The 143902-nt window shown below is 43.0% G+C and overlaps 2 protein-coding genes across 4 annotated transcripts in view; both read left to right on the top strand.

Moving 5' to 3' along the window:
• The first annotated feature begins 45507 nt into the window (after positions 1 to 45507).
• tmeff1a (transmembrane protein with EGF-like and two follistatin-like domains 1a) lies at positions 45508 to 128459 on the top strand. Of its 3 annotated transcripts, none has more exons than XM_071362624.1 (10): positions 45508 to 46207; positions 108590 to 108699; positions 112298 to 112427; positions 114898 to 114924; positions 118637 to 118733; positions 119085 to 119233; positions 124914 to 124967; positions 125723 to 125840; positions 126119 to 126280; positions 126804 to 128459. In XM_071362624.1, exons 1-10 carry the CDS (start codon positions 46054 to 46056, stop codon positions 126886 to 126888), a joined length of 1086 nt encoding a protein of 361 aa, XP_071218725.1. In that variant the 5' UTR covers positions 45508 to 46053; the 3' UTR covers positions 126889 to 128459. The 3 variants fall into 3 exon arrangements, with proteins under 3 accessions (XP_071218725.1, XP_071218726.1, XP_071218727.1); XM_071362625.1 differs by having other exon boundaries at positions 45723 to 46207; positions 124917 to 124967; XM_071362626.1 differs by lacking the exon at positions 124914 to 124967 and having other exon boundaries at positions 45723 to 46207.
• An 11355-nt stretch (positions 128460 to 139814) lies between these two features.
• Positions 139815 to 143902, top strand: part of cavin4a (caveolae associated protein 4a) — a 6630-nt gene continuing 2542 nt past the window's right edge. Inside the window, exon 1 of the mRNA XM_071362623.1 lies at positions 139815 to 140432. Coding sequence (XP_071218724.1) covers positions 140025 to 140432 — 408 coding nt within the window. The 5' untranslated portion in view covers positions 139815 to 140024. The remainder of the gene's footprint in view (positions 140433 to 143902) is intronic.

Genomic DNA, 143902 nt, shown 5'->3' with positions numbered 1-143902 from the left:
CTGCCTCCCACACAAGCATCCCATTGGTTCCTCCATGAACACCCCCACTCGAGCATCCCATTGGTTCCTTCCCCCCCCCCCCCCCCAACCATCCCGACCTACTGGAGTCCTCTTTGCTAGCTAGCGGTAGACGGTATCCTTCGATCCCGCCTGTCCTCATCGTCATTAACAAAACACACAGGAAAGCAGTGCCCGACAGGCGGGGGTGAAGGAATTTGTCTATCGGTCGCCCCCGCGTGCTAGCTAGCTTGCTAGTTAGTGTCGCCCCCCCCCCCACATCCCGCCTGCTGTGTACCGGAGAAAACCATGCCCGACGGCCAGGGCCGAAGGACACTGTCTACTGGTCGACCCCGCCTCCCGCTAGCAAAACAGGAGGGAGAAAATGGCACTGTCTAGTACCTGTCACCCCTGCCTCCTGCTAACACAGCAGGTGGGAGAGTGTTCAGAATCATTCCGATTTTATCGGAGTAATTGATGTTAAAAAATATATATTTTACTTTAATCACGTAGTTGTACAAGAAATGTACTTTAGCTGTCACCCTGGCTTGATATTCCAACTTCCCTCCTTACTGCAGGACAGCAATGCTCACACTTTAGTCGGGAATCAGGAATGAAGGACACACTGCCCTGTGTTCTTGTGTCTCCCCATTGAGCAGAAGACTGTATCACGGTGACATCCAGATGGTTACTACCAATATTACAAGCTATTTCTCATTTATGCTGGTATCCTACTCAAAATATAATCAAGTGGGACAGAACCAATGATTTATCTATACACTAGATGAATCATTGGGGGTGCTGTGTTAAAGCCAAGTTCCTCCATCTTGGCACTCCTCCACCATTGCAAAAAATATTTTGGAAGCTATAGAAATGAATTTATTAATGTCTACATTCGTTTTTGCCACATTTATTCTATTACAGACACCTTAATGAATAGTTTTAAATTATATTGCGAACTGAACATAACATTTTTTATATATTAAAACATTTTACTTAAAGTATAATTTTATAGATTACTATTGTTACTATCCCCACTACAACAACAAAAATAGTTAAAAACACACATTGTTTTTCTTGAAACATTCTATTCATTTATATGGCGGACTGCTCCTACCGGGGAGTGCCCCTACTGGGGAGGGCTCCTACTGGGGAGTGCCCCTACTGGGGAGTGCTCCTACTGGGGAGTGCTCCTACTGGGGACTGCCCCTACTGGGGACTGCTCCTACTGGGGACTGCTCCTACTGGGATAGTGCTACTACTGGGGAGTGCCCCTACTGGGGACTGCCCCTACTGGGGACTGCCCCTACTGGGGAGTGCTCCTACTGGGGACTGCTCCTACTGGGATAGTGCTCCTACTGGGGACTGCTCCTACTGGGGACTGCCCCTACTGGGGACTGCTCCTACTGGGGAGTGCTCCTACTGGGGACTGCTCCTACTGGGATAGTGCTCCTACTGGGGACTGCTCCTACTACTGGGGACTGCTCCTACTGGGGAGTGCCCGTACTGGGATAGTACTCCTACTGGGGACTGCCCCTACTGGGGAGTGCCCCTACTGGGATAGTACTCCTACTGGGGAGTGCTCCTACTGGGGACTGCTCCTACTGGGGAGTGCCCCTACTGGGATAGTGCTCCTACTGGGGAGTGCTCCTACTGGGGACTGCTCCTACTGGGGAGTGCCCCTACTGGGATAGTGCTCCTACTGGGGAGTGCTCCTACTGGGGACTGCCCCTACTGGGATAGTGCTCCTACTGGGGACTGCTCCTACTGGGGACTGCTCCTACTGGGATAGTGCTCCTACTGGGGACTGCTCCTACTGGGGACTGCTCCTACTGGGGAGTGCTCCTACTGGGGACTGCTCCTACTGGGGAGTGCCAATAGGACAGACTTGTGGCTTCAACGCCTAGTAATGGCCAATACATGCAATCCAGGGTTTATATACACTGTACATCATTGGCTGGAACACATTGGCCATGTTAGCTACCACCAGCAACGTGATACAGCTGCCCGGTGAAGGAAAACAGTGGGAAGCACGTTACGTTAGCTAATTGGCATGTCACAGTGACATCCAGATGGTGACTAATACTACAAGTTATTTCTCCTTCGCCCATCTGAACAAAAAAATAAACGCAACATGCAACAATTTCAAAGATTGTTGCATGAGACAATCCCGCAGGTGAAGAAGCCGGATGTGGACGTCCTGGGCTGGCATGGTTACACGTGGTCTGCGGATGTGAGGCCGGTTGGACATACTGCCAAATTCTGTAAAACAATGTTGGAGGCAGCTTATTGTAGAGTAATGAAAATTAAATTCCCTGGCAACAGCTCTGGTGGACAATCCTGCAGTCAGAATGCCAATTGCATGCTCCCTCAAGACTTGAGATATCTGTGGCATTGTGTTGTGTGACAAAACTGCACATTTTAAAGTGGCCTTTTATTGTCATGCACCTGTGTAATGATCATGCTATTTAATCAGCTTCTTGATATGCCACACCGGTTAGGTGGATGGATTATCTTGGCAAAGGAGAAATCCTCACTAACAGGGATGGAGACACATTTTTGTACAACATTTTAGAGAAATAATATTTTTGTGCGTATGGAACATTTCTGGTACTTTTTATTTCAGCTCATGAAACATGGGACCAACACTTTACATGTTGCATTATATTTTTGTTCAGTGTAAATAAACATCACTTTCCTTTACAAGTTTTAACTAGCGCAATGCTGTTGTTGCAAGCTAGCCAGCATAAACTAACTAGCTGGGAAAGGCACATCAGGACATGTTCATAGCCTCTCCCATTTATCTCTCGACTTACTTGAGCTTGGGTCAGCAGAGGGGACATGTGAGGAAGAAGAAGAGATTTTAGCAATATTTCTGTGGGTTGACAACGTCACAAAATTGAACTTCTATTTGAAAAGGGGAACGAATTATTAAGATGTTACCTTGTCTATAAAGCTGGCCATAGTCTTACTACTTATTGCATATTTTTGGTTTGTGTTACTTGTCCTCCCTGAATTAGTATTTCTGGTTAGGAATGATTTAATGCATTTGAATAACTTATGACTTTGACATCCAATCTTTTCCATTTAATTTTCCATTTTATCAGACTTTTTAGTTTAGTGTTTAGTTTATCAATTTGGGAAATAAAAGAGAGCCGCACACTCTAGGAGCTCAGATGCAAAAATATTTAATTTGAACCCTGATGAAGACAGCTTGCCTGTCGAAACATTGGTAAATTAAATATTTTTGCATCTGAGCTCCTAGAGTGTCTCTCTTTTATTTTCTAGTTTTCTACTCCGCTAGCCAGCACCTCGCCTAAATAGGTGTGCGTTGCTTTTTCTTCTAGATAGTTTATCAATTTGACCATTTAATAAAAACAAGCACACACAAAACTTGAAAAAGCCATACATGCACATGAGTAAAATCATTGAGGATAACACACAATAAAGTCTGGGACTTATTTCCATTGTGCTCCTCTTGAGACAAGATGGCTAGACAAGATCGAACACAGTATGGCAGTGAAATAATAAAACAAAAACAGAGAAGAAGAACATCTATCTCATCATTCCAGTTACATCATAGGGGTTATTAATATGGGCACAGAAGACATCAAACATATTTTTACTTTATTTTTGACCCATTGGGCTGAATCTCAACTGCATCCTCATTGCGTCCTCTCTCCTCCCCTTCTTCTCAAAACCCATTGGACGATAAAAGCCAGAGGTCCCGCCCCTCTGACCTTCTCCTCTAATGGGGTTTGAGAAGGAGTCCAAGAGAGAAGACGCGAGTATGCAATTGAGATTCTCCCAGATCGTTTGCGCCACTGAGTCCAGAAAACAGCCCCGTTTGTGGAAAAACAAGAAGAGGGAAACAGTCGTGGACATGGTGGAGAAATTTGAGGCCTTTACTAGGAAGGTTGAGTTGTTTGATTTGGACTTGTCATCTGGAAGGCTACTGCACTTCAGCACACTGAAGAAACGACAGGCAGAGGGACCAGGCCGCAGCATTGTCACAGAGGTGAGGGAAGATTTCATCAAGCAGCTGAGGGACAACTTCTCCACCAGATTTGAAGACTACAGCATGCCCAAGGATATCATTGCGTTTGTACGTGATCCTCTCACAGTCCGCCCAGGTGGAGAATTCTCCTCCCTTGTTAAGAAAACAATACCCTCCCTGGATGAGGTTTGTTCAATTTAAATGTAACTGTTATTTAACTAAGCAAGAGAGTTAAGAACAAATTCTTATTTACAATGATGGCCTACCCCGGCCAAATCCGGATGACGCTGGGCCAATTGTGAGCCGCCCTATGGGACTCCCAATCGCGGTCAGATGTGAAACAGTAAGAGCAAAATATTCCTAACATTTCCACACCCTAATTGTAGTCTAACCAATACTCAAATGGAGATAAATAAAAAATCTCTGATTTATCAAAGACCAGTCCCTATGCTTGTCTCAGAGCAGCGCTGTCTTTTCCCCCTTCCACTTGCCTCTTCCATTAATTTTGAAAGAGTATTTTCCAGTAAGCAACAATTTGTTTACCTTCATTAGCCTACTTTGTTCCAATAATTCTGTCATTCAGTGATATTTATTCCCATAGTAATTTCGTTATAACGAAATAAACATCTGCATTTTGAAAGACTATTTTTATCATTTATTTTATTAACAAAAGTATAAAGATGCTGATGAAGAAATACAGTACTGTACAGTATATGCTTTATCCAACATTTTGCAGTTCTTTGAGGTCACCCACACGCACTTTAAACATTTTGATAATAAAGCATTTAAAGCATATTGAAGATAGAAGCCGCCTGCATATGTTTATTAGGTCTTTACTGTATGCTGCACATTTTTACATTGTATTCCATTTCCAGCGAGACTATTCAAGCCATCGACTCACTGATGGATGAAGATGATGAGTGCTCGGCATCACGGCACCACATATTTTATTTCAAGGTAGGATTATAGCAATATTTTGCTATGTTTAAGCCTATTTACATCTATATTTCTAGTGTTGTACCTAATGTTGGCTGTTAGGCTAAATTTACTTTTGTCTTTTCCAAATGCAGACAATGACCCAAAACACACTGCCGCCTGGGTTTGCATTGCAAATGAGGGCATAAACTGGGTCAAGACTCCAGCAGAGTAAGTAGACCTTTATGTAGTGAAATAAATATAAATGAATAAAAGACCTACAACAGGCTTAAAGTATCTAAAAATATTTTTTCCATCTCTACATGTATAGGTCTCCTGATTTAAACCTAATCGAACTTGTTTGGCATCAACTGAGGACATTCATCCAGAACTCTGACAAGCCTGCAAGCCACGTTTTGGCTTGAGAAATTGACGATAAAACAATGCAACAAATACATTGATCATGTCAGCAAGGTTTTATCCATGGTCGTGGAGCTGGGGGGGGGAAGTGCAACTAAAATGTAGTTTAAATAAACATCTGCACTTTGAATGTCTTTTTTCTCATTATTTTATAAATGAAAGCATAAAGATGTTGATGAAGAACTGCTAGGTCCAAATTAGGGGATTTTCACACCTACAGCAGCTGGGCTAGGAAGACTTGTGTGTCAATTCAAAAACCATGTGCCATGGATCTCTTCCCAACTATTTTGCAATCTATATGGCTCTCCGACATTTTGCAGATGCATGAAATCTTGAGTTAGAAATGTAACACTTTAGAGTACTTAAGCATCAAATACATTGCAAATTGGGGGATTTTCACACCTACAGTAGCCGGGCTAAGAAGAGTCTATTGTCCTGCTAATAGGAAACAGTGTTTGCATGATGGGCTACACCTGCAGAAATCAAAACTATGAAATAACACATAGGGAATCATGTAGTAACCAAAAAAAGTGTTAAACAAATCAAAATGTATTTTATATTTGAGATTCTTCAAATAGCCAAATATGCCTTGATAACATATTTGCACACTCTTGGCATTATCTCAACCAGCTTCACCTGGAATGCTTTTCCAACAGTCTTGAAGGAGTTCCCACATACAGTTGAAGTCGAAAGTTTACATACAGTGGGGAGAACAAGTATCTGATACACTGCCGATTTTGCAGGTTTTCCTACTTACAAAGCATGTAGAGGTCTGTCATTTTTATCATAGGTACACTTCAACTGTGAGAGACGGAATCTAAAACAAAAATCCAGAAAATCACATCGATCTGTGGTGATCCATGTTTCCGTCAGTGCCAAGAAGTCGAGGGACTGGAGGGAGGCATAGGCTGAGATGAGCTCTGCCTTGTTGGCCGCAGATCGGCAGTTCCAGAGGCTACCGGAGACCTGGAACTCCACGTGGGTCGTGCGCGCTGGGACCACCAGATTAGGGTGGCCGCGGCCACGCGGTGTGGAGCGTTTGTATGGTCTGTGCAGAGAGGAGAGAACAGGGATAGACAGACACATACAGTGGGGAGAACAAGTATTTGATACACTGCCGATTTTGCAGGTTTTCCTACTTACAAAGCATGTAGAGGTCTGTAATTTTTATCATAGGTACACTTCAACTATGAGAGACGGAATCTAAAACAAAAATCCAGAAAATCACATTGTATGATTTTTAAGTAATTAATTAGCATTTTATTGCATGACATAAGTATTTGATACATCAGAAAAGCAGAACTTAATATTTAGTACAGAAACCTTTGTTTGCAATTACAGAGATCATACGTTTCCTGTAGTTCTTGACCAGGTTTGCACACACTGCAGCAGGGATTTTGGCCCACTCCTCCATACAGACCTTCTCCAGATCCTTCAGGTTTCGGGGCTGTCGCTGGGCAATACGGACTTTCAGCTCCCTCCAAAGATTTTCTATTGGGTTCAGGTCTGGAGACTGGCTAGGCCACTCCGGGACCTTGAGATGCTTCTTACGGAGCCACTCCTTAGTTGCCCTGGCTGTGTGTTGCGGGTCGTTGTCATGCTGGAAGACCCAGCCACGACCCATCTTCAATGCTCTTACTGAGGGAAGGAGGTTGTTGGCCAAGATCTCGCGATACATGGCCCCATCCATCCTCCCCTCAATACGGTGCAGTCGTCCTGTCCCCTTTGCAGAAAAGCATCCCCAAAGAATGATGTTTCCACCTCCATGCTTCACGATTGGGATGGTGTTCTTGGGGCTGTACTCATCCTTCTTCTTCCTCCAAACACGGCGAGTGGAGTTTAGACCAAAAAGCTCTATTTTTGTCTCATCACACCACATGACCTTCACCCATTCCTCCTCTGGATCATCCAGATGGTCATTGGCAAACTTCAGACGGGCCTGGACATGCGCTGGCTTGAGCAGGGGGACCTTGCGTGCGCTGCAGTATTTTAATCCATGACGGCGTAGTGTGTTACTAATGGTTTTCTTTGAGACTGTGGTCCCAGCTCTCTTCAGGTCATTGACCAGGTCCTGCCGTGTAGTTCTGGGCTGATCCCTCACCTTCCTCATGATCATTGATGCCCCACGAGGTGAGATCTTGCATGGAGCCCCAGACCGAGGGTGATTGACCGTCATCTTGAACTTCTTCCATTTTCTAATAATTGCGCCAACAGTTGTTGCCTTCTCACCAAGCTGCTTGCCTATTGTCCTGTAGCCCATCCCAGCCTTGTGCAGGTCTACAATTTTATCCCTGATGTCCTTACACAGCTTTCTGGTCTTGGCCATTGTGGAGAGGTTGGAGTCTGTTTGATTGAGTGTGTGGACAGGTGTCTTTTATACAGGTAATGAGTTCAAACAGGTGCAGTTAATACAGGTAATGAGTGGAGAACAGGAGGGCTTCTTAAAGTAAAACTAACAGGTCTGTGAGAGCCGGAATTCTTACTGGTTGGTAGGTGATCAAATACTTATGTCATGCAATAAAATGCAAATTAATTACTTAAAAATCATACAATGTGATTTTCTGGATTTTTGTTTTAGATTCCGCCTCTCACAGTTGAAGTGTACCTATGATAAAAATTACAGACCTCTACATGCTTTGTAAGTAGGAAAACCTGCAAAATCGGCAGTGTATCAAATACTTGTTCTCCCCACTGTACAGTCATTAAAACTCGTTTTTCAATCACTCCACAAATGTCTTGTTAACAAACTGTAGATTTGGAAAGTCGGTTAGGACATCTACTTTGTGCATGACACAAGTAATTTTACCAACAATTGTTTACAGACAGATTATTTTATTTATAATTCACTGTATCACAATTCCAGTGGGTCAGAAGTTTACAAACACTAAGTTGCCTGTGGCTTTAAACAGCTTGGAAAATTCCAGAAAATGATGGTTATGGTTTTAGAAGCTTCTGATAGGCTAATTGACATAATTTGAGTCAATTGGAGGTGTACCTGTCGATGTATTTCAAGGCCTACCTTCAAACTCAGTGCCTCTTTGCTTGACATCATGGGAAAATCAAAAGACCTCCACAAGTCTGGTTCATCCTTGGGAGCAATTTCCAAACGCCTGAAGATACCACGTTCATCTGTACAAACAATAGTACGCAAGTATAAACACCATGGGACTACGCAGCCGTCATACTCAGGAAGGAGACGCGTTCTGTCTCCCAGAGATGAACGTACTTTGGTGTGAAAAAGTGCAAATCAATCCCAGAACAACAGCAAAGGACCTTGTGAAGATGCTGGAGGAAACAGTTACAAAAGTATCTATATCCACAGTAAAACGAGTCCTATATCGACATAACCTGAAAGGCCGCTCAGCAAGGAAGCAGCCACTGCTCCAAAACCACCATAAAAAAGCCAGACTATGCTTTGCAACTGCACATGGGGACAAAGACTGTATTTTTTGGAAAAATGTCCTCTGGTCTGATGAAACAAAAATGTAACTTTTTGGCCATAATGACCACCATTGTTATGTTTGGATGAAAAAGGGGAAAGCTTGCAAGCCGAAGAACACCATCCCAACCGTGAAGCACGGGGTGGCAGCATCATGTGGGGGTGCTTTGCTGCAGGAGGGACTGGTGCACTTCACAAAATAGATGGCATCATGAGGAAGAAAAATGTATGTGGATATATTGAAGCAACATCTCAAGACATCAGTCAGGAACTTAAAGCTTGGTCGCAAATCGGTCTTCCAAATGGACAATGACCCCAAGCATACTTCCAAAGTTGTGGCAAAATGGCTCAAGGACAACAAAGTCAAGGTATTGGAGTGGCCATCACAAAGCCCTGACTTCAGACTCATAGGAAATTTGTTGGCAGAACTGAAAAAACGTGTGCAAGAAAGGAGGCCTACAAACCTGACTCAGTTACACCAGCTCTGTCAGGAGGAATGGGCCAAAATTCACCCAACTTATTGTGGGAAGCTTGTGGAAGGCTACCTGAAATGTTTGACCAAAGTCAAACAATTTAAAGGCAATGCTCCCAAATACTAATTGAGTGTATGTAAACTTCTGACCCACTGGGAATGTGATGAAAGATATAAAAGCTGAAATAAATCATTCTCTACTATTATTCTGACATTTCACATTCTTAAAATAAAGTGGTGATCCTAACTGATCTAAGACAGGGAATTTTTACTAGGATTAAATGTCAGGAATTGTGAAAAACTTAGTTTAAATGTATTTGGCTAAGGTGTATGTAAACTTCCGACTTCAACTATATGCTGAGCACTTGTTGGCTGCTTTTCCTTCACTCTGCAGTCCAACTCATCCCAAACCATCTCAATTTGGTTGAGGTCGGGGGATTGTAGAGGCCAGGTGATTTGATGCAGCACTCAATCACTCTCTTTCTTGGTAAAGTAACCTTACACAGCCTGGAGATGTGTTGGGTCAACATCCTGTTGAAAAACAAATAGTCCCACTATAGTCCCACTAAACCCAAACCAGATGGGACGGCGTATCGCTGCAGAATTCTGTGGTAGCCATGCTGGTTAAGTGTGCCTTGAAGTCTAAATAAATCACAGACAGTGTCACCAGCAAAGCACCCCCACACCATAACACCTCCTCCTCCGCACATGCATCCGTTCACCCACACCACATCTCACAAAGACACGGCGGATGGAACCAAAAATCTCAATTTTGGACTCCAGACCTAAGGACAAATTTCCACCTGTCTAATGTCCATTGCTCATGTTTATTGACCTCAGAAAGTCTCTTCTTCTTATTGGTGTCTTTTAGTAGTGGTTTGTTTGCAGCAATTCGACCATAAAGGCCTGATTCACAAAGTCTCCTCTGAACAGTTGATGTTGAGATGTGTCTGTTACTTGAACTCTTTGAAGCATTTAAATTGGCTGCAATTTCTGAGGCTGGTAACTCTAATTATCTTATCCTCTGCAGCAGAGGTAACTCCAGGTCTTCCATTGCTATGGTGGTCCTCATGAGAGCCAGTTTCATCATAGCACTTGATGGTTTTTGCGACTGCACTTGAAGAAACTTTCAAAGTTCTTGAAATGTTCCTTATTGACTGACCTTCATGTCTTAAAGTAATGATGGACTGTCATTTGTCTTTGCTTTTTTGAGCTGTTTTTGTCATAACATGGACTTGGTCTTTTACCAAATAGAGCTATCTTCTGTATAGACCCCCTACCTTGTCACAACACAACTGATTGGCTCAATTGCATTAAGAAGGAAATACATTCCACAAATTAACTTTTAAGAAGGCACAACTGTTAATTGAAATGCATTCCAGGTGACTATCTCATGAAGCTGGTTGAGAGAATGCCAAGAGTGTGCAAAGCTGTCATCAAGGCAAAGGGTTGCTATTTGAAGAATCTCAAATATTGTCACACCAGCCTTCGCTTTGGCTCCCCCTCCGTCGCTGGCCTTCTAGCTGCTGCCGAACCTACTGCTGGCAAACGCCCTTCACTCATCAACCCCGGACTTGTCTCGTCATCATTACACACACCTGGTTCCAATCCCCACTCTATCACTGTATATATACTCCCTCTGCCATTTGTCTTTGTCGGTCATTGTAAATGTTAATTGTTTTCCTGAGAGGAATCTCGCCTACTATTTCCTGAGTACTTTATATTTTCTACTTTGGGTTCGCCTGTGCCTTTCTGTTTATGAAAATATTTTTTGAGCACAAACAGCGTTTGGTTTCGCTTTGATCTATGGTACTTAAATAAATTCATTAATTCTAAACCTGCGACTGCCTCCTGCCTACTCCTCTCTTTGTTTAACACTTTTTTGGTTACTACATGATACCATATGTGTTATTTCATAGTTTTGATGTCTTCACTATTATCCTACAATGTAGAAAATAGGAAAAATATAGGAAAACCCTTAAATGAGTAGGTAGGTGTTCTAAAACTTTTGACAGGTAGTGTATGTTGTCTTGCCCATTCACCCTCTGAATGCCACACATACACAATCCTTGTCTCAATTGTCTCAAGGCTTAAACATCCTTCTTTAATCTGTCTCCTCCCCTTCGTCTATACTGATTGACTGCAATTTACAAGTGACATCAAATGAAATGTTTTTGGTCACATACACCTATTTAGCAGATGTTATTGCGGAATGCTTGTGTTTCTAGCTCCAACAGTGCAGTAATATCTAACAAGTTATATCTAACAATTTCACAACAATATACACACAAATCTAAAGTAAAGGAGTGGAATTAAGAATATATACGTATTTGGACGAGCATTGTCTGAGCGGCATAGACTAAAATACAGTAGAATGGAATACAGTATATACATATGAGATGCAAAATATGTAAACATTATTGAAGTGGCACGTGTTCCATTATTAAAGTGGCCATTGATTTCAAGTCTATGTATATAGGGCAGCAGCCTCTAAGGTGCTAGTGATGGCTATTTAACAGTCTGATGGCCTTGAGATAGAAGCTGTTTTTCAGTCTCTCAGTTCCAGCTTTGATGCACCTGTACTGACCTTGCCTTCTGGATGATAGCGGGGTGAACAGGCAGTGGCTCGGGTGGTTGTTGTCCTTGATTAACTTTTTGGCCTTCCTGTGACATCGGGTGCTGTAGGTGTCATGGAGGGCAGGTAGTTTGCCCCGGGGATGCGTTGGGCAGACTACACCACCCTCTGGAGTGCCCTGCGGTTGCCGGCAGTGCAGTTGCCGTACCAGGCGGTGATACAGCCCGACAGGATGCTCTCAATAAGGTGTTCCTAATTTTTTGTACACTCAATGTATATCATGTATACCATGACCCCACAACTTATTAATATATATTTTAATATTCCAGTAGAACTCTATCCTTTGTGCTTTGTGTTTTCATAAAAAAAACAAGTGCTTTCATAAATGCATGGAGGGTGTGTAAAATAAATCGATGTCCCAGCCTTAATGCATTTTGTTTATTTACATATCAAATTTGATTGTCCAACATCAGTTTCAGCATTCTTAACTTCATGGCCTGACTAGAGTGGCCTCTTTCCACTGCTGTGGTTCTGAATACTTTTCTGGCTACCCGGATAAAGCACTAAATAAACTTAAGTTAGTGCTAAACATGGCTGCTAGAATCTTGACTAGAACCAAAAAATGTGATCATATTACTCTAGTGCGATCCTCTCTACACTGGCTTCCTGTTAAGGCTAGGGTTGATTTCAAGGTTTTACTGCTAACCTACAAAACATTACATAGGCTTAGTCCTAACTATCTTTCTGATTACTCCATGGGGGAGACCTTCGTGGGCTATACTCGGCCTTGTCTCAGGGTAGTAAGTTGGTGGTTTGAAGATATCCCTCTAGTGGTGTGGGGCCTGTGCTTTGGCAAAGTCGGTGGGGTTATATCCTGCCTCAGCCTCCAGTATTTACACTGCAGTAGTTTATGTGTCGGGGGGCTAGGGTCAGTCTGTATTTATCATGTTATTATCCGGTGTCCTGTGTGAGTTTAAGTTTGCTCCCTCTAATTCTCTCTCTCCTCTTTCTCTCTTTCTCTCAGAGGACCTGAGCCCTTGGACCATGCCTCAGGACTACCTGGCCTGATGACTCCTTGCTGTCCCCAGTCCACCTGGTCGTGCTGCTGCTCCAGTTTCAACTGTTCTCCTTGCGGCTATGGAACCCTGACCTGTTCACCGGATGTGCTAACTTGTCCCGGACTTGCTGTTTTCGACTCTCTCTCTATCGCACCTGCTGTCTCTAACTCTGAATGATCGGCTATGAAAAGCCAACTGACATTTACTCTTGAGTTGCTGACCTGTTGTACCCTCTACAACAACTGTGATTATTATTATTTGACCCTGCTAGTCATCTGTGAACGTTTGTATGTATTGTTATAATCTCCACCCGGCACAGCCAGAAGAGGACTAGCCACCCCTCAGAGCTTGGTTCCTCTCTAGGTTTCCTCCTAGGTTCCTGCCTTTCTAGGGAGTTTTTCCTAGTCACCGTACTTCTACATCTGCATTGCTTGCGTTTAATGTTAGTAGCCCGGGGCTAGTAGGAGCGTCTGCTCCGATGGAGGCCGGTTGAAGGGACAGCGGATGGAGTATTCGTCGGCAGACCAGTCGTGGTGGTGCGGCGGGGCGCCGTGTCGACAGAGGATCCAAGCCAGATGGCGAAAGAGGTATTGTAGAATTTAGTTTGCTAGCCGGGAGATACGCCTGGCTCACGACTAACTGGTGCTAGCTTCGTGGCAGGGGCGTTAGCCACTAGCTAGCTGTTAAGATCAGAAGTGGTGGTCCAGGGATTACGGCAGGAATCCGGCGTTGTAGTGGAGAGATAGTCCAATACTGGTAGATTGGCGAGTATTATCCAGGCTAAAAAACAGGGCTGGTATCTGTGCAGAAGGTAAAAGCCGCTAGCAGTGGCTAACAATGACTAAATAGCTTGTAGCTAATTAGCTTCTGGTGGTTCTTGAATGTGTTCTAAAATTAAAAATAATAGCGATTCCGTATCACATTGGGTGAGGCAGGTTACCGGAAGGTATAATCAAATTAAAATGGAATTAAAATGGAAAAGAGTGAAAATAAAATTTAAATATATACAAAAAATAAGAAATACACAAAAGTACACGAGAGGACGAACAAAAACACGTCTTCACTGCTACGCCATCTTTGATCAGCTGATAATGTGCAAGTAGAGATACTGGAGTTCAAAAGAGCAAGAGGGTGAGTAATAATATGGGGATGAGGTAGTTGGGTGTGCTATTTACAGATTGGCTGTCTAAAGGTACAGTGATCGGTAAGCTGCTCTGTAGGCTGATGCTTAAAGATAGAGAGGGAGATATAAGACTCCAGCTTCAGTGATTTTTGCAATTCTTTCCAGTCTTTTGCAGCAGAGAACTGGAAGGAAAGGTGGCCGAAGGAAGTGTTGGCTTTGGGGATGACCAGTGAAATATACCTGCTGGGGCGCGTGCTACGGGTGGGTGTTGCTATGGTGACCAGTGAGCTGAGATAAGGCGGGGCTTTACCTAGCAAAGACTTATAGATGACCTGGAGCCATTGGGTTTGGCAACAAATATGTAGTGAGGGCCAGCCAACGAGAGCATACAGGTCGCAGTGGTGGGTAGTATATGGGGCTTTCGTGACAAAACGGATGGCACTGTAATAGACTACACCCAGTTTGCTGAGTAGAGTGTTGGAGGCTATTTTGTAGAGGACATCGCCGAAGTCAAGGATTGGTAGGATAGTCAGTTTACGAGGGTATGTTTGGCAGCATGAGTGAAGGAGGCTTTGTTGCGAAATAGGAAGCCGATTCTAGATTTAATTTTGGATTTGAGATGCTTAATGTGAGTCTGGAAGGAGAGTTTACAGTCTAACCAGACACCTAGGTATTTGTAGTTGTCCACATATTCTAGGTCAGAACCGTCCAGAGTAGTGATGCTAGTCAGGCGGGAGGGTGCGGGCAGCAATCGGTTGAAGAGCATGCACTTAGTTTTACTAGCATTTAAAAGCAGTTGGAGGCCATGGAAGGAGTGTTGTATGGCGTCGAAGCTCGTTTGGAGGTTTGTTAGCACAGTGTCCAGAGAAGGGCCAGATGTATACAGAATGGTGTCGTCTGCGTAGAGGTAGATCAGAAAATCACCAGCAGCAAGAGCAACATCATTGATATATACAGACAAAAGAGTCGGCCCGAGAATTGAACCCTCTGGCACCCTCATAGGGACTCCCAGAGGTTCAGACAACAGGCCCTCCAATTTGACACACTGGACTCTGTCTGCAAAGTAGTTGGTGAACCAGGCGAGGCAGTCATTTGAGAAGCCAAGGCTATTGAGTCTGCCGATAAGAATGCGTGATTGACCGAGTCGAAAGCCTTGGCCAGGTCGATGAAGAAGGCTGCACAGTACTGTCTATTATCGATGCCGGTTATGATATCGTTTAGGACCTTGAGCGTGGCTGAGGTGCACCCATGACCAGCTTGCAAACCAGACTGCATAGTGGAGAAGGTAGCATGGGTTCGAAATAGTCGGTGATCTGTTTGTTAACTTGGCTTTGAAGATTTTAGAAAGGCAGGGCGGGATGGATATAGGTCTATAACAGTTTGGCTCTAGAGTGAGTGTAGAGGGGGATGACCGTGGCAGCTGTACAATCTTTTGGGATCTCAGATGATACGAAAGAGAGGTTGAATAGATTGGTAATAGGGGTTGCAACAATTTCGGCGAATCATTTTAGGATTTGGGTGAAGGAGAAGTGGGGGGGGGATTGGGCAAGTTTCTGCAGGGGGTGCTGAGATGTTGACCGGTGTAGGGGTAGGCAGGTGGAAAGCATGGCCAGCCGCAGAAAAATGCTTATTGAAATGACCGATTATCGTAGATTTATCGGTGGTGACAGTGTTTCCTATCCTCAGTGCAGTGGGCAGCTGGGAGGAGGTGCTCTTATTTTCCATGGAAAATTTACAGTCTCCCTTTTTGGAATTAGTGCCGTCTGTTGAAACCCCCTCGGATGATTACATCAGCAGACCAGAGTCATGATGGATCATCATCATCCGTGTCGAAGGGTCCAGGCCAAATGGCAAAAGAGGTTTTGAAGCCCAGGAATTGTCTGATGGATCTCTTCGGCTAGCCAGGAGATGGGCCTAGCTCGAGGCCAGCTCCAGGCTAACTAGTGCTTGCTTCGGGACAGAGACGTTAGCCAGGAGTAGCAACTCGGATACCAGCGAGCTAGCTGCGATGATCCGGTGTAAAGGTTCAGAGCTTGTGGTAGGAATCCGGAGATGTGGTAGAGAAAGAGCAGTCCAATATGCTCTGGGTTTATATCGAGCTGTGCAGACTGGCAGGAATTGACCGGGCTGAGGCTGGCTGATATCCGAGTTGATGGTGATGACCGCTAGCAGTGGCTAACTGACTACTAGCTAGTAGCTAGTTAGCTGGCTAGCTGTTGATGGGGGTTCCGGTTCTAAGTGTAAAAAATAGCAGATCCGTAACACTTTGGGTGAGGCGGGTTGCAGGAGAATATGTTCAGTCCGTAGATGGAAATTGAGATTAAAAAATATATACTAAATATATGCGAAGAAAACAATATGTACACGGAACAAGACAAGACAAAACAAATGTCTGACTGCAAGCCATCTTGGAATCAAAGATGCAAGGAAGTTCCATGCAATAAGGGCTCTATATAATACTGTATATTTTCTTGAATTTGTTCTGGATTTGGGGACTATGAAAATATCCCTGGTGGCATGTCTGTTGGGATAAATGTGTGTGTCAGAGCTCTGTGTAAGTTGACTATGAAAACAATTTGGGATTTTCAACACATTAATGTTTCTTATAAAAAGGTGTGATGCAGTCAGTCTGTCCTCAACTCTTAGCCAATAGATTGGCATGCATCGTATTAATAGTAGCCCTCTGATTACAATTAAGAGCAAAACGTGCCGCTCTGTTCTGGGCCAGCTACAGTTTAACTTCTTTGGGGTAGGGAACAGTATTTTCACGTCCGGATGAAAAGCGTGCCCAGAGTAAACTACCTGCTACTCAGGCCCAGATGCTAGGATATGCATATTATTAGTAGATTTGGATAGAAAAAAAACGCTGAAGTTTCTAAAACTGTTTGAATGTTGTCTGTGAGTATAACAGAACTCATATGGCAGGCAAAAACCTGAGAAAGAATCCAACCAGGAAGTGGGAAATCTGAGGTTTGTAGTTTTTCAACTCTTTGCTTATCCAAGATACAGTGGAAATTGGGTCATATTGCACTTCCTAAGGCTTCCACTAGATGGCAACAGTCTTTAGAACCTTGTTTGATGCTTCTACTGTGACGTGGGGGCGAATGAGAGGGGAATGAGTCAGAGGTCTGCCAGAGAGCCACGAGCTGACCAGGCGCGTTCTTTTTAGAACATTATTGAAGATTTATGTTAAAAACATCCTAAAGATTGATTCTATACATCGTTTGACATGTTTCTACGGACTGTAACGGAACTTTTTGACTTTTCGTCTGCACCTAGTGACCGTGCGTCATGAATTTTGAATACTTGGCTAAACGCGCTAACAAAAAGGAGTTATTTGGACATAAATGATGGACTTCATCGAACAAAACAAACATTTATTGTGGAACTGGGATTCCTGGGAGTGCATTCTGATGAAGATCAAAGGTAAGTGAATATTTATAATGCTATTTCTGACTTCTGTTGACTCCAACATGGCGGATATCTGTTTGGCTTGATTTGTTGTCTGAGCACCGTACTCAGATTATTGCATGGTTTGCTTTTTCCGTAATTCTTTATATCATTGATCTTGGCTTCATATTAAAGTTTCTTCTTCTTTTTGTTGAGTTTAGTCACATAATTTCTCAATTTGCAGTAAGTAAGCCAGTCAGATGCACAGCTATAACTTTTCGTTATTTCATCACTTGGTGTGTGTGTGCTGTGGGGTTGAGGCTATGGTTCATAGGCTTGGTTCTCTCATCCCTGCCAGGCTTCTGGGAGGGAGGGTGGACAATGAGCCTGTCGTAGCGGATGTACGCGCTCTGGCAGCTTTCATGGCTGGGATCAGTTCTTTCCTCTTCTGGCGCACAGCTTCAGGATAGTCCTCGTTGAGGAAGATATACGTTCTTCTCAAGTTCTTAGCTCTTTCCAGAACAGCTACCTTGTCCTTGAACCTCAGGAACTTGATCACTATCGGCCTGGGCCTATCACCTGGGCCGGTGGTGGGTTTTCCAGTCCTGTGGGTGCCCTCCACCTCAATCTTGGTCCATCTTCAATTTCTCAGAGATCATTTCCCTCACTTTGTCCTCAGACTCCATCCAGGTCTCATGTGGAGGTTCTGCAATTTCGTCCACAACCATGTTGTTTAGCATTGATTGCCCCTCGAGTCTGATTTATCTATCATTGTTATCATGGATTCACACACAGAACTGATGTCCTCTCTCAATGATTTACAGATTTCTGTCATCTTGCCATTCTCCTGTTTCAACTCGTCGAGCTGACCCTGGGAGATCTGCAAACTGTTCTTCAGGTCCTGGACCTCTCTGGTCAGGTCATCCATTCTTTTATTAGTAGAATCCCTGAGTATTTGGACAAAACAATTGAAACTATTTTCTTGTTGTTGTATCAACTGCTTATAGGTCTCTTTTTGTTTGTTTAAAATATCCTTCACGTGTGATAGAGAGACACCACTGGCACTGTCCTCAACAGTACTCCCGCCAGCTTTGGTCTTTGTCATGGTAGCTAGCAACGTATGTTAGGCTGTTACTCCTCGCAGTTCCAGACAGGGCAGGAAACAGGGAAAATTGAAAACAACAAACAGCAGGGATCTAGACAGCCACAAACCCGGGACAATCCGCGGTTCCAGCCAAAATGGCTAACCGCGTCGCGGGCTGCGTTCAAGAGCACCTTGCTAGCTTGATTTCCAGCTAGCTAGCAGCTAGGCTAGCTGCGACGCCAAATAGCTCCTCAGACCTGTCCTTGGTCGGCAGGATCACTGGAAAGATACAAGCAGTCCCAGCAACTGATGCCAACTGCGTTGCGTGATCCAACATAAGAAGCTAGGTAGCTACCAAGAACTTTCCAACATACTTTTAAACAACAAACTTTCCAAGCAAACAAAACCGAGCTCTTCCTCATTCCGCGTAAAACAGGAAGTGACGAGTGTGTCTGTGTCTCAGGGAAAGAGAAAGAGCACTTGTTGATTGATTGCGCTTATTGATTGATTGAATAGCAGTCAGCGATGCTTTCTCTCGGTAGCTGTCCAGAGAAAGAGAGAGAGAGAGAGAGCGAGAGAGTAAGACAGAGATTAGGATGTAGTCTATTTACGTCTAAAAATGACTAAGTAAACTCATAGTAAAAAGATGCTAAATGATTAATCTTACAATTTACTCGGCGATAGAATTCTTGTAAGGGTATGATCTATGCCTGAATGCTCAGCATTTAACACCATAGTACCCTCCAAACTCGTCATCAAGCTCGAGACCCTGGGTCTCGACCCCGCCCTGTGCAACTGGGTCCTGGACTTCCTGACGGGCCGCCCCCAGGTGGTGAGGGTAGGTAACAACATCTCCACCCCGCTGATCCTCAACACTGGGGCCCCACAAGGGTGCGTTCTGAGCCCTCTCCTGTACTCCCTGTTCACCCACGACTGCGTGGCCATGCACGCCTCCAACTCAATCATCAAGTTTGCGGATGACACTACAGTGGTAGGCTTGATTACCAACAACGACGAGACGGCCTACAGGGAGGAGGTGAGGGCCCTCGGAGTGTGGTGTCAGGAAAATAACCTCACACTCAACGTCAACAAAACAAAGGAGATGATTGTGGACTTCAGGAAACAGCAGAGGGAGCACCCCCCTATCCACATCGACGGGTCAGTAGTGGAGAAGGTGGAAAGTTTTAAGTTCCTCGGTGTACACATCACGGACAAACTGAATTGGTCCACCCACACAGACAGCGTTGTGAAGAAGGCGCAGCAGCGCCTCTTCAACCTCAGGAGGCTGAAGAAATTCGGCTTGTCACCAAAAGCACTCACAAACTTCTACAGATGCACAATCGAGAGCATCCTGTCGGGCTGTATCACCGCCTGGTACGGCAACTGCTCCGCCCACAACCGTAAGGCTCTCCAGAGGGTAGTGAGGTCTGCAGAACGCACCACCGGGGGCAAACTACCTGCCCTCCAGGACACCTACACCACCCGATGTCACAGGAAGGCCATAAAGATCATCAAGGACAACAACCACCCAAGCCACTGCCTGTTCACCCCGCTATCATCCAGAAGGCGAGGTCAGTACAGGTGCATCAAAGCAGGGACCGAGAGACTGAAAAACAGCTTCTATCTCAAGGCCATCAGACTGTTAAACAGCCACCACTAACATTTAGCGGCCGCTGCCAACATACTGACTCAACTCCAGCCACTTTAAAAATGGGAATTGATGGAAATTATGTAAAAATGTACCACTAGCCACTTTAAACAATGCCACTTAATATAATGTTTACATACCCTACATTACCCATCTCATATGTATATACTGTACTCTATATCATCTACTGCATCTTGCCATCTTTATGTAATACATGTACCACTAGCCACTTTAAACTATGCCACTTTATGTTTACATACCCTACAGTACTCATCTCATATGTATATACCGTACTCTATACCATCTACTGCATCTTGCCATGCCGTTCTGTACCACCACTCATTCATATATCTTTATGTACATATTCTTTATCCCTTTACACTTGTGTGTGTGTATAAGGTAGTAGTTGTGGAATTGTTAGGTTAGATTACTTGTTGGTTATTACTGCATTGTCGGAACTAGAAGCACAAGCATTTCGCTACACTCGCATTAACATCTGCTAACCATGTGTATGTGACTAATAACATTTGATTTGATTTGATTTGATTTGCTTGCCTTTTATTCAAAGTTTTCTCGCCTGGCCTTCCTCGCAGCCAAAGCATGACAAGCATGCACTGCCTCTCGGAGGTTGATTTTGTAAGCCAATTCATACTTAATTGATATGGTGGTCCTTTGAGTCCTTTGAGTCTCTCTTGACTCATAGTACAGCACAGGTAGTTTTTGATGAGTTTGAGCTTGGAGAAGGTGCGCTCTCCAATGGCCACTGTCACAGGGAGTGTGAGAAGAACTCTCAGGGCAACAAAGGCATTGGGGTATAAGGAGGTAATTTGGTGTCTTGGTATGTACTCCAGTGCATCGAGTGGTTTTGCCTCACTCTCCAGTCTCCTGCTCGAGGCTTTGAGCTCATCACACAGCTCTTTTGCATCGATGTCCTGGGAATCCCTGTGCGTAAGGGCCTTCTCCAGTGTTGCAAAGTCCCTGGTAAGCGCTGCATTGTCCTTGTCCTTGATAGTGGGGATGTTGTACAGGATACTGAAAACACTGCTCTGCTCCTCAATCTGCGTAAAGCGCTCATTGGCGGATTGGGTAGAGTGTCAGTTAGAGGCTCATCCTCTCCCTCGCAGCCAAACAGACTCCTCTTCTTCCTGGGATGGACCGTGAGCTGCGCTGGGAAACAGGGTTCAATCCACATCTCCTCTGACAACTCTTTTACGCTTGCTAATGTGCCTGCGAAAGCTGCATCTGAGCGATAGTCTTGGAAGAACTCTTACTGGTTATGTTAACTTTCGAACAAGATGTCATACCAAACGACCACTGCACACATGAAGCCAAAGTTATTAATCTGCAACTTTGTTTTAGCACCACAGTTGCCTGTGAGCTTGGTGTCAGTGGAAAAGGACAACAGGACATCATAAATCTCCCCAAGTTGTTAAAGGGGAATTTCACCCTGGGGGAATCTGGGCTTGTTTTCATAATGTCTGAGACATTTCTAGGAGAGTGAGATGTGTTTCACACATAATTGCACAGGAGGAAGGCAGGTGAGGGCTGCTCGCTGAATGATACACCCTATGACAGCTTCCGGTGTATTGATGATGGAGGGGGGCGAGATCTATGAATAAATGTAGTCCTGCTTTGTGGCATTTCGTGAAGGCTCTATGTTATACTGATCGCACTATACGTTTTTGTGGGTGTAGATATGGTTGTCCTTGTTCGATAGAGCCATTGGACGTCTTTCAGTGATGTTCCCATCGGCGGATTCAACTGACCAGACGCAATGGCTCATCAACACGAATTTCACGATGGAGCATCTCTTATTAACTACATGGTGACATTTAACCATACATGTTTTAACCGGAATAAAGCACAGAGGACTCGAAACAAAAAGTTGGATTTAGCTAATAACACCAAGAGGGCAGATGATAAACATGGTGCCTAGCTAATTAAATACATTTTTCTGCAAGCCACCTAGCTAGATAGCTAACTTTAGTTTATCTACTGAAACCGATACTGTGTATTGCTGGCTAACATACTACTATGTTACAGTGGGGGGAAATCAAATTATTTTTCTGTTTGCTAACTTAGCTGGCTAGCTAATCAACTACCGGTAGCCATATCTATGACTAAAAATAGAAGAGGTTTTACAATCTGAGATATGTTGTATCTTGATTGTAAAACCTGTTCTGGTTTTAGTCGTAGATATGACTAGCTACTAAACAGTAAACTACAACATTACAACCAGCTACTTAAAGCTAGGTTAACCAGCAAACCTTCGCAAATGATTGAAGTTGGCTAGCTAGTTAGCCTGGTGCCCGCTACAGTGGCAAGAAAAAGTATGTGAACCCTTTGGAATTACCTGGATTTCTGCATAAATTGGTCATCACATTGGCTCTGTGTCACGCCCTGACCTTAGAGATCATTTTTATGTCTCTATTTTGGTTGGTCAGGGCGTGAGTTGGGGTGGGCATTCTATGTTGTGTTCTATGTTGTCTAGTTCTATGTGTTTGGCCGGGTGTGGTTCTCAATCAGAGGCAGCTGTCTATCGTTGTCTCTGATTGAGAACCATACTTAGGTAGCCTTTTCCCACCTGTGTTTGTGGGTAGTTGTTTTCTGTTTTGTGTTTTTTCACCTTACAGGACTGTTTCGTGTCGTTCACTCTCTTTGTTGTTTTTGTAATTCAGTGTTCAGTTTATTTAATTAAATTACAATGAACACTTACCACGCTGCGTGTTGGTCCGATGATTCCTATTCCTCATCATCACCTTTCATTCCGTGACATACCATTTCTTCCTATCTTTACAAATCTCCGTTTTGGACGAGAATGACTTTATTACCAGAATTATACTATTTAATACATTTTGACACTAGAATACATTTTTCTGACTCATATCGATGCCTCATAGGCCATTTTCAAAACGAAAAGTAGCTTTTTTACGGGCGGGCAAAGGGGTATCAACCAGATTCCTTTTCCAATGGCTTCCTCAGGCTGTGACCAGGCTTTAGACATAGTTTCAGGCTTTTATTTTGAAAAATGAACGAGATTTTTCAAAAGTAGTCAGGTGTCCTTTGAATAGTTCCTGCGCGCGAGAGGGGAGCTCTCCATTTTCCTTTTCTCTCTTATTGAATAGGTTACGGTCCGGTTGAAATATTATCGATTATGTTTGTTAAAAACAACCTGAGGATTGATTATAAAAAACATTTGACATGTTTCTACGACCATTACGGATACTTTTTGGAATTTTTGTCGAACGGAACGAGGCTGTAGTTTTCTGAACATAACGCGCAACCCAAATGGCGTTTTTTTGTTATAAAAGTAATATTTATCGAACAAAAATAACATTTATTGTGTAACTGGGAGTCTCGTGAGTGAAAACATCCGAAGATTATCAAAGGTAAGCGATTCATTTTATTGCTTTTCTGACTTTCGTGACCATGCTAATTTGGGGCTAGCTGTTGTAGCATTGATTGATACACTCACAAAAGCTTGGATTTCTTTCTCTGTAAAGCATATTTTCAAAATCTGACACAATAGGTGGATTAACAACAAGCTAAGCTGTGTTTTGGTATATTTCACTTGTGATTGCATGATTATAAATATTTTTTGAAATATCTTTGAATTTGGCGCCCTGCAATTCAGCGGTTTGAAGCGAATTGATCCCGTAATCGGGATCTGTGCGCAGAAAGGTTAATCGAAAGGCAAAAAGGCAATTTTAAACAATGGATGAGCTTTTCTTATTAATCTACTTGAGAACCATTTAGGGTTCAAATTAGTACTTTTATATTGACTAATCTCAACCCACCCAATTCATATTCATTATATAGATAGGCTTGTTTTATTTTGTATGGTTTAGCGTCCCAGATAAAGCGAGAAAAAAAATGCTCATATGATTTAAAAAATGAATCATCAGGAGTAGGCAGCGCCATAAGTAAGTGAGTAAACTGAGATATGACTAAAGAGTTAATCAGGGACATTTTTCCATAAATAGACAGGTATTTACCTCTCCATGGTTGCAGGACCTTGTCTATTTTTACAACTTTTCTTTTGAAATTCATTATGGAGAGCTTATTTATATCTTTTGTGATATAAATGTGTCTACTTCACCATCAGCCCATTTTATAGGTAAACTACAAGTTAATGTAAAAGTTGTATTTTTTAAGGATCCAGTACGTAATATTGTACACTTATCATAATTAGGTTTTAGTCCAGAGAGTCTAGAAAAGTTATCGAGATCTTTAATGAGACATTGCAGGGATCTAGCTTGCGGACTTAACATAAAACTTGAGTCATCGGCATACATGGACACCTTTGTTTTTAAGCCTTGGATTTCTAATCCTCTAATGTTGTTATTGGATCTGATTTTAATAGCTAGCATTTCGATGGCCATAACGAATAGAAAAAATCCAGGCATTTATAAATTAAAATCTATATAATCTAATATTATCTCCAATGTATCGTCCATGTAAAAAACATGTCTGATCAGGATGAACAATACCTGGTAAAACCCTTTTAATTCTGAGTGCTATGCATTTTGCTAGTATTTTTGCATCATAACATTGAAGTGTAAGGGGCCTCCAGTTTTTTAGATAGACCGGGTCTTTATATTTCCCATCTGGGTCTTGTTTTAAGAATAGAGAAATCAGACCTTCCTGCTGAGTACCTACAGGAACTTTATTCACACACAGAAGAAGATGAACATGGGTATGGTTCTGTACAGGCACAAAATCAGAGAGATAATGAATATACACATGGAATGCAATGAATAGAGCAGGATGGATGGATGCATATCAAATAAGCTACAACAGTGAATACAAATGGAACAGAACTGGAATAGCACAGTAGTTAAGGACTGTATTTAATATAATAACCAGGTATTACATAAAAGTACAATAATAACATCTTACCTAATACCATACAATGAGGCTATACAAATGGGCAACATAAATAGCAAGTATTACACATATAAATTACACTAAAGGTAATAATACTAATAACAACTTCAGAATATAACATTGTAATAGCTACGTAGTGATATACAAAGCCAAGCTAAACAACATGAGGATAATGGCGCCGGAGGGGATGGCAGCTCTTTTACAGGCTCCTAACCAACTGTGATATTTAGTGTGTTTTTTCACATTGTTTGTACTTATTTTGTACATAATGTTGTTGTTACCGTCTCGTATGACCGAAAAGAGCTTCTGGATATCAGAACAGCAATTACTCACCTCGAACTGGACAAAGATTTTTTCTTTAATGAGTCCGACACAAAGGATATACTGCGTGCTCAGTCCCCTCCTGTACTCCCTGTTCACTCATGACTGCACGGCTTGGCACGACTCCAACACCATCATTAAGTTTGCTGATTTTGCTGATCAGTAAGTCATTAAGTTTGCTTGATCACAGACAACGACGAGACAGCCTATAGGGAGGTCAGAGACCTGGCAGTGTGGTGCCAGGACAACAACCTCTCCCTCAACGTGATCAAGACAAAGGAGATGATTGTGGACTACAGGACCGAGGACGCCCCCATTCTCATCGACGGGTCTGCAGTGGAGCAGGTTGAGAGCTTCAAGTTCCTTGGTGTCCACATCACCAACAAACTAACATGGTCTAAGCACAACAAGACAGTTGTGAAGAGGGCACGACAACACCTTTTCCTCCTCAGGAGTCTGAAAAGATTTGGCATGGGTCCTCAGATCCTCAAAACGTTCTGCAGCTGCACCATCGAGAGCATCCTGACGGGTTGCATCACTGCCTGGTATGGCAACTGCTCGGCCTCCGACCGCAAGGCGCTACAGAGGGTAGTGCGTATGGCCCATTACATCACTGGGGCAAAGCTTCATGCCATCCAGGATCTATATACTAGGCTGTGTCAGAGGAAGGCCCAAAAAATTGTCAAAGACTACAGTCACCCAAGTCATAGACTGTTTTCTCTGCTACCGCACGGCAAGTGGTACTGGAGCGCCAAGTCTACTGTAGGTCTAAAAGGCTCCTTAACAGCTTCTTAACAGACTGCTGAACAATTAATAAAATGGCCACCCGGACTATTTACATTGACCCCCCCTTTGTTTTTACACTGATGCTACTCACTTTTTATTATCTATGCATAGTCACTTTACCCCTACCTACATGTACAAATTACCTCAACTAACCTGTACCCTTGCACATTGACTCGATACCGATAGCCCCTGTATATAGCCTCGGTATTGTTATTTTATTGTGTTACTTTTTATTACATTATTTACTTTGGTTTATTTAGTAAATATTGTCATGACTTTATTTATTGAACTGCATTTTTGGTTAAGGGCTTGTAAGTAAGCATTTCACGGAAAGGTCTACACCCCTTTTTCTATTCGGCGCATGTGACAAATAAACATTTATTTGATTTGAACAGCAACTTACTTTGTGTTCACGTATCCCACGCACATAACTCCACCCACAATAACACTCAAGCTCAGGAGTATATTTATACACTTGAAAGAGCATGCACACGACCCAACTGTCCAGTGCTGGGCTAGCTATGATCATCTGACCAATCACTTGATGCGGTATCAGTGCATGGGCAAAGTGTGGGGTGCATGGGGACAGTCTGATCGGCTGAAGCTACAAGCTGGAGGTGATCGATAACTCTCACAACAACACACACACTGGAAATTTGTCACACAGCTCCCTTGGCAGGGGGATTCTGTAAGACTGTAGCTTGGACTTATTGCAGCCGTTACTGAAATGGTTGTTCCAGTTCAGATATTTAAGGTAGTCTCATATCTTAGTCTTCCCAACTCTGGCAGTCATTCTGAATGCAAGTTGCGGATGAATAAAAATTCAAAATGTTGGAAATGCCCATTCTGTCTGGATTCCAATGGGAATTACACATCACACAAGCCAGCATAATAATGTGGCCTGTACAACTAGGCCCTCAAAATAAAGCCTTATGAAATATATATTGTATTGTCTAAGGAATTAAATTTTAATGACAACATATCTACCATCTCACTTGGTGAGGGCCACAGGACTGAAAATGTATAAATGCAACAACCATGGCTCTATCACTAGCAAATGCAGTCATGTGCGTTCTTTTTTTGTGGTTCTTCAAAGAACCACTATATACTAGGCTGTGAACCATTTGTGGTTCTTCAGAGACACCAAAATTGTTCCCCTATGGTATCGCTCTCAAGAACCTTATTTGTTTCCAACTTGCACCTTTATTTTTAAGAGTGTGGGGACCAGCACTAGCATCCAGCACTAACATCATGATTCAACTCAACTAATCACCAAGCCCATTTTCAGTTGAATCAGCCATGTTAGTGCTGAGATAGACGAGAAATGTTCACCCCCTCGGGGGTTCACCAGGAATGGATTGGCATACAATTCTCACCATGACAGGTTGGGCTCTGATGCTATATGATACTGGCATCCACCCATGTTACGAGACTAATATTTTGCCTTGATCCACAATTTTCCACGACGATCCTACTATTTATGCACTACTTGTTTCTTATAGGTTAACTCTAAGTTGACTTCAAATGTGTAAGTCAGATCAATAAACATAAATTGTCATTGTGAGAGGGGATTTAGGGGGGGATGGGGATCCGGTGAACAAAACCAGGCTGTGGTAGTAGATCGTGTCGATATTGTCACTCTGTACGGAGAAGTGTAGTCCAGCCTTTGGCGGGTCTACTTCATTGATTAATTGACTCCTTGATTGAGGGAATGTCAAAATCAAAACATTTATTCAGTGTTTGAGGTGGGGGATGAATTTCTCCCATATTTCTTGAGCACTACAGTCTCCTAACCCCCTGGGCGCAGATGCAGATCTCTAGAATAGTCTGTTTGAAATATTTGATCAAAATAAATAAAACAATTTTTTGGGGCAAAGGTCCTTTCTGGGGCAAAGGCTCTTTCTGTAATTTGATCAGAATGGATGCTACCCTTTGTTGCGTTCAGAATTGATGAACGTGAAATGAACTCATTGCATTGCCTTAAGGTGGAAGTAGAATAGTCTGTTTGAAGTATGTGATTAAAATATTATTATTTTTTAATTGGGCAGAGGTCTACCTCTCTCTGTAATATGATCAGAATGAATGCTACCCTAGTAATCTCTTCCCAGACGCATACCACCCTGCATACCTCCGCTGGCTTGTTTCTGAAGCTAAGCAGGGTTGGTCCTGGATGGGAAGCCAGATAATGCTAGAAGTGGTGTTGTATTACCAGTAGAATGCACTCTACCCTCTGGTCTAAGGAAAGCACAATACCCCAGGATAGTGAAGAGGACATTGCAGGGTGCTATCTTTCAGATAGGATGTTGAATTTGTGTCCTGACTCTCTGTGGTTATTAAATACCCATGGCACTTATTGTAGGGGTTATAATTGTAAAGACTTAGCAGATAAAAAGAATAGACGATTAGTATTTACCTGGCTAAAAAAGAAGGAATATAATATCTATTGTTTACAGGAAACTCATTCAACAATTTTAAATGAAGTTGAGTGGGAAAAGGACTGGGGAGGAAATATAATTCTCCCATGGGCAAAGAAACTCAAAAGGGATGATGATATTAATTAACAAATCTGATCTGAATGTGCCAATTGTTCAAACAGGGTTAAACCTTTTATACAGGTAACGAGTTCAAACAGGTGCAGTTAATACAGGTAATGAGTGGAGAACAGGAGGGCTTCTTAAAGAAAAACTAACAGGTCTGTGAGAGCCGGAATTCTTACTGGTTGGTAGGTGATCAAATACTTATGTCATGCAATAAAATGCAAATTAATTACTTAAAAATCATACAATGTGATTTTCTGGATTTTTGTTTTAGATTCCTTCTCTCACAGTTGAAGTGTACCTATGATAAAAATTACAGACCTCTACATGCTTTGTAAGTAGGAAAACCTGCAAAATTGTCAGTGTATCAAATACTTGTTCTCCCCACTGTATATTGACTACGCCCTTCCTAGCTCGCTCATTGCCTCTTATCTGCTTGCCATTCGAAACCACATTTGTTTAAGCAAGTCAACCATATCAGCTATGTTTTTTTTAAAGGCAGTAAATGAGGCTGAATGAATTGTTTCGCTGCCAGACAAGGCTCCTCTGATAGCCAGGTGTAGCAGTGGTAAGATGTTGGGACTGCTATTGGGACAGCTTTATGTAGGCCATTTGTGGGCACCGTTTGCCACTGTTATAGTGCAATTAATGTGTTGTGTTGTGTAGTGGCTTTGCTGGCATGCATCCCACTTGATCCCCCCCCCCCCCACCAAGATTACATGCTAAAATTGCCAGGGGTGGTAGGGTTGGGGGAAAATAATATTTGTGGCCTGCTGGAGGTCATTTTGCAGGGCTCAGGCAGTGCTCCACCTTGCACAAAGGCGGAGGTAGCGGTCCTGCTGCTGGGTTGTTGCCCTCCTACGGACCTCCACGTCTCCTGACGGACCTCCACGTCTCCTGATGTACTGGCCTGTCTCCTGGTAGCGCCTCCATGCTCTGGACACTACGCTGACAGACACAGCAAACCTTCTTGCCACAGCTCGCATTGATGTGCCATCCTGGATGAGCTGCACTACCTGAGCCACTTGTGTGGGTTGTAGACTCCGTCTCATGCTACCACTAGAGTGAGAGCACCGCCAGCATTCAAAAGTGACCAAAACATCAGCCAGGAAGCATAGGAACTGAGAAGTGGTCTGTGGTCACCACCTGCAGAATCAGTCCTTTATTGGGGGTGTCTTGCTAATTGCCTATAATTTCCACCTTTTGTCTATTCCATTTGCACAACAGCATGTGAAATTTATTGTCAATCAGTGTTGCTTCCTAAGTGGACAGTTTGATTTCACAGAAGTATGATTGACTTGGAGTTACATTGTGTTGTTTAAGTGTTCCCTTTATTTTTTTGAGCAGTGTATATATTTTATACACAGTAACAGTCAAAAGTTTGGAAACACCTACTCATTCAAGGGTTTTTCTTTATTTTTACTATTTAATTTGTCGTAGCGTATGCTGTCATTAAATTTGAAGACTGTTATATTATCAAATCAATTCTCTATGTGGAATTATTCCATGATTAAATGAATCACGGAAGAGTAATTAAATAGGAAGTCGGGGCACCACGGGAAAATGCTGTTTATAGACTTGCAATTTGCCGAATATAACTCTTCAGATATTTTATTATCTTATCGATACAGTCTTCTATTAATGTATTATTACCTCATCAGTCCTGTTCCTGAACGTCGCAAACCCTTGGATATCTGCACGAACCCTAGCATCATAAATCATGAATCAGCGATATACAAATTGGCTTAATTATTTATTTACTAACTAACTAAGCAATCACAGAATTTCATAAACACACACACAATAGTTGTACATTGGTTACTGACATGATACACGGAAAGTCCCTAGTGGGCTAAGCCGATATGAATGCTTTGTAGACAACGGAAAGGGGTGGGGCCAGCTCAAGAGCTTGAAACTCAGTGGACCCCAGTACATACAGTTAAGAGCTACACTCATGAAAATGCTAATACTTTGAACATGAACAACCACTCATTCAAAAAGAAAATGTAATTTACATATTTACGAGTGTATGCCTTTGTTGTCCCTCTCTACAATCGCCGGTCCGTCTGCTGGATAGATTGCAAGAAAGTCTTTGGTTGTCCACCAGAGATCAAAGTCTTTCGTAGTTGTATCTTGTTATAATGGATATGTCAGAGTACCAGTCAGTCGTTCGACCAGTTGCGTTTACCAGACTAAAGTACTTAAAAAGCTGCAGCCTGAATAAATGTTCTTTAGTTTGTAGATTTCTTAGCCATTTCAACATAGGAATGATCTCCACGTTCTCTGGTCTTGTCCATTGGCAGAGTTGCCAACCATTTCAACATGTAGCGACAGCTTCCATGTTTTCTGGTCTAATGTAAATTTTGTTGGAAGTGGGTTTTATACTTTTAGTAGAAGCAGAGTATTTCCATGACGCCGTGTAACGTCTGTGCTCACGGGGACGTGGCCACTGACTTATCTTAAGTTACTATTTAAAAGAATTCTCATTTAGAAGACTAAGATCACATTGTTATCTTTCCAAAAGCCCAAAAGTATTCTTATGCTTAATCATTTATTTTATACAACATTCAGATGCAAACCCCATAATTGAGAAGTGTATACAAACAAAGAAACAGTCATGTGTGTCTTCTGTCCTTCATGAGGTTTACCAAATGAAACAAACTCGACATGACTGTTCCTTATGTGTCCACAGACCACTCCAACTGCTTGGAATAAAGAAACGCTGTTCAATTATTCATCCTTTGATGTCCAAGTGTCTCTCTGTGTTCCACAGTCACATTCCAATCTCAAATATTACAGAGCCCAGAAGCAGAGTATTTTACGACCCCCATAAAGCAGCCCCCTCCACCTCTGCTTGAGAGAGAGGGAGCTGTAGTGCAGAACCACTGTAACCTGATCCTAAAGATCTTAACAGGAGAGGTTCTCCTGGTCTCCTCAGAGGAGACTGTGTGAATCAGGCAAAGAAACCCCTACTAAAGGACACCAATAATAAGAAGAGACTTGTTTGGGCCAAGAAACAAGAGCTATGGACATTAGACCGGTGGAAATTTGTCCTTTGGTCTGGTGAGTCCAAATTTGAGATTTGTGGGACTGCATAGTAGGTGAACGGATGATCTCCGCATGTGTGGTTCCCATGTGAAGCATGGAGGAGGAGGTGTGATGGTGGGGGTGCTTTGCTGGTGACACTATCTGTGATTTATTTAGAATTTAAGGCACACTTTACCAGCATGGCTACCACAGCATTCTGCAGCGATACGCCATCCCATGTGGTTTGTGCTTGGTGGGACTATCATTTGTTTTCAACAGGACGTTGACCCAACACAGTTCCAGCCTATGTAAGGGCTATTTGATGAAGAAGGAGAGTGATGAGTGCTGCATTCAGATGACCTGGCCTCCACAATCACCCAACCTCAACCCAATTGAGATGGTTTGGGATGAGTTGGATCGCAGAGTGAAGGAAAAGCAGCCAACAAGTGCTCAACATATGTGGAAACTTCTTCAAGACTGTTGGAAAAGCATTCCAGGTGAAGCTGGTTGAGAGAATGCCAAGAGTGTGCAAAACTGTCATCAAGGCAAAGGGTGGCTACTTTGAAGAATCTAAAATCTAAAATATATTTTGATTTGTTTAACACTTTTTTGGTTACTACATGATTCCATATGTGTTATTTCATAGTTTCTACAATGTAGAAAATAATACAAATAAAGAAAAACGCTTAAATGAGAAGGTGTGTGCAAACTTCTGACTAGTACTGTATGTATTTTAAAAATATATATTTGTGGGGTTGGAAATTATGCAGACAATTACATTGATGGAAGCCACAATCTATCTGCAATATTAATGCTGATATACCCCCCCCCCCCCCCCCCCCCCCCCACACACACACACACACACAAAAAGAGTAGGGGTGTTAACCCTGGTGTCATAGCTAAATTCCCACCCTGGCCCCATTCCATCATGGCCACCTAATCATCCCCCTCATTCCTAATTGGCATATTCCACTTGATAGCTGAGTGAGTGTTCTGGCACAAAAATGGTTGCCGTGCATTACCCAGGTGCCACACATTGGTGAATGAGGTGAGTTTCCCCCTTACTATTCAAAGTGCTTTGAGTTGGTAGACAAATGCTACATCAATTAATTGACATCACTCACTGATAACACTATGTAAAAGATTTCTCAGATTTCAACCAGAAATGACATCAATATGACATCCCATGCCAAATGTCTGTTATCTCCACTTGTGTGTCTCGTACACTTTCAATTTCCTTCTTGTTTACCTGATACCCCAAAGCGGGTCATCGATTGTATCTTTTTTTGCGATGCTATGAGATATTGAATGACTGGTCATGCTGGATGAATCCATCTGTGGGGGGGATTAAGGCTAATACAATGCAAGCATGCAGACAGGGGCTTAGCCACACTGGGTTTTACCTAAACTCTGTTAGGATGAGCAACGGTCACCTTTGCCAGTCACAATAGAGAAAGACAGGGGATATGTTCAATCAAAACTGGCAACTAGCTGTCTGGGGTTACATTAAAATGCGTTTTTAAAATGTTCTTGTGCTCAATTACCTAAGTTATTTTCTTTGTTGGGGTGATGGGAGGCAGGTTGACGTTTATTGTCGTAAATCATTCCCTGAAGGCAGAACTGAGTGATATCCGCTAGATGGGCAGTCGCAAAGTCAAAATTGTCTGTATTGTAAAAATTCATGAAATCTAAAATGAGCTTTTTGATGTTAGTTTAAGGTTAGGGTTAGCAGTGTGGTTAAGGTTAGGGTTAAGGTTAGAATTAGGTTTAAAATCAGATTTATGACTTTGTGGCTGTGCAAGCTAGTGACCACTCTGCATATTTTAGAATGTGAAATATTTAATGTAACAAAATTAACAATTTGTACAGACATTGGTAACTTGTCCTACTTTTACCCTAGTAGCCATAATGTCATAATTTTCTTACCTTGTACAATATATTTCAATGCCAATGTCGTATCTAGGTAATTTAACCTGTAATGACACATTTATGTGCCAAAGATTTTGATGGGCAGATTAAATTGATTCATGAATAATTTATGTAGGTCTTCAATATTTTATGTTTTGTTATAGTTGATGAACTTGCACATCATTTTATAGTTAATTTTCATTTTATGTTTGGGGCTGTTATTGACTTATTAAAACATGGTTGGGTCATTACAGTTAGTCAGTAATGCAAAAACTTAACAGCAGTATAGGGCCAACTTCCGCAACTACTAAGAGTGTGAGGCTAAACATCATTAACGCTTAGTCTCAATTTAATTCATTTCAGTAATCAAACATACATGTAATCAGAACTTGAGGGTTTGTAAATATTGCTCTTCCTTTTCCTCTCATGGCCCACACGTAATGACCCATAAAACTGTTATGAATCTAGCAAAACTGCCTTGAATCTTGAAACTGTACGAAATAATATCTACCAGTGGCATCGTTTTTATCCAGCCCCACTTCTTTTTTTTCTTTTTTTTTTACATTTCAGTCTGATAGGAGTTTCCATAAACACCCATCACTTGCACTATGCAGTATTTAAACAAATGTTTTACTGAGACATTGTTATGACAAAAATAAACAATACAGTATACTGTGCTAGGCACTAGCAGGCACTGCAAGAAGCCCCTGGAGCGACAGAGTGCCTGCTGTGATTGGTCTAGATTTCACAATGCAGTGGACCGCTCACGTCTCTTGACCCCTGCCCCACCCCTACAATGTCATCACTTAGCAAAACGCCTGTCACTCAGTCATTGTCTGGATACTGGGAACTTCTTCCAAAAGAATGAGGTGGAGAAGACAGAACAGCCAGAAAGTCAAAGTGCAGCAGAGTTAGCCACAGGTTTGTGCAGGGTTGGTGTAGGCAAACAAGTTAGTCTCCCATCAGCATAAGGGTTGGCTAATGCTAATAAGCTAGCGTTAGTGTTCAGCATCCTTAAACTATTGGGTGTCAGTCAGAGTCATTTAACAGTATATTTAGGGAACGGGCAAGCTAAGGATGTTAATATGAGCCATGATATTAGGAAGTGTTTATTTCCAGCGAGTGTATTTGATGGGTTTCATTTCTGTAGCTAGCTTGACTGGCTAGCCTCTTCGGGTAGCTACTGGCTGGCTAGCTAGCTGAGACCAAAGAAAGGAGAGAACGTTATTCTGACTGAAGCATTATCTTCTGACAGTAACCCAGTGACACCCAGTGGACTGAAGCTGAATTTTACTCCCAATATTATATTGAACCCTGTTTAAAATTAAAGGGGCTATCAGCAGTTGCTACATCCATTTTTAGACTTACAGTATAAAGTAATGATATGTCACCATTGATTCTTATAGAATATTACTTAGAAATGCCTCGTGAGCTTATTTCAACAGTCGTACCCCATCAGAACCCAAAATGTAAGCATGTTTTCCTCCAATGTTTGTAAAACAAAGAAAATGTAAACAAACATTATAGCTTCAACACATGGTTAAAACGATAGTGTTGATATCATGGATGGTCAATCCTTGTATCCATAGCTCTGTCTATGAATTTGAGAGTGAATACATTTCTCCAGAGCCATCCCTCAGCTTTTTACAGAACCAGGGGTGGGGTGCCTGTTTTGTTATTGTTTCTACTGCTGATTGCTGCTTTAAGGTCTTATCGTCTATTACATTCTGCAGGTAAATATGGTTGGCTCATGTATGTTATTTCCATATAAGCTATGTAACTATTTGTAAAATAAATAAATAGTAATAAAACAACAAAAAACAACCCATTGAACTTAGGTTTTTATTCACTTGGCTACTTGCATTGTCGAGAGGTTAACCTTCAAGTAAGCATTTAATTGCACTGTGTACTCCATGTAAATCATGTGTATATGACAAATAAACAAACTTGAACTTAGAAGGGAAGGGGGAGGGCAGCCAGAAATAGAGGGGAAAAGGTGGTTAGATTGTAGGTGAACAAAACATTGAAAATACATTGGCCCTTAAGTTGTGTCCTCAAATGTTATGTAATCTAAAAATCTCACATTAGTTGGAAGAACTGACTAAATGAAATGAATCACTTTAATGTTTACATACTGCTTTACTCATCTCTTATGTATATACTGTATTCTATTCTTCTGTATTTTAGTCAATGCCACTCTGACATTGCTCATCCTAATATTGATATTTCTTCATTCCTTTCTTTACTTTTAGATTTGTGTGTTGTTTTGAATTGTTAGATACTACTGCACTGTTGGAGCTAGGAACACAAGCATTTAGCTACACCCCCAATAACATCTGCTAAATATGTGTATGTGACCAATAAAATTGGATTTTCCATCCAATTTTTTTCCATCCAATTTACTTCAGATTTTCATGTGAGTATTCTAAAAATCTGCGTAAAACAACATGCGCATTTTCCCACCAGAGATGTGTTTCCATCAAACTAACTTTTTGTTGATAAAAGGCTGTGCGTGGTGACATAATGCCCATAAAAATTACTTTTGCCATTAAATTCCTATGTGCCGAATGAAAAATACAAGTTAAATGGCTTTCCATCGCATTTCCAACTCTACTGATGGTTTTGTCACAAAAACTGTTGCGTCATATAGCAAATGTTCCCACTCTGGTTTTGGCACATGCGCTCTAGCTAACAGCTCGCAGATAGATTGGGGGTAGGTTGTCTACATTGAGATTATTACAAATATTATTTGTATTTGTCAAACAGCAGCCAAGCATGGATCATCATGTCACCAGAATAAGACCCTCAATATTTATTGGAAAGGAGCATCAAGCTCATCACTGTTCACTTTCACCACCCTGTGAAGTTCATCATTTATTTAATCTGTAGCCTAAACTGCATGCTTTCCCAAGTCATACTGGGATGGCCACACAACATATTGCGTGACTCCAGGTTTACTTCAATATGATGGTAATTATATCAATATTTGCGCATAAAAGTGTTTCCACCTCCATTTCTCGCATAATTAATTTTACAGACACAAAAAGATCCCACCATGTCTAAAGAACAAATTGTCTGTTGGCATTTATATAACTACCGGCATTTCATGTTACCATCAGCCCGGTTGTGACTTTTTTCATGAGTCAGGTAATTCATCCGCATGAAATGGTTGGATGGAAACGTGGTTATAGAGGTCTTACAACTTATTCCATTTATTGGGCTCATGTCTCTTTATATTCACAAAGCCTAGGAGCTATGTCGTTTCTTATCTGTCATGTTTGGAGTTGTGTTGCGCTGTTATGCAGGCACTTGAATTTTTCTTCACAGTTGAGTTGCCCTGGTCGAGTCAGTATACAGTAACTTTAAAGAGCAACTGCCCCTTAAAAACCTCTCATTTAGAAAACAGGCTATGTGGCATTGACCGGAGTCAAACATTTATTCTCGTGTCAAAATTGACTACAAAGTGTAAATAGGATCATTTTGATCATAAAGTCAGTCTTGTCCAAAACATAGTTTACTTTTTTTTTTAGATTTGTGGTTGTGACTGCATCACAACGTAAATTAAGTTTGGGTTTGTTTAAATCATGCCCACAGCTGGCAGCACACAAGTAATCAGAAATTTGAAATGCAGCTGCAAGCCACCCGATCGTAATGCCCGATCGTAAATTTGGGTTGACTTTGGATTTCCCAATGGGGCTAGTTAGGGACTATCAGTAGTAAACTACACAATGTACATGGGACAATATGTTAACATCCCAATAGCTCCAAATTTCACTGACTTAAAAACCTCAAACTAACTAAATTGTAGAAATGCATATACAAATATTTAAAGCATTTAATGGGAACTAAAATGTGTGCAACGTGAAAATATTGTCTCATTTACAGTACATATTGACGGTCCCTAACTAGCCCCGGAGATAGGCTATCCAAAGTCAGTCAGGTTGCACACCAACCGGCTGAAGCTAATTGGCGAAATCATTTGGCTAACTCTTCCCACATGGGAACACACACACACAAGATACCCACATCAAGCCACACCCGAATTCAGTCATGGCTGCTAGCATTTTATCAGAACTCAGGAAAAGACCCAGATGCCGACAGCTAGAATCACAGATGTTTATTGACCCAAACAGGGGGCAGACAAAAGACAGGTCAAGGGCAGGCAGAGGTAGGTAATCCAGGGCAGAGTCAATAAGGTGCATAACAGCAGTCAGGCTCGGGGTCAGGGCAGGCAGAGGTTCGTAATCGTGTCAGAGTCAGGCAAGTACAGAATGGCAGACAGGCTCAGGGTCAGGGCAGGCAGAATGGTCAGAACCGGGGAAACTAGGAAACAGAAACTTGAGAAAGCAGGAAGAAGGGAAAGCACGCTGGTAAGACCTGACAAGACGAACTGGCAACAGACAAACAGAGAACAAAGGTATAACTACACAGGGGATAATGGGGAAGATAGGTGACACCTGGAGGGGGGTGGAGACAAGCACAAAGACAGGTGAAACCGATCAGGGTGTGACACATTTCTTAATGAACCAGATCTAAAACGAGGCCAAAGCAGGAAGTACAGTTGCCCTTTAAAACAAACTAATGACATGTTGCACCTCTACCTTGCTACCTTTCAGATTAGCCAAGGAGGAGGACCAATGAGAATAGCAGGCCAGTGGAGCACTTAGAACAGCAGCAGCTAGGGCAACTGGTTGGGAAGAAGATGATTTAAGTTACCCAGACACAGGCCCAAAACAAGTTTAGCTACCCCAGTATCCCCTTGACCTTTTGACACACACGAGACAAGACACAGAAAGCAACAGAAGAGTAGATGATGGTGAGAGACACCAGACAAGACACAGAGACAGCAGCAGAAGAGAAGGATATGATGGAGAGAGAGACACCAGACAAGACACAGAAAGCAACAGAAGAGTAGATGATGGAGAGAGACACCAGACAAGACACAGAGACAGCAACAGAAGGATATAATGGAGAGAGAGACACCAGACCAGAAAAAGAGACAGCAACAGAAGGGTAGGTGATGGAGAGACACCAGACAAGACACAGAGACCGCAACAGAAGAATATTATATGATGGAGAGAGACCCGAAGAACAGAACAGGCCATAACAGAAGAGGATAGACAAAGGAGACAGTAACAAACAATATCCTGAGACAGCAACAGACAAGATACAGAAAAAGGGGCAGAAGAGGGCAAATGGAGAGAGAACAGAGGTGGATTTTCAAGCTACTCTATAGATTCTAATTAGTTTTATTTATTTGCACAAATTATAAGAGGTGAAATACCGATAGTGAAATAGTAAAACATGGTTTACAAAGAATTTGCAGGTGAAAAAGCCTGTCTAATTACTATTAAAACAATTGTTTACTTTGACACTTTTTACAACCAGGACAGGACGAGAGAGGAGGGTACACAAAGACAGCAACAGAAGAGGGCAGACAAGCGAGACAACAACAGACAACACAGATAAAGCTATGGAGAGAGGCAGAGGAGGCTTATTGGACAGTTTGGCTCACTGGACAGGTCAGAGTCTGTTTGAAGTTATTGAGTGCTTTTTGACAATACACGATAGATGTGTTCCAAAGTAGAGTGTTCCAGAGTAGAGAGACTCACAGTAGTAACTGTAATTGAGTACTGTGTCTGCTGTGGCAGGTGGGAAGGCAGTGTCAGCAGTGTCTGCTGTGGCAGGTGGGAAGGTGCAAGTTACCTGAAAAATATCTAATTTCTCAAAGTGCACCAAATTCATGCATTTAGCTGTTGAAATTCCTTTTTTTTGGCCGGGGGAGAATGCACTCGGACCCCCCTACTGGATTTGGGTTAAGCCCCCAATGTCTTCAAATCCTAGAAACGCCCCTGATTTCTACCCAACAAATCTCTCAATATCAGTTAACTATCTAAGAAGAGCACTAGGATGTTGTAAGAAGGCAAGTTAACTTGATTTCTTATACATCTAGTATAAACATTACTATAGCACTATACAACCATATCATTTCAAAAGTAACCCTCGTCTCCCGGGTGGCGCAGTGGTCTAGGGCACTGCATCGCAGTGCTAGCTGCGCCACCAGAGTCTCTGGGTTCGCGCCCAGGCTCTGTCGCAGCCGGCCGCAACCGGGAGATCCGTGGGGCGACGCACAATTGGCATCGTCCGGGTTAGGGAGGGTTTGGCCGGTAGGGATATCCTTGTCTCAGTATGTAAAAATGGAATAAAATGTATGCACTCTACTGTAAGTCGCTCTGGATAAGAGTGTCTGCTAAATGACTAAAATGTTTAAAAAAATGTAATAAAATGAAGGATGTAACTACCAAATAACCACAATCTCTACAACTCCCAAGCACTAAGGGTTAACTCCTTCGACTGCAAAGTGTAGTCCTAGGATTACTGCAATAAATCATAACTGGCACGTGGACTGGTAGAAATGGTAGAATAAATTGTAAATTGGCACTCCGCATGAAAAAGGTTGCAGACCTGTGGATTTACACATTAGTTCTCTATTCCCATGCCTTCCGCTCCAACAGATCCATGGCAGATGCCATTTCCATCGCTATTCACACGGCCGTAACACATCTGAACAAGAGGAACGCCTATGTGAGAATGCTGGTTATTGACTACAGTTCAGCATTCAAGACTATTGTTCCCTCCAAGCTCGACACCAAGCTCAGAGCCCTGGGTCTGGACACCACCCTCTGCAACTGGATCTTGGACTTCCTGACGGGCAGACCACAGGCTGTGATCGGCAACAACACCTCCTCCACTGACTCTTAACACAGGGGCCCCCAGGGTTGTGTCCTCAGTCCTCTGCTGTACTCCCTGTTCACACATGACTGTGTGGCTTTGCACGACACCAACTCCATCAAGTTTGCTGACGACACCACGATTGTAGGCCTGATAACCAACAACAATGAGTTAGCCTATAGGGAGGAGGCAAGTGAACTGGCATTGGGAGTCATGACAACAACCTCTCCCTCAACATCAGCAGAACAAAGGTGTTGATTGTTGACTTCAGGAAGCCGAGGAGGGAACATGCTCCGATCCGCATCAATGGGACTGCAGTAGAAAGTCACAAGTTTTAAATTTCTCGGTGTCCACATCGCCAAGGACTTGTCATGGACCAACAACACCACCACCCTTGTCAAGAGTGCGCAACAGCGTCTCTACTTCCTAAGGTGGCTGAAGACATTCGGCATGCTGCCCAGGGTCCTCTCTAAATACTAACGCTGCACCTGTTATGCGGAGCGGAACAGGTGAACCCAAGAGCAGACTCAGACGAGGAGACTGGGATAAGGTAACCAAGGTATTTATTGAAAACCAGGGGGAAGATGGAATGCAGGCCAGCGAAAGGTTGGGCAGGTTGCAGGGAGCCAGGTACTGAGGCTGAGGCTGAGGCTGGAGCGAGGGGAGTTGGGGCTGGGTAAGTAGGTCTGGAAAGGAATCCAAGGAAGCAGTAGAGTGGGAGGTCCAGGACAGGGTAGCAGGACTGACAGGACACGGTAGCAGGACTGACGAGACATGGGACTGGAGACAGGGATCAGAGTCAGAGCGGACAGAACTGTAGCAGAGAGGAAAACAGCGTCAGGGAAGGGAAAACAGGCACAACACGAAAACAGGATCTATACAGGAACAAACGGCTAAAAACGCAGACTGACTGAGCAGAGGTTACGATCTGGCAGCGTGGAAGTGGCAGGGCTGAGTATTTGTAGAGGTCTTGATTATGGAACATGTTGCAGCTGATGGGGATCTGCTCTGCCTCCAGCACACCTGTCTCCACCCACAGAATCACACACACAGACACACACACGCGCACGCACGCATGCACGCACGCATGCACACACACACACACACACACACACACACACACACACACACACACACACACACACACACACACACACACACACACACAGAGAGAAAGAGGGAAAGAGCACAAGGGGAGTGACGGCAGGTTAGGGAAACACAGAATGAGCAGTAGAGGGCTTGGCAGGCGCAGATGTAACAGCACCATCGAGAGCATCCTGACCATCACTGCCCGGTACGGGAATTGCTCCGGCTACGACCGCAAGGCCCTTCAGTGGGTGGTGAAGACAGCCCAGTACATCACTAGGACCGTGCTACCACCCATCCAGGACATCTACTCGAAACGGTGCCTGAGGAAGGCACTCAGCAGCATCAACGACCTATCCTCGTGCAGACAGTATCGAAGCATGAGATCTGATTCCAACAGGCTCAGATAAAGTTTCTATCTACAAGCCATCAGACTGCTGAACACTGGAACTGGCCTGACCACTTGCTCTGATTGTTTGCATCTTAGCACACATGCACACACTCATGCACACACCCACACACACTCATGCACACACCCACACATGTACACACTCATGCACACACCCACACAGACACACACTCATGCACACACACACACACACACACACACACACACACACACACACACACACACACACACACACACACACACACACACACACACACACACATCACAACTGCTGCTACCAGACTCTTATTATACTGCTCAATTTATACACTTGCCCCCCACCCCCCTTTCCCCAATACACATGTAAATATTGGACTATAAATTGTGTCTTCCTGTATTATCCTTATGCTAAAATGTTTATTTACTTTATGTTCATATTCCTATCTTTTATTATTTCTTATTGTTGCATTGTCGAAGGAACCTGAAAGTAAGCATTTCGTTGGACGATGTTACCATGCGTATCCCATACATACGACTAATAAAACTTGAAACTTCATCTGGGGACAAAATACCAAATACCTAAGATTTAGCATCTCTAAAATAGTCTAAAGGATTTAGGGTTAATTCCCCTACTGCAAAGTGTAGCCCCAGAATTACTGCAATAGAGTATGCATTAGTGCTATCTTCCCATTGTTATCTGTATAAGCATAGCTGGAGTAGTCTTAACATAATGGTTAAAGTTGAAGCCTGAAGGGGGTGATTCCTATGTTACAGTACTGTAAGCATTAGGGGATCCACCAGCGGGACACCTTTCAAGGGCTTGGGCTGATTAACTTGAGGGTTAAACTCCTACCACCGGTCCTCCATGATGGCTCGGGATTATCCCCGCTCACTGGTGGTCTGCTGGGATTGGAAGAGGAAGGTCTGGTGGTGCAGATGGTGGGAGTGAATTAGACCTTGCACGCTAGGATGGATAAGGCCCACTGCCCACTGCAGATGCCCCATGCCTTGTAGTAGGGCCTCTAGTCTTACACAGTACGCTGCCATAATGCGCTGTCGCTAGAATCCTAGCAAAATTCCTGCATTGTGTACAGTAGTCTGGTATCCTCTGTCACAGGTCTTTTAGCACTTAATGTTGCTGGCACTTCTACTTTAATGGGGAAGATTTCACTGATGCTGTGATTGACCAATTATGTTGCTTGAGAATTGTGATATAATTAGGAGTCGTCAGTATTGTGTTGGGTGTTTGTCATGTCATTCATGTTGCCATTCTTGTTGTATAGCCCAACAAACCTCACCTCAATAGGATTTTCCCTGAAACTTCTGAATAATATTGTGGACAGACAACATCCCTGCCAATCCTGCATAAATGTAGTAGGCCAATTAGTTGGATGTTAATGGAATTAGCATTGCTGATTTGCTGATGGCTTTATCCATTTAGCCCCTGCAATCCACACAGTATCCCCTTACGCTACATTAAAACCGTTATCCTGGGCAGAGAGGGACCCAGAGAATCGGCGGATTCCACGCTCCATTCATGGCCTTTTACACTCAGCACAATAAATGGCCGTCGTCAAGGATACACTGTATGCCTTTGAGAGGTTCGCATAGCATACTGTATGATTCTGCTGTTCAGCATTGTTGGATTGAAGCAGAGAGAATCGATGGGGGAAAAGGGCAGCAGTACCGAGGAGCTTATTATTGGGTTGTACTGTAGGCTTTGACAATGTAAAATGCTACCCAAGGATTGCAGGCAATGCCACTCACTGTTGTGGGATGGTGAAATATGGAGAAAAGCATTACATTAAAGCTATTACACTGGAGTATAGACAAGGAACTGTGAAAATAGTATAAATTGGTGTTCACTTTTGAATTTGGAGAGAGGAATTGGGGAAAACAGTGAAGTACCGTGGAAAAATCCCACAGGAAGTGACTGCTGTAGTGAAAAATGGATGAACAAAAATTGTGATAACTCAGGGAAAAACCCTACCAGCCATGACCAGTTCACTTACTGCTGTAGGGGTGGAGAGACAGTGAAATTATACTCTTAGAAGAAAGGATCCCGAAAGCGTTCTTTCGGCTGTCCCCATAGGAGAACCCTTTCTGGTTGTAGGTAAACAATTTTTGGTCTTGGGTAGAAAAAATTTGGGTTCAATGTAGAACCATCTGTGGAAAGGATTCTACATGGAACCAAAAGGGTTTTACCTGGAACCAACAAGGATTCTTCAAAGGGTTCTCCTATGGGGACAGCTGAAGAACCCTTTTAAGTTCTAGATTATAAGGGCATAAGGCGAGACCCAAATGCAGACACAGGAGGCAGATGGTTGAGCTCCGATATTTATTATAACAAAAGGGGTAGGCAAAAGGCAGGTCGGGTACAGGCGAGAGTTCATAAACAAGGTCAGAGTCCAAACGGTACAGGACGATAGGCAGGCTCGAGGTCAAGGGCAGACAGAGTGGTCAGGCAGGCGGGCTCAGAGTCAGGACAGGCAAGGGTCAAAACTTGGAGGGCGAGAAAAGAGAGACTGAGAAAAGCAGGCGCTGAGACACAAAAACGCTGGTTGACTTGACAAACAAGACGAACTGGCACAGAGAGACAGCAAACACAGGCATAAATACACCGGGGATAGTAAGCGACACCTGTAGGGGGTGGAGACAAGCACAGGTGAAACAGATCAGAGCGTGACATAGATAGCACCTTTTTTCCTAACACGGAACCCAAACCGGCTGCGCGCGTGCGCCATCGTGCATACATTTATTTTGTCCCCCCACACCAAAAACGATCACGACACGCAGGTTAAAATATCAAAACAAACTCTGAAACAATTATATTAATTTGGGGACAGGTCGAAAAGCATTAAACATTTATGGCAAATTAGCTAGTTAGCTTGCACTTGCTAGCTAATTTGTTCTATTTAGCTAGCTTGCTGTTGCTAGCTAATTTGTCCTGGGATATAAACATTGAGTTGTTATTTTACCTGAAATGCACAAGGTCCTCTACGCCGCCAATTAATTCACACATAAAACGGTCAACCGAATCGTTTCTAGTCATCTCTCTTCCTTCCAGGCTTTTTCATCTCTTGACTTTATATTGCGATTGGCAACTTTCTGAAATTAGGTGCATTACCGCCACTGACCTCGTTCGTCTTTCTGTCACCCACTTGGGTATAACCAATGAGGAGATGGCACGTGGGTACCTGCTTCTATAAACCAATGAGGAGATGGGAGAGGCAGGACTTGCAGCGCGATCTGCGTCAGAAATAGAACTGACTTCTATTTTAGCCCTTTAGCTGTTGGCGCGCGCGAGCAGTGTGGGTGCAATAATTGAATAACATACATTTCTTAATTTATTTTGCAAAGCTCGCGCACGCGACGCGAGCGTTGTAGTCAGTCTGTAAGAGTGTACTCTTACCCAAGACTGTCTTCAACACACTGTGAAAATCACACTTCACTGCTGATGTGGTGTGGGAACAACATGAACAAACAGAAGAAAATAAGACTTGCAGCCCATCATTTTCTTCAAGTTGCTCACTGCAGGCACCCAATACGAAACAGTGAAAAATCCCTTCCCAGAGTAGAGATTTCACATCTGTTTTAGTTGTTCACCAATGTGTAGGGACAGTCACTCCAAGAGAGCTATTAAAGGGATAGTTCACCCAAAAGGGCTAGGAAGGGGGGCATCCTCTCACGTGACTATTCTCTCCAAATCTCTTTGTTGTAGCTGCTGTGGCTGTTTCGCATCCGGCGCCTTTTCTCTTTAATTCCCGGTTATTGAAACCAGATTTGGTTTTATGAACGGAAACGTATCGGGAGTGTAGGACTACTTACATTGATTCAAAGTGAGGTGTTGTTTTGAAAGGAGGGATTTGCCTCGGTGTTAAATCCGGGGCGTCAGATAAGTCATAAAACGACCCAGAGCGTGTTGGAAGGACGGACTGCGAAGATGCTGTTGCTGCTTCTGTTGTCGTCTTGGGGAATTTCGTCAGCCACCGAGGTTTCATAGATGACCACCTCGTTTATTTGGAGTAAAGAGCCTTCAGAATTGTGTGCTCGGCATCTAAGAATACCGCTATATTATTTTTGCATCGCGTCCCGTTGTCATAGTGCGTGTTCCTTCGTGCATGCATCCCTGCGTCTATGCTGTGTTCTTTCATTCAACACAATTTACCCATCAATATTTTCGTCAAGTTGTCGAACTGACTTAATTTTGGATACATTCTTTGACAGTAGCCTTGTTTGGTTATCGTCTCCATCCTTTTCATCATGGTTGGAAGCTTGCGACCTGGTAGGTTGCCCGGACCTTTGGCTGGCTATTCCTTGGCGTTCCTCTGCTTCGTGGCTATCGCTTCATTGCCTGGATCATTGGCATCCTACCTACAAAGTGGTGAATGCAAAGGGAAAGGAAAAGACTGCACAGGTAAGGGTGCTCAAAATATGATGCTGCCGTCTATTTTGCCTATGTTTACGCACGGACTGTGAATGGTGTCACAATGTTTAAATATCTTATTCAAACATGTCGCGGATAAGAAACACCTTGAGTTTGCCACTCAATGCGCTCCCCTAGTAGGCTAGTACATGTTGCTCTGTGTATACCTAGGAATGGGCCATTGAATAGCTCATCTAAAAACGTCACATTTCAGCTGTCATATATGTAGCCTAATGCCTGTCACTCAGGTGTAGCATATTGGAAATAATTGAAGAATGGAACTCCGCCCTTGCCAGTTTGTGTCCCTCTATCTCAACTCTGTCATCAAGCCTTTCATGTAGGGGAAAAACAAATGCACAGCAGCTCTTGCCGTTAGCCCATGCTGGAACATCCGTTCTGTTACAGATTAACAATTTAACAATTTAAGAGGAAGATTGTCTTTTTTCTTCTCGTGCATGGAGATTTAAAGAGGACTCTACTGTAGCCAATTCACTGGAGGGTGTTGGAATAACCTGGTGTACGTGTTTTATTAATGCACCTCAGAATTGCCTTTTCCCATCACATTAAACATTAAGCATTTTCATCATAGACCGATGCACTGTGAACCTACTCCTTCACTCTTTCCAAGCGACCACACATGAGTGGAACAAAATGCCATATCAGTAAAGGCAAATGAGATGTTCTAGTTCACTACCCTAACTAAATAACTGAATTGCTGCACGGAACGCAGTTGCAGTAAGCCTATGCATAGTAATACACTCCCAGCTAACACCCTAGGCCTTGTGTCCGAATCAATTACATTTGTTTCAAAACTATATTTGTATTAATCGTAGAATTTCATTATAACAAGAGTATTAACAGAGGTTTTAGCCCAAACAAACATCTGAGAGCAAAGCACTGGCTTATAGACCAACATTATAATGGGAATTGGCCAGAAAAGGTAGGAAGAAAGCTCTATCAATGGAAGAGTTGAATATTTTGTCGTTTGTGCCACAGAATGTATATCAGGATGTTTATGGTTGTCAGTAAGTACACAAGTGAAGGGAATTATGTGGAAAAATCAGGCCTGAGCCAAGGCTAGAAAAATGGACTGCTGATGGTGATTGCTGATTGGCAGCATTTCAGGCAATTGAGAAATAGATGTACTTCCTCAATTAAGAAAGATAAATCAAGCTACTTTCCAGTTCTATCTCTGACTCTGCTGGTGATCCGTCAACATTTTGGAAAGGTAATGCACTGAAACGTGGAAATACCTATACTTCTCTGCCTAAGCAAGTTGTCATCATTACTGAGAAAACATTGATGAGTGATGCTTTTAAGTAGCATTTAGCTCTGTCGGCTTTTTATATGAAAGAAATGGTGGTTTAATTGACCCTGGTCATTGAGTTGACTGCTCGTCCCTCTCCCAGCCTCCATTTGGCTCAATTGAAATGCAGTCAACTTCTAGTGAATATTTGTGACCTGTGTTACCTAAATAATGATTGCCTCATTCCCAAGCTCTCTTACCGAGCAAATATTCTAGAATCCTTGGTAAATACTCAACTTTGATCCTTTTTAACGACAAAATGTATTCTAAATGTACACCAGTCTGGTTTCACACCAGGTCATAACACCATCTCTGCTACTTCTTTGGTTTTAAATTATGTTCTTAATTGTTTGGATAAGAAGAAACACTGTCCAGTCCTTTTTATTGACACTGGATCACTCATTACTTATTCAGAGACTTTCATCAATTGGCCCGGACCAGGCTGCGTGTAGTTGGTTTCAAAATGATTTAAAGGACAGAACACAGTGTTACAAGTGTTGTTTACTGTTGGTGCTAAATCAGGTTTTCTGGACATAACAAAGGGTGTACCACAGGGATCGATACAGACCTGTTCCTACAGAAGAAGCCCATTTTAATGATATATTTATTAACTCATCAAAATGCTTTTTGAAATAGTTTTTTGTCAATCCAGCAAGGACACGATCAATAAGGGCACCATCCAATGTACGTATGCATAACGGACCTGGGTTCAAATAGTATTTCAAATATCTCAATCGTTTTCACATATATTCAAAGTAAGTATTCTGATTATATTTTATTTGAAAAGACAAGTTGTTGAACATTTTAATCAATTTGGAAATACAACTGGAAAGTATATATTTGTAAAAAAAAAAATATACAGACTCAAATACACCCATGAGTTTAACCCAGGTATTAAGCCAACAAGAGGCTGGGAAGGGGCAGGCAGTCGACTAGCTGACCAGGGTCAGTTCAACCAGCATTTCTTTCAAATAAAAAGCTTCATTTTCCTCATTAATGATACCAGATTCTGACAACTTGCTTACGCAGGGAAGGAGAGGAATTTTCACACTTCAGTGCATTAACTTTTTTCCAAAATTGAAGGATCTCCAGCAGAGTCTTAAGATATAAAGTAGCTAGATTTTGCTTTCTGGATTGAGGAAGTGCATCTATTTCTCTGCTTAGGCGAACTTGTTTCTCACAAGTGTAGCGGGTTGTGAACTCTGCAAACAACGTTTCTATTCCGAGAATGGTAAATTACTAATTAATACACGCATTAACAGAAATGTATGTAACCAAATGACGGGGATTAACGGTACATTTACTTCTGGTGACATATCTAATGGGGGATTGACCAAAATAAAAAATCTAAGGGCAAACAATTCACACAATGAAACAATTAAATCCAGGAGCCTCCCGAGTGGCGCAGCGGTCTAAGGCACTGCAGTGCTAGAGGTGTTACTACAGACCCGGGTTCATTCCTGGGCTGCGCCGGCCGTGGCCTGGAGTCCCATAGGACGGTGCACAATCCGGGTTAGGGAAGGGTTTGGCCGGTGGGGCTTTACTTGGCTCATTGCACTCTAGTGACTCCTTGTGGCAGGCTGGGTGCCTGCAGGCTGAATTTGGTTGCCAGTTAAACGGTGGTGCGGCTGGCTTACGTGTTTAGGTGTTGGGTGTTAAGGAGCGCGGTTAGGCGGGTCATGTTTCAGAGTTCAGTCTTATTTTCTTCAGACCAGAGAATCTTGATTATTTGCCTTTTTGCAAACTCCAAGCGTGTTGCCGTGTTGTCTTTTACTAAGGAGTGGCTTCCGACTGGCCACTCTACCATAAAGGCCTGATTGGTGGAGTGCTGCAGAGATGGTTGTCCTTCTGGAAGGTTCTCCCATCTCCACAGAGGAACTCTGGAGCTCTGCCAGAGTGACCATCGGGTTCTTGGTCACCTCCCTGAGTTTGGTGTTTTTTTGGACCCTTCCCCAGATCTGTGCCCCGGCACAATCCTGTCTCGGAGCTCTACGGACAATTCCTTCGACCTCATGGCTTGGTTTTTGCTCTTACATGCACTGTCAACTGTGGGACCATATATAGACAGGCGTGTGCCTTTTCTAAATCATGTCCAATCAATTGAATTGACCACAGGTGGACTCCAATCAAGTTGTAGAAACATGTCAAGGATGATCAATGGAAACAGGATGTACCTGAGCTCAATTTCGAGTCTCACAGCAAAGGGTCTGAATACTTATGTAAATAAGGTATTTCTGTGTTGTTGTTTTTTTATACATTTGCAAAAATGTCTTAACCTGTTTTCACATGATCATTACGGGGTATTGTGTGTAGATTGATGAGGAATTTATTTTATTTAATCCATTTCAGAATAAGGCTGTAACGTAACAAATGTGGATACAGTCAAGGGGTCTGAATACAGTGTATGTGTGGGGTACAGGGACGAGTTAGTCATTCAAAAATCATGTTCAAGACAATTATTGCACACAGAGTGAGTCCATGCAACTTATTATTTGCCTTTTTAAGCAAATATTTACTCCTGAACTTATTTAGGCTTGCCATAACAAAGGGTTTGAATCCTTATTTACTCAAGACATTTCAGCTTTTCATTTGTAATTATAATTTGTAGAAATGTCTAACATATTTCCACTATGACATTTTGGCGTATTGTGTGTAGGCCAGTGACACAAAACCTCTTTTTAATTCATAAAAAAATGTAGGCCGTAACACAACAACATTTTTAAAAAGTCACGGGGTGTGAATTCTTTCTGAAGGCACTATATATGCGAGCATCTATGAGTAGTTGTGTGTGTGTGTGTGTGTTCATCAAGTCCTTCTGCCCAGCAAATTTTTTTAAGGGTGCTGATCTTGTAAACCAGTTCAGAGCTGGACTGTGTAATTATATGGTTTACAGGGCTTCTTATTAGTGACATATGTTCACTGAAACAAAAGAAGATTTTGCTGTGGGAGTGTCCGCTTCATTCCCTCCATAATGAAACCCTTGCCTCTCAGAGGCTGCATCTAAAATGCCACTTTATTCCCTATGTAGTGCACTTCTTTTGAACAGGGTCCATAGGGTTCGGGGGGAAAGTAGTGCACTACATAGGGAATAGGGTGTCAGTTGGGACGTAAACCCAAGTCTCCACCACTAACAGTTTGAGGTTGTGGTGGATGGAATCAGTTGCCTGGCTATCCAGACTCCTTGCTCCGGCAAGGACTCCTTGCTCCGCTAAGCCACGCCAACGGACGTAAGTTTCTTCTCTGCATCTGAGTACGTCCCTGATCCTTCACCGAATGCGAACACTTTCGGGGTTGTCTGACTAGTCCAGAAACCGATGGGTTGGGCCAGAGGCAGAACACACGTGGGTAAAGCGGTGGTTAGACATTTTTCATTGCTTTGATACTCTGATTGGTTACAGGTGATCCAATCACTAATGACTTTGTTTTGTACAACGGCCCTCGTGCCCATCTTTACCGCAAAAGACTTCAATGAGTCTAAATGATGTAGCGAACGACAGAGCAGCGGAAGAATTTAGTGTGAGTTGTCAGGCTATGGAATCAGTGGCTGCGTCATGAAAGCATTTACACTACATAACCAAAAGCATGTGAACTCGAACAGCAGATGCCAAAATCATGGGCATTAATATGGAATTGGTCCCCCTTTTGCTGCTATAACAGCCTCCACTCTTCTGGGAAGGCTTTCCACTAGATGTTGGAACATTGCTGTGGGGACTTGCTTCCATTCAGCCACAAGAGCATTAGTGAGGTCGGACACTGATGCTGGGCAATTAGGCCTTGCTCGCAGTCGGCATTTCAATTCATCCCAAATGATGGGGTTGCAGTCAGGGCTCTGTATTTATTATGGATCCACATTAGCTGCTGGGGTCCAGCAGAATTAAGGCAGTTATACATTTTAAAAACATTACAATACATTCACAACAGATTTCAAAACATTGTGTTTGCCCTCAGGCCGCTACTCTACTACCACATATCTACAACACAAAATCCATGTGTGTGTATAGTGTGTTTGTATGCATGTGTCTGTGCCTATGTTGTTTCACAGTCCCCACTGTTCCTTAAGGTGATTTTTATGTTTTTTATCTAATTCTACTGCTTGCATCAGTTACTTGATGTGGAACAGAGTTCCATGTAGTCATGGCTCTATGTAGTACTGTGCTTCTCCTGTAATCTGTTCTGGACTTGGACTGTGAAGAGACCTCTGGTGGGGAATGCATGGGTGTCCGAGCTGTGTGCCAGTAGTTTAGACAGACAGCTCGGTGCATTCAACATGGCAATGCCTCTCACAAATACAAGTAGTGATGAAGTCAATCTCTCCTCCACTTTGAGCCAGGAGAGATTGACATGCATATTATAAATATTAGCTCTCTGTGCACATCCAAGGGCCAGTCGTGCTGCCCGGTTCTGAGACGATTGTAATTTTGCTAAGTGTAACGGCTTTCTTCCTGGGATGAAGGAGAGGACCAAAACGCAGCGCGGCTAGTGTTCAACATGATTTAATAAAGATAATAACGTGAACACTACAAGCAACAAAACAATAAATGTGAAAATCGAAAACAGTCCTATCTGGTGCAGAACACAAAGACAGGAAACAATCACCCACAAACCAACAGTGCAAACAGGCTACCTTAATATGGTTCCCAATCAGAGACAATGACAAACACCTGCCTCTGATTGAGAACCATATTAGGCCAAACAACAAACCCAACATAGAAACACAAAACATAGAATGCCCACCCAGCTCACGTCCTGACCAACTAAACAAAGACTAAACAAAGGAAATAAGGTCAGGAACGTGACACTAAGTTCCTCTTTGTGGCACCTGACACCACGGCTGAACAGTAGTCCAGGTGTGACAAAAGTAGGGCCTGTAGGACCTGCCTTGTTGAAAATGCTGTTAAAGGGGAATGGAAACACTAGGATTTAGGACTCCAGCTAACTAAATCGCCATATTGGCATTGTTACGTCACTGGCAGGAGGGAAAAGTTTGGAACTCCCAAAAATGGCTGAATTTACCGAGTCGCTCCGAGTCTGAAGATGAGTTTATAACAGAGAATTAAATAACATTAGATAGGGAGCCAATAAACCTACTGAAGCCGTTCCTGTTTGAGCCGATCGTTGCCCCAGATCAAAGAGTTTGTTCTCGTTGCAGTAACAACACAGATATGCCGCCTGAAACACACCAGCTAGAGGGTCGGCGTAGTGGTGACAAAAAACTGGTGTGAGTGCGGATGCTGCCAGATAATGGCTAGAGAGTATGAGTGTGTGTGTTGTAGAGAGATGGTGGTGATACAACACAAAATCCCAGCGAATGGTGGCTGTATTACATCCAGTCAGAGGTTCCTGTCAGTCTGTCTGGATGGCGATGTATTGGGCGTGTCACTAATCCTTATGAAAGACTTCCTGGCAGAAGAGGTTACTCGACCAGTCAGCAGCCAGTTAAATATTTGCTGAAATGTTGCTTTATTATAAATTGTCTAAAGTTAACATCAGTAGTGGGTAGGTGCTCAATATATACACTACCAGTCAAAAGTTTCAGAACACCTACTCATTCAAGGGTTTTTCTTTATTTTTACTATTTTCTACATTGTAGAATTATAGTGAAGACATCAAAACGATCAAATAACACATATGGAATCATGTAGTAACCAAAAAAGTATTAAACAAATCAAAATATATTTTATATTTGAGATTCTTCAAATAGCCACCCTTTGCCTTGATGACAACTTTGCACACTCTTGGCATTCTCTCAACCAGCTTCACCCGGAATGCTTTTCCAACAGTCTTGAAGAAGTTCCTACATATGCTGAAACGACAGTCCCTGTGTCTCAACCCCGCCCTGCAATTGGGTCCTGGACTTTCTGACGGGCTGCCCCCAGGTGGTGAAGGTAGGAAACAACATCTCCACCCGCTGATCCTCAACACTGGGGCCCCACAAGGGTGAGTGCTCAGCCCCCTCCTGTACTCCCTGTTCACCTACGACTGCGTGGCCATGCACGCCTCCAACTCAATCATCAAGTTTGCAGACGACACAACAGTAGTGGGCTTGATTAGCAACAATGACGAGACAGCCAACAGGGAGGAGATGAGGGCACTCGGAGTGTGGTGTCAGGAAAACATCTCACTCAACGTTAACAAAACTAAGGAGATGATTGTGGTCTTCAGGAAACAGCAGAGGGAGCACCCCCCTATCCACATCGAAGGAACAGCAGTGGAGAAGGTGAAAAGTTTGAAGTTCCTAGGCGTACACATCACAGACAAACTGAAATGGTCCACACACACAGACAGTGTGGTGAAGAAGGTGCAACAGCGCCTCTTCAACCTAGAAGGCTGAAGAAATTTGGCTTGTCACCCAAAACCCTGACAAACTTTTACAGATGCACAATCGAGAGCATCCTGTCGGGCTGTATCACCGCCTGGTACGGCAACTGCTCTGCCCACAACCACAAGGCTCTCCAGAGGGTGGTGCGGTCTGCACAACGCATCACCGGGGGAAAACTACCTGCCCTCCATGACACCTACAGCACCCGATGTCACAGGAAGGCCAAAAAGATCATCAAGGACGACAACCACCCGAGCCATTGTCTGTTCACACCGCTACCATCCAGAAGGCGAGGTCAGTACAGGTGCATCAAAGCTGGGACCGAGAGACTGAAAAACAACTTCTATCTCAAGGCCATCAGACTGCTAAACAGCAATCACTAACTCAGAGAGGCTGCTGCCTACATTGAGACCCAATCACTGGCCACTTTAATAAATGGATCACTAGTCACTTTACGCAATGCCACTTTAATACTGTTTACATATCTTACATTACTCATATCACATGTATATATTTTATTTTATACCATCTATTGCATCTTGCCTATGCTGATTGGTCGGCCATCTGATGGAATGATGGAGCGGAGGTTGCCTTTTTGCCCAAAATTGAATTTAAGGTGCTCCAAAGCTTTTTACTATGAGTCTTTCTGTCATTTATCTTTGTTTCATAGTGTAGTTTCATCTTCTTTTTATTCAGTTTAGTCACATGATGTCTCAATTTCCAGTGCGTTTGTCAAACCGTTGTACAGCGAAACCTACTTGCCATTTATTTTGTCTCATCCCTCAACCATACAATTTTTTAATTCCTTATCAATCCGAGAGGATTTAACAGTTTTTACAGTAATTTTCTTAATGGGTGAGTGCTTATTAGTAACTGGGATAAGCAATTTTATAAATGTGTCAAGTGCAGCGTCTGGTTGCTCCTCATTACACACCAGACCAACAAATATTATTTACATGAACAACATAGGAATCGCTACAAAACTTATGTATGACCTCTTATACACTAGATTAGGCACAGCTTTTGGAACATTTGTTTTCCTAGATATGGCTACTATGTTGTGATCACTACATCCGATGGACTTGGATACTGCTTTCAAACAAATTTCTGCAGCGTTAGTAAAGATGTGATCAATACACGTTGATGATTTCATTTCCTGTACCTTTTGTAACTACCTTGTTAGGTTGATTGATAACCTGAACCAGGTTGCAGGCACTAGTTACAGTTTTAAACTTTTTCTAGAGTGGGCAGCCTGATGAAAGCCAGTCAATATTTAAATCACCCAGAAAATATACCTCTCTGTTGATATCCCATACATTCTCAAGCATTTCACACATGTTATCCAGATACTGACTGTTAGCACTTGGTGGTCGATAGCAGCTTCCCACAAGAATGGGCTTTAGGTGAGGCAGATGAACCTGTAGCCATATTACTTCAACAGTATTTACCATGAGATCCTCTCTAATCTTTACAGGAATGTGGTTCTTAATATAGACCGCCACACCGCCCCGTTGGCATTTCTGTATTTTCTATAGATCTTCTAACCATGTATTGCTACCACTGGATCATCAAAGGCATTATCTAAATGAGTTTCAGAGATTGTCAGAATATCAATGTCATCAGTTACTAGCAAATTATTGATTTCATTAACCTTGTTTCTTAAGCTTCATATGTTAACGTGGGCAATTTTTAGCACTTTTCTTGGATGCTTACTTGTTTTTCTTGCTTTACTGGGAAGCTTAGCAGAAGTAGACATGCTCAGGTTTTTTTTATGTTAGTGCAGGGTGAGCTGCACATAGTGGACTTCCTTCTAGGGCAAACCGCCACAGTGCTAACAGTATAAATCTGTTCCATAGGCACATGATTACTGCATACAATAGCTGTAGGATCAGCAGAGGCATTCAGGGCAGTTAGAGGGACATAAATTATGTTACATACAGTGGGGAGAACAAGTATTTGATACACTGCCGATTTTGCAGGTTTTCCTACTTACAAAGCATGTAGAGGTCTGTAATTTTTATCATAGGTACACTTCAACTGTGAGAGACGGAATCTAAAACAAAAATCCAGAAAATCACATTGTATGATTTTTAAATAATTAATTTGCATTTTATTGCATGACATAAGTATTTGATCACCTACCAACCAGTAAGAATTCCGGCTCTCACAGACCTGTTAGTTTTTCTTTAAGAAGCCCTCCTGTTCTCCACTCATTACCTGTATTAACTGCACCTGTTTGAACTCGTTACCTGTATAAAAGACACCTGTCCACACACAATCAAACAGATTCCAACCTCTCCACAATGGCCAAGACCAGAGAGCTGTGTAAGGACATCAGGGATAAAATTGTAGACCTGCACAAGGCTGGGATGGGCTACAGGACAATAGGCAAGCAGCTTGGTGAGAAGGAAACAACTGTTGGCGCAATTATTAGAAAATGGAAGAAGTTCAAGATGACGGTCAATCACCCTCGGTCTGGGGCTCCATGCAAGATTTCATCAATGATCATGAGGAAGGTGAGGGATCAGCCCAGAACTACACGGCAGGACCTGGTCAATGACCTGAAGAGAGCTGGGACCACAGTCTCAAAGAAAACCATTAGTAACACACTACGCCGTCATGGATTAAAATCCTGCAGCGCACGCAAGGTCCCCCTGCTTAAGCCAGTGCATGTCCAGGCCTGTCTGAAGTTTGCCAATGACCATCTGGATGATCCAGAGGAGGAATGGGAGAAGGTCATGTGGTCTGATGAGACAAAAATAGAGCTTTTTGGTCTAACTCCACTCGCCGTGTTTGGAGGAAGAAGAAGTATGAGTACAACCCCAAGAACACCATCCCAACCGTGAAGCATGGAGGTGGAAACATCATTCTTTGGGGATGCTTTTCTGCAAAGGGGACAGGACGACTGCACCGTATTGAGGGGAGGATGGATGGGGCCATGTATCGCGAGATCTTGGCCAACAACCTCCTTCCCTCAGTAAGAGCATTGAAGATGGGTCGTGGCTGGGTCTTCCAGCATGATAACGACACAAAGCACACAGCCATGGCAACTAAGGAGTGGCTCCGTAAGAAGCATCTCAAGGTCCTGGAGTGGCCTAGCCAGTCTCCAGACCTGAACCCAATAGAAAATCTTTGGAGGGAGCTGAAAGTCCGTATTGCCCAGCGACAGCCCCGAAACCTGAAGGATCTGGAGAAGATCTGTAGGGAGGAGTGGGCCAAAATCCCTGCTGCAGTGTGTGCAAACCTAGTCAAGAACTACAGGAAACGTATGATCTCTGTAATTGCAAACAAAGGTTTCTGTACCAAATATTAAGTTCTGCTTTTCTGATGTATCAAATACTTATGTCATGCAATAAAATGCAAATTAATTACTTAAAAATCATACAATGTGATTTTCTGGATTTTTGTTTTAGATTCCGTCTCTCATAGTTGAAGTGTACCTATGATAAAAATTACAGACCTCTACATGCTTTGTAAGTAGGAAAACCTGCAAAATCGGCAGTGTATCAAATACTTGTTCTCCCCACTGTACATTGTGTCTTCCAACGCCCCTGGGATAATGTACATTTGCTGAAGCATTATGACAACTCAGTGTCACAATGGTAGCGTTTAAATGAGCTGAGCTTGGGTCATTGATAAGTCATTGTCTCAACGATGCTATGAATAGTCTCGTAGGCAGTTATGGAGGGCTAAAAGTCTGTTGAACTGTTAAATGCTACAATTTAGGGAGTGCATAGTGCCAGATATTATGGAGCGTTTGTTGGTGTCAAGTAGTGAACAATCAGTTCTTTACAATCCGTCTTCAGCTGTTCTGAGCTGCCCTTCATAATGTCATTCGACCCCACATGAGCCGTGACAGTATTATCCCCCGGTGACTTGCCTCGGGAAGCAACCTTGTGATATCCTGAACTTTGACCCCAGGAAAACAGTCTTTGCCCCAGGTACAGATATATGCCTCACCATCGAACTCCCTATCACAATAGCCGGAATGATCCGGTCTCTGCCGTGTCTCGAAGCTGATTTCGAGGCCAGAGCCACAGATCTCACCTGAGAAGACAGCTGATTAAACGCCGGCCACAACAAACAAAGGGACAGAACTCTGATCCAAAGAGCACGGCCCAGCGGAGGGAGGGGGGGGCGGGGGGGGGCGCAGTGGTCCAGCTGTGCCCAGGCAATTGATTGACTTGGACAGGGAGAGATAGCTGGAGGGACATCCATACCGATGTGCATGCCAGTCAAGTTCTCCCACACCGATCTCAACAAACCATTTCTGTACGGACCTCGCCTTAAGCACCAGGGCATTGTCATGCTGAAACAGAAAAGGGCCTTCCTCAAACGGTTGCCACAAAGTTGGAAGCACATAATCGTCTAGAATGTCATTGTATGCTGTAGCCCGAACCATGAAAAATAGCCCCAGACCATTATTCCTCCTCCCCAAACTTTACAGTTGGCACTATGTATTGGGGCAGGTAGCGTTTTCCTGTCATCCGTCAAACCCAGTCTGACGGACTGCCAGATGGTGAAGCGTGACTCATCACTCCTTGAGAGCGTATTTCCAATGCTCCAGAGTCCTATGGCGGTGAGCTATACACCAGTAAGGCCATTCCATGGCCAATGTTTTCCTATGGAGATTGCATGGCTATGTGCTATTATTATATATTTTTTTAATACACCTGTCAGCAGCGGGTGTGGCTGAAATAGCTAAATCCACTACTTTGAAGGGGTGTCCACATACCTGTTGTGTGTGTATATATATAGTGTATCTTAGATCACACATGCGGAACACATGCACTGTGTTACACACCGACTGAGAACATAAATCGGGAGTTGTTTCAAAGTCTCAAGTTTGAATCTTAATTCGACTGTCATTGATGGAGCATCACGGCTTCATTACCTCCCAACGTGCTACCTGATTAAGCGATTTTCACATGCCTTTATGATATTCTACGAAGTGGTCCTATCACACTGGTGAATCTGATAGATTTGAACAGGAGCTCCAACATTAGCTTTGATGGATGAATATGAATATTTATTGTCATTTGTGTCTCGTTACATTTACGATTTTTTTGCTGAAATCGTTATTAGACTTGCTTGGAATCCACTGATAGCTTATATTTGTATAGTTTACATGTTCAAATTCCATGTGGGTTCAAGCTCGCCTTCAAGGCTGATCTAAAATCATTGTCAAGTCCTGTAATGGCAGTATTTCACAAAATAGGCTAGTATGCATAGCAGGTCCTAATCTTAAATGGGGCATGCTCTTGTTGTGCCCTTGGGCAACAGCACACTTAGCTTGAATTGCCTCAGTGTGAAATTCAGCTACGACATGAATGACAATTCTAAAACCCCCAGACACATACGCAATTCTAATGGAGAAGTCACCTATTCAATGTTTGGATGAACACGAACATCTCCACAATACAAAGTGAAGGAGATTAGAATTTTCAAACACTGTCTGGTTTATATGGTTAAAGGACCAGTGCAGTCCACAACTGCTCAATCATTTAGCATTTATATGCATTTCCACACTGGTCATGGGTGGTAAATTAGTTAATAGACCAATAACAAAGAGTTCCAAACCTCTCTGCCAATAAAAACTTGTTTTCAGTTTTCCCTTCTCCACTTAGACCACTCTCAGACAGTCCTAGCAAAATTCTTGCTTGAGAAATTGCTAAGAATCTTTTTTTCCCCTTCTTCTTTTTGACAATTTGTATTGAGAACAATCACAGTACTTAATTGGACCTTTTAACAAGAATGATATTCTTGGTAATCGAGCATAAACAGTGGAATGATCAAATATTTGTTCATTTTCTCCTCTTTGAAGGAGAAGGGCGATTTTTATTCCAATCCAATTTGGATGATGAGCAACAACAACAGCCCGTCATTGTCACAAAATATATTTTTTTATATCAGGTAATTGGAAGTTTTTATGGAAAGGCTTTTACAGAGTGATCACATCTCACTCTTTAATGAAGAAGGAAGACTCGAGAACTTGTGTTATTGCATTTATTGTCACAGCTTAAGGGAAAAGCAAAGCTGAGCCCGCATTGATACTTTTGTATATATAGTGTATGTGGATACCCCTTCAAATGATCGGATTTGGCTATTTCAGCCACACCCATTGCTGACCGGTGTATAAAATCGACAAACATTGGCAGTAGAATGGCCTTACTGAAGAACTCAGTGACTTTCAACATGGCACCGTCATAGGATGGCACCTTTCCAAGAAGCCAGTTCGTCAAATTTCGGCCCTGCTAGAGCTGCCCCCGTCAACTGTAAGTGCTGTTATTGTGAAGTGGAAACGTCTATGAGCAACAACCGCTCAGCCGCAAAATGGTAGGCCACACAAGCTCTCAGACCCGGACCGCCAAGTGCTGAAGTGCATAGCACGTAAAAATCGTCTGTCCTCGGTTGCAACACTCATTACCGAGTTCCAAACTGCCTCTGAAAGTAACTGTTCATTGGGAGCTTCATGAAATGGGTTTCCATGGCCATGCAGCCGCACACAAAGCTAAGATCGCCATGCGTAATGCCAAGCGTTGGCTGGAGTGGTGTAAAGCTCACCCCCATTGGACGCTGGAGCAGAGGAAATGCATCCTCTGCAGTGAGGAATCATGCTTCTCCATCTGGCAGTCCGACGGACAAATCTGGGTTTGGCGGATGCCAGGAGAACGCTATCTGCCCAAATGCATAGTACCAACTGTAAAGTTTGGTGGAGTAGGAATAATGGTCTGGGGATGTTTTTCATGGTTCGGGTTAGGCCCTTTACTCCCAGTAAAGGGAAATCTTAACGTTTACTTTACGCTTAATCTTTCTTATTCAAGTAAGGCTAAACATAATGTATGTACATATAGGTAGGGGTAAAGTGACTAGGCAACAGGATAGATAATAAACTGTAGCAGCAGTGTATGTAATGAGTCAAAAGAGTTAATTCAAAAAGGGTGAATGCAGATAGCTATTTGTTGAACTATTATGGAGTCTTATGGCTTTGGGGTAGAAGCTGTTCAGGGTCCTGTTGGTTCCAGACTTGGTGCATCAGTGCTGCTTGCTTTGCGGTGGCAGAGAAAACAGTCCATGACTTGGGTGGCTGGTGTCTTTGACAATCTTTCGGGCCTTCCTCTGACACCGCCTGGTATAGAGGTCCTAGATGGTAGGGAGCTCGGCCCCAGTGATGTACTGGGCCGTACACACTACTCTATGTAGCGCCTTGCGGTCGGATGCCAAGTTGTTGGCATATCAAGCGGTGATGCAGCCAGTCAAGATGCTCTCAATGGTGCAGCTGTAGAACTGTTTGAGGATCTGAGGGCCCATGCCAAATCTTTTCAGCGTCCTGAGGGGGAAGAGGCATTGTCATGCCTTTACGATTGTGTTGGTGTGTGTGGTTTGTGGACCATATTAATTCTTTAGTGATGTGGACACCAAGGAACTTGAAACTCACCTGGGAGGGGCCAATCAGGAGGTCCAGGATCCAGTTGCAGAGAGAGGTTTAGTCCCAGGATTCTGAGCTTAAGGATGAGCTTGGAGGGCACTATGGTATTGAACACTGAGCTGTAGTCGATGAACAGCATTCTCACATAGGTGTTCCTCTTGTCCAGGTGGGAGAGGGCAGTGTGGAGTGCAATAGAGATTGCATCATCTGTGGATCTGTTGGGGCGGTATGCCAATTGGAGTTGGTCCAGGGTGTCTGGCATGATGGTGTTGATGTGATTCATGACCTGTCTTTCAAAGCATTTCATGGCTAGATAGTCATTTAGACAGGTTACCTTGGCGTTCTTAGGCACAGGGATTATGGTGGTCTGCTTGAAACATGTAGGTATTACAGACTGGGTTGCAGAGAGGTTGAACATGTCAGTGAAGACACTTGCCGGCTGGTCAGCGCATGCTCTGAGTACGCGTCCTGGTAATCCGTCTGGCCCTGTGGCCTTGTAAATGTTAACCTGTTTAAAGGTCTTACTCACATCGGCTACGGAGAGGGAGATCACACAGTCGTCCGGAACAGCTGGTGCTCTCACGCATGGTTCAGTGTTGCTTGCCTCAAAGCGAGCATAGATGGCATTTAGCTCATCTGGTAGGCTCCCCTCACTGGGCAGTTTGTGGCTGGGTTTCCCTTTGTAATCTGTTATAGTTTGCAACCCCTATCACATCCGATGAGCATCAGAGCCGGCGTAGTAGGATTAGATCTTAGTCCTTTATTGAAGCTTTGCCTGTTTGATGCCTTGTCTGAGGTCATAGTGGGATTTCTTATAAGCGTCAGATTAGTGTCCCGCTTCTCGAAAGCAGCAGATTTAGCCTTTAGCTCAGTGCGGATTTTGCCTGTAATCCATAGCTTCTGGTTTAGATATGTACATAAGGTCACTGTGGGGATGACGTCGTCAATGAACTTATTAATGAAGTTGGTGACTGATGTGGTAAACTCCAATGTTATCGGATGAATTCTGAAACATATTCCATTCTGTGCTAGTGAAACAGTCCTGTAGCTTAGCATCTGCTTAATCGGACCACTTCCGTCATTGAGCGTCACTGATACTTCATGTTTGAGTTTTTGATTGTAAGCAGGAATCAGGAGGATAGAGTTATGGTCACATTTGTCAGAAGGATGGCGAGGGAGAGCCTAAGCTGCATTTTTGTGTATGGAGTAAAGCTGATCTAGAATTTTGTTGCCTCTAGTTGCGCAGGTGACATGCTGGTAAAAATGAGGTAAAACAGATTTCAGTTTAAATCACCTGCCATTTAAATCACCTGCCATGAGAAGTGCCACCTCTGGTGTGCCTCTTCTTGTTTGCTTAGGTCCTTATACAGCTCGTTGACTACAGTCTTAGTGCCAGCATCAGTTTTTGGTGGTAAATAGACAGCTATGGAAAATATAGATGAAAACACTCTTGGTAAGTAGTATGGTCTGCAGCTTATCATGAGGTATTCTAACTCAGGCGAGCTAAAACTCAAGACTTCCAGCTGTTGTTAACAGAGACCCCCTCCCCATCTTACCTGAGGCTGCTGACTGGTCTTGCCAATGCATGGAAAAGCTATCGAGTTGTATATTATTCCATGTCCTAGTTCAGCCATGACTCCGTGAAACAGAATATTACAGTTCTTCAGGTTTGATAGGATAGTCTCAAACGGAGCTCGTCCAGTTTGTTCTCTAGTGACTGTACGTTTGCCAACAGCGCGGAGGGTAGAGGCAGTTTATTTGCTCGCCAACAAAGTCTCGTCAGCAAGCTTTCATAGTACTATCACGTTTCAGGTACTAGACAGGGAGCACTGATTTCAGTCCTTGAAGAATGCATATTTTTTCTTTTATGAGCCTTTAGAATCATCTGTTAAAACCTCTAGAATATTATCTTACATGGCCTGGGAGGAAAAAATACCTCAGCTTTTGTTTGCAAAATGATGTCTTTTATGGTACTGCCAGGGCTCAGAAGGAGCTTGTGCACCACATTAGGGCTGGGAATTGCCAGGGACCTCATGATATGATATTATCACGATACTTAGGTGCTGATACGATATGTATTCCGATTCTCACGATACTATTCAATACTGTGATTTAATTGCAATTCGATGTTCCAAACATATTGCACACCATATGTCTGCTGCAGAAGAACAAAAGAGAGCCATGAGAAAATGAGTTTTAATCAGTCATGGAAATAATTGCTGAAAAACAAATTGCCTCCATATGTAGAAATAAGATGGAGAACAAGCTATGAAGGAGAAATACTGGAGTTTGGGCACAGTTACAGCCAACAAATGCAAAAATAATTTTGTGATATTGTCAAAACGATACTAGAGGTCGACCGATTATGATTTTTCAATGCCGATACCGATTATTGGAGGACCAAAAAAAGCCTATTTTTATATATATATTTGTAATAATGACAATTACAACAATACTGAATGAACAATGAACACTTTTATTTTAACTTAATATAATACATTTAAAATCAATTTAGTCTCAAATAAATAATGAATCATGTTCAATTTGGTTTAAATAATGCAAAAACAAAGTGTTGGAGAAGAAAGTAAAAGTGCAATATGTGCCATGTAAAAAAGCTAACGTTAAAGTTCCTTGCTCAGAACATGAAAACATATGAAAGCTGGTGGTTCCTTTTAACATGAGTCTTCAATATTCCCAAGAAATAAGTTTTAGGTTGTAGTTATTATAGGACTATTTCTCTCTATACCATTTGTATTTCATATACCTTTGACTATTGGATTTTCTGATAGGTACTTTAGTATTGCCAGCCTAATCTCGGGAGTTGATAGGCTTGAAGTCATAAACAGCGCAATGCTTGAAGCAATGCGAAGAGCTGCTGGCAAACGCAGGAAAGTGCTGTTTGAATGAATGCTTACGAGCATGCTGCTGCCTACCACCGCTCAGTCAGACTGCCCTATCAAATCATAGACTTAATTATAATATAATAACACACAGAAATATGAGCCTTAGGTCATTAATATGGTCAAATCCGGAAACTATCATTTAAAAAACAAAATGTTTATTCTTTCAGTGAAATACGGAACCGTTCCATATTTTATCTAATGGGTGGCATCCATAAGTCTAAATATTCCTGCACAACCTTCAATGTTATGTCATAATTATGTAACATTCTGGCAAATTAGTTCGCAACGAGCCAGGCGGCCCAAACTGTTGCATATACCCTGACTCTGCGTGCAATGAACGCAAGAGAAGTGACACAATTTGCCTAGTTAATATTCCCTCCTAACATGAATTTCTTTTAACTAAATATGCAGGTTTAAAAAAATATACTTCTGTGTATTTGTAACGGCGTTCCTCTCTCTCTTCATAAGAAGAGGAGGAGTAGTGAGGGAACCAAGGCGCAGCGGGTTGTGAACACATAATATTTATTAAAGACAAGACGAAAACGAACTATACTTGATAATGATACAAAATAACAAAACGAAAGTAGACAGACCTGAACGACGAACATACATAAACACGAGAACGCACGAACAGGGAAAAATAGCCTACATGAAATGAACAAACCGTAACAGTCCCGTATGGTGCGACAAACACTGACACAGGAGACAACCACCCACAAACAAACACTGTGAACAGCCTACCTAAATATGACTCTCAATTAGAGGAACGCCAAACACCTGCCTCCAATTGAGAGCCATACCAGGCAACCCTAAACCAACATAGAAACAGACAACATAGAATGCCCACCCAAACTCACGTCCTGACCAACTAACACACAAAACTAAACAGAAAACAGGTCAGGAACGTGACATAACCCCCCCCTCAAGATGCGTACTCCGAACGCATCACCAAAAAGTCCAGGGGAGGGTCTGGGTGGGCATCTGACCACGGTGGTGGCTTAGGCTCCGGGCGTGGTTCCCACCCCACCATAATCAATCCCCGCTTCCTTAGCCTCCCCACAATGACCACCCTCCAAATAACCCCACCTAAATTTAGGGGCAACACCAGAATCAAGGACAGCTCTGGGACAAGGTAGTTCAGGACATAGGGATAGCTCAGGACAGAGGGATAGCTTAGGAGAGAGAGGTAGCTCAGGATAAAGAGGTAGCTCAGGATAGAGGGGCAACTCCGGACTGAAGGGCAGCTCCGGACAGAGAGACAGCTCTGGACTGAGGGGCAGTTCTGAATTACTAGCCGCTTCTGGCTGAGGGACAGCTCATGGCTGACTGACGGCTCTGGACGCTCATGGCAGGCTGACGGCTCTGGACGCTCATGGCAGGCTGACGGCTCTGGACGCTCATGGCAGGCTGACGGCTCTGGACGCTCATGGCAGGCTGACGGCTCTGGACGCTCATGGCATGCTGACGGCTCTGGACGCTCATGGCAGGCTGACGGCTCTGGACGCTCATGGCAGGCTGACGGCTCTGGACGCTCATGGCAGGCTGACGGCTCTGGACGCTCATGGCAGGCTGACGGCTCTGGCTGCTCATGGCAGGCTGACGGCTCTGGCTGCTCATGGCTCTCTAACGGCTCTGGCTGCTCATGGCTCTCTGACGGCTCTGGCTGCTCATGGCTCGCTGACGGCTCTGGCTGCTCATGGCTCGCTGACGGCTCTGGCAGATCCTGTCTGGCTGGCGGCTCTGGCAGATCCTGTCTGGCTGGCGGCTCTGGCAGATCCTGTCTGATTGGCGGCTCTGGCAGATCCTGTCTGATTGGCGGCTCTGGCAGATCCTGTCTGATTGGCGGCTCTGGCAGATCCTGTCTGGTTGGCGGCTCTGGCAGATCCTGTCTGGTTGGCGGCTCTGGCAGATCCTGTCTGACGGGCGGCTCTAGCGGCTCCTGTCTGGCGGACGGCTCTAGCGGCTCCTGTCTGGCGGACGGCTCTGTAGGCTCATGGCAGACGGGCGGCTTTGCAGGCTCATGGCAGACGGGCGGCTTTGCAGGCTCATTGCAGACGGATGGCTCAGACGGCGCTGGGGAGACGGATGGCTCAGATGGCGCTGGGTAGACGGATGGCTCAGACGGCGCTGGGTAGACGGATGGCTCAGATGGCGCTCGGGAGACGGATGGCTCAGATAGCGCTGGGGAGACGGATGGCTCTGGCCGGATAAGGCGCACTGTAGACCTGGTGCGTGGTGCCGGAACTGGAGGCACCGGGCTAAGGACACGCACCTTCATACTAGTGCGGGGAGCAGGGACAGGGCACACTGGACTCTCAAAGCCCACTCTATACCTGGTGCGTGGTACCGGCACTGGTGACACCGGGCTGAGGGCAAGCACATCAGGATTAGTAGGGGGAGAAGAAACAGTGTGTACAGGGCTCTGGAGACGCACAGGAGGCTTAGTGCGTGGTGCCGGAACTGGAGGCACCGAACTGGATACACGCACTATAGGGAGAGTGCGTGGAGGAGGAACAGGGCTCTGGAAATGCACTGGTAGCCTAGTGCGTAGTGTAGGCACTGTAGGTACTAGGCTGGGGCGGGGAGGTGGCGCCGGAAATACCGGACCGTGCAGGCGTACTGGCTCTCTTGAGCATTGAGCCTGCCCAACCTTACCTGGTTGAATGCTCCCGGTCGCCCGACCAGTGCGGGGAGGTGGAATAACCCGCACCGGGCTGTGTAGGCGAACCGGGGAAACCATGCGTAAGGCAGGTGCCATGTATGCCGGCCCGAGGAGACGCACTGGAGACCAGACGCGTTGAGCCGGCCTCATGACACCTGGCTCAATGCCCAATCTAGCCCTACCAGTGCGGGGAGGTGGAATAACCCGCACCGGGCTATGCACACGTACAGGAGACACCGTGCGCTCTACTGCGTAACACGGTGTCTGCCCGTACTCCCGCTCTCCACGGTTAGCCTGGGAAGTGGGCGCAGGTCTCCTACCTGCCCTTGGCCCACAACCCCTTAGCCCCCCCCCCAAGAAATTTTTGGGAGTTACTCACGGGCTTTTCGGGCTTCCGTGCAAGACGCGTCCCCTCATAACTCCGGTTCTTCAACCCAGTAGCCTCTGCTCTCCTCAGTGCCTCCACCTGTTCCCATGGGAGGCGATCCCTTCCAGCCAGGATCTCCTCCCATGTGTAGCAACCTTTACCGTCCAATACATCGTCCCAAGTCCATTCCTCCTTCTTTCGCTGTCCCTTACTCCGTTTACACCGCTGCTTGGCTCTGGATAGGTGGGTGGTTCTGTAACGGCGTTCCTCTCTCTCTTCATAAGAAGAGGAGGAGTAGTGAGGGAACCAAGGCGCAGCGGGTTGTGAACACATAATATTTATTAAAGACAAGACGAAAACGAACTATACTTGATAATGATACAAAATAACAAAACGAAAGTAGACAGACCTGAACGACGAACATACATAAACACGAGAACGCACGAACAGGGAAAAATAGCCTACATGAAATGAACAAACCGTAACAGTCCCGTATGGTGCGACAAACACTGACACAGGAGACAACCACCCACAAACAAACACTGTGAACAGCCTACCTAAATATGACTCTCAATTAGAGGAACGCCAAACACCTGCCTCCAATTGAGAGCCATACCAGGCAACCCTAAACCAACATAGAAACAGACAACATAGAATGCCCACCCAAACTCACGTCCTGACCAACTAACACACAAAACTAAACAGAAAACAGGTCAGGAACGTGACAGTATTGATTTTAAGAAAGGCATTGATGTTTATGGTTAGGTACATTTGTGCAACGATTGTGCTTTTTACGCAAATGCGCTTTTGTTAAATCATCCCCCGTTTGGCGAAGTTGGCTGTCTTTGTTAGGAAGAAATGGTCTTCACACAGTTCGCAACGAGCCAGACGGCCCAAACTGCTGCATATACCCTGACTCTGTTGCACAGAACGCAAGAGAAGTGACACAATTTCCCTAGTTAAAAGAAATTCATGTTAGCAGGAAATATTAACTAAATATGCAGGTTTAAAAATATATACTTGTGTATTGATTTTAAGAAAGGCGTTGATGTTTATAGTTAGGTACACATTGGTGCAAAGACAGTGCTTTTTTCGTGAATGCGCTTGTTAAATCACCCGTTTGGCGAAGTAGGCTGTGATTCAATGATAAATTAACAGGCACCGCATCGATTATATGCAACGCAGGACAAGCAAGATAAACTAGTAATATCATCAACCATGTGTAAACTAGTGATTATGTTAAGATTTATTGTTTTTTATAAGATAAGTTTAATGTTAGCTAGCACCTTACCTTTACTCCTTGCTGCACTCTCATAACAGGTAGTCAGCCTGCCACGCAGTCTCCTCGTGGAGTGCAATGTAATCGGCCATAATCGGTTTCCAAAAATGCAGATTACCGATTGTTATGAAAACTTCAAATCGGCCCTAATTAATCGGTCGACCTCTAAACGATAAGATACAATACATCATCTAAAATAATATCCCAATATGTAAATGTATCGACCCCCCCCCCATAACTACACCTCACAAGCCACTTTTCTGGAACATGAATTTAAAGCTAGTTTAAGCCTATACAGAACCAGGGCTTACTTTAAAGGGTGACAGCTGAATTCACCTCAGTGCTTGAGTCTCTGAAATCTTCGGAGAGAGTTGTTTGAGAGCCTAAAGGCCATAGTCTTGTGCCGAAGTCTGGCCGAGCGGCAACAACTCTCGCCTCCATATGCCCCTCAGCGACAGGGGTTGAGCCTTGATTCGCCCACTGTCGTTGCCTTTCCTATCTGTCATTGTCTGTCCCCTTACCTCCTAACTGTCCTTTCTAAAAAAAAAAATTAAAAAAAAAACTAGGTATGAAAGGATGTTTAAATCTCTAATCTTCTTCTTAAAAAAGGAAGGAGAAAATATACCATAATCTGTATTAGCCTTGTAGTCAGTACCCTGTAATCTCATACAAAATAAATAAGAGTGTGGTGTATAATCATGAGGTCTTGATTTTTGTGCTTGCAGTTACAGTGCCTTCAGAAAGTATTCATACCCCTTGACTTATTCCACATTTTGTGTTACAGCCTGAATTCAAAATGTATTAAATCGATTATTTTTCAACCATCTACACACAATACTCCATAATGACAAAGTGAAAACATGTTTTTAGAAATGTTTGTACATTTATTTAAAATGAAATACAGAAATATCTCATTTACAGTACAAGTCAAAAGTTGTTCTTTATTTTTACTATTTTCTACATTGTAGAATATTAGTGAAAACATAAACTATGACAATGCATATGGAATCATGTAGTAACCAAAAAAGTTTAAAACAAATCAAAATATATTTTATATTGTTCAAAGTAGCCACCCTTTGCCTTGATGACAGCTTTGCATACTCTTGGCATTCTCTCAACCAGCTTCATGGGGAATGCTTTTCCAACAGTCTTGAAGGAGTTCTCACATATGCTGAGCACTTGTTGGCTGCTTTTCCTTAACTAAATCAAAATGTATTTGTCACATACACATGATTAGCAGATGTTAATGCGAGTGTAGCGAAATGCTTGTGCTTCTAGTTCCCGACAGTGCAGTAATATCTAACAAGTAATCTAACAATTCCCCAACAACAACCTAATACACACAAATCTAAAGGGGTGAATGAGAATATGTACATATAAGTAGATGGATGAACGATGGCCGAGCAGCATAGGCAAGGTGCAATAGATGGTATAAAATACAGTATATACATGTGATATGCGTAATGTAAGATATGCAAACATTATTCAAGTGGCATTATTTAGAGTGGTCTTGTATAAAGCGGCCAGTGATTGGGTCTCAATGTAGGCAGTAGCCTCTGAGTTAGTGATTGCTGTTTAGCAGTCTCTCGGTCCCAGGTTTGATGCACCTGTACTGACTTCGCCTTCTGGATGGTAGCGGTGTGAACAGGCAGTGGCTCGGATGTCCTTGATGATCTTTTTGGCCTTCCTGTGACATCGGGTGCTGTAGGTGTCATGGAGGGCAGGTAGTTTGCCCCCGGTGATGCGTTGTGCAGACCGCACCACCCTCTGAAGAGCCTTGCAGTTGAGGGCGGTGCAGTTGCCGTACCAGGCTGTAAAACAGCCTGACAGGATGCTCTCGATTGTGCATCTGTAAAAGTTTGTCAGGGTTTTGGGTGACAAGCCAAATTTCTTCAGCCTTCTAGGTTGAAGAGGCGCTGTTGAGCGTTCTTCACCACACTGTCTGTGTGTGTGGACCATTTCAGTTTGTCTGTGATGTGTACGCCTAGGAACTTCAAACTTTTCACCTTCTCCACTGCTGTTCCTTCGATGTGGATAGGGGGGTGCTCCCTCTGCTGTTTCCTGAAGACCACAATCATCTCCTTAGTTTTGTTAACGTTGAGTGAGATGTTTTCCTGACACCACACTCCGAGTGCCCTCATCTCCTCCCTGTTGGCTGTCTCATCATTGTTGGTAATCAAGCCCACTACTGTTGTGTCTTATTGTTGTGTTTTATTTCAATTTTTTCAATTATTTTTTTTTATTCTAAAACTTTGGTGAAATGGAAATGGGAACAAAATCAAACAAAATAATGGTATTCACTCGCCTTGTCGGTCATCAAGCATTTCTGTAGTCCCACAGTCTTCCTTCCCAGGTGTGTGTAAAGCGTGTTTTACTTGCCTGAGTTATAATACTCCATACCTCCATTCATTTTTCACATCGTGAATTCTAACAAAAATTCAAATTAATTGTGTGTTTGATGTAGGCTTACCTTGGCCTCGCGTTTTTAATAGCCGTGTGGTTCTCTCTAGGACAAGTTGTGAGTTCCCTGTAAAGAGGAGAGACACGGAGGCCCGATTGGCCTCCGTGGACATTAACAAATGCTTTCAACGCTGCAGGAGCTGTTTATTTTGCTTAATTCCGGGACAATGTAGACCGCCCGGACTTTCAACGTAGCAACTGTTTTCTTGCAGAGGACTACAGTGGCTACTCTTAGCAAACAAGTAGCCAACCTGCACAAGCTACTGGGTAATCCATGCCTGCCTACATTTTCTTTCTCTTCTACCTCTGTAGCCGGACGCCACTCTGGCCCGGTGGAATTGTCGCCGCTGTGTTGGCTCTCCACAGCCGGCTGGCCGGTACTCTGCAGGGATCCCTCCCCTAAGGGAGAATGGTGTTAGTAGAATGCTCCTGGATGACTTGGTGGATGTTCTTGATCCTACCAACCAGCCATGGAGATATGTCACTCGCTGTCACACTCGAAAACAGTGTCCTCTGGCAACGGGAGCCTCCTTGGAGATGTTAAACCTGGACCGGACACAGACTAGCCCTGGATCCAGAAGTTCTGGAGCCTTCTTCTCTGGGGGTTTCCGATTTGAGATCGGATCCGGAGGTACCTGCGCCTTCGTCCTCAGTTCTGTCTCCCTCTCTGGTGGTTTCTACCTCGGGTTCAGATCCTCAGACCTCCCACCCTCATCAGACCGTGAGGCTGTTTGAAACTCCGTCCCATTCATCATCCACGGTTGATACTACAGCTGGCTAGGGTCCATCGGTTTGCCAAACCACTCGAGCAGTGTCGTGGTAATTCTAACAAAAGGAGAGAGACTGTATTCTTCAAAACAACTTTATTATAAGATTTGCAAAAATGAAGCAATCAATAACAACCACTCAACAGTGCATCGTCAGGAAAGCCCAACGAACAGAGTTGTCTCTCTCATTTTGTAGAAAAAGTACAACCTATTTTGTCTGTGGCAGTTCATCAGATGGGTGGAAACAAGGATGGAACATGGTGTGTAAAAGATGATTTAGCTTGTCTGTGCAGATTAAAATAGCTGACGTTGCTACCATTGTCTGTTCCTTTCTGCGTGTTTCCACACATCTAAGTTCCTGTAGATTGTAAAAACAGGATGTCACATACTGCAGTCGGACCCAAACAGCTCTTATCTGTACGCCCAGACTTATGACTAAGTCACACAAGACAAGCCTGTGTCAGCAAAATACTAACATAACAACGGACAATTCTCTAAGTAAAAACAGCATATTATGTCTGTCTAGTTAAACAACATAGTAGGTAATTAAATTTCCTCCACAGGCGAAAGAACAGCTGGACCTCCTCAGCCATTGCACCAGCTGTTGTCATCGGCAGTTCTATGGTAAGAAACATCTGGTTCCCGGGGCAAAAACCCTGTGCTATTCTGGAGCATGAGTACAGGACATTACAAGGCTGCTTCCGACCATTCTACGACAGCTGCCGGGAGCTGACGCTGTTGTAGTCCATGTGGGGTCAAACGAAATTAGGAGGGCTAGCTCGGCACGTCTGAAAATGTATTTTAAAGAACAGATTCTAGCACTGAAAGATTCCAAAATGCGGCCAATTATTTCAGATCCGGTACCATCGTTGGATGTGAAAGATTCGGCAGGCTACTGGCATTACACATCTGGCTAAAAGATTACTGTAGCTCTGTTGGAATCACTTTTATAGAGAACTTTGACACCTTCTGGGAGAAAAAGATGCTCTACAGGACTGACGGAGTCCATCCAAATCATCTTGACTCCTGGACTTAGTCCACGCATTTCAAGGCTGTATTGAGACAATGACTTATCAATGACCCAAGGCCTGCTCCGTTAATTCCTACCATTGTGTTGCTGAATCAGCTCAAACATAAATATCATAACAATAACTTCCGATAAGCTTTCCTGTAAAGCAATAAAAACAATCTAGCATCACAGAAAAGTGCACATTAACATATGTAGCCTAAGAAACAACGTTCATGAAATCCTTAACTTGCTAGTAACATTCATTCATATTCCTACTATCTCTGAAACTGTCTTAGATCATGCCTTTGATAATACAGTGGTGGCAATACATGGTTATAACATCTACAGAAAAGACAAATGCCAATGTGTGGCGGTCTATATTCAGAACGACATTCCTGTAAAGCTGAGAGAGGATCTCCTGTTAAATACTGTTGAAGTAATATGGCTACAGGTTCATCTGCCTCACCTAAAGACCATTATTGTGGGTAGCTCCTATAGACCACCAAGTGCTAACAGTCAGTATCTGGATAATATGTGTGAGATGCTTGATAATGTATGTGATATCAACAGAGAAGTATATTTTCTGGGTGATTTTAAATATTGTCTGGCTTTCATCAAGCTGCCCACTCAAGAAAAAGTTTAAAACGGTAACCAGTACCTGCAACCTGGTTATCAGTCAACCTACGAGTTACAAACATCACAGGAATGAAATCATCAGCATGTATTGATCACATCTTTATTTATGCTGCAGAAATTTGCCTTAAAGCAGTATCCAAATCCATTGGATGTAAAGATCATAATATAGTAGCCATATCTAGGAAAACCAAAGTTCCAAAAGCTGTGCCTAATAGTGTATATGAGGTCATACAATATGTTTTGTAGTGATTCCTATGTTGACGATGTAAAGAATATTTGCTGGTCTGTGGTGTGTAATGAGGAGCAACCAGACGCTACACTTGACACATTTATAAAATTACTTATTTCAGTTACTAATATGCATGCACCCATTAAGAAAAGAACTGTAAAAACTGTAAAATCCTCTCGAATTGATGAGGAATTGAAAGTTGTACGGTTGAGAGGGATGGGGCAAAAGGAACAACAAATAAGTCTGGTTGCACAACCGATTGGCAAACATACTGCAAATTGAGAAATAATTTCCAGCTACCCACAGGAGGTTGGTGGCACCTTAATTGGGGAGAATGGGCTCTTGGTAATGACTGGAGCGGAATCAGTGGAATGGTATCAAATACATCAAACACATGGTTTCCAGGTGTCTGATGCCATTCCATTAGTTCCGTTCCGTGTGTGTCCCATTTATCATGAGCCATTCTCCCCTCTGCACTATAACTACTTTAAAGATGTTTTCATTGACAAGATTAGCAAACTTAGGGATGACATGCCAGCAACAAACGCTGACACCACATCCAAGTATAACTGACCAAATTATGAAAGACAAGCGTTGTCATTTTGAATTCCGTAAAGTCAGCGTGGAAGAGGCGAAGAAATGGTTGTCTATCAACAATGATAAGCGACCGGGGTCCCGACAACTTGGATGAAAAATTACTGAAGATAATAGCGGATGATATAGCCGCACCTATTTGCAATATCTTCAATCTAAGCCTACTAGAAAGTGTGTGCCCTCAGGCCTGGAGGGAAGCAAAAGTCATTCCGCTACCCAGGAATAGTAAAGCCCCCTTTACTGGCTCAAATAGCCGACCAATCAGCCTGTTACCAACCCTTAGTAAACTTTTGAAAAAAAAATTGTTGGACCAGATACAATGCAATTTTGCAGTAAACAAATTGACAACAGACTTTCAACATACTTATAGGGAAGGACATTCAACAAGCACAGCACTTAACAAATGACTGATGATTGGCTGAAAGTGTTGATTAAAAGATTGTGCGAGCTATTTTGTTCGACTTCAGTGCGGATTTTGACATTATCGATCATAGTCTGCTGTTGGAAAAAACGCTTGTGTTATGGCTTTATACCCCCTGCTCTATTGTGGATAAAGAAATACCTGTCTAACAGAACACAAAGGGTGATCTTTAATGGAAGCCTCCAACATAATCCATGTTGTATCAGGAATTCCCCATGGGCAGCTGTCTAACATGCTGACCAGACCGGACACGTCGCGTTGCGCGAGCGTCACAAAATAAATTTAGAAATCCATGTTATTCAATTATTGCACCCACACTGCTCACGAGCGCCAACGAGCGTCTGCGACACCAAGGGCTAAAATAGAAGTCGTTCCTATTTCTGACTGAAAGTCATCTCCTCATTGGTTTATAGATGCAGGTACCCACTTGCCATCTCATCATTGGTTATACCCACGTGGGTGATTGAAAGACAAACTTTGTTGCCGGTTGTTGTGGTAATACAATGAAAGTTTAGAAGCGATCACCATATAAGTTCAAAGATGAAAAAGCCTGGAAGGAGGAGAGATGACTAGAAACGATTTGGTTGGCCGTTTTATGTGTGGATTAATTGTCGGAGTAGAGGTCCTTGTGCATTTCAGGTAAAATAACAACTCAATGTTTATATCTCAGGACAAATTAGCTAGCAACAGCAAGCTAGCTAAATAGGACAAATTAACGTTAGCTAGCAAGTGCAAGCTAACTAGCTAAATTGCCATACATGTTTAATGCTTTTCGATCTGTCCCCAAATTAATGTCATTGGTTCAGAGTTTGTTTTGATATTTTAACACGCGTGTCGTGATCGCGTTTGGTGTGGGGGGGGCAAAATAAATGTATGCACGATAGCGCACGATGGCGCACGCGCGCAGCCGGTTTGGGTTCCGTGTAAGCCCCTTACTTTTTTCAATCTTTACTAACGACACGCAGATGACTCAACACTATACACGTCAGCTACTACACAAAAGACGCAGTTCGTTTCAGAATGGGTGGCAAGGAATAAGTCAGTCCATTCACTTTACAGCTCATGTGAATTTGTTTTCATATTTACATAGTTTCATGCTGGTGCTGTCTATGATCTCTTTAGAGATCTTCCCAGAACAGCCCAAATTGGCTCTAGCCAGAATAGAAAGAGGAGTGGGAGGCCCCGGTGCACAAATGAGCAAGAGGACAAGTACATTAGAGTAACTCTGTGTTGTTTTTGTCGCACTGCTTTGCTTTATCTTGGCCAGGTCGCAGTTGTCAATGAGAACTTGTTCTCAACTTGTCTACCTGGTTAAATAAAGGTGAATTTAAAAAAATGTATAAAAACATTCCCGAACAGAAAAACTATGTGCAGTTAGCGCCAAACATTATTTTCCTTGTTATAGCCTAACTAGACGGTAGGCAATAAATGCCTGGGGGAAGCTGTGTAATTTTAAATAAAAACTGAGTGCTGAATCAGCTCAAACATAAATATCATAACAATAACTTCCGATAAGCTTTCCTGTAAAGCAATAAAAACAATCTAGCATCACAGAAAAGTGCACATTAACATATGTAGCCTAAGAAACAACGTTCATGAAATCCTTAACTTGCTAGTAACATTCATTCATATTCCTACTATCTCTGAAACTGTCTTAGATCATGCCTTTGATAATACAGTGGTGGCAATACATGGTTATAACATCTACAGAAAAGACAAATGCCAATGTGTGGCGGTCTATATTCAGAACGACATTCCTGTAAAGCTGAGAGAGGATCTCCTGTTAAATACTGTTGAAGTAATATGGCTACAGGTTCATCTGCCTCACCTAAAGACCATTATTGTGGGTAGCTCCTATAGACCACCAAGTGCTAACAGTCAGTATCTGGATAATATGTGTGAGATGCTTGATAATGTATGTGATATCAACAGAGAAGTATATTTTCTGGGTGATTTTAAATATTGTCTGGCTTTCATCAAGCTGCCCACTCAAGAAAAAGTTTAAAACGGTAACCAGTACCTGCAACCTGGTTATCAGTCAACCTACGAGTTACAAACATCACAGGAATGAAATCATCAGCATGTATTGATCACATCTTTATTTATGCTGCAGAAATTTGCCTTAAAGCAGTATCCAAATCCATTGGATGTAAAGATCATAATATAGTAGCCATATCTAGGAAAACCAAAGTTCCAAAAGCTGTGCCTAATAGTGTATATGAGGTCATACAATATGTTTTGTAGTGATTCCTATGTTGACGATGTAAAGAATATTTGCTGGTCTGTGGTGTGTAATGAGGAGCAACCAGACGCTACACTTGACACATTTATAAAATTACTTATTTCAGTTACTAATATGCATGCACCCATTAAGAAAAGAACTGTAAAAACTGTAAAATCCTCTCGAATTGATGAGGAATTGAAAGTTGTACGGTTGAGAGGGATGGGGCAAAAGGAACAACAAATAAGTCTGGTTGCACAACCGATTGGCAAACATACTGCAAATTGAGAAATAATTTCCAGCTACCCACAGGAGGTTGGTGGCACCTTAATTGGGGAGAATGGGCTCTTGGTAATGACTGGAGCGGAATCAGTGGAATGGTATCAAATACATCAAACACATGGTTTCCAGGTGTCTGATGCCATTCCATTAGTTCCGTTCCGTGTGTGTCCCATTTATCATGAGCCATTCTCCCCTCTGCACTATAACTACTTTAAAGATGTTTTCATTGACAAGATTAGCAAACTTAGGGATGACATGCCAGCAACAAACGCTGACACCACATCCAAGTATAACTGACCAAATTATGAAAGACAAGCGTTGTCATTTTGAATTCCGTAAAGTCAGCGTGGAAGAGGCGAAGAAATGGTTGTCTATCAACAATGATAAGCGACCGGGGTCCCGACAACTTGGATGAAAAATTACTGAAGATAATAGCGGATGATATAGCCGCACCTATTTGCAATATCTTCAATCTAAGCCTACTAGAAAGTGTGTGCCCTCAGGCCTGGAGGGAAGCAAAAGTCATTCCGCTACCCAGGAATAGTAAAGCCCCCTTTACTGGCTCAAATAGCCGACCAATCAGCCTGTTACCAACCCTTAGTAAACTTTTGAAAAAAAAATTGTTGGACCAGATACAATGCAATTTTGCAGTAAACAAATTGACAACAGACTTTCAACATACTTATAGGGAAGGACATTCAACAAGCACAGCACTTAACAAATGACTGATGATTGGCTGAAAGTGTTGATTAAAAGATTGTGCGAGCTATTTTGTTCGACTTCAGTGCGGATTTTGACATTATCGATCATAGTCTGCTGTTGGAAAAAACGCTTGTGTTATGGCTTTATACCCCCTGCTCTATTGTGGATAAAGAAATACCTGTCTAACAGAACACAAAGGGTGATCTTTAATGGAAGCCTCCAACATAATCCATGTTGTATCAGGAATTCCCCATGGGCAGCTGTCTAACATGCTGACCAGACCGGACACGTCGCGTTGCGCGAGCGTCACAAAATAAATTTAGAAATCCATGTTATTCAATTATTGCACCCACACTGCTCACGAGCGCCAACGAGCGTCTGCGACACCAAGGGCTAAAATAGAAGTCGTTCCTATTTCTGACTGAAAGTCATCTCCTCATTGGTTTATAGATGCAGGTACCCACTTGCCATCTCATCATTGGTTATACCCACGTGGGTGATTGAAAGACAAACTTTGTTGCCGGTTGTTGTGGTAATACAATGAAAGTTTAGAAGCGATCACCATATAAGTTCAAAGATGAAAAAGCCTGGAAGGAGGAGAGATGACTAGAAACGATTTGGTTGGCCGTTTTATGTGTGGATTAATTGTCGGAGTAGAGGTCCTTGTGCATTTCAGGTAAAATAACAACTCAATGTTTATATCTCAGGACAAATTAGCTAGCAACAGCAAGCTAGCTAAATAGGACAAATTAACGTTAGCTAGCAAGTGCAAGCTAACTAGCTAAATTGCCATACATGTTTAATGCTTTTCGATCTGTCCCCAAATTAATGTCATTGGTTCAGAGTTTGTTTTGATATTTTAACACGCGTGTCGTGATCGCGTTTGGTGTGGGGGGGGCAAAATAAATGTATGCACGATAGCGCACGATGGCGCACGCGCGCAGCCGGTTTGGGTTCCGTGTAAGCCCCTTACTTTTTTCAATCTTTACTAACGACACGCAGATGACTCAACACTATACACGTCAGCTACTACACAAAAGACGCAGTTCGTTTCAGAATGGGTGGCAAGGAATAAGTCAGTCCATTCACTTTACAGCTCATGTGAATTTGTTTTCATATTTACATAGTTTCATGCTGGTGCTGTCTATGATCTCTTTAGAGATCTTCCCAGAACAGCCCAAATTGGCTCTAGCCAGAATAGAAAGAGGAGTGGGAGGCCCCGGTGCACAAATGAGCAAGAGGACAAGTACATTAGAGTAACTCTGTGTTGTTTTTGTCGCACTGCTTTGCTTTATCTTGGCCAGGTCGCAGTTGTCAATGAGAACTTGTTCTCAACTTGTCTACCTGGTTAAATAAAGGTGAATTTAAAAAAATGTATAAAAACATTCCCGAACAGAAAAACTATGTGCAGTTAGCGCCAAACATTATTTTCCTTGTTATAGCCTAACTAGACGGTAGGCAATAAATGCCTGGGGGAAGCTGTGTAATTTTAAATAAAAACTGAAAGATAGAGGTGAACTTTAGGTTGCTCTGGTGAATTTGCGAGGCATGCGAGACGAGACATTATTTCTGCCTGCCCCCTGTCTCTCTCCCTCGCGCTGGCTCGCCTGCTCTTGCTCTTCGCCAGAGATATGAGATCCTCATGTCTCCGCCTTAATAATGCGAGTCCTCGTCCCAAAGGCGGGAAGGCCAGCTACAAGCTTAGGTCCAAATTAAGGCCCAAAAAACGCATTTTGGTGAGAGTGAAACCTCTCCCTTCACCTCTTCCTCACTGTCTTCGTTAAGGATTCAAGTGTGTGTTCAGTCCTCGGTCTGTTGAGTGTAAGAATTTCCTAACCTATTGATGATAGGCCCTGCTTTACTGAAGTTGTGAGACATTGCATGCCAAGAAATTGCAAGACACAGCATTACATTTTACATTTACATTTCAGTAATTTAGCAGACGCTCTTATCCAGAGCGACTAACAGTTAGTGCATTCATCTTGAGATAGCTAGGTGGAACAACCACATATCACAGGCATAGTAAGTACACTTTTCCTCAAAGTAGTTATCAGAGAAGTCAGAGCTGGAAAGGGGGGGGGGGCTCAATTGCAAGTGTTGGTTCAGGTAAGTTGAGGTGAGGAGGGGGATTATTTAAGATACTGTTTGAAGAGGTAGGGTTTCAGGCGCTTTCGGAAGATGGGCAGGGACTCTGTTGTCCTAGCTTCAGGGGGAAGCTGGTTCCTTCATTGGGGTGCCAGGACAGAGAAGAGCTTGGACTGGGCTGCTTACGGGAGGTCAAGAGACCAGAGGTGGAAGAACGGAATGCTTGGGTTGTTGTGTAGGGTTTGAGCATAGCCTGAAGGTAGGGACTGACAGTTCCTCTTGCTGCTCCATAGGCAAGCACCATGGTCTTGTAGTGGATTCGAGATTCGACTGGATTCGATTGGAGTGTGCGGAGGAGCAGGGTGACATGGCAGAACTTGGGAAGGTTGAAAACCAGATGGGCTGCAGCATTCTGGATAAATTGCAGTGGATAAGTTGCAGAGGTTTGATGGCACAAGCGGGGAGCCTAGCCAACAGTGAGTTGCAGAAGTCCAGACGGGACTGGAAAGGTCTTTGAGCTGGCAGGCCTTCCCAAAGAGCAGCTTCGTCTTGTCGAGGTTGAGCTTGAGGTGGTGGGCCGACATCCAAGCTGAGATATCTGCCAGGCAGAAGGTGGGGAAGGTGAAAAGTACTTGAGTGTCATCCGCATAGCAATGATAGGAGAGACCATGTGAGGATATGACGAAGCCGAGTGATTTGATGTATAGAGAGAAGGGAGATAGTCTAGAATTGAGCCCTGGGAGACACCAATAGTAAGAGTACATGGTGCAGACACAGATCCTTTCCACGTTACCTGGTAGGAGCAGCCTGCCAGGTAGGATGCAATCCAAGAGTATTCAGAGCCTGAGACGCTCAGCCCTGAGAGGGTGGAGAGGAGGAGCTGATGGTTCACGGTGTCGAAGACAGCGGATAGACCTAGGAGGATGAGAGAGAGAGTCAGCTTTGGCAGTGCGGAGAGCCTCCATGACACAGAGAAGAGCAGTCTCGGTGGAGTGACCTGTTTTGAAGCCTAACTGAGTGACCCGTCTTGAAGCATTCCGTTGCGAGATGCAGATTTTGAATGTCGATAGATAGGGTTTCCACTATTTACCACAGCCACAAAATCAAAATTGGCTATACCGTAAAAATGTATGAAAACAGAAATGAGCTGTTTGGTCTTAATTTAAAGTTAGCAGGGTGGTTGAGGTTAAGACCCACTGGTTGATGCTTATTTATAAAACCCTGTTAGGCCTCACTCCCCCCTATCTGAGATATCTACTGCAGCCCTCATCCTCCACATACAACACCTGTTCTGCCAGTCGCACACCAATCCCTGGGTCGCTCCTCTTTTCAGTTCCCTGCAGCTAGCGACTTGAACGAGCTGCAACAAACACTCAAACTGGACAGTTTTATCTACATTTCTCCATTCAAAGACTCAATCATGGACGCTCTTACTGACAGTTGTGGCTGCTTCGCGTGATATATTGTTGTCTCTACCTTCTAGCCCTTTGTGCTGTTGTCTGTGCCCAATAATGTTTTTACCATGTTTTGTGCTGCGACCATGTTGTCATGTTGTGTTACTACCATGCTGTGTTGTTATGTGCATCTGCCATGCTATGTTGTTGTCTTAGGTCTATGTTTATGTAGTGCTGTGTTGTCTCTCTTGTCGCAATGTGTGTTTTGTCCTATATTTATTTTTAATCCCAGCCCCCGTCCCTGCAGGAGGCGTTTTGCCTTTTGGTAGGCGTCATTGTAAATAAGAATTTCTTCTTATCTAACTTGCCAAGTTAAATAAAGGTTCAATTAAAAAAGATAGACAACAAGTGTGCGGGACGCGGCCTGTCTACCACGGCACACTGCCGTGGTGCTGAAGTAACTGCGATGAGAAACCAGTAGTGAATTGATAAGACATGGATACAGCATACTAATACTGTCCATGATATAGCACATTGGCTGTGCCGTCCTGTATGTACACAAGGTCTGTTATCGTATCAGTCTAATGGTGTCCCTTAATCGTCAAGACTTTACCACCCACCAGCGCTTCCTATGGGAGCCTTACTCACCCCTTAAACAGAAGCAATTAAGAGGTGGCGGGGAACCCCCACACTCTGAGTAAATGACAACGATTTTTATAACGGCAGCTTAAGAATGTGTGGTCTGTTATTACGCGTTGTGATACGGTATGTGTCGATGGTTTTTTAGATTATGCACGAATGACAAGTTTATGAAAACAACATGGCTAGTGAAATTGCAATGGCGTCATTTATCAGCATGAGAAAGCATGCTAACTAACACTTTATACCATCCCAGAGCCGCCAGAAAAGACAGGTTTTTCCCCAGTACTTTTCAGACTTTCAAAGCAGCAGCAGCGATCTTGTTAACCAGATATATTCAATAGTTCACGTCGTAGAAAAACGTTTTGCAACGGAAAAGAAAGCACGCGTTTCTTATTGGACAAGTCAACATATTACCTCCCCCAATTGCAGCCCGTTTGCCTCTGTTTTCTCTAGTGAATTCAACCCTGTCCCTGGGATTTCACATGGTAAACTCCACACTCGCTGTGACAGGTGGATTCTAGCTACAGCCTACAGAACCTACATTTTACAATATAGCCAGTTTTGACTTTGTGGCTGTGGTAACTGCCTGCCTGGTTGCCTCACGAGAGAGCAAACACACATTTTCATGGAAAACAAGATACGTGTTAATAAAAGCAGGTTATAAAAGCAGTTTAACTACCTCTTAAACTATCTAGAATGATCCACTTTATCTATAGTAACGTTATCTATAGTAGCCTAGCTAGATAGATATCTAGTGTAGCTAGTTAACATTAGGCAGGTTGATGCAACCAGTTCGTCTGGCTTTATCACTTTTATATGTTAGCAATATATTCAAATAATGATTTACCTTTTTTCATTAAATGGGGGCGCTGTTGTGGCTATTTATGCTAATCGTGTAATTTTTTGAAACGGCTTCCCACAAAGTTCTTGATCGTACAATATGCATATTATTATTATTATTGGATAGAAAACAGTCTATAGTTTCTATAGGAGTTGAAATTTTGTCTCTAAGTGGAACAGAGCCCATTCTACAGCAATTTCCCTGACATGGAGTCTTATTTCAGAAATTTTGGCCACTGTTCTGGAGTCAGTTAAAAGGGCACTGTTATTGCTATGACTATACGGACACTGCTTACGTCTTCCCCTGGATGTCTTTACGTGATGACGATTTGAATGGGGTCGATTGCGCGTTCACAGGCACTATAAATTAAAAAACCCTGAGGCTAGTCACTCTTTTGGAGCTGCGTCATGCGCCTAGAGGACACCGACCCGCACCTGTTCCAAGCATTAGTGGAGGGAGTAATATTACTCTGGTCATGTTTCTACTCGTTATGGGAGTTAAAAACATCATAAGGTAGTTAATTTAAAGCGTTTTATAGCAATTTATATCCGTTTAGTGCGATTTTGGGACATTTATTTCTGAAACGCTGTGAATTGCTGGGCACGCTTCCAGTTCATCCCGAACGCAGTTGGCATTTCCACATGGCAAGAGGACAGCTTTCCACCAAAAGACGATTGGACCCAAGAAAGGATCCTTTGCCCAAGATACTGATGGAAGAACAGCTCAAAGTAGGACATTTTTATTATGATAAATCGTGTTTCTGTCGAAAAATGTTAGTGGCTTAGGACGCCATGTTTTTTGACGTAGCTTCGCTTGGCGCAAGCTGTATTGAAAAGTAAGGATAATTTAAAAAATGTAATTCCGCGATTGTATTAAGAATTAAATTGTCTATCAATCCCTGTCCACCCTATATTTTTTAGTCACGTTTATGAGTATTTATGTATAAGAGTAGATCACTGTCTAAGTGGCGCACAGACTTTTTCTGACCAGCTGAGCTACATTTCACATTGTCTAACCATGATTTTGGTGGCTAAATATAAACATTTTCGATCAAATTCTGTATGGATTGTGTAATATGATGTTACAGGAGTGTCATCTGAAGAATTCTGAGAAGGTTAGTGAAAAAATTAATATATTTTGGCGATGTTTACTTTTATCGCTCACTTTGGCTAGAATCAATGCTGGGCTGCTATGTGCTATGTGCTATGCTAATATAACGATTTATTGTGTTTTCGCTGTAAGACACTTAGAAAATCTGAAATATTGTCTGTATTCACAGGATCTGTGTCTTTCGATTCGTGTATGCTGTGTATTTTTACGAAATGTTTGATGATTAGTAAGTAGGTAAACACGTTGCTCTAAGTAGTTTTTCTATTCCATTTGTGACGGTGGGTGCAATTGTAACCTATGCCATCTACCTGAAATATGCACTTTTTTCTAACAAAACCTATCCCATACCATAAATATGTTATCAGACTGTCATCTGATGAGTTTTTTTATTGGTTAGGGGCTATAAATATCTTAGTTTAGCCGAATTGGTGATAGCTACTGGTGTTGGTGGACAAATAAAAGATGGTGGATTATGCTAATGTGTTTTTAGGTAATAGATGTACATCTTTACATATTGTGTCTTCCCTGTAAAACATTTTAAAAATCGGACATGTTGACTGGATTCACAAGATCTGTGTCTTTCATTAGCTGTATTGGACTTTAATGTGTGAAAGTTAAATATTTAAAAAAAATATTGTTTTTGAATTTCGCGGCACTGGTTTTTCAGTGGGGGTGGGGGGGGAGTGCCGCTAGCGGCACTCTCATCCTAGACAGGTTAAAAACATTATTTGACCATTTTCTTAATACTATTTCATCCTTCCACAAGATATAGCCTTGGCAGCAGCTAATGGGGTTCTTTAATAAATACAAATATACATTCTGTTTCCTCCCCTTTAGCCTCCAACAATGCAGACTTTTATTAGGGACCATTGTTGCTTTTCCTTTGACTTGGCATGTGGTTGTGGATATTCTGTACTTTCTTCTGGTCGGTTGTGCAATAGTAGTGTGGGTTGTACTGGTGTCTATGAAGGAGCTTTGTAGCAAGAGGGTGCGTTTGGACAATAACAGCTGGAAGAAATGGAGATGACTAATGCTCCTGGTATGATTCTGTTACAGATGTCCTTGAAGCCCAACAAAACACAGTGTTGATATTTTCTCATAACAGCCAAAGGATACACACTATAAACTGTTGTCCAGTGCACACACTGAGAGTAAAGGGTTTCAACCAGAACAGGCCCTCCCTTTAGGGAATGCAATGAATGTCGTTTGTGAAAAATGCCTTGGACTGAGATTCTGAATAAGAAATGAAACAGATGCTTTAAAGAGGGCCATTGCTCCAGCACTAAGAAAATGTACATTTAAATATGAACTAGACAAGCTCAAAACCATTTGAGGCATTAGAGTTCATGCATTGTTGTACAGTGTTTGAAAAAATTATAATATGAATGGAAAATAAAACACAGATATATTTTGATTAGATAAGAATTCAACCCACTGAGTCAATACTTTGTAGAATCACCTTTGGCAGTGATTACAGCTGTGAGTCTTTCTGGATAAGTCTCTAAGAGCTTTGCAAACCTGGATTGTACAGTATTTGCCCATTCTTTAAAGTATTTCCGCAGTTTTTCAAGCCGATTTATATCAAACTTTTAACTAGGCCACTAGGGAACATTCAATTTTGTCTTGCTAAGTAACTCCAGTATATATTTGGCCTTCCGTTTTATGTGATTGTCCTGCTGAAAGGTGGATTTGTCTCCCAGTGTCTGTTGGAAAGCAGACTGAACCAGATTTTCCTATATGAATTTGCCTATGCTTAGCTCTATTCCTTGTTTTATCCTAAAAAAACTCCCCAGTCCTTTCCAATGTCAAACATACCCATAACATGATGCAGCCATCACCATGCTTGAAAATATTGTGTGGTACTTAGTGATGTGTTGTGTTGGATTTGCCAATAACATATTCCTTTTTGTATTCAGGACAAAAAGTTAATTTCTTTGCCACATATCTTGCAGTTGTTTGCCTTATTGCATCCTGTTTGACATATTGCAAACAGTGCATGTTTTGTAATATTTTTTATTCTGTACAGGCTTCCTTCTTTTCACTCTGTCATTTAGGTTAGTATTGTGGAGTAACTACAATGTTGTTGATCCATCCTCATTTTTCTCCTGTCGCAGCCATTTAACTCTGTAACTGGTATAAAATCCCCATTGGCCTCATGGTGAAATCCCTGAGAGGTTTCCTTCCTCTCTGTCAACTGAGTTAGGAAGGACGCCTGTATCTTTGTAGTGACTTGGTGTATTGATGAGGGGTTGGTACCGGTTCAGGGAACAGAACAGGAAAATAACAAACATTTTCAAGGAACAGAAACGGAACCTGGAACGAAATTGATCCATACTGTTCCAGAACAGAACCGTTATTTTAAAAGCATGGGAACCAACCGGTTAATAACGTTATTTTACGTTCCAGGCATTGTTTTTCTAGTCCCACATCAAAAAACAACAAAGCGCTTATCCAAAACTCTCACTCTGTCACTCAGAAACTTTATTTGAGTTTCTGCGTGCAAGCTGAAAATCTTTGCCTGTGCTTGTGCGTGTTTAGGCTACCTGCCCCCCCCCCCCCGAAGCGTAGGCTACTGTACGTTGCAAGCTTGATTCAGAAGATGGGGAAAGGGATTTTTTTATTAGCAAGAGAATAATGGATAAACTTTTTCAATGCTAGTTAAGGATACTATAGGTCTAGGTTTCACGTTGGATTTATTAGCTACAAAAAGGTAAGATGGGGTTTTAATTCTGGTGCAACCCTGCACAGTCAAGCTTGCTAGCTAGCTAAACTCAGCAAAAAAAGAAACGTCCTCTCACTGTCAACTGCGTTTCTTTTCAAACTTAACGTGTAAATATGTGTATGAACATAACAAGATTCAACGTCTGAGACATACACTGAACAAGTTCCACAGACATGTGACTAACAGAAATGGAATGATGTGTCCCTGAACAAAGGGGGGGGGGAATCAAAAGTAAGTCAGTATCTGGTGTGGCCACCAGCTGCATTTAGTACTGCAGTGCATCTCCTCCTCATGGACTGCACCAGATTTGCCAGTTCTTGCTGTGAGATGTTACCCCACTCTTCCACCAAGGCACCTGCAATTTCCCGGACATTTCTGGGGGGAATGGCCCTAGCCCTCGCCCGCCGATGAAATAGGTCCCAGACGTGAGATCCGGGCTCTTCGCTGGCCATGGCAGGACACTGACATTCCTGTCTTGCAGGAAATCCCGCACAGAACGAGCAGTATGGCTGGTGGCATTGTCATGCTGGAGGGTCATGTCAGGATGAGCCTGCAGGAAGGGTACCACATGAGGGAGGAGGATGTCTTCCCTGTAACCCACAGCGTTGAGATTGCCTGCAATGACAACAAGCTCAGTCCAATGATGCTGTGACACACCACCCCAGACCATGACGGACCCTCCACCTCCAAATCAATCCCGCTCCAGAGTACAGGCCTCGGTGTAACGCTCATTCCTTCAATGATAAACGCGAATCCGACCATCACCCCTGGTGAGACAAAACCGCAACTCGTCAGTGAAGAGCACTTTTTGCCAGTCCTGTCTGGTCCAGCGGCGGTGCGGTTGTGCCCATAGGCGACGTTGTTTCCGGTGATGTCTGGTGAGGACCTGCCTTACAACAGGCCTACAAGCCCTCAGTCCAGCCTCTCTCAGCCTATTGCGGACAGTCTGAGCACTGATGGAGGGATTGTGCATTCCTGGTGTAACTCGGGCAGTTCTTGTTGCCATCCTGTACCTGTCCCGCAGGTATGGTGTTCGGATGTACCGATTCTGTGCAGGTGTTGTTACTCTTGGTCTGCCATTGCGAGGACGATCAGCTGTCCGTCCTGTCTCCCTGTAGCGCTGTCTTAGGCGTCTCACAGTACTGACATTGCAATTTTTTGCCCTGGCCACATCTGCAGTCCTCATGCCTCCTTGCAGCATCTTTCTTTTTGTGTTTTTCACAAACCTTTCTACTGTGAGTCAGTAGAAAGGTCTCTTTAGTGTCCTAAGTTTTCATAACTGTGACCTTAATTGTCTACCTTCTGTAAGCTGTTAGTGTCTTAACGACCGTTCCACAGGTGGCATTATTCATTAATTGTTTATGGTTCATTGAACATCCATGGGAAACTTAAAGCCTTTACAATGAAGATCTGTGATTTTTGGGGGATTTTTACAAATTTTCTTTGAAAGACAGGGTCCTGAAAAAGGGACTTTTCTTTTTTGCTGAGTTTAGCTCAAAGGACTTTCAAAGTTCCTCCATAGAAACTGCTCCTCCTAGGTTTAATTCTGTGGATCTAATTCAGATAATGCGTGTCATAACAAGATGCCTAGCTCTTCAAGCTTTTTCAACCCTCTCTCCCCACCCGCAGAATTTCAGTCGTATCTTGCGCCGTAGGCTACATTTTCATTTTAGTAGACACTCTTATCCACAGCGACATACAGGCGCAATTAGGGTTAAGTGCACTTGCTTAAGGGTACATTTTCACCGACCTTTCGGTATCTGGCCCAATGCTCTTAACCTACCTCCCCAACACCTGTCTGTCCATCAAACATGTAAACTACTAGCTTGATTGCTCTATCCACACTGATTGGTGAAGTAATTTAATGAGCTAAATGTAAATAAAAATATGTTGATTTCACAGGTTAAAAAATAACAATAAGGAACTATATACACCGTTACTTGTTTTTTTAAACGGTTCAAAACGTTATTTTGCTGATCGGAACAGTGGAACGAAACAAAAATTGTGGTTCTGTTCTCAATGAAACGATTGGAAAATTATTTTGGTTACAACCCCTGGTACACCACCCAAAGTATAATTCATAATTTTAATAATAACTCTACCAATACAGTAGGTGCCCTTCTTTGCGAGCCATTGGAAAACCTCCCTGGGCTTTGTTGTTGAATCTGTGCTCGAAATTCACTTCTCGACTAAGGGACCAATAATCTGTATGTGTGGGGTACAGAGATGGGGTAGTCATTCAAGACCATTATTGCACACAGAGTTACTTATTATATGCAACTTATTCTCTGATTTGTAAAGCACATTTTTACTCCTGAAAATAATTAGGCTTACAATAACAAAGGGATTGAATACTTATTGACTCAAGACATTTCAGCTTTTCATTTTCTTTTTTTTTGTAAAAAATTCTAAAAACATAATTCCACTTTGACATTATGGGGTATTATGTGTACATCAGTGACACAAAATCTCAATTTAATCTATTTTAAATTCAGGCTGTAAGACAACAAAATGTGGGAAAAGTCAAGGGGTGTGAATACTTTCTGATGGCACGGTAGTTTACAGTTTTTCTCCACTTGCACACAGAGGAGTTGCCTTGCCTTGATGTTGTAACACTGAAATCCTAGCCTTGAGCACCAACGTAAAGTATAAAGAAAGCACAAAAAACTACAGTGTCTCCTACAGACTTAATCTCATAATTGTCATTTGTTAGTTTCATTGAACGGTTAAATCTCACCTTTTTGGTAAAAATTGAAGAGATGTGCTCACTTTTAAGGACACAAGCTCAAGTACACAGTACAAATATGAAAATATGACATTTTATGATGTATTTCCTATTCAACAAAACTGTATGAATAAGGCTTGAAATGACATGTGCTTTTTAAATAGTTTAGAATAAAATTATAAAACCATTAACTATAAGATTTCACCTTCCTTATAACTGTAAAATGCATATTTCTACATTTAGTGTGTAAGAAAATTTGCATATTTTCTAATGGTCTCTCTTGATCAAAACTTCTTCCCCACTGCTGTGGATGTCACACAGAGCTCTGGCTTGGCTTCCTGAACTCAATAGGAATTCGCCTTTCATCTTAAATTAATCTTGTCCATCTATGACACATAGTAGTTTTAATCGATGATTTATTTTTGATGAATGGCTATAAATCGATCTCTGAATGTGCTATAGTTATTTAAACCTCTCTCTCTTGCTGCGCTACGATGTAAGGTTTGCAGGCGTGTGCTTTGTCAGTGGCTGTGATGTTGGGTTCAGCCAGGAGATGGACAGTCGGAAGAGCGAATTAAATGGTGGGAGGAACATTCCAGCTGTCCCAAAACCATGTTTTGTGACGAGAGCACTTCCAGTGTCTACAAGACGACAGGGCTGCATTGAGGCCAGTGCACAAAATGTACATATGTCAAAAGAATGGCTAAATTTGTGGAAGATGGCATCCTGTCTTTTTGTCTATGCAGCCGGTTTGTTAAACTGAGGGTACGGTCTAGCTCTAGCTACTGCATATATTGATGTGCTTTTTGATAGCAAAATAACTTATTTTGGCCTCTATTATACGTTAATTTATACCTGACAAGGTGATATTTTCAATGAGACGTGTTTAGTATTTCGATTCCATATATTCACATATTTCTTATTGATAGCAAACTTATTGGGATGCATTTATATGCTTGGTTTGACCAAGGGGTCTGTAGAATAAGTTTAGAGGTTGCAATACAACACAATGCAATGTAATATTAATCTACAATATAGGCTACTCTTATATGCACACAGGGCCTGGGAGGCTCGCAGGGATCCACAGTACTCAATCAATGATACAGTTTTCAACTCAATACTTCTTGTATACCCTAAACTGTTTACATAACTGCACTGTAATTTTAAGCGTTTCAACAGTTAATTGTTTCCCTGCCACAAGGGAAAATGTGTTGAATTACAGGAGACCTTAAAACTGCAAAATAGTCTCTCCGATTTGAAGATGGGGGCCTTTAAGATGTTCTTTCCCAGGGCCTGAGACTTGGGGCTCTATTCAATCCATATTGCGGAAGTCCAGCGCTACTGAAATTTAAAGGGAATGGACACCTCATTCACGGTAAACGCTGCATACGTCGGCTCAATCAGGAAATTACCTTTACATTTCTGTCACGCAATCTGTAATGCTTCAGCGATACAGATTGAATAGAGGCCCTGGTTTGTCCAGCCAGGTGCTGCAGCAGTCATAGTAAAACTCCTTGTGTGCTATTTTTAGCGCATTCTAAAGTCGAGTTGTATTCTGATTTTGAAAGGTCCCTGATGAATTTGCTATCACAAAAGGGGTCCCCTTACCCAAAAAGCTTTGGAACCCCTGATCTATGGCAGGCTTTTGTTTCTTTCCTCTCTAATATTGACCCGTCCAAAGCAGCTCATATTGGCTGTAGGGTCTGTTATGCAGTCATTAGAGGCATTGGGTTGGGGTTTTAGCTTTCCTTCCCATTGATTGTGGATAGACAAAAGAAGCACAAGAAGGATGGCCCTGTCGGTCCCTTGAACAGCGGCAGTCGGATCTGCCATCTCCTCTTACACAGCTAAAGGAAGCAGAATTTAGAATATGCTAGATAGAATGGGCCTATGTTAAGTAGAATGCATCAAGTTGGGCGTCCTCTTGTGTGTGTGCCCAGAATTGTAATGAGGGCCTGATTATTCTCGTATCACTGAGTCCTTGGCCAAATTCATTCAACAGCATTCCATGTACCAGCAGAGCAGAAAGGGTTTTGCCTCAAAAAGTGTCTCGTGCTATAGACAGGTAGAAAATATCACATATTGCGCAAACATTCTGGCCATATTATCATTATATATATTATTGTATTTTTTTCCTGATTGTGATAATCTTGTGGTGTAGCCTAGCGGTTAAGAGCATTAGGCCAGTAACCGAAAGGTTGCTGGTTTGAATCCCTGAGCCGACTTGGTGAAAAATCTGTTGATTTGCTCTTGAGCAAGGCACCTAACCCTAATTACCCCTGTAAGTTGCTCTGGATAAGAGTATCTGCTAAATGGGTACTTTGATCGTACAGGCCTTACAATAAATACTGATTTGTTTTATGGATGTATTTGTGATTCAGTGGTAGGCCTACATCACTGCATCGCAGAAATTGATGTACCTTTAAAATGTAGTTTTACATCACCTACTTTATTGTTGTTTATCACTGTAACTCACTCGCAAATGCTGCCTCTCTTGTTCTGCTTTTCCGGCTCCGATTGCAGCAGCAAATTGTGCAGTCTTGTGGATCTGCGGAGGGGCAATACTCACCGCTAAATCTGTTTAGTGTTACAGAAGAGAGTGATGTCGCTTGTCACAAGAAGTAGTAAAATCAAATCGAACAGCACTTGAATCGGTTGGGTCTCTGCTTTAAATCAATAATGGGCGAGAATTTCCCTCCTCCGTAACACGCTCACTTTGAGATTTATGCGATTGCATGGATCGGGAGAAGGCACGCTCAAAGACTGCAGTAAGATGGTGGAGGGATGTACAGACTGTGACAACTAGTTACATTTGAGGACAGACACAGGCAAATGAAATGAAATGAATATGAAGACAATCTACTAGAGTTATAGACTATTCACTAGGGTTAGAGGATGTGTGGCAAAATCTGCATTGCTTGTCATTTCATCTCTGGCATTCTGCATGTTAGTGGTGGTTGCTGTGCTCCCTTCCAGTCTCTCCCATAAGGCTCCCATAAACAATAAGAACATGCAGAGAGGATATTAACACTCTTCATGAGGGACTGTGAGAACTGCCTGAGAGAAGACAAAAGCCCTTTCCATTGACTTTCAAAACAGACATTTATGAAGCCTCTTTGAGCTCCATGCCCCACTTTAAGACAAAAGCAACTTCCAGAACGAACCACTATAAGGAAGGACAGTTTTGTGGCGATCTAGAAAGGCAGTGCAACATATAGAGACTGCAGTGTTCACTCAGTGGCTGAATGGCAGATATCATTGGGAGACCAAACAAACTGTATTGAATTGTAGTACAGTAATAATGCATATAGTTACACCAATGGCAGGGGGAAGGGATTATGGATGTTGACATGGGGTTGTTGACATGGGGCCGGAGATTGATAGTAGGCTGGTTGGTGTCCAATTGGTGACCACGCCATTTCCCAGTTGTATTGGCCTCCCAGCTGCACCAAAGGCTACACTGCCAAGTCTGATGCCTCTGGAGGCGAAGTCTTTCTTACCCTGTCTTTAGGGTGTGTGTGAGAGAGAGAGGGGGCGAGAGAGCAAGGGTGTGTGTCTGTGAGAGAGAGCAAGGGTGTGTGTCTGTGAGAGAGAGAGCAAGAAAAAATGTGTTTGTCATATGTTTGTACATCTCTATGTTTGCCCATGTATACCTGTCCAAGTCTGCGTTTGAGTGTTTGCATGTCTGGCAGGGAGACAGAGGAGGCGGAGAGAGGGAGGCAGGGCAGGCCGCATTAGAGGATGTTGGCTGGTCCATAGGGAGAGGTTTGGGAGTCTCTGCCAGTAGGTCTCATTTCATCAGGAGCGGAACCAGCAGACACATCCAGGTAGGGAGGAGGTGAAATCCATCAGATTAATGGATAAATAAGGACATGGGATATCAGAGTGGTTTTGCTTGGCTATTCCCTACATTTAGGTCTGCCGTTTCTGGCAGATGGATCCAGGGATAGGCTGAGAGGGTGTGAATACTAGGTAGTTTCAGTAATCGTTAAATGAACTCTCTTGTTCGATGTGTTGCAACTGAAATGGAGAATCTAACACGAGGCAGCAAACGTCACTGAATCTGGAAAACAAAATATAGCCATGATTGTATGGAGCCATTTCAGTGTGATTTCAACCCACTGGGCACACCATGCCATTTCAGCATGGACAATTGGGTAATATTTATTTGAGATGTTAATCAATAAGATTGATGACTTTTGCAAATCCGATGTATTTTACACATATATTCCACGTCACAATGTGCTGACAAATTATGTTGAAGCAATGTTGATTCAAACCGTTTTTGGCCAGTGGGAAGTAACTCAAAGAAAATCAATCTAAACGGCATATATGAACGCCTCAAAGATCTGAAAGCATCTCAAATACCGGAACAATGGCCAAAACTTGGACAGTCTGAACAATGTCAGGAAACTGGACCATTTGAAGATACAAATGGTCTCAACAATACTTGTGTTGCCTTTTAGGATCTGACGTATACAGTACATTAGCCGTTAGTCACTCAGGAAAACTAGGAGGCCTAGGACCGACCCTGGGGGGACACACCATTGTTTTTGCTACTGCCTTTAATTTTCTATGTAGACCTAGCCTACCCTCACCACGGTTTATCTGAGGTTATCTGCACTGGCTGGGGTCAGAGGTTTGCCTTAACCCGGAACATGGCAGGGGGGTCGGTGGACTGTAAAGTGAAGCAAAGACTGAATACAGTGTATTACTTGTGTTGATTGTGTGAGGAGACACACATTGGCTGAATGGAGGGGAATCGCAGTATGGAGTGGATCTTTGGTTGGCTCTCCCTGATTGAGGGCCTCGTCCATCCAGGCTCTCCCAAACCCTGAGGTGGCAGATGGTCCTCCTCGAGAGGTTCTTGTTGTGCTTCTGAAAAGGCCACTGGGTCTTTTGTCTTGTTTACACAGACAGATGGAAACCTCTGGAAAGAACACCCATTGAGGGCACTGCATGATGCCTCGCTCTCTTTCGCTCTGTCTTCTTCTCCTCTAACAGTTTGTGAGGGATGGTGGCTGTTTCAAATGTTTGTCTATTTGAGGACTGGAAAATAAAACATTTTAGTCCTGAAGTGATTGGATTTTTTGTTGTTGAGTCAATTGGTGTCAAAAGTTGTGTTTCTCTCTCTCACATTACATCTCTTTCCATCTCTCTCCATCTCTCTTGCTCTCCCTCTACCCCTCTGTCTCACCCCCCTCCCTCTTTCTCTCTCTCTTCTCTCTTCTCTCTCACACTCACACCAACAGCGCTTGCGTGCAGCTTACAGGCTGAAAGGCCTGGGGTCACTCAGCCTTTGAATTCCCCCAGCACTTAAATCTTTCATCGCGTCAGGCTCTTCATCCCCCTGTTCCTTCGCCGCCTGCTGAGAAGCTCCTGCTCTTTCTCTGTGGTTTTAGTTAGTTATTTCATCCCTCCCCCTGTAAAATTTCTGTCCCCTCCTCCTTTGTAACCGTGTGCTGGGATAGATATTCATGCCTCTTTGAAGCAAGAGGACACAATCACAATATAGTTTTTTCTTCAGGAGTGTGGGGTTTGCTGTCCACCAAAGGAAGAAAGTATACTGGAGTTTAGTGTGAAACACAGATTGCAATGTCAGTTTTCTATTTGGTGAATGTTTCTGAATGTTGAATTCAGTGCAAACTGGAGTGCTGGAGTGCTGGAGGGCAATACGTTTATTTACGGCACGGACAGACCGGTATGATTGCAGGCTGAGAGTACTTAGCACCTCTAAACCGAGTGCAAACCGACTCTACATGTAGAAACGGGCGACAATGACATTCGTCAGTCGCCCAGTGGTCCCTATAACACACCGCGCCGACAGCAAGCGGACGAACCGCCCCCCTAGTGTACAGAACGACAATCGGTCTGGTGAGTTTTCTCCTTTAAAGTTTAGAAATGTCAACTTTGGATGAGGGTTAAGTTAGGTACAGTAGGTTAAGGTAGGAAGGTTAACAAGGCTCTGCTATTTTGACCCAAACTATGAACGTGCACTTATCAAAATAATAATGAATTCTTAGTCATTACAAAAGTTTACAGTTGCCAATTTATATTGCAAGCATATACAGTTTCTCTTACCTATGTGTCCTCTAGTTACTCGCTGGCATTATATTTCAATTATATTTGTTTCAAAATAGAAAATAGATCCACCTTTGGTAAGCAGGAAATTGTAACATTTACTGTATCTGCACAGTATCCTCTCAGGTTGCGTTCAGTTGACATGGCAAAAGTCATTTGGTTGTGCTTTTTAGTTGTAAACCAGGCTGTGGGATTGGAATTTGGATTTGTTTTGACAGAGGCACCGCCTTGGCTTTGGTGTTTTGAAGCTGAAGCTGAACTTATTTGACTAAAGTCCCAAACTAAAGTCCCATTGCATTGTCTTTGACTGAAGCAGTCACGACTTCCGCCGAAGTCGGTCCCTCTCCTTGTTCGGGCGGCGTTCGGCGGTCGACGTCACCGGCCTTCTAGCCATCGCCGGTCCACTTTTCATTTTCCATTTGTTTTGTCTTTGTCTTACACACCTGGTTGCAATCCCCCAATTACCTGTTCATTATTTAACCCTCTGTTCCCCCACGTTTGTTTGTGAGTGATTGTTTCTATGTAGGAAGGTCCGTTATTGTGGGCTCTGTTTTTGTATTGCATTTATTATATGTTGAGTCAAATACGTTTATTTACTCATCTCTGCTGTCCTGCGCCTGACTCCTATACACCAGCTACACATAGACCTCCTGACAGAAGCTTAGGTTTCTGATGCCTGTGGTTTCATGTTGTGTTATTTAGGCAATTGTCATGTTATGAGACTGTAAACAAAGTATGTATTGCTTCAAATCAAGTAATATTGCTCATGGAACGTCATTCCTTGAGCACTCCAGATATATCTTAGAAATCAAGTGCTATTTGAATGTGAACACTTTTTTGGAATGGATTTGCATGGTTGTTTGTAAAAAATAAAAAAAAGTATTGGTGGTCCACACTTTGATGACATGTAGGCTACATCTGTTGCTTTAAATTGGGCATTTGACACTTTGGGCATTTGACATTTCAAAGCTGTTTTGACTGAAAGAGAACTGTTTACTTGGTATTTGACGTTGATTCGACCGAGGTCAAAAGCAGTACGAGAGGTCTGTGCCACACAAGCCAATCTTCTAGCATCCCACGTTTGTGCTCACCTCGTAGAAAGACAGACACGTTCTCCTTCACCTGTGCTGTCTGCACACTTAGTATAGAAAGAGACACACTCATTTAGACACCTCCACAGGAGTCGCGGATCACTGGGATGACTTGGCAAACAGGCCCGCACTGTAATAAGCAAAGCCTTCTGTCTGCAGGAGAGGGGGTTCTTCCTGAGGGAGCCATCTTGGATTTGTTCAATATTTATTCATCTAGCCTAATGAATTCCAAGGTGGATGAATCTATTGCGTTGCTCTATTCCTATTCCTTGAAATGACATGGCATAAAATGTTGATTTACCATATACCAACACTGTATGACATGAAACATTTCGGAATAGGTAAATTCATATTACACTAATTGTCTGAGGGTGATTGTAGACATTTCAGAGTGCATGACTACAGCACATTGTAAAACACTGATGCCGTAAATGTTCAGGAACTCTTATCAAGCCAAAGTACCATGTAAAGCTCTTGGAAGCATTGTAACACAATGTTTGTACCCATTTACCTTAAAGTCTCCAAGATTATCCTTTGTCACACAGAGACAAGAGAGAGAAAAAAGCTACGGACAATACGAGTCTAATTTTACCATGTAAAAAATTGCCCAAATCGATGTTCCATTTTGTCATGGTTGGTGCATTTTTCTGTGTTGCCTGTAGCAAATGGGCCCAAAAAAGACTCAGAGTGAAAAATGGAAAATATCATGTTTTATTCAAAAACCAAAATCAGGCACTTTTGCTCGTGGTGTGAAGGGAACAGCGAAAGGCTTTTTAGAGGATGGTAAACAAAAGTGCTAACTAATCTTTCTTTTGAGGTCAAGCTTTTTTTGGTCTCGAAAACAACAGACAATAGACAATAGAAAACAATAGACAATCACATTTCGCTCCTCATTGTTCATCAATTTGTAAAGCAGCTTCTCTAAGGTGGCATTGTCTTGATTTGGTTCAAAACAACGGTTTCCTCATTATCAACATTTTGTTTTTGAGCATGTTTTGCAGAGGAAGATATAAAGTCCTTGTAAATATTCACACCCCTGAAAGTGAGTCAGGGGCTGAACAATGTCTGTCGTTGACAATGGAAGTAGAAATAAAGGTTTCGCGATTCTACACTTCCAGTATAACAATCTTAGTAATTGAGGCTTAATTACAACATACCTGTGTTCTACACTAGTGTTTACACCTTAAACAACTACTCCATGTGGACTTCCTTGCTCAAGACCCAAGCCAAAGCATTTGCAAAGGGCGTGCGTGCGTGCGTGGAGGGGATGAAGTGGGTTTAAGCCCTCAAGGAAGTCATCCAGGAAGTCACCTAATCAACCCAGCAGTGAATGGCAATGAACGATTGTGTGTGTGTCTGTCTGCACTCTGCATGGTGTGTGATGTCTGCTTTGTGTGTGCATCTACACACTGCATGTGAGCGTGTGCGTGTCTGTTTTACATGTTCGTGTGTGTTAGTGGGGGATGGGAGATTAGATGTGTCCCTCTATAAATCTCGGGTCAAGGGTCTGAAAAGAGACCGGCTATCGCTCAGCTACCCGGGTGGCAGGTGGAGACTGTGCTTCCGAGCCAGAGCCTGTTATTCAAATGAAGTAATTAGACAAACCCAGCAGTCGTCCTGCTGCACTTACATTTAAAATGTGAAAGACTGTATGTAGTAGGATAGCAGTTTAAAGTGGTTTTCACTGATTATGTGATTGGGAAAGCCTCTTTTTGCTGTGTGTCACAGAAGACTAATATAACAAAACCATTATATATATATATACACACATACACACACTACTGGTCAAAACTTTTAGAACACCTACTCATTCAAGGGTTTTTCTTTATTTTTACTATTTTCTATGTTGTATAATAATATTGAAGACATCAACATGATGAACTAACACATGGAATCATGTAGTAACCAAAAAAGTGTTCAACAAATCAAAATATATTTTATATTTGAGATTCTTCAAATAGCCACCCTTTGCCTTGATGACTGCTTTGCACACTCTTGGCATTCTCTCAACCAGCTTCACCTGGAATGCTTTTCCAACAGTCTTGAAGGAGTTCTCACATATGCTGAGCACTTGTTGGCTGCTTTTCCTTCACTCTGCGGTCCGACTCATCCCAAACCATCTCAATTTGGTTGAGGTTGGGGGATTGTGAATGCCAGATCATCTGATGCAGCACTCCATCACTCTCCTTGGTCAAATAGCCCTTACACAGCCTGGAGGTGTGTTGGGTCATTGTCCTGTTGAAAAACAAATGTTAATCCCACTAAGCCCAAACCAGATGGGATGGTGTATCGCTGCAGAATGCTGTGTGCCTTGAATTCTAAATAAATCACAGACAGTGTCACCAGCAAAGCACCCCCACACCATAACACCTCCTCCTCCATGCTTTACAGTGGGAAATACACATGCGGAGATCATCTTTTCACCCACACAGAACCAAAAATCTCCAATTTGGACTCTAGACCAAAGGACAAATATCTACCAGTCTAATGTCCATTGCTCGTGTTTCTTGGCCCAAGCAAGTCTCTTCTTATTATTGGTGTCCTTTAGTAGTGTGACCTGATTCACGCAGTCTCCTCTGAACAGTTCATGTTGAGATGTGTCTGTTACTTGAACTCTGTGAAGCATTTATTTGGGCTTTAATTTCTGAGGCTGGTAACTCTAATGAACTTATCCTCTGCAGCAGAGGTAACTCTGAGTCTTCCTTTCCTGTTGTGGACCTAATGCCAAGAGTGTGCAAAGCTGTCATCACGGCAACGGGTGGCTATTTTAAGAATCCCATATATAAAATATATTTGGATCATTTTTTGGGTTACTACATGATTCAATATGAGTGATTTCATAGTTTTGACGTCTTCACTATTATTCTACAATGTATAATAGTAAAAATAAAGAAAAACCCTTGAATGAGGAGGTGTTCTAAAACTTGACCTGTAGTGTATATTTATTATTTATGAAATCAATAGCTGTTTGGGTATTAAGTCCCTATAATGTATTTCTGATGGTGACATTTTACATGCATTGCTCAGCGCCCCCCTCTCGTGTTTCTTTTCAGAGAATGGCATCGCAGACGCTCCCTACAGTCTCCCGTTGCGTTTAGACAATATCAATATGATACAATCGTCCTTGAAAAGGTTTTGCTATGAAATGAAAACCGTTTTACTTCTGCCATGAGTTCTGTGTTGTGTGCATGTCTGTGTTTGTGTGTGTTTCTATGTGTACATGCTCACGTGATTGTATGTATTTGAGGGCAGCACCTATCTCTTTTTCACGAGTACGAATGCTACTCAACTGTCAAGTTGTGCACAATGTCAAACATCCAAGGTTCTCCTTTGGAAATGTGCTGGCTTGCAAGGAGTGAAGGGGAATGGAGGTTTGTCCATGATTAAACTGTAAAGCGAAGAGGCGAGGCTCCCTACACAATATTCCATTTGATCTGACAATGTTCAACACAACAGGGAGGAATCCATAGACACTTTGAGCCATCCTTGAGCAAAGTCTAAATATACATTCAAAACATATTTATGTCCAACTATGAATGGCGATGAATAAGAATGGTCTGAATTCAGTATCATAATATATCATATTTGCCATTAAGAAGACGCTTTTATCCTAAGCAACTTAGTCATCTGTGCATACATTTTCATATGGGTGGCCACAGCTGGAATCGAACCTTTAATCCTGGTGTTTCAAGCCGAAAAACAGTTTCAAGCTGAAAGGGTTAAAAGCTAAAAGACCCTTTCTGTCTGAGCTGAGGAAAACCAGTGAAGTGTAGGCCCCAGTCTACCAGACAGGAGTTGAAGTATTGACGTCTACTAGCCTGGAGTCAGGGGGGCCCGGCATAGATAACGACCCAGGAGACAGACCGCTAGGTGGGCATGACGACTCAGGCAAGCGGGGGGGATTTGAGACAGAGGTTGATCTGCGCTCGGCCCAGACAGACACGGACCACTGAGTTCTCTCCAGTTCTGGCTGAATAAGGAATGATGTTGCATTTCTAGTAGGGCTGGGAAATGCCAGGGACCTCACTGTACAATATTATCATTATACTTAGGTGCCAATACGATATGTATTGCGATTCTCACAATTTAAAAAAAAATCTAACGATTCTATATGTATTCTGATTCGATTCTGCAGTTGTATTGCGATTTGATACTCCAAACATATTGATCACTATTTCTTCTGCAGAAATACGATAGAACGTGAGAAAATGAGTTTTGATCAGTCAGAGAAATAAAAGTGCTGTAAAAACTATTTAAAAAGTGTTTTTTAAAGATGGAGAACAAGCTATAGGATGAAAAATACAGGTGTTTGGTGCAGGTACAAATCGATACTTGGAGTCAAATATAGATATAATATCGTCCAAAAATAATATTGTGATATATATAACTGTATATAAAAAATCTATTAAAAAATCACAAATTTCTAGTGAGTTTCTTGGAATATATAGCCTATATTCCAGGGAAAATATCAAATAGATACACAGTGCTCTGTTGTAAACAAGCACCCACACAGATATACGCAGAAATCTCTGTTAATAGATACATTTGACGTCTATGTATATTAAGTTAAGCACACAAATGCCTGCAACTGAAATGTTTACTCCCAAATACACTCAAACTCAGACACACATGCTTCCTCCTCAACCGCACCAGGCACAATCTACCCTGATGGATGGGGCGATGGCTTGGCTTAATTAGCCATGAAAGGCACACTAGCCAGCGGAAGGAAGGAAACAATGAGAGATTGAAGCCGGCCAGCAGTGGACAGCTGCCGTAAACAGCTGTTGTTGACAGCCCCTCCCCGGAACAAATTAAACTACACAGACGGTTCAGGGTCCTGGCCACCTCAACGCACTCCTCTTTCTGCTCCTCTCCGCCTTGCTATGACGTCGACAACCGGTCAGAAGTAACGTCGCGTAGTCAAACGAGAAAAGATACAAATCAGACAATTTTGTGCTGGTCGGGAGAGGTTCGCTTAAGCAACGTGTATCTCTTTGAAGCTCTATGAAATTGTCTCATTTGGCTCAGTCTGGAAAGATAAGTGTGGCTAAGTAACACTATTTCTAGTACAGGAGACAAGGCCTATACACTGAGTGTACAAAACATTGACATAGACTGACCAGGTGAATCCAAGGTGAATAGCAAAGATAGAATATTTAAGTGCCTTGGAACAGGGTACGGTAGGTAGTAGGTCGAAGGTATAACGGTTTGTTCAAGAACTGCAATGCTGAGACGAAGATAAACGATTTAGATATGCAACCATCTTCTAGAAAGTTCTGGAACAAGACATTTTGTACAATATATGCAAGGCGTTATCCATTCCAATGGGTTTAACATTGGAATATCTTACATGGTTCTCTGTCTATGTGGTCGGTAAGCCCAGACAGCAGCTTCTCTAACTTAGGACACAAATGGCACCCTATTCCCTATAAAGTGCAATACGTTTGACCAGGGCAAATACGTTTCTGGTCAAAAGTACTGCAATATGTAGGGAAACGGGTTGCTATTTGAGATGAAGAGTTAGACTCTGTGAGATTAACAAATAAAATGGGGACATGTTTTACATTACGTGTGCATTACTTATGCACCAGTTTACTTACACACCAGCTTGTCGTTCCTGGAAAGCTGAGTTTACTTTGCGCATCTAAGGCTGTCGTCATTCTGATTTCTAAATCAACCCCAAGCCCCTACTACACTCTTATAAAAAAGGGTTCCAAAATAATGTGGAAAGGGTTCTACATGTAGAACTGTAGATTCCAAACAATTGGATAGGTATAAGCAATAAGGGGACACATTCCACCCAGTCTAGGGCAAGGTAATCTTGGAAACTCATAAGTAAAATCGTGTGTAATTGTGTCAGATGCTCAATTAAATTCTGGGGGAGATGTGTTAGAAAAGATACTACGGACGCTGGGTGGTAGCTCCACGCTGGGTGGTAGCTTCTTTCCAGGTTTCGGGCAAGTCTTTGGGTGTCACGCCCTGACCTTAGTTATCTCTGTTTTCTTTATTATTTCGGTTAGGTCAGGGTGTGACGAGAGTGGGTATGCTTGTTTTGTGTTGTCTAGGGTTTTGTGTATGTCTAGGGGTTTTGGTAAATCTAGGTATATGTATGTCTATGGTGACCTGAATTGGTTCCCAATCAGAGGCAGCTGTTTATCGTTGTCTCTGATTGGGGATCATATTTAGGTTGCCATTTCCCCTTTTGGTTTTGTGAGTTCTTGATCTATGTTTAGTTGCCTGTCTGCACTATCCATATTAGCTTCACGTTTTGTTATTTTGTTCGTTTTGTTCAGTGTTCGTTCTTTTAATAAAGAAGAATGTACGCTTACCACGCCTTGGTCTCCTCCTTACGACGGCCGTGACATTGGGCTAAATTTGAAAGATGCAAGCACCTGTGAAATCGCGATTTCCCCCCCCCCCCCCCAAATGATCAGTGACAAGAAATCAGGGCACAGGAACAAAGTTCATTGTTAGCTGCCGCATCCCACAGTCTGTTGACAGATGCTACGATACCATTTATATTACGTGCGTCTGTCCAAGAGATTATGGGCAAGGTGATGCAAATATCGCTTAAATGTATCAAATAATTTCAGATCTACATGAGGGGCTAGACATGGCATAGGGTTAGGCCTTTGGGTCGACTTGAAATGTAGACATAGTGTAGTCTTACTCACTAACACAGTAGCACTGTGTTTTTGTGTCTCGTTCTGGGAGCAGCATTGAAAGCCTGGTCTGGTTAGCGCAGATAGTCGTTAGCTAGTCTAGGCTGGTCCAAAAGTGGTAATTACAGACCATAACATGGCTCTTCAAAGCCCACTCAGGCATGGTGTGTGACACATACAGAGGCATGACTGAGTAATACACTGCTACCGCTACATAATTTTGTGCAGATTTCCTCCCTTTGATCTCTGCTGAGTTTGTTGCTAAACGTCGCTAATTTAGGTACTCTGCACATTTTTGTAGTCACCGGCCCTATCATTACTATAGAAGCAGTGGTGTAGTGGTGCCTGGAGAAGAGGGAATACTCTCATTTTGACAAGCATTTCCCAAACGCCCCGCCTTCTAAAGGAAAGGCGCCCTGTGTGAAAAATTCTATGAGAAACACTAACCCCTTTTACATCCACAGTTTTTATGCGTGTCAGGTCATACCATATATTGTTTTTAAAGCCGGAAAGCTGTGATGGAAACCGGTCATTTCGGTACAATTTTATAAATGCAGACAGATATTTGTTCGTTCGACATGGTGGGGTCTTTGTGTGTATGTAAAATTAATTCAGTGAGAAATGGTGGTGGAAATGCGCAAATATTGATATAATAACGGTCATGTCGAAGTAAACTTGGAGTCACGCGATGATATGGTGTGTGGGCCTCCCATTATGACTCGGGAAACCATGCAGTTTATTAGGCTACAAATGAAATAAATGATGATGCACTTCGCAGGGTGGTGAAAGTGCCCGGTGATTGATGCTCCTTTCCAAAAAATATTGAGGGTCTTATTCTGGTGACATGATGATTGATAATTAACTGCTGTTTGACAAATAAAAATATTCGGACTTATCCATAATATTCTCCTTATGTAGACTAGTTTACCAGCACAGCCTGCCTGCACTGTATCTGCCAGCTGTTGGCTAGAGCACAAGTGCCAAGACTAGAGTCGGCACATTTGCTATTTAACGCAACAGTTTGAGACAAAACTATCGGTAGAGTTGAAAATGCGACGCAAGCACATTGAACTTTAGATTTTTATTCAGGACATGAAATCTTAAGCGAAAAAGTACATTTTGTGTGCACTACGTCATCACGCTCTGATTTTTATCCGCAAGAAGTCCATTAGGTGGAGACACCGCTGGTGAGAAACTGAGCATATTTTCGTCATGCTGATTTTTGAATATTCGCATGATTGCATGGAAACCGAGCTTGTGACACACTCTTGAATGACCTAAAATGATTAATCCCATATTGGGTATTTCACAGTCAGGCTAACCCAAGCTGTACTGTGTAAGTAGGCAAATTGTAGACCTGCTATTGAAACGGATAAATGAGTCAGAAATTCACAGGTTTCTGAATTGTCCCATTTTAATTCACACCTTTAAATAGAACATCCAATTCTGTTGTTTTTCTAAGTCCACAACAATTCTTAAACCACATCAGGAGACTTTTGAGGTCTAGACAAATTGTTGTTCAATATTTAGTTTATCAATAGATCATTGGGTTTATACACTATATATACAAAAGTATGTGGACACCTCTTTGAATTAGTGGATTCAGCTATTTCAGCCACACCCATTGCTGACAGGCGTATAACATCGAGCACATTAGCCATAGACAAACACCGTCATAGGATGCCACCTTTCCAACAAGTCAATTCATCAAATTTTGCCCTGCTAGTGCTGCCCTGGTCAACTGTAAGTGCTGTTATTGTGAAGTGGAAACATCTAGGATCAACAATGGCCAAATGTGGTAGGCCACACAAGCTTACAGAAAGGGACCACCAAGTGCTGAAGCGCATAGCGAGTACAACTCGTCTGTCCTCGGTTGCAACACTCACTACCGAGTTCCAAACAGCCTCTGGAAGCAATGTCAGCACAATAACTGTTCGTCGGGAACTTCATGGAATGGGTTTCCAAGGCCGAGCAGCCGCACGCAAGCCTAAGATCACCATTCGCAATGCCAGGCGTCGGCTGCAGTGGTGTAAAACTAGCCGCCATTGGACTCTGGAGGAGTGGAAACGCTTTCTCTGGAGTGATGAATCATGCTTCACCATCTGGCAGTCCGACAGATGAATCCAGGTTTGGCAGATGCCAGGAAAACGGTACCTGGCCCAATGCATAGTGCCAACTGTAAAGTTTGGTGGAGGAGGAATAATGGTTGGAGCTGTTTTTCATGGTTCGGGTTAGGCCCCTTAGTTCCAGTGAAGGGAAATCTTAATGCTACAGCATACAGCGACATTCTAGACAATTATGTGCTTCCAACATTGTGGCAAAAGATTGGCGGAAGGCCCTTTCCTGTTTCACCCTGACAATGTCCCCGTGCACAAAGTGAGGTCCATACAGAAATGGTTTGTTGAGATCGGTGTGGAAGAACTTGATCTGCCTGCACACAGCCTTGACCGCAACCCCATCGAACATCTTTGGGATGAATTGAAATGACTGCGAGCCAGGCCTAATCACCCAACATCAGTGCTCGACCTCACTAATGCTCTTGTGGCTGAATGGAAGCAAGTCCCCACAGCAATGTTCCAACATCTAGTGGATAGCCTTCCCAGAAAAGTGGAGGCTGTTATAGCAGCAAAAGGGGGAACGAACTCCATATTAATGCCCATGATTTATCTGGAAAAGGACTGTTCGTTTCTGAACGAGAAAACAATGTCAAATTGTTGTGGACCTGTCAGCAACACATTTTATATCGACTTTTCCACCAACCGAACTATGATGGACTGCCCATGAATTCTGTCACATTGTAGGGCAGGCTACTAAATAAAAATGCAATTACAGTACGTGTGTTTTTTGTTCTACTAGACTTTTAAATGTTTTAATTTTATAGTACTACTGGTGTTCATTACTGCAATGTTGCGAAAGAGCAAGCAAGAAAGGCATTTCACTGTACTTGTGCACGTGACAATAAATACTTGAAACTTGATACATAGGCCTACATCAATGTCAAAGATACGCTGTTAAATTCGATTGTATGCCAGTATTATAAACCATGCTGCTAAGGATCTCGCAAAACTAGAGATACATATAGCCTATTTACTAGGCTGAGAGATGCACATGGTCATTTGTTGTATGGCTCCTTTGGGAAAATGAACCCATCACAGCCAGAAAAGGTGAGGAATATATTCTGCAATGGTTATGAAGATAAAATAAATAGGAAACAAATTCCTATGTCTAATTTTAAGATGCCTATTTCAAGGAAAATACTATTCTAATAAACATATTTTCACTCTTCTCAGTAATGGCAAATGGCTACATTCTTGTTAGTAATGTTTTTTTGTTTTTATGAATAAGATTTTCATCATATCCCCGATTTGTACAAAATACTTGCCAGCTTGTAATACAATATTTCAACCACTAGCAGATGTGCGTACGCATGGTCTAAGGTTTGCGGGGAGGTTAGTCCATTCTCACGTCAAGTAAAATTGTTTTAAATACCAACTTTTGCGTGAACTGGTGCACGCATATTTTGCGGTATATTTTATACGTACATACGGTTTATAAATGAGGCCCCATGCACCTACCACGGTTGTTTGGTTAGTGGTGTTTCTGTAACACATGGGATGGAGTTTGGAAAACAAATGGCCACTGGATTGATGCAAATAATTGATATCATTCTGCTAGGTAGGCAAATGCTACTTTGTAACTAGTTAACATTTAATTGAGAAGGTTTCTGGGGAAGCCTTTCCATCTACCAGAAGACAGTTATCATTAGCATGGCCATAATTAGCGTTACTATATTTTTCCTGTTCCTTAATCGTTTGAAACCTGGACATTTACTTCGTATTATGAATAATTTCTTACCTTGTTTCAAAGTAGCCTAGAGCCAAATTCCCACCATAGAAATGTGGAGGCAATTATTTTTTATAAAGACTTCATATGTGTTCTCCTGTTCTATTGGTATTCTTTCAGCTTTCTTTCATTGTCTAGCGGCCAAAGTCATTATCCCAGTCATATTAGCAACGATAATTGTTGCATCTTTAGATCTCCCTTCCCTCTCTAAATCACAAATAAATACTTCCATCTCCGTCCATGAAACCGCTCGCACGTGCGGTGTGAATTTTAGAGCAGTGTTTTTCCCACAAAATGTTTAACGTTCGCACCATTCTAGGCCTACCACCATGTGTGCACATTGCTGTGCTGAAAATTGAATAAATAATAGTTGATCAACATTTTAAGCTAAACATACTGATCTGTTCAATCAGCCTTATTCATTGAAACTGCATATACTTCCACTTGACTAATTTGCTACACATCCTGGGGATTAAGAAGTGAGTATACGCAATGCTCACTGAAAATACGTGGGTATACCGCGTATGCCTGCATATACCCTCCATTACACCTGTATAGACCTGGGAGGGGAGTCCAAGGGACAAATGAACTCCTTACCAGAACCAACAAAAGCAATGTACTTGGCTTACCATGTGTTAACTGTGTTGCTTTGAAGTGGCTGTGGTATTGTTAATGTGAACCGTAACAACTACAGGACCCGGAATCGACCCGTGTGGGACACCTTTCGTAATATCCAGGAAATCTTATTTAACAGCATCAGCAGATACACAATGAGTTGTGTCTGTCAATTAATTACATGCAGCCTGGTCTATGACAACGCCTCTGAATTAGCAGTGAGTAATCAACAGTATCAAAAGCCTTTGACAGGTCAATGGAGATTCATACAGGAAACTACATAATTTATAACTAATGTAAGATGCAACAGAGATAATGCTATGACCTGGTCTAAAACCCGACTGATTTACATTTATAATACATTTCTAAGATAATAAAAAAAGATCTTAGCAGAGAATTATTCAAGGATTGTAATATTTTAGCTAGGCAAGAAAGTTAAGAAATAGGGCGATAATTATTTAGGTCACAAGGGTCACCACCTTTTGTGAAGGGGGAGTACATGGGCCGCCTTCCAAACCTTGGGGATAGTACCAGATTTAATCATCAGGTAAAAGGATTCAGCTGTCAGGGTGGCAGAGAGCTGCAGTAAAAGTGGATCAAACATTATTTTATTTTAATTTTTTTTACATCAATCTTAAGCAAAGCATCTAGAACATCACAGATAGTAAATTGTTGAAATGAAAACAAAGATTCACTACATGTTGGGTAGTAGTGAACACGTCATGTTGGGTTATTTACGCAGCCCAACTGACTGGGTCAAAATAACCCAACATGTGTTCTGTCCAGTATTTACCCAGGGCTGGGTTACCAAATAACCCAAATAGGGTTGTTTTTCATGCAACATTTTTTTGAGTGGATGGGACTTGGTCAAAGTAGTGCACTAAATAGGGAATAGGGTGCCATTTGGAACGCACAAAGATGTGTAGCCTACATTCGAAATGAATGAATTACCTTTTTTTCTTCTTTGTCTTACTAGATCTGTCGGAGAAGAAGAGCGACCTACGAGTGTGTGACGACTCCAGCTGCCGTTTTGGAGGTGTCTGTAGGGATGACGGGGCCACGCTGAAGTGTGTGTGCCAGTTTCAGGTATGTGGTGTAGTTTCTACCATATTTTGTGTGTGTGTGTACATGTTTACCTACGTTATCAGGATCAGAATGTCCTGACAAGGTAGGAAAACACGAGCCTGCAGTGTGTCTACTTTTATGTTGAAGAAATTATGCTTGGCAGAGGTGGGTAGAGTACTGACAATCTGGATTTAAGTGAAGGTACTGTTACTTAGATTGTAATTTACTCAAGTAAATGTAAAAGTAGCCCTCTTAAGAAACTACTCGAGTAAAAAGGATCCGGTCAGAAAACTAGTTATACTAGTTACACATTTAGTTCGGTAATTTTTTTACACCTTATGGTAAAATGTGACAGCAAACAAAGATAACAACTTAGTGCAATTGACTTGAAATGCATTATTTAAGCCTGCTAGCACCATCTTGCAGATGTCCTCCAGCACAGTTACTCCCTTCACAGAACAGCGCAAACTGGCTCTAAGCAGAATAGAAAGAGGAGTGGGAGGCCCCGGTGCAAAACTGAGCAAGAGGACAAGTACATTAGTGTCTAGTTTGAGAAACAGACGCCTCACAAGTCCTCAACTGGCAGCTTCATTAAATAGTACCTGCAAAACACCAGTCTCAACGTCAACAGTGAAGAGGCGACTCCAGGATGCTGGCCTTCTAGGCAGAGTTGCAAAGAAAAAGCAATATCTGACTGGCCAATATAAAGAAAATATTAAAATGGGCAAAATAACACAGACAATGGATAGAGGAACTCTGCCTAGAAGGCCAGCATCTCTTCACTGTTGACGTTGAGACTGGTGTTTTGCGGGTACTATTTTTAATGAAGCTGCCAGTTGAGGACTTGAGGCGTCTGTTTCTCAACCTAGACACTAATGTACTTGTCCTCTTGCTCAGTTGTGCACCGGAGCCTCCCACTCCTCTTTCTATTCTGGTTAGAGCCAGTTTGCTCTGTTCTGTGAAGGGAGTAGTACATAGCGTTGTACGAGATCTTCAGTTTCTTGGCAATTTCTCACATGGAATAGCCTTCATTTCTCAGAACAAGAATAGACTGACGAGTTTCAGAAGAAATTCTTTGTTTCTGCCCATTTTGAGCCTGTAATCAAACCCACAAATGCTGATGCTCCAGATACTCAACTAGTCTTAAAAAAGGCCAGTTTTATTGCAGTTTTCAGCTGTGCTAACATAATTGAAAAAGGGTTTTCTAATGATCAATTCACCTTTTAAAATGATTAACTTGGATTAGCTAACACAACGTGCCATTGGAACACAGGAGTGATGGTTGCTGATAATGGGCCTCTGCACGCCTATGTAGATATTCCATTAAAAATCAGCCGTTTCCAGCTACAATAGTCATTTACAACATTAACAATGTCTACACCGTATTTCTGATCAATTTGATGTTATTTTAATGGACAAATTTTTTACTTTTCTTTCAAAAACAAGGACATTTCTAAGGGACCCCAAACTTTTGAACTGTAGTATATAATATTACAAAGGCAGAAGGTAATTAATGTGCAATTTAACTCTGTGGTGGAGATACAGGGTTTGATGGACAACTGAGAGTCAATAAATGTATAATCACAACAGTCACTAGGTTTTCATCTGACAGCGACAGTAGAGTAATATAAATCTATGTAACTGAAGTGATTTGGTAAAATGTAACAGAGTAAAAGGTAAGTTACTTTCTTCAGAAAATACTTGAGTAAGAGTACAAGTACAGCCCACAGAGAGTAACTAGAAAAGTACTCGTTTTTCCACAAACTGACTTAAGTACATGTAAAGCGTTACTTGTTGTGCGTTACTACCCACCCCCGGTGCTTGGTATAGCTTCGGAGAGGAGTGCTGTTGTTTTCGCCCTCTAGTCTAGGTTGCTTTCTGTAGTCTGAGTTGCTGAATGAGAAGGGCACCATATTTCTCTCTAATGTGACTGTAATTGCAACAGAAGGAGGACAGGTGTGTGTGTGAAGAGACCAGAATACATTTACATTTACATTTAAGTCATTTAGCAGACGCTCTTATCCAGAGCGACTTACAAATTATATATATATATATATATATAGTATATATATATAATATAATAATAGTAATACCTTAGAGACATAGTCTAATGGGGAGACTGAGCAATAGCCTAGAGTATGTCTTCAATCAGTCCTTGCCTGCAAAGCCTTTATGAAGCCTCCTAGATGCGACATGACATAGGTTATAACCATTCATGACATTCCCTCATAATGAATGATAAATGACTAGAATGTACAGTGCATTCGGGAAAGTATTCAGACCCCTTGACTTTTTCCACATTTTGTTACATTACAGCCTTAATCTAAAATTTATTAAATAGTTTTTTTCCCTCATCAATTTACACACAATACCCCAAAATGACAAAGTAAAAACTGTTTTTTAGAAATGTATAAAAAAAATAAAAAATGAAATATCACATTTACATACGTTTTCAGGCCCTTTACTCAGTACTTTGTTGAAGCACCTTTGGCAACGATTACAGCCTCAAGTCTTGTGTATGACGCTACAAGCTTGGCACACCTGTATTTGTGGAGTTTCTCCCATTTCTTCTCTGCAGATCCTCTCAAGCTCTGTCAGGTTGGATGGGGAGCGTTGCTGCACAGAAATGTTCAGGTCTCTCCAGAGATGTTCGATCGGGTTCAAGTCCGGGCTTCCCTCAATCCTGACTAGTCTCCCAGTCCCTGCCACCACTATGCTTCACCGTAGGGATGGGGCCAGGATTCCTCCAGACGTGACGCTTGGCATTCAGGCCAAAGAGTTCATTCTTGGTTTCATCACACCAGAGAATCTTGTTTCTCATGGTCTGAGTCCTTTAGGTGCCTTTTGGCAAACTCCAAGCGGGCTGACATGTGCCTTTTACTGAGGAGTGGCTTCCGTCTGGCCACTCAACCATAAAGGCCTTATTGGTGGAGTGCTGCAGAGATGGTTGTCCTTCTGGAAGGTTCTCCTATCTCCACAGAGGAACTCTGGAGTCACCATCGGGTTCTTGGCCACCTCCCTGACCAAGGCCCTTCTCCCCCGATTGCTCAGTTTGGCCGGGCGGCCAGCTCTAGGAAGAGTCTTGGTGGTTTCAAACTTCTTCCATTTAAGAATGATGGAGGCCACTGAGTGGGGGAACTTCAGTGCTGCATACATTTTTTGGTACCCTTTCCGGATCTGTGCCTCGACACAATCCTGTCTCGGAGCTCTACGGACAATTCCTTCGACCTCAGGGCTTAGTTTTTGCTCTGACATGCACTGTCAACTGTGGGACCTTTTATATAGACAGGTGTGTGCTTTTCCAAATCATGTCCAATCAATTGAATTTACCACAGGTGAACTCCAATCAAGTTGTAGAAACATTTAAGAATGATCAATGGAAACAGGATGCACCTGAGCTCAATTTCAAGTCTCATAGCAAATGGTCTGAATACCTATGTAAATAAGGTATTTCTGTTTTTTATTTTATAAGGCTCTGACGCAACAAAATATGGAAAGGGGTCTGAATACTACCTATTTCACGTTTTCTTGTTGTGAAAGTATCTGCACTTTTATATTGCCTCTTTGCATTATGTAGACGCACTCACTTTTTTGTTTTGTTTTCTGCTTTGAATTTCAGTGCCACAAAAACTACATCCCTGTATGTGGCTCCAATGGTGATACCTACCAGAATGAGTGCTACCAAAGACAGGCCTCCTGCAAACAGCAGAGGCTCATATCACTCTCATCTGATGGGCCATGCACTGCAGGTGAGTGTTTCCACTTCTACTTTACAATCAGAGAAATATCATTTCTTGAAGGAAAAAAAATCTAAATTCCTTCAGACCACAGCAATTTGACTCATATGTCCACTGGTCAACCCATCACAGCCCAGAACAGAACATTCACTTGACTGGAAATGTCTGTTCAAATAATTGGATTTATGTTATTACAATAACGTTCAATGGATGTAGACTTGTTCAGGGCTGCAGTCTGATTGTCTACCTGTCACCCCGATGTGTGCACTCCTTCACTCCCCTCGTGGATTTAAAAGGAACAGACTGGTGGAAGAAATGTGGTAGAAACTCTTTCAGCACTAGTTCGAGCTGATGCCAATCCAATTAGCTTTGACGTCCATGTGGGGGAGTGAGCAAGCACATACTTCAGGGAGAAGTGTAGGGAATTTGAACGCAACCCAGGTTTTCTCAATCCCAGTCCTCAAGGGCTGCCGTGTCTACAGGGTTTCTACTCTCCTCAATACTTTATTGATTACACTGGTTGGTTTGAGATTCCCGCTCGCACCTGGTTTCTCAGGTCTACATCAATTAGCAATTGAAGACAATGATGGAAAGCAGCTGGTTCTGTTGGGGATACCTGTTGTCGAAATCACAATTTCAGAATAGGTGTATTTGGAAGTGTTAGTTATTTGCTTGTCATTCATCGGGGTATGGCTTTGAATAGGAAATATCTGACTGGTTCACCAGGTCTAACCCAGAAGCCAATTCTGAGGCAGAAACAAAAGCCCTGCACAGATTGCCCACAGACACACAAACACACACTCACACACACACACACGTCACTGGTTCACCTGTGCCTACACTAAGACAGACAGGTTTTCTCATCGAGTATCACAGACATCCCCTAAGACAGCCAGGGGTCACATTGTCATCACACATAGCAAACGTGTGAGAAACTTTGAGCAACAGTTTCCAGCTCGTGTCGTGAACCCAATCTCTCGGGGCGGTGGCGTGGTTTCCCTGGTGACGCACCGCAGCAGTGCACTCTTTTTACGACTTACCGAGCGTTCCTGCGCCGCAATATGCCCTCTGCGTCCTTCCCCTATGCTTCCTTCCCCTCTGCTTCCTTCCCCTCTGCTTCCTTCCCCTCTCTCCTTGCTTAGTCCCATTTCCTCTTGCCTATATTCATGCTTTCTGTCATTGAAGCGTTTGGCGGCTACGAGCCGACTTCCGAGGCAACCCCATGACTACTAAGGACCCTGATAATGGCACGCTATTCACTATTTAGTGCACTACTTTTGACCAGAGCCCTATGGGCCCTGGTCAGAAGTAGTGCTCTATAAAGGGAAAAGGGTGCCATTTAGGATGCAGGAATAGGGCTAAGCACTTTTTGCAGTAGTGGTAAAAGTAGTTACAGTAGTGTCCGTGTAGGCCGGGATGAATAGGATTGCCCTCCACTGTCCAAGAACACATTAAAAGGGGCATGGATAGAGGAGACATCACACATCGTTTATGATAAGCAATAAACATTTGCTGGGATCAGGGGGTCAAAATTGGTACCAAAATTGGTCAGAGTCAACGGTGGGTCAGAATTCGGATAGGAAAAAACGTATTGTTTGGGTTACATAATAGAATTAGCATTCAGTATAAGAGTTGTTAAACAATGTATCAAACCCACACCAAGAAGTGTGTCAATGTTACTTAGGATCAAGTTTTTCACTCAGTAAATGTTAGCTACCTACAGTGGAACAGTCATTTTTCTGCAGTATGGATTTGATCAAATCAAAGTTTATTTGGCACGTCCGCCGAATACAACAGACTCTAACCAATAGTGCAAAAAAGGTATTAGGTGAACAATAGGTAAGTAAAGAAATAAAACAACAGTAAAAAGACAGTGAAAAATAACAGTAGCGAGGCTACATACAGGCACTGGTTAGTCGGGCTGATTGAGGTAGTATGTACATGTAGATATGGTTCAAGTGACTATGCATATATGATGAACAGAGAGTAGCAGTAGCGTAAAAGAGGGGTGGCGGGACACAATGCAGATAGCCCGGGTTAGCCAATGTGCGGGAGCACAGGTTGGTCGGCCCAATTGAGGTAGATTGAACTACAGTCAATGTTTCTGCAGTCAAGACTGGGCTGTGGTTTTGGGTTGAGTAAACCTTGAAGCTGATATTTGGTCGTTTCTAGAGAATTTAAGTCCGGTCCCTCTGTTTTTCGTGAACTATGAATTTGGATAGAGGTGCTGTAAAAGAAAGCTGTGGGGAACTTTAATTAAACGATGCAGCCAATATTCATCTCCTAATGCAACAATACCATGCCAACATCTTGGAAGCATGTTTCCATTTCTTAATTCAAGCCCACTGTGCCAAGATGTGTTGCCAGGGTCCATTTCTTAATGCAACAACACTATGCCAAGAAATATAGGGAAGCAGTGTTTTTGAAGGGCATACACCATGTGTGGACTATAATTGTGACAACGTCTTTCCTGTCTTCACAGATACTGGCTCCGGCTCTGGAGACGGAGGTACGTGGTATACTCTATGGTTAATCCTGTGTTAAGCATATGCATCAGATATGGTTTCATAACTACATATGTAATATATGATAAAGCATTGAAATAATTTGCACATACAGTCATTTGTTCTGTGACTTAGGCAAATATATCAGTGAAACATACTTGCATACCTCAAAGGCCCCAAAATGACCACATTGGACAAGAAATCGGGCACACCTAAAACCACGGATTGTGCGGTTTCACAAGTTAAGTATGACGGTCATATGTGTATATGAACCATTTAGGTAAAATGTGAGGTAAACAATTGGCAAATAAACTTCCGTACTGCCTCTAACTTTTAGCCCTTTTTGAAGATTTTGGGTGTACCAAGTCCTAGGAAGTACACAGGCTTGATACACCAACCACTTATTTCCCATTCTGTTCATGCTGAATGCTAATGCAGTCCCTTGACTGTGACAATTGGTTTGTCGGCCATTTCTGGAAATGCCTATTTAGATTGCAGTTTAACTTTAAATCCCCCTGCTTATTCCCTCCTTCTGAAGCTTCCAACTCTGAGTTTGTCTCGGAATACATTTCAGACAGTACACAACAAATTCCTTTAATGAATACTCAAGGTGATTTTTGGATGATTTATGAATGGGGGTTACGCAAGCCAGTGAACCACCCGGCTTTGTACACAGTCTGTAAGCGAGCTGGAATATTAAGTCCCGAATAATGGTCTGAGAGAAAATGGCCGTTCGTTCGCCCCATTAACTTCTCCTGATGGAGGCATTGATATTTCAGTAACACTATTTGGATAGTCCATCTATAGACTATTAGTAACATTTCAATTGTCTTTAGCGTTTCAGTAGCATCTCAACAGTATATATCATCATTTTCAACAAGCTATAGATGCTCAACAAACCATCTGTAGACTATCAGCACCGTTTTCAACAGCATATCTGTAGCCTGTCAGTAATATTTGAACAGTGTATCTCAGTAATATTTGAACAGTGTATCTCCTCACTTGCACAAATGCCAAGCCCATCGAGACATTTTGTGACCATCTGCATGTGGCGACCGCAGCGTTTGTTGTTTAATGTGGTTTTAATTGGAAAGCAGTGACTGGGGACCCAATATCTCTACCATCTGCACAGGACTGGATAGACGTGCATAATCCCCTACAGGCGATTGGCTGAGCTGTTTATGATATAAATTATTAAAGTGCAATTGAGCTCTGATGCTTGTGTATCTGTCTGTGTGCTTTGGATGTGTTTTGCTGTCCCCTTTGAACACGGTTGGGTGTTCACAGTGGTTCTCTGTAGGGATAGTGATTGTGTGGGTGTGTGGTGTGTGTGTGTGTGTGATTGCTGTGTGTGTGTGATTGCTGTGTCTGGTGTGTTTGAGGATTGTCTGGTGTGTGTACCTAACATGTTGTGTATCAGAGGTGGTTGGATGGGAGGACAAGCTCATGGTAATGGCTGGAACGGAATTATGGAATGGAACCATGTGTTCGATACCATTCCATTTACTCAATTCCAGCCATTATTGTGAGCCGTCCTCTCCTGACCAGCATTCCTGTGGTGTGTGTGTGTGTTTCCGTGTGTGTGAGCGAGATGGATAGAGAGAGCGAGGGAGAACTGAGAACAGAATGTTTGGTACACTCAGCCTTTGTGTGTGCCTCTGTGGATGGCTCATGGCTGCTGTGTGTTTGCGCACAGGCGTAGGCGTGTTGTAATAATGTAAAAAGATGGATATAAGGTAACACGTACACTGGCACTGATTGAGTGGGGATGCACAGTGTGGTACTGTACAGCCATTTCCATGGAATGGTAGGTTGCTAGCAATGTGAAAGGGTTATTGTGGGGTGGTAGGGTTGTGTTCACTTCAGGTGTATAATATCCTGCTTTGGCAAAGCAAAAAAAATCTAATCAAAACAAGGACTGGCTGACTGAGTGTCATAAAGCTAATATATTCTATCTAGAGAATGGAGAATTGCTGTTAGTTTGGGCGCACTTCTGGATGTGGTCATACATCCGTTAAACCCATTTGATAGAAGGATACAAATAATATTCACGTCTCTGTTTTATCACACAAGTAATGCATACGAAACGAATCTGTAATGACGTGCTCCAATTTAAGGGGAAATCTGGGATGTTAAAGTAATGATATAGACTACTGTATATAAAGTCACTTGTTCTTGGAGAATATAACGTATCAATGCCTCATGAGCTTTTAATGTGGTACATATCATTTCCTGGGTAATGCTGACAAAGTCTGGTGACACAGGTTAGCCTAGTAGTGACAACAAAGCCTTAGCAGATCTTTATCTATTGATCCTGTGTTCCTCCCGACTAAACACAACTGAGCACCACAGGCAATACACGCATAAACAGCGGGTCAATCTGTCAGTACAGAGCGATAACCCATATTCCCCCCCACGACGGCCGCCCTGGTTTATTGCATTTGATCAAATATGGGTTAATTGTAATCCGCTTTGACAGTGGTGGGCGTGTTTTACATTAGGAAATTACACCGGATGAATCCCTAAACGGCCCTCTGAATACAGACCCAATCATCTGCACACAGATGATAATGCCACCTCACCTCGTTGATATCTGCATTTGGGTGTTGTTGCCTTGTCCGTAGTGAACGGTCCGCTTCACTGGAAAAGCACTACTCCACTGCCAGATAATAGTAATGCATCACTATAATTGCAAAATACCATGTTTTGTCTTGATTATCGGGGTTTTGTTTTCACCGTCATTATATAAATCCCTTTACCCATTCAAGCTGACGTAATAGAACGTGTGAGTCACTGGTGTCTTTTTTCCCCTTTTTCCGCCTCCTGTAATGAGAGTGATAGAAACAGGACTTTTCAGTACAATTGAATAAATGACGGCAGATCATTTGTTCGTTCGACATGGCGGGATCTTTGTCGGTAAAATGTATTATGCGAGAGATGGCAGTGGAAACGCCTTCAAATATATGATATATTCACCATCATATGGAAGTAAACTTGGAGTCACATAATGATATGGTGTGTGTCGCCAATTGAATTGAAACCTAGTGAATGATACAGTCATGAAAAACCCCTGGCCAGCCTGTCACGCCCTGACCTTAGATATCTCTGTTTTTCTATATTGTTTGGTTAGGTCGGTGTGACTAGGGTGGGTACTCTAGTTTTTGTATGTCTAGGGGTTTTGTAAGTCTGTTGGCCTGATATGGTTCCCAATCAGAGACAGCTGTTTATCGTTGTCTCTGATTGGGGATCATATTTAGGTAGCCATTTTTCCTCATTTGGGTTGTGGGATCTTGACTATGTCTACCTTGAGTTGCCTGAGTGCACACCGGTAGCGTTTTGTTTGGTTGTTTGTTGTTTTGTTAGGTGAGTTTCAGTTGATTAAAATGATGTGGAACTCTACTCACGCTGTGCCTTGGTCTCATCCTTTCAACGAACGTGACACAGCCCCTAGGCCTTACCCCTTAGGCGCTGAAAAGATTGGATTAGAATATGGCAAAACATCCTACTTGCCTATCAGAGGGCAAGGGGAAGCTACTACCACACCTAATTATTTTGGTTCTACATAAAGTGACAAGGGGCTAGGGGTTTGCTTCTGTACTGAGCCATTGCCTGAACAAGAGAGAGTCGAATGGGAATAAGTAAGCCATGGTTCAGGATGCTGTGAAACAAACTATGAATGAAACCCAAATAGCTGGTAACACCACTCTGCTCTTCCAGAATACGAAGGCTCAGGCACAGACGCGGGGAAGAAGTTCACTAAGTGCGGCAAGTGCAAGTATGGAGCAGAATGCGACGAGGACTCTGAGGACGTTTGGTGAGTTTCTGTAAAATAGTAACGATCTCATCTAATATATTTTTCATATCATACAATAGGTCATAGAATATTGAACTTGAGCGTTGATGAGTTGTCTCTGGCCTCATTGTAGGACCAACAATATTAAACACATTGTCATTATAATCTAAAACACATTTTACATTTCAATACTATATCATACTGCATCAATATACAGTATTGGTATCCATGGAGTATAATCGTACATAATCACCCTCTGAACCCACACGTCCAAGAGATCTTCCTGATATACTGTAGTCGACGCTGATGGATGAAGACCAGCAGTTTGGAGTGAAGCAATAAGGGTTAAACATTCTCCTCTTTCTCTGTCAGGTGCATATGTAACATTTACTGCAGTGGACACAATGAGAACCCTGTGTGCGCCACGGACGGAAACTCCTACAACAATCCCTGTCTGGTCCGAGAGGCCTCGTGCATGAAGCAGGAGCAGATCGACGTCAAGCATCTTGGGAGATGCCCAGGTGAGACTGAGCACTACGCTCTGCACCTAGTAAAACTGGTTGACTGCTTTCCATTTGGGGACACAAACTCACAACCTACTGTACACAACTGGGTTGGATTGGTGTGCTTTTAGGTTATGGCTCAGCTTTTCAAAGCCCAGCAAGACCAGATTTGGCGATTTTCCCGTTTTGACATAGTAGTTTTGACATCAACTAAAATTCCAAACTTTGAACAAGCATAGCTCCTGTCCCATTTGAACTTGTTTTTAATTGTTGTCACTAATTGGCCCGGGCCAAACCTACAGTATACAGCTAGCCTCCATAATTATGGTAGATGCCATAGGAAGCTAGCCATATTAGGGCTAGGGCAATGCCTCACTTTAAACAGTATGTTCGCATTTTAGTCAACCGTTTGAGTCTCTCGGGGAAGTGTAATTACACTAGTTCCAGGAACAATACTGTTAGCTTCACTCATCTCACCTGGAGACTTTCTTACAGTTACCCTATGCTACTACAAATGCTAGCTAACCCTCTGCTAGCTTACCCCAAAAGCTGTAGTCCCATTGTAGCCTCATCACACAAGTTATACAAAGTCACAAGTCACACTTGACACAAAGCTCTGGTAATGCTAGGCCCCATTTCCACTCGTAGAGTCCTTCATGCTCGCCTGACTGAAGCTGCTCGCAGCCAGATAAGCCTCACCAAGCAGACGCCCGTCGTCAGCACTGAGCCGATCGATCAGTCACTAAAATCAATGAGCACTAGGCAAGCGTATCAAAGCCTCAGAAGTCTGTCAACAAATGCACAAGCCCTGACCAGTGCCTCAAAAGGAATAACATTTATTTATACTCCCCCGCCGCCACTCCAAACCCCTGTCACGTCGAAACCTTCCCAGAATTCAATTTACTCAGCCGTGATTGAAGCTCGCTTCGTCTTGTGTGTTTCAGAGGCATCTTTTGAGGGGGGAAAAAGCTCAAATTAGTTCTGTTATCCCAGGTCACGGTATGAGAAGTTTTGATCTAGCCACTGCTGGATGACGTTTTGGGGGGAAGTAGGGTAGAGAGGCTCATTTGTAGTCCTGTGTTGTAGTCAGATGTTTCCAGACTCTGGGGTTGCTAAGCTATTTCAGAAAACCATCTTCAGAGTATATCTTCTTAGACTTGATTCACTCAATAACCCCCCCCCCCCCCCCCCCCCCAGAATTCTATATGCCTACTTATTTTTTACACAAAACTTGGCCGACAGCCTAAAACGAGTGTTCCCACAGGTCCTAATAGAAAAAATGCAGGACCTTTTATGGATTTCTTGTTGGTTGTTTAAGGCAGTCAAATGTCCAGACTTGGGATCAAGTAGTATTTGTTTTCTTTCAAATACGTTGAGCATCTGAGCCTGTCTGTATTGCCAGGTGGGAGGGGTTTGCATTTGGGGTTTGCATTCCATTGGTTCTGTTGTGCCAGACATGCTCAATCAATCCCAGGTCAATTATTTGAATGAAAGCATAATATTATTTGGAACCTGGTTTGCAAAATGTCAGGAGCAGCTGTGACAAAGCTACTGATTGCCTCTGTGGGAGAGAAGTCTAAGCGACAGTGTGCCTCGCAGGGTCTGCGAGGAGGAGCACCTGCCTCAGTATGTCGACCAACTTGCCAGGATCGCGCCGGTTTCCTTGACACAAACAGGGATTAAGATATTTTATGACGCTCGAAAGCCCATATGCCAAATGTTATCGCGGTATCAATTAATACTTTCCCCATGATTTTATTTGAGCAGATTCGTTCGTTCAACCACAGTGTCATTGATTAGAGTCGATACATATTTGATCATATTTAAACTCCTGTAGGTTGTACACTAACTCAAGGGTTAGTAAACCCGACAGCTTCAAAATAAAGCACAAGCATTTGTTTGCAGGTGGCACTACATATTTAACCACTGTTGCATGTTAGATCTTTACACATCAAAGAAACAGCAAGGTAAATCTGTAGCTATCTCAGTAATGCTACATCTCACAACAATTCTCTCATAATCAGGCACACACATTTTCTTAGGTTAAAACAACCGGGATTATCCCTCTAGCATTTTCTACAATCACTGACTTCCCACTGTGGCTGCATTGTGAGCCACCACACAGTGCAACATCGAAAACAAACACAAGAGAAAGAAGCACTGTCAATATTTCCGGAGGAAGGATAGAATCTAAAAAATGGATGAGTATGTGCTGCTGTGTTTACTTATTCACAGCCCCACTCTATTCCTCTTTTCCTCTCATCTTCCTGTTTAGCATGCACCGCACCAACCGCTCTCGTCCACGGGCCATCGCAACAAGACGAGAGCGGCATTGTGTCAAGCTAGCGTTAGCTGTCGACTGTTTTGTATGATAGGAAGACTACAAACACAGAGACACAGATTGACACACAGACACATACAGACACACCACAATCACACACACTGTCACAACTCCCTGCACTCGCTGTCACAGACCGGACTCACCTCACCTTGAAAAGGCCCGTAACACATAGTAGCTTTGTCACAGCTCTTTACGCCTCCGTTCTGACGGATAGATATCCCCCATCAGACAGAGAGCAAACATCTCCCACTTCCTTCGAAACCCTAGGAAATAATTATCCTCCAAACATCCATGAAGAGAAACAGTCAGCCAGTTTGTATGTTTGAGACAGATCTATAGCCAGACAGATGGACAGGACCTGTGTCCTGTGTCCAGACTGACAGACATGCAGCCAAGATAAACAGGCAAAAAGACAGTCAGACAGGCAGGCAGGCAGAGACAGGCAGGCACACACAGACAGATGGGCAGGCACACACAGACAGGCTGACTGACGGGCAGACACAGACAGGCTGACTGACGGGCAGGCACAGACAGACTGACTGACGGGCAGGCACAGACTGGCTGACTGACGGGCAGGCACAGACTGGCTGACTGACGGGCAGGCACAGACAGACTGACTGACGGGCAGGCACAGACATGCTGACTGACGGGCAGGCACAGACAGGCTGACTGACGGGCAGGCACAGACAGGCTGACTGACGGGCAGGCACAGACAGGCTGACTGACGGGCAGGCACAGACAGGCTGACTGACGGGCAGGCACAGACAGTCTGACTGACGGGCAGACACAGACAGGCTGACTGACGGGCAGACAGACAGGCAGAGACTGGTAGGCAGACGGACAGATATACAGACAGGCAGGTAAACAGATAGACAGACTGACGGGCGGGCACAGGCGGACTGACGGGCGGGCACAGACGGACTGACGGGCGGGCACAGACGGACTGACGGGCGGGCACAGACGGGCTGACGGGCGGGCACAGACGGACTGACGGGCGGGCACAGACGGACTGCCAGACTGACGGGCGGGCACAGACATACTGACGGGCAGGCACAGAGAGGCTGACAGACTGACGGGCAGGCACAGAGAGGCTGACTGACGGGCAGACACAGAGAGGCTGACTGACGGGCAGGCACAGACAGACAGACTGATGGGCAGGCAGGCAGGCAGGCAGATGGACAGATATACAGACATGCAGGTAAACAGATAGACAGACAGATAGACAGACTGACGGACAAACACACACAGGCAGAGATGGGCAGACAGATGGACAGATATACAGACAGGCAGGTAAACAGATAGACTCACGGGCAGACACAGACAGACAGATAGACAGAACTCCAAGTCCTCACAGGCAGACATAGGGCCCAATCCCAAACTCATTAGTCCCACCTCGTGGATCTGAGAGGACTTAACAGACAGACAGAGGCAGAAACTCCATCCAGCATACCAGATGGGTGATGGCTATATATCCAATCCTGATAAGATCAGGAAGTAGGCACCAACACAGACCGAACAGTAGCATAGGCTACATTTACCAACTCTTAAAAAGACCTCAAGAGGAATGCGTATCCAGAACCTTGGTCATATTCTGATGACTGTATTCACGATGAACAACATAAGTGAACGAGTGTGTGTATGTGTAATCATGTTATTAATTATAATTTGGTGGGTGCTTATGTCTGTCCTATTTCACACATATACTATATATACACTGCTCAAAAAAATAAAGGGAACACTTAAACAACACAATGTAACTCCAAGTCAATCACACTTCTGTGAAATCAAACTGTCCACTTAGGAAGCAACACTGATTGACAATACATTTCACATGCTGTTGTGCAAATGGAATAGACAAAAGGTGGAAATTATAGGCAATTAGCAAGACACCCCCAATAAAGGAGTGATTCTGCAGGTGGTGACCACAGACCACTTCTCAGTTCCTATGCTTCCTGGCTGATGTTTTGGTCACTTTTGAATGCTGGCGGTGCTTTCACTCTAGTGGTAGCATGAGACGGAGTCTACAACCCACACAAGTGGCTCAGGTAGTGCAGCTCATCCAGGATGGCACATCAATGCGAGCTGTGGCAAGAAGGTTTGCTGTGTCTGTCAGCGTAGTGTCCAGAGCATGGAGGCGCTACCAGGAGACAGGCCAGTACATCAGGAGACGTGGAGGAGGCCGTAGGAGGGCAACAACCCAGCAGCAGGACCGCTACCTCCGCCTTTGTGCAAGGAGGAGCACTGCCAGAGCCCTGCAAAATGACCTCCAGCAGGCCACAAATGTGCATGTGTCTGCTCAAACGGTCAGAAACAGACTCCATGAGGGTGGTATGAGGGCCCGACGTCCACAGGTGGGGGTTGTGCTTACAGCCCAACACCGTGCAGGACGTTTGGCATTTGCCAGAGAACACCAAGATTGGCAAATTCGTCACTGGCGCCCTGTGCTCTTCACAGATGAAAGCAGGTTCACACTGAGCACATGAGCACATGTGACAGAGTCTGGAGACGCCGTGGAGAACGTTCTGCTGCCTGCAACATCCTCCAGCATGACCGGTTTGGCGGTGGGTCAGTCATGGTGTGGGGTGGCATTTCTTTGTGGGGCCGCACAGCCCTCCATGTGCTCGCCAGAGGTAGCCTGACTGCCATTAGGTACCGAGATGAGATCCTCAGAGCCCTTGTGAGACCATATGCTGACACATGCACATTTGTGGCTTGCTGGAGGTCATTTTGCAGGGCTCTGGCAGTGCTCCTCCTTGCACAAAGGCGGAGGTAGCGGTCCTGCTGCTGGGTTGTTGCCCTCCTACGGCCTCCTCCACGTCTCCTGATGTACTGGCCTGTCTCCTGGTAGCGCCTCCATGCTCTGGACACTACGCTGACAGACACAGCAAACCTTCTTGCCACAGCTCGCATTGATGTGCCATCCTGGATGAGCTGCACTACCTGAGCCACTTGTGTGGGTTGTAGACTCCGTCTCATGCTACCACTAGAGTGAAAGCACCGCCAGCATTCAAAAGTGACCAAAACATCAGCCAGGAAGCATAGGAACTGAGAAGTGGTCTGTGGTCACCACCTGCAGAATCACTCCTTTATTGGGGGTGTCTTGCTAATTGCCTATAATTTCCACCTTTTGTCTATTCCATTTGCACAACAGCATGTGAAATGTATTGTCAATCAGTGTTGCTTCCTAAGTGGACAGTTTGATTTCACAGAAGTGTGATTGACTTGGAGTTACATTGTGTTGTTTAAGTGTTCCCTTTATTTTTTTGAGCAGTGTATATATATGTGTATTATATGCATATATGAATGTGTGTGTGAGAGAGAGAGAGCTTCAACTTATCTTGTCTTATTTCTATCCAGCAGATAAAGAGAAAATGGGGAAGAAAGATGACGGCAGTTCGTACAATCTTTTAGGCAAGCATACTTTCAATCGACTCTATTTAATCTACCTGTCATTGTGTTGCAATTGTTGCTTTATGTAGTAGCATTGAAGTCGTAATCCCACCATAAAGCTACAGTAGATTTAAAAAAACGCTCGGCGGACATACTGTAATACAGTATACCAAAACACCAAATTTACACCGCTTCACCTACTTACTGTAGCATAGGAGCAGATCAAAAGAAGAACAGATTAAACAGAATTCAAACAGCACCCAGGACTGTATTTTACACCTCTTCATTTTGTGCATTGCTATCATAATCAACTCAATCTCTCTTCATTCCCGTAAAGCTCTGAGCATTTTTGAATCAATGGCTTCAGTGCCGATACAATTCATAATACTGTGCAATCAAATGGTACTGACAAAGGTTACTATGACAATGCCTAACATACACATACACATAAAACTGTTCCTAACGAGAGAGGGAACCGAATAAAAACAGGAATGTGATTTCATCACATATCATTACCGCAAATGCCATTCTCTCCTTATTTTTTGGGAATGTTTCTTTTCATTTGAAGATTTAGTCGTTTATTTGATTTTGACGTACACATTCGCAGCTGACGGCTAAATTGCTGTACACCACAGTAGCTTACATGTCCTAGGCCGAAATAAATAAACAGTTGTGCTCAAAAGAAGTCTACAAATAATTCGGGATCTGTCTATTGCTAGGAATAGTTTGCAAAGTTACTTGGGTTATGTCTTTTCTTCTCAAATCCAATTTCTCAGACACCGCAGACCCGGGGGATGGCCTCTACGCTGGGATGCACATCCCTTGTGCGGAGAGCTACGCTGGCTTCTGTGTACACGGGAAATGCGAGATCAAGTACAACATGGCCACCTGCAGGTCCGTCTCATATCTCTCATGGCTCCTCCCTTCCTTTCTTCTTTCCCTCTTTCACGTTCACATGCTGTAGGCAGATCGCTGACAGGCTAGACGCCCCCGCTGTTTAGATAGAGTATGAAACGGTCTGATAATCTGTATGTCATGTGTCTGTCATAAATGGAAGGGTCAGATCATTTTGTTCAGAATAGAAATGGAGCATTGTGACATTGTACAGCATTCCTGGTATTAATGTCATTTCTTTTCATTATGGCTCTGTCTCCTTGTGATGGCGCCAACAGGTGTGACTCGGGCTACAAGGGGGCGCAGTGCGAGGAGCCCCAGGACTTCAACATCCTGTATGTGGTGCCCAGCGGCCAGAAGCTCCACTACGTCCTCATCGCCGCCATCATTGGCGCCGTACAGATCGCCGTCATCGTTGCCGTGGTGATGTGCATCATGAGGTAAGCAGCTAGGTGTCACAGCTCTCACGGAGGGTGTGACGTTTCGGTCTTTCACGTTGTCGTCAAGTTCAGCGACGGAGAGGGTTGAAAATAACCCGAGGCGTGAGGTGTGAACGGCTTAAAGCCAAGGAAGCCGACCGTATGTGTGACTGACGAGGGTTTAAACCTGGGTCTCCGGCGTGGCACAGGACTGTTAGTCCGTCGAGCTAAAGCCTAGCTGTTCAAATCTTAGGCAAGGTTACTCATCTTGTGATAGTAATTCCGTGGAGTAGGTGTATGGATGCTAAGAAATAACATCTGGATCAAAGGCAATCAATTAACTTGCTGTCTAGTTTTATTAAGTTATTCAGTGCTTAGAAGAGAATAGAATATTAATGTGTGTGGGGAAAGTTAATCTTCCCTAGCCGACAGTAAAACAAATCATCCATCATTAAACAAAACCACATGAATCTCTCATAGCTTAGTTTTAAGCACCGACTTAGAATCTGAGGCTCAAAACTAATTTCCATTTTTGTACTTACAGGAAATGCCCGAAAAACAACAGGGGCCGTCGACAAAAGCAAAACCTCGGACACTTCTCATCAGACACTAACTCCAGGATGGTATAGCTCGTGTTTTTAAATCTTTTTTTCTTACAACGTGGAACACAATTTTTTTTCATGTAAGATGTGTCATTTTATTATTTTATTCTTCCAAAAATATAGAAGAATGAGGATATTTATTTCAGGGACCTTACTTTTCTGTTTCTCTGGTGGATATGTAGCGTGTATTGCAACGTTATTTTTACATTTTCCAGCCACATACTGGTATGAGGAACCGTCGACCAAGCCGCTCGTCGCTTACCCTTATATCGGCATTTTTGTTTCGTTATTTTTTATTCCTGTTTGTTTACTTTTTGCTTTTTTCGGAAATACGGTACCTTCGGCGAACTGGAAAATGAATCCCAAGGAAACATGTACAGCGTCTGCCTATATGGAATGTGCTACGTATTGGAAACAATTATTTCCAAGACTCTCTCTTTCTATCTCTTTTTACAAATGATGTGCAGCTGATCACCAAAATGAAGTTTTTATTTATTGGGTGAGGGGTCAGCCAGCAAGGTGGATAATATGTTTACACTTATTCTTTGATATGTAATTACAATTTTAAAGAATACACTGTGTTTAACTAGCTAATCATTTATTTTGTCATTTTATTCATGGTTACATTTTTTACGTTTACATTATTATTACGAGGATTCTTTTTCTAATTCTAGTTACTGTACTGTATATTGCATGACTTGTGAAACTGTGTTCTGTGATGTAGTTTTAACTTAAAGAAAAGATGACAAGTCTCTAAGCTCTCATCTCAGCAGCTCGACCAGTCCGATTATCCCAGCACATTTATGATAGGCCTCCATGTAAAATAGAATTCGGATGGTAGATTGATTGATTTGTCAGTGGAGGGGGAAAAAAGGATTGTGCAATGTTTCATATAAGTCTCCTGTCAGTCTTCTCAAACCAGTCATACTGGGTTACATCAATGTATCTATGACTGGAGTTTGACTTCGATGGTGGAGACATGAAAGTGGATTGTAATGCGTTGGGGCAGCATTTTTGGGGGGGTCTTTTAACTGTCTTACAATCACATGATTGTAATGAAAGAGCTGTTGACTTTGGGGGAGCAGTGGTATTTAATTGAATGATACAAAATGAAGGACTACACATTGAGATACTACTATCATCCCTTTATGATACTTACATGTAATTAAAAACGTATTGGTTGCCGAAATGGATGTAATCAAGGGTTTTCTTTGAATGTGAGGATGTAATGCTGTTGTTTCTCCACAACACGTGACTTACATTTGCTCCTCAGCAAGACATTCCAAATACAGAGAAAATGTTGAATGGACGAATGAATAGGATGAAAAAGAACACTTGCGAGGTCCAAAGTGTAATGCTTAACTGCCAGTTTTAAGTAGATATGTTTTTCATCACTGGGGCCTTTATGTAAATGTCTTTAGTCTGCCTTCATCTGGTCGTAGGTCTTTGAGCGAGAGCGTTTCTAATTGTTCTTTACCATCTCAGCCGTGACTATAAATGTGACTAGAATGTGTTTGACATGTCGTTGATCTTCTGCATGTAGGACTTCATAGGCAATTTGTCCCCCAAAAAATAAAATGAAAATGTTTTTTAATGTATCATGTCATGGTTTGGAATGCATCATTTGGAATGAAATGTCCTGTTTTACTACACTGTCATCCCTCAACAGAGAGGGAAGGGTAAAAGCATGGCGTCAAATCAGCTTCTATTACATGCTGACCACTTCTTTTTGTGACGCTTGATGCGCTGCAAGTCCCGCCTTTCCCATCTCCTCATTGTTTTTTTAGGAGAACATACCCACGTGGGGGATTGAAAAATGAACTGAGGTCCGTACTCCAGTCCAGTTGGTGGTAATAATGCACCTTAAAGTTGGTTGCCAACCGTCATATAAAGTCCAAAGAAGAAGCCTGAAGGAGGAGAGATTACTAAAAATTAACTCAATTTACCTTTTTTATCTCTGGATTAGTAGAGGACCTTTTGCATTTCAGGTAAAATAACAACACAATGTTTATATCCCAGGACAAATTAGCTAGCAACAGCAAGCTAGCTAGCTAAATTTCCATAAATGTTTTACTTTTTGACCTGTCCCCAAATTAATATAGTTGGTTCAGAGTTTGTTTTGATATTTCAAACTGCGTGTCCTGATCACGTTTGGTGTGGGTGGACAAAATCAACATGCGCATGAGGGCGCACGCGGACGCATGCTCGCGAGCGGTCTGGTCAGCAAGATGAAACATAATTGAGCAAGCAAACACTGAGTTGAGAGCACAGAGGATGTGTCCCGCGAGCAGAGGATGAGTGCCGCGAGTGCACAGGTCAGTCGAGAGAGCTGAAATTTGGTCAAGAGAGCGGAGGATGTGTCCCGCGAGCACAGGCCAAACTTGAGAGCTTGCAAGTGTGACGTTGGGCGAGCAGAACATCATCGCTGCAGAGGCAGATGCGTGTCTAGAAACCTTAGATTGGTCACATTCACTGGAGTGATGGACGAATTAACAAATGCTAGTCGACACCATCATCCCAGGAACCCTAGACCCACTCCAATTTCCAACTTAAAATCCTTGTAGCTCAAATTTTTATGCAAGTGACCAATGCATGATTTACGCAAAAGTCCCAGTTGTGTCTAGGTGTTTAACAGTGTGTGCGGGAACTAACCGAGTTGATGAGTGTGTATGGGGACTGGACATGACAGAGTAGAGGGACAAGCTCAGACCAACAGTGTAGTCCATCCCTGCCTCAAAACACTGTTCTGGGGGGATGGAGGTAGGGAGGGAGGGAGAGAGATCACAAAACAAAACACTGCAATAAATAAGACACAAGAAAAGTGTGTGCAAACAAAGCACAGGCATGTAATACAGGGTGTATACCAGTGGCGGTCAGTGATGTTTAAGATGAGGGAGGATTATTTATTTTTTATTATAAGCATGGCCTTATTTCTATCACAGCATATTGGATGACTGTCATTCATATTCCATTCACCCAGCTCAATGTAACATCGATAGGTTAATTAAGGCTACTACATGATACAAACATTTTCCCTCTAACCAACATGAGGTTGCTACAACCTGACCTATGAATGAAAGTTTACAAAGTAGGTGCACAGGTCGAGAGACCATTTTTATATTCAAGGTGACAGGTGACACATCCAATATTGCTTTGCACACTCTTGCCTGCATCTAGCTGATCTAGGGTGTAATCATTAGTCCAACAGTTGCAAACGAGAGTTTCTATTGTAAAAATTCAGGTATGTTTATCCTCGTTTCATTCCATTTGCTTATGTTTTAGAAACGTTTTTTCAACAGAATCGCTGGAATGAATACATCACACAGTTCACTTTCATAGCAACCACATACAAACAACATGAATGTTTTGCTTGTTGTATAATGCCTTCTCACATCTACCTTTAGCTCCCTGCTCTCCTCCTCTCACCTTTTCCTTTCACTTGTGGACTTCAGCACAATACATCAGCTGTCTGTGACCAGGCGAAAAAACCTTTCCAAGTCAAACCTTCATATAACTGCTAACCGCTACACACAGCCTACATTGTTGTCACCATATTAGCTTAAGACGTTAGTAACTTCATAGTCAACATAGCTAATAGAACTAACACATAAGTAAACCAGCTGCAATCATGCAGTGTAGTGTGCAGTCACAAGCAGTTTAGCAGTTACACCGGCAGGCCCTGATGGCAATAAATTAATCAAACCAAAAGCATACCTTGACTTGGAAGAGTTCCAGTTTTGGATAGCCATAGCCAGCTAGCTAACATAGCATCGCTCTCTGTTCGAGCCAGGTGTTTGAGTAGGCTAAACTAGCATGCTGCATTCACTAGCTAAGTGAAAGTAAAGGAAATACAACTATCTCTCTATCTCTTGCTTCTCCTTAATTTTTTTAGAAATACATTTGTTAAAAACTTTTCAATTGTTGAAAAGTTGTCTTTCTCTCTATTTGAGTCAACTACTCACCACATTTGATGCACTGCAGTGCTAGCTAGCTGTAGCTTATGCTTCCAGTACTAGATTCATTCTCTGATTCTTTGATTCGGTGGACAAAATGTCAGTTCATGCTGCAAGAGTTCTGATAGGTTGGAGGACATTGAGTTTTCATAATGACCGTGTGAGTCAATGAAAAGGGGTGAGAACCATAAGAATCCTAGGTTTTGAATTGAAGTCAATGCACCCAGAGGAGGATGGAAACTATCTGTGCCCCGGATACACCACGGCGCTACACTACAGAATGCTGTTGAGGCTACTGTAGACTTTCATTGCAAAACAGTGTGTTTTAATCAATTATAATGTGACGTGAATATATTTAGTATAGTTTTAGTATAGAAGGATAACTTTTTAAATGTTTCACTATTTACATTTTTATGAAATTCATGGTCCTCCCCTTCCTCCTCTGAGGAGCCTCTACTTGTGTATACAAACTGAAAGTAGACTCATATGTGACTCGTTTCAGGAAAGTTGGTTTTATGAACCAATCTTTGGTTGTACACTACCATACTCACTGCTTAGCACATGGCCTCACATCTGAATCCTTAAAGAGATGGGTGGGGCTAAGGCTTAAGAGAGTGTGAACGATGCTGAATGGGTGTAGACAAAGAAGAGCTCTCCAGTAAGTGTCCCAAAACATTCAAGGCCCATTTCCTCAAAAGTTTATCAACTTTCAAAGCAGAATTACTTTCCCATGTGTATATTAACTGCAGTGTATGATATACCATTTTCTAGCTCTGAGTCTCTACTTTAAACCAATGTAAAAAACACATTTACAAATTTTGCTACATAAAACCGAATCAAGGTGGTCGATCACATATACACAAAACGTATATCCTACACAACACACACGCTTGCATATATAGACTCATTACTCACCCTCTCACGCAGAACAAACATACACCAGGAGAGAGACTAAGTGTGTGTTTACCGGGGTGGAAGAATATCATCTGGTTGTCGTCATCAGGAATAGTGTTGACACAACAGGTGTTTGTTTAGATCACACTGGTATGCATCACTGTCATCAACACTTCCCCCCACTGGTCCAGTAACTTTACCAACGCAACAGGTACATATACATTGGAGTTTGATAACCTAGCCAGAACTCCACTGAGGAAGGTGGAGGGATACGTACACTGAGTGTACAAAACATTAAGAACACCTTCTCTTTCCATGACATAGACTGACCAGGGGAATCCAGGTGAAAGCTATGATCCCTTATTGTTGTCACTTGTTAAATCCACTCCAATCAGTGTGGATGAATGGGATGAAACAGGTTAAAGAAGGAGTTTTAAAGCCTTGAGACATGGATTGTGTATTTGTGCCATTCAGAGGGTGAATGGGCAAGACAAAATATTTAAGTACCTTTGAACAGGGTCTGGTAGTAGGTGCCAGGCGCACTGGTTTGTGTCAAGAACTGCGATCGTGTATCAAGAATGATCCACCATGCAATGGACATCCAGCCAACTTGACACAACTATGGGAAGCATTGGAGTCAACATGGGCTAGCATCCCTGTGGAACGTTTTCGACACCTTGTAGAGGTGGCTTTTGAGGCTGTTCTGAGGGAAAAAGGGGGTCCAACTCAATATTAGTATTAGTGTCAGTGTTCTTAACGTTTTGTACACTCAGTGAATGTGCTGAGTTGTGTAAGGCACAAGATAAGTTAGGGAACACCCATGACTCCAAAAGGCTGAGAAGAAAGTTATGTCAAGGTCAAAGGTGACTCACAGGTCCAAACTCGGTGTCCTCAGCCTCGTAGGTGTAGTGGTCCGGGACGATGAAGTCGAAGCCTGACTCCACTTTGTCAGGCATATGTTCTCTTCACACACTGACCCGTCTCCTGAGAACAACTGCAGTGTGAGAGAGTAAAAATAGGATGTCAGGAAATTGGTTTTAACTTTAGAAAAAGTTTTAACATCTTAGTGTATACAGAAATGCATTGAACTATGGATAATCATTTAGCCAAATAAGTGATAACATACCATGTGGAGCTGAGCTGTACCAATCCACGCCACTCGTCAGTCATTATGCTCACTATTGAACAGCCTGCTGTCATTTCATGTCCAATTCTCATCATGGAGAGCTATCCTCCTATAGGTTTTCACTTCATCCCTTACCTAACCTACTTGTACACCTTCTGTATAGAACCATCCTCTACATAGAAGCACCTTTCTAACCAAATAAATAGCAGTTAGTCACAGTCAATAACAAGTCATCCTCTCTACGTGACAAATGTCCCAATAACAACGCTTCGATACAGTGTCAAAGCAATTAGAGGAGCTCTCAGTACCACTAATGATTAAGTTACGGGGTTGTTTGACAAAAGTCATGGTTACCTGCAGGAAGTTCCCAGAGTGCTTTGAATAGAGGAGGACCAAGGTACTTGGAACAGAGGGGACTCCTGTATCTCCTATCTCTGTCAGCTAAGCAGAGAGCAACTTCCCTACCACATAGTGAAAGTCGGCCTGCATGAAGAGAGGGACGGAGAGAGATAAACGGTTAGAGGTCATTCTTTTTTTTGTAACTGCACAAAAACTGCCAGAGTAAAAGTAATCATACATGTATTTCAAATAGACTGTATCTAAAGGTATGCAGTTAGAGGTTTACAATATTGGCTATTTAGTTCTGAGTTTAATCTCTCTTGGCCCCCCCTCATCTAATCTCAATCAAGGGCCTCTTCCCCAGTGAGGGCCTTCCCTGTCTGTTCTCACTCTGCCTCTCCCTCCTCCTTCATTCCCTCCCAGTCATACTGGTCTTCCAACTCCTCCTTCTCTACTAACCCTTCCCCACTGGGCACAGACATCAATTCAACGTCTATTCCACGTTGGTTTGATTTGGAAACATTATTGATTCAACCAGTGTGCCCCGTAGGTCGTTAACTTAGCTAGCTACAATGGTCTTGGTTAAACCAAAGATACTGGTAACTTTTATATGTGGTTAAACGTAGTTAGCTTCCTAGCTAGCTACCAGCTGACACACCTAGCTTGCCTAATCAATAGCCAGCTCTAATAACAGAATACCAAATAACTACCTAGGTTCTTACTGAAAAACTATAGAGCTTACCTTTTCATCCTTGGCCATCGTCCTTACTTCACTACCACCGTTAAAATCTGCTTTCCACTAGATAACGCATCCACATCCAGTCAAAATTGGTTGTAATCATAAAAATGTAGGAAAAAATGATTTAAGGTTAGGGTTTAGGCATAAGGTCAGCAGTGTGGTTAAGGTGAGGTTTAAAATCAGATTTTAAGAAGATAAATAGTAGAAATAGACAGGGTTTAGACATAATAATTATGACTTTGTGACTGTGTTAACTAGTGACGACCATATTCATTGACTCGAATTTTCACCTGTAATAAAATGATGGCTTGTGAGAGTAAGATTTCTTTGGTGTGTGAGGAGAAATCTATGTGGAGATGTGGTGTATTTGTGAGAGCGCAGTAACTTCTGAGTCTTGACATGTAATATCTATAGCTAACTAGAGCATATTGGACTGTTAGCTGATCCATCGGCCAGTTTCTTGGACCACTATACCCATTTTGCCAATTGGACTTGGACCCCTCTGCTACTTTGAACCCTACTAATTCCACGAATGGTCTATCGACGTCACAGCACGAGGAAGCAAAAACAGACTTTCCCCCATCGCGACGTCCCTCTAAGGCCCTTATGCTAGCTTGCTAGCCCCGGCCTGCTAACTGCTAGCTTGCTATCCCCGGCCTGCTAACTGTCTGAATCGCCGTGTCCCTAGCCAGCCCAACCACTCACTGGACCCATACGATCACTTGGCTACGCATGCCTCTCCCTAATATCAATATGCCTTGTCCATTACTGTCCTGGTTAGTGATTACTGTCTTATTTCACTGTAGAGCCTCTAGCCCTGCTCAATATGCCTTAACCAACCATGTTGTTCCACCTCCCACATATGCGATGACATCACCTGGTTTAAACGTCTCTAGAGACTATATCTCTCTCATCATTACTCAATGCCTAGGTTTACCTCCAATGTACTCTCTTCCTACCATACCTTTGTCTGTACATTATGCCTTGAATCTATGCTATCGTGCCCAGAAACCTGCTCCTTTAACTCTCTGTTCCGAACGTGCTAGACGGCCAGTTCGAATAACCTTTAGCCGTACCCTTATCCTACTTCTCCTCTGTTGACCTCTGGTGATGTAGAGGTTAATCCAGGACCTGCAGTGCCTAGCTCCACTCCTACTCCTCAGGTGCTCTCATTTGTTGACTTCTGTAACCGTAAAAGCCTTGGTTTCATGCATGTTAACATTATGGTGGTGAGGAAGGCACTTTTAAAGAATAACCAGGCATCTTCTACTGACAGGATGAGGTCAGTGTCATTCCAGGATACCCCGGCCAGGTCGATTAGAAAGGCTTGTTTGCTGAAGTGTTTTAGGGAGCGTTTGACAGTGATGAGGGTGTCACGCCTTAGACCTTAGACCTTAGAGAGCCGTTTTATTTCTTTATTTGGTTAGGTCAGGGTGTGATGTGGGGTGGGCATTCTAGGTTTTGTTTTCTAGGTTTCTGTATTTCTATGTTTTGGCCTGGTGTGGTTCTCAATCAGGGACAGCTGTCTATCGTTGTCTCTGATTGAGAATCATACTTAGGCAGCCTTTTTCCCCCCATCTAATGTGTGGGTAATTATTATTTTCCGTGTGTGTTTGTGGGCACCTCGGTTGCGTCACGTTCATTGCTGTTTACCTGTTTGTTTTTGTTTGTTAAGGTTTCACTCCTATTAAAAGTTGTGGAACGACATGCACGCTGCGCCTTGGTTGATTTATGACAGGGAGTTTGAGGATAGCGAGCGTGACAGAGGGGTGGTCGTTTGACCGCAGACCCATTACAGATGCAGGCAATGAGGCAGTGATCGCTGAAATCTTGGTTGAAAACAGCAGAGGTGTATTTGGAGGGCGAGTTAGTTAGGATGATATCTATGAGGGTGCCCTTTGAAGAGGGGGATGACCGCGGCAGCTTTCCAATCTATGGGAATCTCAGACGATACGAAAGAGAGGTTGAACAGGCTAGTAATAGGGGTTGCAATAATTTCAGCAGATCATTTTAGAAAGACAGGGTCCAGATTGTCTAGCCCGGCTGATTTGTAGGGGTCCAGATTTTGCAGCTCTTTCAGAACATCAGCTATCTGGATTTGGGTGAAGGAGAAGTGGGGTAGGTTTGAGCGAGTTGATGTGGGGGCGCAGGGCTGTTGACCGGGGTAGGGGTAGCCAGGTGGAAAGCATGGCCAGCCGTAGAAAAATGCTTGTTGAAATTCTCCATTATTGGTATTTATCGGTAGTGGCAGTGTTCCCTAGCCTCATTGCAGTGGGCAGCTGGGAGGAGGCGCTCTTATTCTCCATGGACTTTACAGTGTCCCAGAACTTTTTTGAGTTTGCACTACAGGATGCAATTTTTTTTTGAAAAAGCTAGCCTAAGCTTTCCTAACTGCCTGTGTATATTGGTTCCTAACTTTCCTGAAAAGTTGCATATCACAGGGGCTATTCGATGCTAATGCAGAACGCCATAGGATGTTTTTGTGTTGGTCAAGGGCAGACAGGTTTTTTTTTTATGGAGCATGCTCTTCAACCGATCGCTGCCTGCACCTGCCCGCCTGTCCAGCATCACTACTCTGGACGGTTCTGACTTAGAATATGTGGACAACTACAAATACCTAGGTGTCTGGTTAGACTGTAAACTCTCCTTCCAAACTCACATTAAACATCTCCAATCCAAAATGAATCTAGAATCGGCTTCCTATTTCGCAACAAAGCATCCTTCTCTCATGCTGCCAAACATATCCTCGTAAAACTGACCATCCTACCGATCCTCGACTTCGGCAATGTCATTTACAAAATAGCCTCCAACACTCTACTCAACAAATTGGATGCAGTCTATCACAGTGCCATCCGTTTTGTCACCAATGCCCCATATACTACCCACCACTGCGACCTGTATGCTCTCGTTGGCTGGCCCTCACTTCATACTCGTCGCCAAACCCACTGGCTCCAGGTCATCTACAAGTCTCTGCTAGGTAAAGCCCCACCTTATCTCAGCTCACTGGTCACCATAGCAGCACCCACCCGTAGCACGTGCTCTTCCTTTGGCTGCCTCTTCTTCCAGTTCTCTGCTGCCAATGACTGGAACGAACTGCAAAAATCTCTGAAGCTGGAGACTCTTACCTCCCTCACTAGCTTTAAGCACCAGCTGTCAGATCACTGCACCTGTACATAGCTCATCTGTAAATAGCGAATCCAATCTACCTCATCCCCATACTGTATTTATTTATTTATCTTGCTCCTTTGCACCCCAGTATCTCTACTTGCTCATTCATCTTCTGCACATCCTACCATTCCAGTGTTTAATTGCTATATTGTAATTAATTTGCCACCATAGCCTATTTATTGCCTTAACTCTCTTATCCTACCTCATTTGCACATGCTGTATATATATTTTTCTACTGTATTATTGATTGTATTTGTTTATTCCATGTGTAACTCTGTGTTGTTGTATGTGTCTAACTGCTTTGCTTTATCTTGGCCAGGTCGCAGTTGCAAATGAGAACTTGTTCTCAACTAGCCTACCTGGTTAAATAAAGGTGAAATAAAATAAAATAAAAATAAGTATCTCTGCAAAACAAAACAAAATTCTCTGCTCTCAAATTAATATTTTGCATGCGACAATGATGTTCTGTTTTCTCAAAGTCACACTTGCAATTCAGTTTTAATTTGCACCCCCACCTCCCACGCTGCCTGGGCCCTAGTGAGACCCATCCTATGCGCTGTCGTCTCAGTGCTTGCTTTCTCAAGGATCTTGCTCGACAGCGCCATCTTCGGGCGCAGTGGACTTTAGAGGCTGATTTGATGCCATATAAAAGGGGCCATGATGCATTTAGGTTTTTTACTGTCACTGGGGTTAATGAGTATCTGTGTATGCAAGTGAGCATATGAGTGAGACTGAGAGCAAATGTGTTTAATGTGTTAAGCAAATGTGCTGTGCAATTGGTGTGAATGCATGCATTTGGAGTTGGTGCATGGGTTTGTTTGTGTATGCGTGTTTGTTTGCGTGTGTTTGTGCATGTGTATGGTAGAATGGTAGCAGTGACAGAGATGAATGAGATGACCTTCTCTCTGCCCATGTGACTGCTCACCAGAGACTCTTCTTCCCTGTTTGCACACACACACACACACACACACAATAGACTAAGGTTGATCTCCTGTTGTTCTGGTCAATACAGATACAGGCTACAAATCAGTGTGCCACCCCCAGAGAGACACAAAATAACTCTGTGTGTCATATTTTAGTTTTGCAAAGGAAAATAAAAGTTCAGATAGTACATCCCAGTTTCTCTCCGTTTGGGACAGTTTTCTTCCATTTCGTGCGTATTTGATCATGACCCGGGTGCTGAACACAACCCGGAGGTGATGTTTTGTGTACAAGGATGAACATGGCCTCCAGCGATGTCATCAGAAACCCCCTCGCCATTCATTTGTAGTTCCGACCACAGTGGGAGGGGGATTGGATTATTAATTGGCACTCGAATCTAATTAAAAACTGCTCGTCTGCAGAAGCCCAGAATGGGAGCAGAGGTCAGAGCCTCTCCTCGTGAAAATAAACCAATGCGTGGGCATACATTTCGGAAGGGTGGTGGTGGAGGGGTACTCTAATATGGAAGGGGAGATTGAGGGGGTGGTAGGCTCACTGGCTCAGCCACTATGCTGCTGTGTAATTATAGACAGTGGAGAAGCTGTGGTGGGGGTGGGGGTTTTCGAGAGCAGAAGCAGCTGCTGGCATCAGTTGAGGCGATTCAGCAGCGCCCCCGGCACACTCCCCAAGGGATGAGAGTAAATGGGACCAGACCCTGATTGGGAAAGGGAGGTTGGTCCTCAAGGCAGTCTCAGCCCACTGGTTTTCGGGAGGCAGCAAGATCGTGACTATCGGACCTCTTACTATTCTGAGAAGAAATCAATGGAAGCTGGACCTCCATGGAAATGGGGACTACATATAATGAAGCGTAGGACGAGTTGGGATAGTAAGGAGATCAGGTGGTGCAGAGGCAGGCCAAAAGTGCTACTGTTAATTATTGTCAGGGCTTTGCTGCCACAGGAATTTAGATGAAATGATAGAACAATGCACCAGAGAGTAGAGGAAACGTTGTCATATACAGAAACTCTCGTTTGGTGGTATGGTACGCTTGAAAGATTCCCCATTCACCAAGTTTTCCCATTTGCCAAGTATGGGATAAGGTTGTTCATTGTGATTTGTGTTCATTGTTATATTGAAAACAAATAATATAGAATAAATAAGTGATTTACAGCAACACACAATATGGATTTCAGCACATTAACAAATCAATAGGGGAACAGTAAGTAACACACAAGTACTTCACTTCAACAGCTGCTCAATGCTCATAATTCCGATATGGCGCCACTTTGACACTCACTGCAATACAATGTTGCTGGTAGACAATATAAATGGCTCCTGATCTCACTGCCACTCAATGTGTGGACTTTGCTGCACCGGGGGGACTCAAAAAGGGCAGCTCCGACTATGTTTACTCCTCTCAACATTCCTAGGATGGGTACTCAAGGCAGATGACCAAAGCGTTGTCTTTCCATCTGTCACTACAAATGAGTCAGAATTTGACATACAGCTGCATCGTCGAGCCATGCCTAGATAGATCCATTCAACCACTTGTTGAATGGAAAATTATAAATTAATCGGGGTGTAACAGAGTGGGCTAGAGGGGGATTTCCATCCATCCCCCTGCTTTGCATCTTCCCAAAATGTCAGTGTCAGCTTACCAAAATAGTATTTATATCTATGTGGTGCGAGCTGGCTACGCCACACCCCTTTCAGTCTATCTCCTGCCCTCTGAGCGCTTGTTTTGCAGGTCCCCTCTTGATCCTGCAGCCTATTCTAAAAGGGCAGGAGAAGTCTGCTTCCTCTTTTGCACCAGACCTGAGTTGGGTCACTGTGGTAGGGAGTCGCGTCTCTGGTCTCTTAGTCGGTGGTACCTCAATGGTCTTGGAGCTATCCCAATAAACCCAAGTCTAACCAGATATCCTCAAGTTCTCTGCACTCGCATCAAAGTTCTTCAGCGTTGTTCCCTAGGCTTCTTCTTCACCCAACGTCCAAGTTTCCCTTTCGCCTTTCGAGGAACGCTTCCATGGATCAGCCAAAGTACCGCATGACGGGCGTACAGAACAAGCTGGAGGTGCTGGGGGTGGAGGACGATGCGGGCAATCCCATCAGCGCCCTGACCATCCTGTCGCTGCTGGAGCGTGTGGCAGGCATCATCGACAATGTCCAGGCTGGCCAGCAGCGCATGGAGGAGCAGCAGCTGGACCTGGAGACCAACATCAAGACCATCCAGGGTGACGTCCTGAAGCTAGCCAAAGAGCACACCACCACCAGTGGCACCGTGGAGAAGCTGCTCCAGAAGACGCGCAAGGTCAGCTCCAATGTCAAGGAGGTGCGCGCACGCGTGGAGAAGCAGAACGTGCGCGTCAAGAAGGTGGAGACCACACAGGAGGAGCTGCTGACCCGAAACAAGTTCCGTGTCATCATTTATCAGGTAACCGTGTTCACCATTGGGTTGCACTTGGTAGTGAACTGGGTAGTCAAAAAAATGCACTGTGAAAAGGGGTGTGGAGTGTGCGTTCACTAAATGTTGCTAGTCAAAAAAAGCTGGCCTCAATCTTCGGTGACAAAAGATGTCAGCAACTCCAGTTCCAATAATGATTTGTGGTTTTCTGAAATAACAGAATAAAGAGAGTAATTAGTATGCAATGTAAGCAATACCAGGATGCAATGATACAACATTACCATGAAGTAATATAATAAGCTGCAAACATAATAACTGATAACATTCACAATCAGCTGTAGAATGCACTGTTAGGTTACATAAGGAAACCATAACTGAAAAGCTCCACAAGGATGTAGGGCAGAGCTACAAATAAAGAGGCCAATGATACTCAGGCCAAAGGGCCATGACGGCCACTTCAAAAATTGATGAGAAATGGCTAGCAATTCTCCATTGTGATTAGCATACAAGTTACAGAACTAATGGGAAAAAGTACATGAGCACATGAACGAAAGAGGATACCATAAAACCTATAGAAATAATACCTTGTGGTAATAAGACCTTGCGTGTCCGCGGTTACAATAAAAGAATAAACATTGTACACATTCTCTATACAGATACCAATTACAGGGCATAAGGCTTCAATGAGTAATAGAAAATAATTTAACTCTGTGTGCTAAAATAGCAAACAAAATGACACAATATGCAATTAAGAAAATATGATAAGGTGCTTACTGTTGTGTGAACGCACACATGTACAAACTTAGGTTTAGTAATTAAACAACAGGCACAGGTACGCCAGGGGGGAGATATGCTAATGCCTACAACAAGTTCGGACAGGTTCTGACCGGAGAATATGCAAATGCACTTATGCAGAGCAGGTGAGTATTGTACACAATGGGTGCACCAGAAGTTACACTATGCTCAGTGGTCTAATATACCTCCATGATGCTCTATAAACAATTGATACTATGTGTGTATAAAGTATTAATGATACATCAGCGAACTATCATCTGAGCAAGTCCATTTATTGGCCAGTGGTGCAAGTCAGTGAAGATATACTGTACTAGGTCAGTTTTAAGTCGCTGGATATTACAGTTAAAGCGAATTAGAGAGGGTTCACATCTTCTTTGGTTGATATTAGAGCAATTTCAAGACAGTAACAAATTCAAGCGCTGACTCTGTTAAGTACGAGCTAGATGCATTGAGAAATGGGTACCATTTAAGGGCCTTCAAGTACTACTGCCAGGTAGCCTAGCAGTTAAGAGCATAGGGACAGTCAGGAAAAAAACATGCCTCACTCTAAGACATTGGCATGAGTGAAGTTATAGTATGTCTTTGATGAAAATAGATACTATGTACCCTAAAAGAGACTTCAAGCCTTCTGTATTAATAGGACATATAGCTCCCGTTAAAGGGACTTCCGGGGGCAATGAAAGCTCTGTGTGCTTTCCACTGAAAGAAGCAGCTGCTGTGTGGCCGTGAGTCCTATTCTAGGAGCATGGTATGCTCCCCGCTGCCAATGGGGACACGATAAACTGCCTTCTTATGTGGCAGCGGACTGTTAGGGCCAATCTGAAGAATGAGGGTCTGCCAATCACGTGGCCCTGCTTTGGGGCAACCTCTTACTAGGCTAACGAGAAAGCGATATCAGCAGTCAATGGGTGTCACATGTATTTATTGTAAAAGACTGAAGACGGTAGTGATTTCCTCTGTAGCGATCAATGTTGGAAAGCCAACATTTTTTATGGGGCCTTTAGCTCTCAGATAAGTCATGGCATTTGAAACACCATTGCTTTAAATCCCCCTGAAGTTGATGTCCGCGCCCCCGCATAAATGTAATTAGCATAATTAAAAAATCCCCCCCAAAATCTGTCAGTTTAAGCATTGGATGCATCTCAATCCACCGCATCAATCGATGTCGCACTTCCACATCTGCGGTGAAAGGTGACAGAGCTAGAGCTGTGTTTGTCAGACCAAGAGACATCTCGCAAAACACCAGTCTCAACGTCAACAGTGAAGAGGCGACTCCGGGATGCTGGCCTTCTAGGCAGAGTTGCAAAGACTGGCCAATAAAAAGAAAAGATTAAGATGAGCAAAAGAACACAGACACTGGACAGAGGAACTCTGCCTAGAAGGCCAGCATCCCAGAGTCGCCTCTTCACTGTTGACGTTGAGACTGGTGTTTTGCGGGTACTATTTAAAGAAGCTGCCAGTTGAGGACTTGTGAGGCGTCTGTTTCTCAAACTAGACACTAATGTACTTGTCCTCTTGCTCAGTTGTGCACCGGGGCCTCCCACTCCTATTTCTATTCTGGTTAGAGCCTGTTTGCTCTGTTCTGTGAAGGGAGTAGTACACCGCGTTGTACGAGATCTTCAGTTTCTTGGCAATTTCTCGCATGGAATAGCCTTAATTTCTCAGAACAAGAATAGACTGACGAGTTTCAGGCCATTTTGAGCCTGTAATCGAACCCACAAATGCTGAACCTCCAGATACTCAACTAGGCTAAAGGCCAGTTTTATTGCTTCTTTAAATCAGCACAACAGTTGTCAGCTGTGCTAACATAATTGCAAAAAAAAGGACATTTCTAAGTGACCCCAAACTTATGAACGGTAGTGTACATGTCGGTTGTTTTGCTCTAGGATGCCCACAGGCCTCACAAGACTCATTTTGAGGGTCCCCCGTACCAGTTGAAAAAATGAATGGAAGTATACAGTACCAGTCAAAACACACCTACTTATTCAAGGGTTTTTCTTTATTTTTTTACTATTTTCTACATTGTAGGATAATAGTGAAGACATCAAAACGATGAAATAACACATATGGAATCATGTAGCAACCAACAAAGTGTTAAACAAATCTAAATATATTTTATATTTGAGATTCTTCAAAGTAGCCACCCTTTGCCTTGATGACAGCTTTGCACACTCATGATTCCATATGTGTTATTTCACATTTTTTACGTCATCACTATTATTACACAATGTAGAAAATAGTAAAAAAAATATTAAAAAAATAACATCCTTGAATGAGTAGGTGTTTACAAACTTTTGACTGGTACTGTATATGGAGACTGTTTCGTGCCAAAAATAAGTGGTTAAATACAAGTTTAAAAAAATCTTTCTTATATCTCAGATATAGGACAGACACTTTTTGAGGGGGACTATGTGTAGTTCCATCTAGTGAATCTGTTATGCAATGCGTTTGTATAGGCTAATATCAGTAAGGCCAAATAAACATTTTCATCAAACAGTGCTTATACTCTTATGGGTAATGGCAAATCATTATATATGACTGAACTTTAAAGGCCTAGGGGCTAGCTTTTCAGGGAAATATTTGAGGGTAATTGTGAATGGCCATGAGCACAAATGCCTGTCAGTCTCTGTAGTCGACATTGAAACGTGGCTTCTGAAGATGATAGTTATACTACACTTTACAATAAGTGTTTAGTGAATCTCATC

Source organism: Salvelinus alpinus, chromosome 23 (assembly GCF_045679555.1).
Source record: "Salvelinus alpinus chromosome 23, SLU_Salpinus.1, whole genome shotgun sequence".
Taxonomy (NCBI): domain Eukaryota; kingdom Metazoa; phylum Chordata; class Actinopteri; order Salmoniformes; family Salmonidae; genus Salvelinus; species Salvelinus alpinus.
Note: the sequence above shows the minus strand (reverse complement) of the source record. Positions and strands in the feature narration are given on the sequence as shown.

What these genes read in the sequence shown, in the direction of transcription:
- tmeff1a (XM_071362624.1), top strand. Translation starts at nt 46,054, where the DNA reads ATGGTTGGAAGCTTGCGACCTGGTAGGTTGCCCGGACCTTTGGCTGGC. An exon ending in AGTGTGTGTGCCAGTTTCAG is followed by an intron (nt 108,700 to 112,297) that starts GTATGTGGTGTA and finishes TTTGAATTTCAG; the next exon opens with TGCCACAAAAACTACATCCC. An exon ending in GAGGACTCTGAGGACGTTTG is followed by an intron (nt 118,734 to 119,084) that starts GTGAGTTTCTGT and finishes TTTCTCTGTCAG; the next exon opens with GTGCATATGTAACATTTACT.